General features: G+C 50.6%; 1 non-coding gene across 1 annotated transcript; it reads right to left on the bottom strand.

Moving 5' to 3' along the window:
- Positions 1 to 41,252: 41,252 nt before the first annotated feature.
- Positions 41,253 to 41,325, bottom strand: TRNAG-ACC (transfer RNA glycine (anticodon ACC)). The gene has a single exon. It is a non-coding gene; the product is annotated as a tRNA-Gly (tRNA).
- Positions 41,326 to 143,250: the final 101,925 nt, after the last annotated feature.

The raw sequence follows: 143,250 nt of genomic DNA on the forward strand, positions 1-143,250 counted from the left end.
ATTTCCTCTACTGCCCTAACCCTCTCCCACTCTGTTTTATGTTCCAGCCAAAACACATCTTTAACATGGTGCCTGAAATGGTTTCTGACCTCCAGACTTATGCCCATGCTTTTGCCACAATCTGAACCACTCCTCCAACCCCTACTTTCCTTCAGGCCTCAATTGAGACTTCATTTCCCTGACCACCTCCCCCCATTCAAGTGGGGATTGGAGTTCCCCTCATATTCACCATCAGCCTCTGCATTTCTATTGCTTATGTACTTGTCCATCTTCCCCATCAGACAGTGAATTCTGTGCAGCAGGGGACAGTCCTCAGCACCCCGTGCAGGCCCTGCTCTCTGGAGGTTCCCAGGGAATATGAGTCATATGGTTGAAGGGGTGTTGTCTGTCTGTATACAGTAAGTGTCAAATGAGTGCAGGCTGACTGCAATGGCAGGTCAGGGCCAGATACCCCACAGCACACATTTGTGAGACGTCGTGGTCAGGAAAGGCTTGCTATAGGAGGTGAAGCTTGATTGTGGCCTTGGAGGACGCTCAACAGGCGGAGAGAAGGGAGAGGCATTTTAATTGCTTTCCATAAATGTTCATTAACATGCTTGACCTAATGGTAGCCTGTCTCTAATCTCAGGAAGCCCTTTACCCATGCTTGTGTATTTGGGAAGCTAGACCACAGAGGGAATTCATTTTCGGGACAAATGTATTATTGATTGACATGGGAAAAGCTATGAGAATTGGGACGGGGAAGCTTGGGAAGGACTTCAGATAGGAGCTGACACTTGAGCAGGGCTGGGAAGGATGCATAGGAGTTTACAAGGACGCAAGGAGTAGGCAAGAGAGGAAAGGCAGCCTGTGCCAAGGGAGCAGTGAGAATGGAAGTCACGGAGAGGAGAAGTCTGTTTGAGGAATGTTGAGAAGTCTCACAGGGCTGCATGTGGGGTGCCAAGATGGGTGGGTGCACGTAACAAAAACTTGTGAATATCAGGCTGCAGAGTTTGGACACCGTCCTGTCGCTGATTCACTCAGGGCAGCTTGGGGGTTTGGTCTGGGCTGGGAAGTCCCTCTTACAGTGATGGCTATTTCCTGGCAGCACTGGCTAGGAAGACCTCAAACAGCCTCTCCCCACATCCTCCCGTGACTCGCACTGCCCACACATCCTCACCAACGGCCTGCCCAACTCTGCCCCCTGCCCTTTCTCCCACTCGTCCCAGACACCCTGCTCTGGGCAGCGCAGCGGGGGCCCCCTCTCTCTGCTGCCCTGTGCTGCTCAGAGCCTGCCCCTTTGTCACAAACCGTCGGACCTGCTGTGCACTGACACTGAGCTCTGTGCTTCAGGGGCCACCGTGGGACCTGGGCAAGGCCCCTGCCCTCGAGAAGCGAGGAGGGTCACCTAAGGAGACAGGGAAGGGTGGTAGAAAGAAGGGCAAACAGAGTCAGATCTGGGAGTCTACCTTCCGGAATCTAGGATCTTAAGCCAGTCTTTCACAGGACATGGCCAGTGAGGGACTGAGTGGCCTGGACAAGTCCTCCGAGGCTCTGAGCCCCAGGTGCCTGCTTGTCGATTGTGGCCGGTGTTACTCTGTCCCCCTTCATGCCACAGACTGTGAGAGTCAAGTGATCGAGCAACTGTGAAAGCGGGTGGTGACACGTTTCATAGCTGACAAGGATTATTTCTGTCTTGGTCAGAGCGCGGCGTTGTGTTTTGTCTGTTTTGAATATAAAGCACAGCTCTGCAGAACTGGAGGGCAAAACGTTCGAGTCCAGCTAGGAGCTGGGGGAAGGCCCAAAGAAAGGGATGTCGGAGGTGGGCCTGAGAGAACAAGGAGTCTTCCACGAAGATGAGAGAAAGGTGGGGCTGGGGAGGGGCGGGAACAGTGTCTTAGGCGCTGGGAACAGCATGTGCAAAGCCACTGTGGAGCGAGAGAGAACTGGGCACATTTGCGGGGCAGGAAGCAGCAGCCCAGGAGGCTGACACTCAGGACCGGTAAAGGAGGGTGGGCAGGGCGGGCAACCCCGGGATGCTGGAGCAGAGGGGTCACCCTGGGGTCAGCTGGAGGAGTCTGGACTTCATCCCCTTGACGGCAGGGAGCCAAGGAAGGCTTTTAGCAGGAGAGTGACACAAAAACATGCCTGGGCTCTTCTTGACACTGTCTCCTCCTCACCCCATCTTCTAATCCTGCCTCCCCTACAGAGCTTTCCCCAACTGTCCCAAGACCCCCGACTCAGGACAGCAACGGCGGCAGGGTGCAGGTGCGGCTGCCTCCCTGGTGCAGTGGCTGTCCTCTTTCTCCCGGGCTGCCCCGCAGCTCCGTGAGGGCTGCACATGGCCTGTCCTCCACTGAACCTGGCCGATGGTCCGAGCAGGCACACACCAAGCTCCGTGTCTCGCTCTGTGATGTTGGCATGAAACCCTCAAATATCACCACAACAAGGACTGACCTACATCTCTGGGGTCAGATCAGCTCAGATGGGCCAAGTCATGTCTCTATTTGATTATCCTGGATTAGACTCAAGCTTAGTGACTGCAACGAGAATAGCCCCCAACACCTCACATTAGGGCAGTTGTCCTAGCTGGATCTGGTGGCTCTGGCTGGGTTTTATTTTTAAAAACTAGAGGTGTCTTGTGGCCAGAGGTGAGGCACAAGATGCATAAGGAGAAGGGCAGAGAGGTGGAGTGTCTTCAGGGGCCCTGTGGATGGGGACACAGACTTCTCATTAGATTCTTGGAGACCTCCAGGTCCTGGCTTTATTCACAGCCTCCAGGAATTCTACATGCAGGGTTTAAAGACCCAATAGGTCCTCTGTTCTGTCCTTCACTCTATGAGGGGGAAACTGAGGCCCCGAGAGGGGAGGCACCAGCTAAGATCACACCGGGGTCAGTGGCAGAACCAGTAGAGCCTCACTTCCTGCTCCCTGGTGGGGCATTTTTCCCAGCCCTAGGCTGGTTCTGTGCATGAGGATGAAACTGAGTTCAGGGGAGCTTGGAGGTGAGATGCTGGAGCTGAGGATAGAGCTGGAAGAAAAGGAAAGTCAACGAGACACACCTGTGGAAAGCTCAGGCTGAGTGTCAGGAGGAAGAGCTGGCTTAGATTTGGCCCCAAATTGTACATTACTTAGGTTTCAAAAGCTGTGATGGTGTCTCCCAACTCTCTGCCCCCTACTACCCCCACTGGAAAGTCTGGCCAATCCAAGCAAGGCAATATAATATTTTCAATATTTTCAAAGCCTGCAGGGAGGAGTTGCCCTTAGCCTCTACTTGGGGCAGGGTCTGAAGATGAGAGCTGGGCCTTAGCTGGGTACCCACTGTATGCCCAGCATCATCCTCACCTCCATTTAACAGGCTCTGGGTGCTGAGGATGCAGGTATCAAGAAAGACTCATAACTCATGGAGAAGAGGGCCAGTTAAAGAAGTACTTCTAATAGAATAATCCTATACCCAGAGTAGAGCATCTAACCTTAAATGGAGGAGGGGTAGTCAGCGAAGGCTTCCTGGAAGAGGAGACACCTGAGATGAGTCTTGAACGATGAGAGAGAATTCAGCAGGTTGCAAATGGTGCACAGAGCTGTCAGCAGGTCCAACAGCGTGAACAAACCCAGGGAGGCACAAAGCCGTGTAAACTGCTTACTGCTTTACACTGTGATAACTCACACCTCAGCTCAAGGGTGAAGGTAGAGGACAAGGGAGGTGTCGGGGAGGGGACCAGCTCTGGAGATCAGAGAGGGCGCCAGGTCTGGCTCCTGACCAGTCACCCTTAGCAGTTTGAGTTCATCTTACAGGTGTTTTAAGCTGAAGGATGGCTTGTTTGGATCTGTGTTTTAAACGATGGGTCTGGCAGGCTGACTCAGAGGAAGCCAAGGCAGGAGGCAGTGGAGACTGTTGCAATCACCCAAGAAGAGAGGATGAGGGCTTGACCTTGGGCGGTGGTAGTGGGGGAGAGGGATGAATTGGGAAATGTCTAGGAGGGCAGGTTGTCAGGACCTGGTGACTGATTGGCCATGCAGGATGAGGGAGGGGGCAGACTCAAGGCTGGCCTTGTGTCAGGGGCTGAGCAGTGGTGCAACCGCAGCCACAAGGAATTCAGGGGTGGGGCAAACTTGGAGACTCAAGGCTGATCTCAGGTTGGGACACGGTGAGTCTTGGGTGCCCGGGAGGTGTTAAGGTGATGACAGAATCCCAGGAGCTGGAATTCTGGAAACCAAGGTCTGGAGGTCAGGAGAGGGGGCCTGAGCTAGAAATGTGTGTTTGGAAGGATGAGCCTATGGCGATGGTGGGAACCACAGGCGTGTTGAGAGGGCGCAGGCAGACTGTGCGGAGAGAGGAGCAGGTCGTGGACCCTGATCTTTAGGAGGTGGAGGAAGGGAGGGCCCCGGAGTATGAAGAGATGACAGAAAGGCAGGAGGCCAGCAGAAAAAGTGACATCATGTGGACCAAGTGAGGGAGGGCCACAAGAGCGAGGGTGGGTAACTGCAGTGACTGCAGCAGAGTCTCTGGTGAGAAAAGAACCAGGGAGAAGAGGATGGGGGGAGGGTCCTGGAGGATGGGAGAGCCTTGAGCACATCTGGTGGCTGGTAGACGGAGGAAATCCTGATAGAGGGAGGTCCTGGAGGCCCAAGACGAATGGGATAATTGATGGAGGTTCCAGAGTAGGTGGCCTAGCACACAGTCAGAAGGGTAGCCTGTCAGACAGAAGAGGGCTGGTCCTTTCCCTCTGATTCTGGACAGAGGTGATCGGGATGGGCGTCGGGGCTGTGACTGGAGGTGGGGCCGGGGCAGCAGATCACACCTGAAGGCCTTAAAGGTTTTGATGATATTAGACACCTCCAGGAATTGAGGTGGTCAAAATATTGAAGAGAGGGGTGAAGGTCAGTGAGGCAAGGAATCAGTGAGGGAAACGGGAACGGGAAGCTGGCCAAGGCAGGCTGGGGGACTCTGTGGTGACGTCGTGTCCAGCTGAGGCTGGAGACCCCATAACTGACATCAGTCCCAAATCTTCCTGCTTTGGGTTCTCACCAGCCTGAGCATGTGGTGTAAAGATGGTGGCCGGGTTGGCCCCTGGTGAGGTTAGGCTGGACGGATGAAGGGAAGGGTAGTGTACAGAGGAATCAAGGGTGCCGGTGAGAAGGCCATTCAGATGACCAAATCACTGGAGCAGCTAGATAATGTGGCCAGAGGTTAAAACGGAAGATGAGGAGCAGTTCTGGGTGATGGCCTTGGAAGTGGGTCATGGAATTAGGGGCTGGGCTTAAAAAGGGGAGTAGGTCCCTGGGGAGGGGGAGCTGAAGCTCTAGAGAGTCCAGGGCTTGGATGGCACCCAAACAGATGCTGAAGACCATGGGGCTATGGCAGGCCTTGGCAGGAGAAGGAGACATTGATCTGGGGCTTGGTGGCCAAGGAGGGAGGTGAGGCTGATTGGGAAGGTGGAGTCTGAGAGGCATGAAAAGAGGGACGAGGTAGCAGAGTTGGATGGCATGAATCCCAAAAGAGAAAAACACCAATCCTCACATGAGGTTGATGGAATTGTGATCTGGAAACACCCTTGGGGATGTGGGAATTGAAGGGGGTGTGGGACCTTGGGGACCACCCCAGGAAATGAAATGCAGAAACAGGAACAGCCTCCCCGGGGGAGAATCAGGGGATAGGAGTTGCAAGGTTTCCATCACACGGCTGAGGGCAGAGGGAAGTGTTCTTGTGAATACTTTTTGTGTTCACAGGAAGTGAGTTCCAGAAGGGCAGGTGGACAGGTTTGGGAAGGAAGGTGGGTCAGGCACAGTGAGGCTCAGAGCAGTGAGGGGAAAGGAGGGTCCACTGTGAGCCACTACCAAGGATGTGGGTGAGAAGCCCTGTGCAAGGATTCAGAGAGGTGGGGACCTGGAGCCTGAGTAGGAGTGTCCCTGATGAACAAAAGCAGAGGGGTGGGGAGTGGGAAAGGAGGAAGAGAACTCTACAGGAGTGGAGGAATAGTCTGTGCAGAAGCCCGTTCATTCATTACACTAATACATATCAAGGGTTTCTATGAGACGGGAATGGTTTTCCATACTTGGGCTACATCAGCAAACAAAAGGATGTTCTCTGCTCTTAGGGGGTTTATATTCTAACTGGGGTGGGGGGAATAGGGGACAGAAAGAAAACATGCAAGAAGTAAAATTTAGAGTCTGTGAAAAGGTGATGAAGCGGTGGGAAAAAGGAAGCAGAGCAGTATTAGATGGATCAGGAGTTCTGCAGGGGGAGCATGACAGGGTGCTGGCAGGAGCGTGTTGAAGTGGAAAGTAAGGTGGGCATGGTAGGCCCAGGTTAGCCCAGGGCCCTGGGTCTGTGGAGAATTTCACATAGTTCAACATAGATGGGTGGTAGTAGGGGGTGAGGATATGGGGAGAGGCGCTGTCTGGTGACCCTGATGGATGGTCATGTGGGAGGATTTTCAGACAAGAGGAATCAGCTAGGTTGGGTGAGAAGTGATGCGAAAAGGAAGGAGACAGAAACAAATATTCATGGGCATCTCTTAAGGGCCAGGCATGGTGCTAGGATGGTCCCTTTAATCAACTTCTGCTAACCCTCCTGACAAGCCTGAGAGTTAGGAAGGAACTGTCCTTATCTGTCCCTAGTTTATGTGAAAGCAATGGCAGTATCAAAAGGAGTTCGCCTTCAGTGTGGTCCTGAACACTGCCTGCATGTTCTTAACACATCTTCCCACCCCTTCAGAGGTCAGGGTCATTATCTCTGTTTCCTAATGAGGAGTGTGAGGTTCGGAAGAGTCACACAGTGGCCAGGATCACGAACTTGAGAGCCAGCCTGCTGGGTGCCCCCCTCCTCCTCTCTTACTATGTGACATCAGGCAGTTCCTGAACCTTTCTGGCCTCAGCTTCCCCATCTGGAAGCAGGGATAACAAAAGCACCTGCCTTTTAGGGGTGCGGTGAGGATTACATGAGATAATCTATATAAAACACACAAAGCAGAGCCCAGCACATAGCAGGCGTTATTGAATGTTCCTTGTTACTATTATTGATGTTCAAGTTCACGCAGGTAGAAAGCGTTCTGGATGGCCGGTGGTTGGACTGACCTCTGCCTCCTCCCAGCGGACCCTGGCCCTGAGTATGACTGGGCACGCTGACCCAGGCTGAGGAAGGAGGAGCTGTGCATCCCCCAGCAGGCCCGTTCCTCTGCAGCCGGCATGTGACATATTGTGGCGTGATGTGTTTTCCCTTCATGGTGCAAGATGTGACTCATAGGGGCATGCTGGGGAAATGAGTTTCTTGGATATGCCCACCTCATCGCCCCTGCGTTCTTTAGAATTTCTCTGAATCAGACTTTTATATCTGGCGCTGCCGTTCACTGGCCTTATTTATGCAGGAAACAGCCCCATATTTCCAACTTGCTCAACAGTGGTCAAGATTCATCGTGGGCTCGGGGAGGGCAGCAAGAGGCGGGGAGGGCCACAAGGAAAAAGAAAGAAAGAAAAAGGAAGAAAGAAAGAAGGAAAGAAAGAGCCAGCAACAATCAAAACAACCCTTTTCTCCCTGTGTAATCTGGGCAGCTTCCAGGAGGATAATGTCTTTCCACCGTGAATCGCCCCCTCCCTCCCAGGCTGTTTTCACAGGAAGCAAATCCTGGAGCATTTTCAATGTGCCCCTCGAGGCAGAACAATGAGGCCCTTGAAGCCTCGGCCCCGAGCTTCCTCCAGTTATCCGGAGCCCCGGCCGAGCCCCTCCTGGAGCGGGGCGGGAGGCGGCGGGAGCGGAGGGGCGCGGGGACCAACTCTGGGAAATGGGGGAGGGGGAGCCTGCGGGGTGTTGCGGAGCCGCACGAGGGAAGCCCATTAGCCAAATAATAGGTTTGGATCCGACTGTTTTGCCAAGGTACCCGGCATTTATCCGGCTCCCCGATTGGGGGCGGGGAGCTGGGAGGAGGCGGCGCGGATCCAATTACGGCTGCTCCTGCCCGGTCGCCGGGAGGTGGTGGTGGCGGCGGGCCGGGCCGGGATGGGCCGGGCGGAGCAGGCGGAGAGGGGCTCGTGCGCGCAGAGCCCGGGCTGTGGGTCGGGGGGCGCCTCTCCCCCGATCCCCGGCCCCGGCCCCGGGTCCCGGCCCGCGCCGCCTCCCCCCACCGCCGGCTCAGCTGCCTCATTGTTTATTGTGGAGTCTGGCTCGCCCCCCTTCCCGTCCCCCTCCCTCGCTCCCGCCTCCCTCCCTCGCGCTCCACTCTCCCCTCCTCCCGAAAGAAAGAAGAGCCAGTCTGTGGAGACGAATGAGTCATGAATAAACAAACAGCGTGGGGGAGCTGTCACTCCGGGCTGACTTCCTGGCCGGGCTCGGGCTCCGCGACCTCCTGGCGGGGCGCAGAAGCCCGGCTGGCTGGGGTGGGCAGGGGCGGTCTGGTCCCCCAGCGGGCGTGGGTGGGAAGCGAGGGACCCCAGTTGCCAGACTGGCCTTGACCACGGCCCTCACAAACAGCGTGTCCGGTAGAGCAAGTGAGTGTGACCCAGTGTCCCCTATCTGTACACGTATGCTGAGGGTTGTGAGTCTGATTTCCTTGGATTTGACAAAAGCCATACGCCACAGACAGGGGAGGCATGTGAGCATCTGCTGTGTGGGGTTGATTTCCCTGTGTGGGCTCACCCTCTGGGAATGCCTCTGTGTGTGTGTGTGTGTGTGTGTCTGTGTGTGTGTGTGTGTTTTGTCAGTGTGTTTTCTCCTGCATGTGTATGTCTGGTATATGCTGCAGACGCCAGGACACTGTGAGGACTTGTATATGGGATGTGTGTGCACGTGATGTGTGTCTGGGTGTCTGGAGTGTGGGATACACAGCAATGTGTGTCCATGTCAGGGCTGGTGGTCTGTGTGTCTGTTGTGTGATCATTTTTCTGACTCTGAATCTGCTCCTGCCACTTTAAGGTTTGAAATTCTTGCTTTGTGCTTAAGTTCTCTACTTGGGCCTTTTCCCTTTCCCTTGTGTGATCCTGTGGGTCATTCAGGGCCATCTCTTCCTATTAGTGAGGCCCCAGGGCCCCAGCAGACCTCCAGGGCCTGGCCTGGCTGGCCTCAGCGTCCAGCCAGCTGTGGCCACACGCAGGCTCCCGGCGCTGACTCACGCCTGGCGAGAGCTGAGCAGAGCAGAGCAGAGTCTGACCCGGCCCGGGCTGGGTGAGCCCCCACTGTGGTGAGGGCACTCTGGGCCTGGCCTATGGGAGCTCTCATGAGCTCTTGAGCTTGGGGAAAGGGGTCTGAGCTAGCCCGGACTTTCTGGGGGATTCTGGTGCAGAGAGGAGCCCACCCTGTGGGCTCAGAGTCAGGGACAGGAGTTGGGCATTTCTTCTAGCTTCCTTGGCAGCCACACACCCACACAGAGGTCCATCCAGGGCTCGTGCTGACCGCTAGGCCTTCAGGAAGAAGGGTGGTGAGACCGAGCGTGGCTATGTCTCAAGTTATAGCCTGGGACCTTGCTGCTTGACTGGGTCCAGAACCCTGCAGCCCTGGCCCTGCTCCCTCTGCACAGGCCAGCCCCAGCTCCTAAAGTTCTCCAGCTTTGGAGATTTGCACACAGGGCCAGATCCCCCTGAAGCTGCAGCAGGGTGCAGGTCTGCTATTGTCCCTCCATTTTCACCCTTTCCTGCAGCTCCACAGCCAGAGCCTACTTGCTAGATTTGGTTTCCTGCCACTGGAATCACAGCACTGGTTGTGACCCTGACCAGGGAGGCAGGCTCTGGGGGCAGCAGGCCAGCCCTGGTCACTTCCCATCCTTCAGCTGGCAGGCAGTTTGTAAGACTAGATCAGCATGGGTTGGGAGGCAGGTAAATGTGAGCTCATAGCCAGGCTCCTTGGTAGCTGTGTGACCTGGGGCAAGTCACTTAACCTCCCAGAATCTCTCTTTCCTCTTCTTTAAAATGTACATTCGGCCCCCACCTCATGGGATGGTGTCAAATATTAAGGAGAAAATGCCTCTGAGCCTTGAGCATGGAATAGCGGCTCAGAAAAGGAGAGTTCACTCTCTGTCCACTCCCAGCCCTGCCCTGGACCTGGATCATCAAGGCCAGAATATTACCTGTCTGATCTTGCTTATCCTCTGACCTTGGGAAATGCTGGGCTCTGAGGACCTTGTCCGGAATTTGAGGACTCAGGAGTCCCACATAGTAGTTGGGGTCTCTGAGTCCCAGGGTAGTGTGGGGTCCATTTAGGCAGGACAGCTTGGACCCACAGTCCTTCTAGGGCTTTCCCTGTGGGGAGAAGTCTCCACCCATCAGGTCATACTCTAGGTGTGCCTGGGCTGGTGTTGACTTAAGAACATATTGTTTGGTCTATGTGGGATTAAAAAAATAGCCAATACTTAGGAATGAAGACATTTCCCATGAAAATGTGGATTTTCAACCTCCTTGAATAATTGGGGGATTTGGTCACCCTGGGTTCACATTCTTATTTGGCAACTGTAGGCTGGAGCTGAGGGGTGGGGGTGGGGGACCCTTCAGGCAGGACATGTGTTCTCTGTTTTCCACAGTCTCTACCCCTCCCTATTGCCCTGGTTCTCAGACTTGAGTGTACAGGTGAATCACCTGCTTGTTAAATCGGATTGCTGGGCTCCACCACAGTTTCTATTTCAGTGGGTCTCCGGCAGGCCTGCCACTTTGCATTTCTAACAAGCTCCCAAATGATGCTGACACTGCTGGTCCAGGGACCCACTTTGAGTATCCTACCCCCGCTGGTGTTGAGCCCGTTACCATATGTCATCTCACTTGGCCTGTTGTTTCCCTGCAGAGTAGGGACATATTCCTCTGTGCTCAAACTCTAGCAAATGTAGAAAAATAAAAAAGGACAGAAAGTATCATTTGTTCTAATAAAATGGAGAAGTGTATATTCCTTTGGGGACATGAAGGATATTCCCTTGTGTTTGCATGCTAACAATTTACATGTATGTCAAATCAACACTACTTAAAATACCACAGTGATGCCTGCCCTGAGTGCATCCCCGAGGGGAAGGGGCCAGGTGGGCACTCTCTGCGCTGGATTCTTCTAACCTGTCCATCTCACTCATTTATGTTATCTGGCCCAGTGGGTGTTTGAGCACGTGACCCCTGCACATTGCGGTTTATTCATTGAAAAACCCTCATTGGGATCAGTTCTATTTCTGTGCTATGTTAGGATACAGAGATAGAACAAACAAGACATAGTCTCTACTCTTGTTGGACTCAGACCATTGGAACAGATGGACAAAACATTAAAGAAGGAATTACACATTGTAATAACAATCAGGGTGCTAAGATGGAGATAATGGGGGATGTGGGGACCTCCTTTGGTCTGAGTGGTCAGAAAAGTCTCTTGGAGGTCCCCATTCTATGTGGGGGGAGAGGATGTCCAGGGATCCTGGACCAAGTCACCCTGAATCTGTGCCCAAAAGATGGAGTGCAGACCACAAATCAGGAGACCAGAGCTCTAATCCTGGCCCTAGGGTCTGTCTCCTTGGGCCCCCTGCACCTCTATCATTTTAACCCTTTTTAAAACCCAGCTCCAGTGGAGCCAGGGAGCATTCCTGACCTTCTGGTCCAAGTTTTGCTCTCACTCTCTTTCTCTTTCTAGTTCTCTCCATCCTCTGACCTGCAGCTCAGTCTGCGGCCTCATTCTTCGGGGGGTGGGAAGCGGCTAGCCACACAACAGCTCTTGTAACGTAATGGCTTCAGGAAGCTCAATTGGTGCGTTCAGGAGGCTGGGCCAACCCTTGGCGAATAACTTAGTCTTTTTGACCTCAGAACCTCCAGGGCCACTTTGAGAGCTTCGGGAGCTCCCAATCCAGTGCTTTCAGTGCCCCCCACTTCCCAGTCATTCTTCAACAACTTGGGTCAGAGGGCAGAACTTTTCCTTCCTCTTGGCTTTCCTCACAGAGTCCGGCCCAAGGCTGAGCCCAGAACAGTGATTTCAGATGTGCTCGGACATGGGACTGGGAACTGATACTTCCCATATTTATATCTCCTAAAATGGCTAAAGACTCTTGCTTGGTGTGGCAAACCAGTGGCACATTCTTCCCATAGTGTGCTCACAGCAGACATCACTAATCAATCATGACACTCTTTCCCATTGAGCCCACACATAGCATCAGAATCCTTCTCAGTATGGTCCTCTAGGAAGCTGATGCCAGTGAGTTGGAGATGCCTTGTGGGATGATATTTATTGGCCACTCCGGTTTTAGGAACTGGTCTCATGTCATGTGGGTCTCATGTGGCCTCTTAAATAAGTAGAACTCTGAGATATAGACTTAAGATGGGATTTTAGGCACCTGAGCTGGGCATGGGGGTGGGGGCTGGACTGGTCTGTTAGTTAATGAAAAGAGCTGTGGGAAGTTGACAGGCAGCGGTAGGGGTGCAGCCAGATGCAAATCAGCTTAGAGTCCCACCTGAGTGTCCATCTAAGGAAGGGAGCACAGGGTGTGAGGCGATTGGGGCGAAAGTGAGGAACCCAGACAGAGCTGAGCTCCAGGAGTGAAGAGCAGGCGGTGGGTCCTGCTGGGGACCCCTGAGGGCCGGCAAAGGGCTCCTTTGGCTCTCCGGAGAGTGAGGACCGGGGAGAGCAAAGTCGGAGCTGAGCTGAGACCTGTCCTCCTGCCCACCCAGGCTGAAGTGTCATCCACCTGAAAGGTCAAGAAGCCCCCTCCTCTCCAAGTTCAAGCAGAGGCAGCCCAGACTTTGGAGGGTCCCTTTGTAAACAAAAGAAGCTTTTATGGAAATGAAATGTAGAAACCTGTGTTCCCGGAACATCAATATATCTGACAGAGCTGTGGTCATTAGGAGAAGGCACAGGGATGCGGATGTCTGTCAGAGCTCCTGTCGGGGTTCTGAGGAATGATCCGGACATCCCGTAGCCCTGCTGTGACCAAAGGCCTGGGGCCTGGCTCCCAGGGCTCTGGCCCCTCCCCGGGGCTGGAAGTCAGCAAAGTGTATGGCAAAGGCCTGCCAGCTCCCACCGTGCTTTGCTTGCCCTCCACCCCTCTTGGCCCAGCTCCTGGGCTCTGGGATGCAGCAGGGGATGGGCGCAGCTCTGTGGACTCTAAGCTCCGTCGTCTGCTCGTTCACCATCCCATGGCTGGTGCACAGCCCTTGAACAAAGGGAGCACTGACTGATGGCCCCTCTCCTCGTGTAAGCTTGCCTTGCTTTCACGCTTGCTGAACACCTGCCGTCTCTGCTACACCATCGCTGTGTGAGGACAGGGCCCGAGGCTGGGAGGGCCACGCTGGATCCGGAGCCCAGAGCATCCCCCATACACAGTGGTGGTACACAGGCCAAGGGAAGGCCACATCTTGCTGCGCCCTCACGCTCTGCTGAGTTCTGGGACTGAGACATGAAGGGCCTCGGGCGGTTCTGGAGCTGGGGCCCTGATGGTCCCTGAGACTACCGGACATCTCAGCCCCTGGGCCCTGCACGCTGTTCCCCTGATGCTGCAGGCACTCCCGCTGCCAGGCCTTTGCTTCCGTTTTCCAGGCTGGAGTTCCTTTTTCTCCTCCATTGTGCCTGTTCGAAATACTGGCAGTTCTTAAGGCTCAACTCCAGGGCCACCTCCTCCAGGAAGCCTTGCTTGGAGAAGGTCTCTGCCTTCCACACACCCTGGGTTCTCCCCGCTGCTGTCCTCGTAAGGACAGTGGGCTGCATCATGGTGTCTGTGAGAAGCTGAGGTCAGCATGCTTTAAGCAGGCTGGGAGGGCAGTGGTGGGACCTCCCCCAACCCTGCGGCTCAGGGGCGAGGCCTTGCTGGACCTCATTACCAGCTCCAAAGCTATCTGAGGAGACACTTGGGCCTGTCACTGGGCCCCCCACCCCTAGCTCTGGCAAGAGAACACGTCTGGGTCTTTCTCCTGCAAGGAGAGCCCTCACTCTCCTCCACGCGTGTGGGCTGCAGGCATGAACAGATCCGGCCTCTCCCTCCACACCTTTGCCTCTTAGCTTCAGGGCTCAGGCGCCAGGCTTTGGGGATTGGGAAGGCATGGTGTGTGGTGTAGGGCCTGGGTCATGCACCCCAGCTGGATGTGTGGGGTCTGTGGTGACTCAGCCTCTCAGAGTTTCAGTTTCCTCAATTATAAAATGGGATACCTGTTCCCACTTCATAAAGCTATTGTGGAATTACTGGCACCTTTGTGCCTGCTCCCTCTTGCCTCAGGGTCACTCAGCCTGAAGTGTTTCTCCCTTCTTCTTTGTCTGGCTAACTCCTCTTCTTCCTTCAGAAAGTCTGGGCTCAACGTCACCACCTCCAGGAGGCCCTTCCTGGTCACTGGTTCGTGTGCGACTCTCTATTTGACATTGGCCTCCCCCATTAGAGGGTGCGCTCTGTGAAGGCAGGGGCAATGTCTCCCTGGTACGCAGACAGGGCCTGGTACTTCAAAGACACTCAGTGAATATTTGCTAAGTAAATAACAATTTTAAAGAGCCTGTACATAGTAGAGACTCAATCAGTTGCAGCTCTTCTTATCAAATGCAGCTCCCAGGGGCCAAGTAATTGCTATTCATTTCAGGCTGCCTATGGGAAGCTCTACTGGCAGAAGTTTCCATATCCAGTCTGCACCAATCTGCCTTTTCTGGGGAAATGCCTGCCCACTGGGCGATTTACCATCCTCTTGGCCCCTGATGCAGTGGGGACAGGGAAGGACAGGTGAGGTGCACCTGCGACCTGAGCCCCGAGCGTTGATCTACCTGAAAGAAAGCCCTGTGTGCCAGGGCCTCCCAGGATCCATCCCGGGCATGGAGAGCGTCCACACACAAACTGGCTGGCTTCCTCAGCCTGATAACGGGGCCTTGCCTGCCCCTAAGCCCACAGCTAAGAGGGAGCGTCTGTGCCCACTGAGGTGGCTGTGTTCAGCCTGGGTTCTGGCTGTCATTGTCCACACATCCTCAAAATTGTCTGGCTCTTGAATCCACTTCTGACCACAAGCCTGGTGCACATGTCTCCTTAGCAAGCCACCTGGGTCCTGGATCCTCTATTTCAGTCCTCTGGGCCTTGGTTTCTTCATCTGTCAAATGGGCATTAGAACCTTGTAAGGTGGGTGGTATTTTGGGGATCCAGTGGGATCACTAGCCCTCCTGGTGCCTTGCAGTCTGTAATAGCCTGTCGTGTATGTTTTCCCGACCATGCAGAGACCCTTCTCTAGGGGAACCAGAGATTAATGGGTGCTGGGGAGATGAGACACCCACAAGAGAAAGTGCAGGGTGCCATGGTGTGAGTGCAACTCTGGGGGCACCAGTCATGTGGATACAATGTTTGTGTCCCTAGCAATAGAGCAAGGTGGCTATCCTGTGGCCTGGGACGGACAGACAGCTGACAGCGAGTTCTGCCTGTTGCTTGGAAGAGAAGGTGTCTGAAGCAGCCAGTCTGCCCTGCAGAGCCATGGCATACAGCTTACCTAAATTTCTCCCATCAGTCATGAGTGTCCAGGGGAGCCCCGAGCACTGAGAATAACGGCTTTGGAAACCTTTTGCCTTAGGCCCTGTTCTGCCTGGGTCATGGCTTGGATGGCCTGAAAGATGGACACATTCATGGTGGGGACACAGCTACCTGTCCATTCATGTGTTTCACATGTGCACACATATATGCACACACACAGGTGTGCACATACACAGGTATGTGTGCACACACACACACACAGAGGCACATGACGCAGACACACAGTGCACTTGACGGCCCCTTCACTTCCGTGGACCTGAGCGAATGTCTCACATCTTTGTCTACACAGGACACATGGAAAAATGATTCCTCAGCAACTTCCAGGAAGACTGCTCTGTCCAGTCCCTCCCTCCTCCCCATCACCATTTTGTGAACTGAGAAACTGAGGCCATAGACGGTCAGCACTTTGCCCAGGGCCCCGCAGCAGGGCAGTGGCAGAGCCAGGAGCAGCAGGTGTGAGTCCAGGATGCCTGCCCTTACCTGTGTGTGAGATGCCCTTACCTGAGTGAGAGGGCAGCCAGCTCTCCTCAGCTCAGCATTCCATTTTACAGACAGGGCAAGGGACATGGCCATGATCTCCTTCAAAGGGCACGCACATCCCAGATCATGCAGAGTGGAGACTCAGAGGCTCTGAGTCGGAGTCCTGGGTTGTGGGTTTTGTCCCATACTGCTGGGAAATTCCAGGTCTACAGCTGCTATTAGGAGAGCAGAGCTTATTCAGGCTGTAACTTAAAAATAAAAAAGGGAATTTAATAAAAAGGGTATCATGCAGAGGCTGGGGTAGGGGGCAGCCTCTCCCAGTGACCACCCACTTGGGGCTGCCCACCCAGAGGACCTTGTCCCACCGTGTGTGGGTTGTGTGGCCGTGGCCAGCAGTCGTGGCTGGGCAGCCCTCCTGCGGCTCTCCCCCTCCAGTCCTGCTGACACAGGCTCCCTCCTGGCCTCTCACCTCCCCAGCCCTCTCCACCCTGCCTTCCCGCTGGCAGGCTGTGGTAACAAGATGCCCTTTGTGTGTGCTGGGTGGGGGAGGGGGCTCCGGTACTTCTTCTTGCTGCTGAGTCACAGCTCCCTGCCAGGCTCTGGGGACACAGAGTCGCAGGTGACTGGCCAGGCGGCACGGAGTCCAAGACCTTGGAGATGACCTCAAGCAACCCCTTCCTTGCACTGATGGGGAAACCGAGGCTCAGAGAGGGGGAGGGGTGGCCTCATGCTTTCCTGTGGGCAAACATCAAGTTGCCCTCCCCCCACAAATCCAGTCTTATGGGTACCCAGAATTGTGGTCACCATAGTGTCCTACTTCTCAGAACGGCCTGTTGTGTCTGTGTCCATGTGCATGTGCACACATGCTCACGCACGATGGGGAGCATTCGAGGGAGCAATGGTTTGAGTATGAGTTTGTGTGTCAGTATGTGTGCTTTTCCAGGGTCCCCCATGCCTTCTTCCAGCGACACCCACGGCCCAGCCGGGCCTCCACAGCACTGCTTGTTCCATCCACCTCTTAGGGCTCACCTGGCCTTGTCCTGCCCCACTGCAGGAGCCCCTGCCTGCCTGCCTGGAGAACTTTCAGCCCAGGGTGGGGCTGCAGTTGAGCACCTGTGACAGGCAGCTCATTATCTGGCAAGTCATCCCCCTGAACCTAAGTTAGGGGGTCCCTCTGCCCCCCTGCACTATGCCATGTAGGACTCACCAGTGGGGGCCCGGCCAGAAATGTGGGGTGCTTAAGAACATGGACTCCAGAGCCAGGCTGCCTGGGTTTGAATCCTGGCTTTGCCATTTCCTAGCTGTGTGGCTTGGCAAGTTACTTCTCTCCGAGCCTCTGTTTTCTCATCTGTAAAATGGGATAATAGCCTTGCCTCAGTGTCGTTACCAGGGTTGAATTTGTACTTGAGAAGCTCTTAATGTGCAGTGCATAGTAGACCCTCAAGAAATGTTAGCAATTATTATTACTGTTAGAATTATTCATCATAACCTAAGAGATCCAGTTAGAGACTCAGATGGGGACTCTTCAGCTTTCAAGCAGCATGAAAGCTCCAGCCCTTAGGTAACAGACAAGTAGGCAACGAGGGGTGGGGGATGAACCTGCGAGGAGCTTCTTGTTCTGGGCTGTGCCCACTAAGTCGTGCCACCCTCAACAGTAGGGCCCCGGCAAGGTCTGTACAGCACGGGGGCCAGCCCCTGCCTCTATGCTGATAGCCTCCCTGGCCTCTGAGCCAGCCCCAGGAGGCAGGGCAGGGCAGCCAGGAGGCTGGAGCTGGCGCTTCTGCTTCTCCAATGGGACTCCGGTGGCCTTGGCAGGCAGAGGGCTTCCTGTTGCTGCTGCTGCTGCGATGTCCCACCCAGTGCCCAGGACCGCCATCTGGGCCCACGGGCTGGGCGAGGGGCCCGCCGGCCATCTGCCTGCCTGGAGCTGGCTGCTTCCGAAAGGCAGCGGGTCACCTGTGAGAACTGGAGCTGCTGCAGGAGGCTCGGGGGTGGTTCTCATGGCCCCAAGCTGCCCTGGGAAGGCCTGGTCCCCCAGCTTCCTGCCCTAATGTTCCTTGCACACACCACACAGGGCCCAGGAGTCAGGAAGCTTGGTGTGTTGTATCAGCCACTGCAAGGACTGGCCTGTGAGTTCATGGGAGTCTTTGCCCTCCCTGGCTTCAGGTCTTCCATCTGTACAGTGGGTGGCTGGGCTCTGGTGCCCCAGACTTCTGTTCAGTCAGAGCTTCCTTTCGGCCCAGGTCTGACTAGGGGTCATGCTCTGAGTTGGAGAGGGTTTCTTGGCTGTAAATTTTTTCCCTAGCTCAGACCCTGAGGCCTGGTTTCCCAGCCATCTGTGGAATTACACAAAATCTCAAATGATCAGGTGCAGATCAGGCCCAAGCTGGGGTTCTTGCTTGGCCCCAGCCCAACCCCGGTGCTTTGCCTGGTTGCTGCAAGGTGACAAGAACCTGAGAGACATCTCTCCAGAGATTCAGAGATTGGTTAGGCCTGAGGAGGCAGCCTCTCACTCATTCATTCATTCATTCGTTTACTCATCCATCCATCCATCCATTCATTTATTCATTTACCAACCATCCATCCACCCACTCATCCATCTATCTTTCCATTCACTCATTCATTCATGTATCCATTGATGTATTCATTCACCATCCATCCATCCATTCACTCATCCATCCATCCATCTGTCCACTCATCCATCTATCCATTTATTTATTCATTCACTCATCCATCTGTCCATCCATCCATCCATCCATCCATTCACTCATTCATTCATCTATCCATTCATGTATTCATTCACCATCCATCCACCCATTCACTCATCCATCAATTCATCCATCCACCCATTCACTCATCCATCCATTCATCCATCTATCCACTCATCCATCTATCCATCCATCCATACATCTATCCATCCATTCACTCATTCATTCATCTATCCATTCATGTATTTATTTACCATCCATCCATCCATCTACTCATCCATCCATCCACTCAGTCACCCATTTATCCATTCACTCATTCATCCGTCTGTCCATCCATCTATCCATCTATCCACTCATTCATTCACTCATCCATCCATTCACTCGCTATTTAATCCATTCCCTTATTAATCCAATCATTCACTCAGCAGTTTACTGAGCATCAATATCATGCTCCACACAGCGCCAGCTCTGAGGACATGATGGAAAACACAACAGTCAGAGTAGGAGACATGCCTGTGGCTTGTCAGTTACCACACAGTGTGACACACTCTAGGGTGGGATGACCTAACAGGGAACTCACTTCAGTCTAGGGAGCCAGGAGGACCTTCTGAGATGCCACAACTAAAGGAAAAGTTGGAGTGAGCCAAGGGTGTTTAATCTCCATAATAACCTATGAGATAGGTAGTTACTATCCCCGCTTCATCGGTGAGAAAAGTGATGCTCAACCAATAAATACATGAGCAGCTTTCCTATCATTGTACCCTAAGTAAATGGCAGAACAAGGATCGAAACCTTTGTCTGACTCCACGCGCCACTGGGCCCCAACATGCTCCAGGTTCTATGGCGTTCCTGCCAGCTGTGTGCTTCTCACCCTCTGGTGAGCAGGTACTAAGCAGGAGGGGAGTGGACAGCAGAGGGCAGCGGTCCTGGATGTCCTTTCTTTCACCTCCCTGTGCAGGGTCAGTGGGTTGCCTCTGCTTCCACCTCTTGGAATAGGCTAGGATAGAGCCAGGCAGCCCCTGCACTTCTGTTTGGGAACAGCAGTCACACCTTGGCCACCTGGGGCCGGGAGCTTCTGATCTGAGATGACACAGCCAAGTGGGAGCTGGGAGTTCCAGTCCTGCTTTATTGTAGACACCCATCCCCAGTGGCTCAGCCATTGGGTATTGCTGGTCTGGTCCCTTGGTTTCTTTCTCTGGGATAAATTCACTGGAAGTCATCGGGCAAAGGCACTGCAGTCCCTGCCCCACAGGCAGCCTCGGTCCGACCTGCACGCTCTGAGCAGGCTCAGAACTCGGGGTACTTCCTCCTCTAGATCTCTCCTTGAAGGGAGCTGGCACTAAGCCTTACATCTCCTGGGCTCAGGGAGGGCATTTACTAACCCACATGGCTGGGCAGACTCTCAGAGGGTACCCCATCCAAAACGGTCACGGCTCACACCAGACTCTTGATTTCTCCCCAAGCCGGTCTCTAGGAGTGCTCTGCACCGCCCTGAGCCACTCTTGATTCCCTGCCTTTCTTTCCTTGCTGAAAACCAGTTCCATTGACTCTACCTAGGTGCCAAATTTCTCCATGTCTCATCACATCCATTGTCACCAATCCTGTCCACACCCTCATCGTCTTTCTGCCAGATGACTAAGCTGGCCTCCAATCTGGTCTTTGATAGTCTGTTTCTGCACCCTTACGCTCCCCTCTCCACACTGCTGCCAGGAGAGCCCGGCTCTCCCCTGTGGGACCCCGATCCTGCCCCAGTGGTTACTGCCTGTGTGGCCCAGTCCTGCCCACATCCCTTGCCCTCCCGGCCTCATCGTGCCTTGGCACCACCTCTCCTCTCTCATCCCTGACTTCTCCACTGGTCCCACCTCCTGGCCTTTGCGTGCTGTTTCTGCTGCCTCAGATTCGCTTCCTCTGGGTCTGTGTGGCCTGTCCTTTACACCTAGGGCATGAATGCTACTCAAAGAGGTCCCCCCAGCCGAGAGGTCCAGCATTGCCCACCCCACTCACTCTCAACCCCATTGCCCTATTTTGCTTTCTCCAGAGCTCTTACTTGTTTTGTTGTCCTCCCCACCACCCCAGCTAGAATGTAAGCTCCAAGATGAAGGACACTCCCTGTCTCGTCCATCCTGTGTCGCAGAGCCTAGGCCGCAGCTGAGCGGGTACTCCAGGAACATCTGTCAAACGAGTGGATTTCATAGTGCTGTGGACACCCACTTAGAAGGGGTCTAGGTCTTTTCTTGGCTGGATCTTGGAAACTCCTCTACCCTCCTCCCCAGCCCCAGGAGGCAGCGAGCTCATTGGCCCTAAGGTAGCACTTCTTATCTCTGGGCAGCTTGGACTGTTAGCCACTATGCTTGTCCGGACCTGAAATCTGGTCTGGACAAACCGCCTTCGGTGGTTCCACTGGGCCCGGCTTGGCTCCCCGAGCCTGACACTCCTCTGCAGGAACTTCTGCTATTTGAAGAGCGCGGCGTGATGAGGACAGAATGGGGGACACGGCGTCACAGGTCATGGGTTTGAGTTCCCTCGATTCCATTTCTCCAAGGTCAGTTGGCGGTCACTGAGGTCTTTGACCCTCAGCTTCCCCTCTGGAAACACTAGAAACCGTGTCCCTCAAGGCTGCACTTGGAGCAGAGGAAATGCTTCCAGGGCAGGTACTTAGTAAGTGTTGTTTGAGTTTGGAAAAGTCTCCATGATTCTTCCCGCTCCGGGACATCTAGGACCTCACTGCTCCCTCTGCCTGGGGGGACGTCTTCCACATAAGAAAAAAACAGATCAGCAGGCCCTCCCTGCTCAGGAGGGCCCTGGGTGCAGGAGGGAGGTGGGGCATGGGTGGAGTGCCAGCTCTCCGGCAGTGATTTATGGTGTTTTGCCTTTTGGAAAACATTGCTGTGCAAGGTTGCCCAAGGTCAGTACCTCTGTACTGTGATCGCTTTATAAAAAAAGGAGGAGAGAAAGTGGGCAACGTTTCCAGTTTTTTAAGGAGCTGGCTCAGAGCCAGTCACTAAGCATCAGAGCATCAGAGGAAGGCAGCTGACTGCGCTCAGCCACATCCCGAAAGTGTCTGGAAGTGGCGGAAGGAAGCAGATGTTTCTTAAGGAACTACTGTGTGCCCGGCCCCATGCTAGGGAGGTTGAAATAGGGAACAGTTAATGCTTGCTTGGGATGGGCCAGACATTCTTGTAAGCGCTTTATGTGGATTAACTCATTAGGGATTTAATCCTCACTCCATCTCGATGAATGGAGTGAGGTTTATTGTTCCTATTTTAAAGATGGGTTAGCTGAGGCAAAATAACATGTTCAGGATCCTGCAGCCAGCATGGACGTTCTTTAATCCCATTGTCACAGATGCCTGGAGGTGAGAATCCTTATCACCGCCGTTTTATAGACGAGACTGCCAAGGATCAGAGAGTTAGGCAGTTTGTCTGAGATCACACAGCAGGAGGATGTGGCGAAGCTGAGGTTTGAATTCTGGTCTGGGTGGCTGCAAGCAGTGCATCGTTCTGTGCTGTGCAATTTGGCTGTTTTCCTCATCTGCTCCCTCTCCTCTGTCCACTAAAATGGATGAACCAGGGAAGGGGTGGGCTGGACAGACGGCTGCTGACAGTCTTTGAGGACCAGGAGAGGGAGTGGGAGTTAAGCCAGCTCCAGAGCTGCCGTGGGTCCCTCTGGTTTCCCTGCCAAGGTGCCTTGGGTTTTATGTGAACATCCGTGTTTCCAACACAGACCTAGAGGAAGAAGCTGAAATCCCCAGTAAACCTTCCGCTCCCTGTTAAGCTGCCTTCTTTGTTATCAGAGGGGTGTCAGGAAAGACTCAGATAAAGAGGCCATGTCTGGGCCCCACCGTCCCGGAACAGACCCCCACACACTACAGGATGAAGTCAGATGGGAGAAGTTCCTGGGCTGGAGCCAGGGCTGCCTTGGGGCCAAGGCAGGAGTTGGCCCAGTGCGTTGGCCTGCATCCAGCCTGTGAAGCCCTCCCTGCCTGCCTCAGGGACAGTCCTGCTCTGCTCTCCCTACCACCATCAGAACCTCCTCCCCAGAAAGGATGACATGTCCCCCAGAACCTGGGAGGCTCTGGAAGTCAAAGTGCCTGTCTTTACAACTGTCACCAAGGGTGAACTGTATCTGTGCTGATGTGGGAAGAGTTCAGCTCTGAGTGTCTGGAGAATGGTCTCCTGTCCAGCCTTAACAATGACTGTCACAGGAGACAAGGCAACATCCTAGGCCTTACTTTTCTCTTCTATACAATGGGTATAATAACATGGTTCCTCAGCCAGCAGATGATGATCAGATGGATGGATAAGAAAGCACTTTGAACATGGTCAAGTCTTGGCCAGCTGCCCACAATTACTGTCCTGTCTTGTTGCCCTGTGGTTCCCAAAGTTTGAGTCAGCCAGAACTACCTAGGGATCCTAAACACACTTACGCCTGGCTCCTCCTCCCAGGCATTCTGCCTTCATTGGTCTAGGATGCGACTGAATCCCAGGAGATGCTAGAGCTTCTGGGGGATTTGAATGTGAGGTCACAGGAGGGAACCACTGCTTGGCCCTTCCATTCTGTGGTTTCACTGCTGACAGAGGAGCCCGGAGTCAACCTCAGGCCTAGGTCTTTCTCTGTTCCTTTCCTTCTCCCTGTCCTAACGAGGCCTGCTGAGAGTTTTGAACCCTAAACACCTGCTTTCAATGGAACATGCCTCTGGTGGATGTCTGGGGAGCAGAAGTGCCCCATGATTTTTGCTGACCTCCTTTTACCAGTGGGCTCTGAGTTGGGAAGGGAGGAGGAGGGGGAGACTCGAGCAGGCAGGTCCTTGGGGGCTCTCACCTTAAATGTCCAGGGCAGGAAGGGGAAGATGACAGAGCATCTCTGAGCACCTATTGCCTGCTCAGTGCTTTCACGTGGATTAGCTTGACTAAAGGAGGAATGGCTCCCCGACTTCCCCACTCACAGAAGAGGAAGCCGAGGCCCTGAAACGTTCCATACTTGCCTGAGGTCTCAAGGACCACAAATGGCAAAATGCAGTTGAACCCTGACCGCCTGCTCAGCCCATGCTGGGGCAGGAAGGGGACAGGTGCAGATGGAGGGGAGGTGTAATTCAGTATAGGCAGGCAGCGATGGGGGTGGTGGTCAGGGTTTTGGGGACAGAGTGGATCCAGGGTCCCCTCTGCTCTCTCTCTGGCCCTCCCCATCCCCCCGTTCCCCAGAGCTGAGGACCATTCTGGATGTCTGGGGCAAAGGAGGACGAGGAAGAGATGTTTCCTCTCCCGGGGTTGCGCTCTGGGGATCTGTGGGTCTATAGTTCTCATCCTGCAGTGCTGGCTTGTCTTTCTTCACTTTTGGAATAATCAGGCAGGAGTCAAGTGATCTGTGAGAGAAAGGACGACATCCTCAAGATCAACCTCAGTCTCAGTGGCTGGATCTGGAGAGGACCAGGAGATCAGGGCCAGGTCAGGACCTGGGAGCACCACGTGATAAGGTGACCGCAGGGAAGACTCCCATCATGGTGGAGGTCTTCTATGCCAAGTGACAGTGATGTAACTTGAGTGGGGAGTCAGGAATGGTGTTCCAGGCCCTGCTTATTCATGTTCCCTCAGTGAGTTGGACGTGGAGTCCTGTCCCCTCAGCCTCACTTTTCCCCATCTGTAAAATGGGAGGAGCTCTAAATCACTACCTAGCCAAGTGCAGGGTAGAGCCTTATAATGAGAGTGCATAAAAGCCCCCATCCATCTGTGCTTTCTTTCAAGCAGACACTGAATCTTACGAGCTCCTTTGGGGAGCTGGCTCTGAGCAGATATTCACACCCAGAGATGGAGCAGAATTACACCTCCTTCCAGGAGCTCTCAGCCACAGTGGGAAGGCCAGTGCTGTGGGTGAAGAAGGCCATCATCAGCTCGGCCTGGGCCACTGGGACAGACTTCATAGAGGAGGCGCCCTTTGAACTGGTTTGAGATGAAGGTGAGAGTTTGCTAGGGGGTGGTGGGGATCAGCATCTTAAGTACAGAGAATGGCCAAGGCCAGTGTGGAGCAGGGTAGTGAGGGCTTCTTGGCTTCCTCCTTGGGGCTGAAATTTGGCGGTAGCCACAGACGAAGCTATTGGTGGCAGTCCCTGAGCCAAGGACAACATGCTAACAGACCCCACTTTAGGCAGCAAAATCTGCTTGACTCCATTGGGCAGGGAGGGTCTGCTGGCACAGCAGGGCAGAACAAGGCGGGGCCGGGCAGCTGGGGAGGGTGATGTGCTGATCTGTCCGTTCCCCCCACCCACAATGGATTGGGTCTCCCCACTCTGCCTAGCTTCTATCTCTCTTATTCTGTGGGTTAGGAGGCTTGTCCTGAGCAAATGTGGACAGACAGGAGCTGGGAAGCCCCAGCCTGGCCTTCATTGTTCCCCATTCAGCCCCAGTGGAAGTTGTGATGCCGTCATTTGCATTTCAAAACCTGTATCTCCCCTTATCTTCCCTTAATAAGAGCCAATTACACCTCTGCCCCAAACCGCAGGTTGCCTGCCTGTCATTGGACTTTTATCCTGTTTGGGGTGGGGAGGAACTGCTCCCTTAAATGTCACATTTAGCATATGCAAATAAAGATAATTGTCCTTAATGGAAGATGAACTCACCTGCTTGCTGAGAGCTCCTGACAAAAGCAGGCATTGATGAAATAGGCACCAGGGTAGGCCCGGGGTCTGCTCTTCCATTTCCTGCCTCAGCCAGGGGCTCAGCTGGCCTTGCCCACTTCCCTCCACCCATCTGGAAGATGGCAGTCCAGGAGTCTTTGCCGGTTAGAACGCAAAACACCACGTAGACTTCATTCTTGCATTTGATATCTGTGGACACTGGGACCTGGAGGTGGGGACTTGCTCAAGGTCACAGGCTGAGTCAAACCTCTTGGGGGCAATACAAGTGGACGCTTTTAGCAGTCCAGGCCGGGGAAGTGAAAGCTCAGGAGATCTGATGGTTCTCCAACTAGGCAGACAGGGATAGAGGCAGGCCTGGGATTTAGCACTTGCTGGGAGCAAAAGTAGGTAATGGTCAGGTCCTGAGTAGGGATGATTTCCAACCTGGGAGCTGTGCTTGGAGATCTGGAGGCTGAGAGGAGAGGGTTGGAGATGGGAGGGGCTTTGGAGACCCTGTCATCCATTTCCCTCGGATCCTAGTGCCTCCACCCATCCCTGCTGGGTCTCAAACCCAGGGTGGAGGCGAGATGCACTCAGGGCGTGAGCTGTCTGTCACTGCTGTGTACAGACAGCATGGAGTGCCCTCTGAGTGTGTAGCCCCCAAAGGGTGGGGGTCTCTCTTTGAGAGTGAACCCCTATTGGACGCCACTTGTGCCGTGAGCTGACCACAGGATGAGGAATTTAAGGCCTGGGTGGAGCTTGGAGATTTGGCCTGCCCTGCTCCAAGAATGAAAACTCCTGCCTTGTCTAATTCTAAGGTCAGGAGTTGGGATTCGTGCCACATGCCTGGGTCCCATCCTGGTTCTTGCCTGGCCTTAGGGTCTAGCCCCTGACCCCTGGGAATGTGGTGTTGTAGAGTTTAAAAAGTCTAGATTCTAGTCCTAGCATGTCCACTTAAGCTACTTGACCTTGAATGTTTGTCTTATCCCCTCTGAGCCTCGGTTCCCTCCCCAGTGGAGCAGACGTGGCATATCTGGTTCCTCATGGTGTGGAGAGGGTAACACCACTGGGCTCAGTGTGATGCTGGGTACATGGAGGAATTCACTAGTGATTTGCTTGAAAAATCACTTGCTCTCTCCCCTTCCCCTGGTCTGTGGAGGACCCTGCAAACCCCACCCCAGGGGTCTGCAACCCCCCAGGGGCCCCGTGCTCTGCCCACCAGCCTGCCTGGCTGCCCTGGACTGTGTACCTTCTGTTGTCTCTTGCTGGGTCTCCCAGATGACCAGCAGCTCAGCTCAGCCACCTCATTGCTGTCTTACCCAGGAATGTCAGTGACCTTGGGGATGGGGAAGAGGCACGTGAAGTCACCAGGCTGTCTTTCCCCAGGTGTCCTGATGGGTCTCAGACAGGATCAGGAATTTGCCCAAGGTCACATGGTGAGGTCAGGGGTCAGCCAGCCCATCTCCAGCTTTGATGGCCTATGAGATTCTGACTGTCACCATGAGGTCCATCCATCTAGGATATGGAGAGCTTAGGTGTCCCAAGGGGAGGCCACAGCCCTTGGCACCAAAGGCAGGGTTAGGATGGGGAGATGGGGCTTGGTCTGAGCAGGGTGAGTGGAAACCCAGCTCCTGGCAGATGTCTGTCTTCACTCTTGCCACTGCTCCCAGCTTCCTGCTCTCTGCCATGGCTCCTCCAAGAGCCCTGCTCCTGTGGCTGCGTAAGTCAACTCCCACTGCCAAGCCTGCTCTGCAGACAGGCAGAGCCAATTCCCAATCCCAACTTGCCCAAGGTCTGCTGCCTTATTTACCACTGGGTCTTGGGTGACTTCTCTGGGCCTCAGTGTCCTCATCGGTAAAATGGGGATGGAGATACATACCACGTGTGGTTTGGGGGAAATAAGATAACGTATTTGTGAAGACCATCCTATGCCTGGGTTCTGGTGGGTGTCCTACTAGGTCAGACAGACCCTGGTTCCAATCCTTGCTCTGCCACTTTTCATCTGTGTTATCCCTGGCAATTGTCAACCTCTATGGGCCTAAGTTACCCCACTGTAAAATGGGGCAATAATAAACCCTACACCACGGAGCTGCTCTAAGTCTCCAATGAGATGACGAATGCACTCTAGCACAGAGCAAGTGCTCCGGAAGGCCAAGGTTAGCCAAAGCTCTTATTGAATGCCTAAGTTCACAAGATGGGTCCAGGGTACATTCCGACAGGAGCTGCCTCCTTAGCATTATAGTCGAGGCCATTCTTAACTGGGCCCAGCCATCCCTTCCATCTCATCTCTGTTCCCCTCACACGCACTCCCCTGTGGCCACTCCCAACTATGAATCCTTCCCTGAACGTCTTTGCCTTTACCTGCTATTTCCCTGCTCAGCCACTTGACAGACACCTACCTTTCATTCAGAACTCATCCCAAATGCCATCTCCTCTGCCTAGGGGGTCAGAGAACCAGGAGATGATAGCTCCCCTTACCCGACCATGTAACAGCCACTCAGACAGAACTCAGCTGAAAGTGTCACGTTTATGTTGTGTGCCTCACCTAGACCCTGAGTTCTGGGGCAGGGAGTCTGCTCTATTTCTCACTGCATCCTCCCAGAACTTGGCATCCCAGCATCTCAGCGCCTGGTACAGTGCTAGGCCCGGGAGCAGCTGCTCAGGGGTGTCTGTGGGAGGGTCAGGAGCTGCTCCGGGTCTGCTGCCATCTTCGTGTCTTCTGCATTTCGCAGGCTAGAGCCTCACTCAATCTACCAGAGGCTGTAAGTTGCTGCCTCTGGCATGTGATAGTCATTAAGACTTCTCAGTTCTCCTTCTTATGCCCTCCTCATGCCCCTCTGATGGGAGGTGAGGCCATATGACTTGCTTTGGTCAGTGGAATGGGAGCAGAAACAAAGGATGCTGCTTCTGAGTGGAGGCTGCAAGGGCAGAAGTGTCACTTGCCACCTTCCTCCCTGGCCTTGGTGACCATGGAAGCACGTGATGAGATAGAGACTCTGTCAGCCCGAGTGACGCAAAGACCCTTCCAACCCAGGTCTGACGTGTACCTTGAACAGAAAATCTTTGCTTTGTTAAGCCACTGAGATTTGGGGGCTGGTCCTTCCTGCAGCAAAACCTAGCCCATCTTGACTGATTTCAGGGACCATGTAGGCAAGTTAAGTATGAGAAGGTGTGGGTTTCAGGCAGTGTGCAGTGGTGGGGATGGGTGTGTCTGACCAGAAACATCTCCCACCCAAAGACATTCAAGTGCATAGTTTTTAAAAACACCATGCTGGCATGCTGGCCCAGTGACACCACTGCCAGTGACTCAGATTAGGCCAAGGACCCCAGCTGACTTCCTCTTATGTGGGTCTAGGGATGGAGGGTGTGGGCATTGGTAGGGGCCCTCCCCACAGTGTGAGGACTAGTTCTAGGATGTGTACACAGGTAGAGCCAGAGCTCTTTGCCCAGTTTGCAGAATCTGAGGCCCTGGGAGGAAAAATCACTTGCCCAAAGTCACACGATCGGCCAATGGCCAGGCAAAGAACCAAGGTTACAAACTTTCTGACCTCGGAGGCTTTTTTGGATGCTCACTGGATAGAGGAAGGAAGGCGTGATGGCAGAGGACACACCTACAGGAGGACCACCCTCTTCTCCCAATGTCCAGGCTGCAACCAGGGCTGACTGGCTCTCAGAGATTCCTGGGGCACCAGAAGGCAGGCCACCGACTGACGGATTCTGTGCTGGGTCAGAGAGGGAGCCCTGACCTCCCCTGGGAACTGTGGGGAGCTCCGTCCCAGCTCCAGTCTCCTCGGCCTGTCTTCGAGGCTGCCCGGAAGCCATCTCCTGGTGATTAACGAGCATTTCCCCTCCCGTGGGCCCTGCACTGGGGGACGGATGGGATGTGGCTTTGGCCGTTGTGGGTACTGCTGGAGTTTGGGGAGCCTCGGAGCGTGGGCTGCAGCTGTTTACTTGGCAGGCCTTGCTCGCAGATGTGAGGCTGCCGGGGTGAGCGGGGACGGGAGGGTTGGGGTGGGACCCAGAGAGAAGCCTGGGCCTTTGGCCCTCCTCAGAAGAAGGGGCCCATGCTTCAGCCCCACGTGCTCCCGAAGAGGACTCATACTCACTGCTGGGAGTTCAGAGCCACTGCTCTCAGAACCTGCTCCTGATGGTGGCCCAGCTGCCTCAGCTGTCTCCAGATGCTGGTCCAGCTTCCCCTGCGCCTCCTACATGCTGACCCCAAGGCCCCTCTTACTCCAGCCAGTGTGGTTTTGGTTTGGGGATTGAAGCAACATCGGGCTCAGGCCTCAGCTCCAATTACCCTGGGCAGTGGAATTTGGAGCTGGGAGAGGCCCGGCTTGGAAGAGTTCTTAGCTAATGGAAAGGCAGAACTGCGGGCTACTCCCTGCTTAGCTCATCTCAGGGGACAGGGCAGGCCTGCGTCTTCCTAGAGTACAGCCACAGGTTTCCAGGATGTGAGCTCAACACAGAGGGCGGGGGGCCTTTCCCACCCCGTCGGGGACATGTTTCTGCTCCTTGCCCAGAGGGGCCCGCCAGGTCTTTTTCGACCTGGAACAAAAAGTTGTATGAGGTGCAAGCAGGGAGGCTTCTTGAGCTATTGGCTTAGTGAGGTTCAAGGGGAGGGGAGGGATGATACTCCACACAGTCCCCCAGTGCTGAAGAGCTGTGTGCCCGTTGATGTGAGTATTTCGCCTGTTCCTCCTTCTGCCGTCCTTCCAAGCTCCATCCATCTCTCCATCAGTTTTTCCATCTTCCAGTCAAGTCATCAATCCATCCACCCAACCAATTATTGCAATATTTTTTCACATCTCTCTGTCCAAGCATCCATGCATCTATTCTTCCATCCATCCGTCCATGCATCCATCCACCCCACCACAAACTCTAGCTGAATGCTTGTGTTAGGCCAGGCCCTGTGCCAGTTGCTAGGACACAGTTCACCGTCTCTGTCCTAAGAGCACTGCCAGCCTGGTGACCAGATATAAACACAGTGTCTCCTCAGCAGTATCACATTGTAATGAATGTGAAAGTTGTTTCATGAATCCAGAGGATTAACTGACTCCAACTCAAATGACACCTCCTCTAGGACACTTTCTCTGATCCCACCATGTGACCTGAGAATTTGACCGGCAGAGAAGAGGGCGAAGGGCATTTCTGGCAGACGGACCAGGCTTTGCCAAGGCCAGAGCCCTGCAAATACCTAGCATGCTCAGGGGAATGCGGCACCGTGGCCGCAGGGGGCCAGTGGGTGGGGGACCGGCTGGAGAAGGAGCAGTGCTCAGGGCCAGTTGGTGGATAGCCTTGGATGCCGGGTTAGGCTCTTGAATTTCCCTGTGGTCCTCAAGGCACCAGGGAGCAGTGGGAAGTAGAGACGAGGCTTGGGCAGATCTGTATTTTAGAAAGATCATCTCAGCTGCATTAGGCATTTTTGAGGCATGTGTACCTGGGTTTGGGTCCTTCTATTTGTGACCTTGCGCAAGTGAATTAATTGCTCTGAGTCTATTTTCTCTTCTCTAAAATGGAGGTGATGCTCTTTGCCTCACTGACTTGTGTATAAATGAGGTGTTACCTGAGAAGTCCCTGACACAGTTCCTGATACTTAGTAGATGACCAATAACCACCTTATTCTGGGCTCTGCTGGGACCCAGTTGGGATGAGAGCTTGGGTCTCCTGCTGCGGATTCCGACTCAGTATGTGTGTTTGGGCCAGTCATTTAATCTCCGAGGATCTCAATTTTCTTATCCCCAAAATGGGCACAGAAGTAGCCACCTTGTAGGGTTGCTGTGAGGAGTGGACCAGGCGATGAGTGTGCCTGGCAAGTTGCTTGGGTTGCCAGCACCGTGAGAGTATCAGAGTCAGAGAACCAGTGATGTTCCAGCTTGGGAATTGGGGACTGGACCGGTGACCCCACGTGCTCTGGCACGGGGCCACCCAAAACTCTTCCCGCCCATGAGCAGCTCCCTCATTCCCGCCCTGCCTCTCCTTGCCCAGCTGCTCTGAGGAGATGGCTCTCTGGCCCCATGACTGCAGCTGCTAATCTCCGGGAGCAACGGGTGAGGCGAGACCCGACATGTCCGTGGCATTTGGCAGCCCAGTTTACCCAATGCTGTGGCTCCATGCCATCCCCCCAGCTTTGAGGCTGGCGCCGCCGCCTGCCACCCCTGCCTGGCTCTTCACACTGACCTTGGCTCCTGCCTGACTCTCGATCCTGACTGGCCAGGAAGAAGTCAGAGAAAAATGTGTCCAAGAGAAGAGCCATGTCCATAAAGGGCCCGCTCCACCTGCCCTTCTTCAGTGACAGGGAATGTGGAGTGGGGAGACCCTGTACACAAGTCCTCCCCTCTCACTTGTCACTTGGCCTCTGGGGGGGCCTCCATTAGCTCATCTGAAAAATGGAGATGATGATACTAACCTCACGGGTTCTATCTGGGAGTCAAGAGAAAACAGGGAAGGGAAAGACCTTTGTAAATCATCACTGAACGTGCGTTCCAAGCCTAACGGCAGAGTTACCTAGTTCCCAGCCTCATTCTCGAGGAAAATAACACCATTCTGGTGGAAGGGCAAAGAGGGGCAAAGGGCAGGCCAGGCCAATGGCTGCAGCAGGAACACCTTCCAGAAGGAAGTAAAGGGAACTGGGAACCAGGACGGGCCCTCGAATTCCATCCCTTCTACCTGGCCCTCACTGTGCTGCACACACACGCATGCACACTCATGCACCCGTGCCTTGTAAGTGCCCATATGTCACAAAGCCACAAATGCATACGTGTCCATGTACACAACACATGTACACACAGCACCTGCCCCATCCACATGTACCCGCACTTTTCCAGGATGCATACATGTGTCCACACACAAATACACAAACCCGTGCCTGCATCTGTATGCACATGCCTACAACCCCCTCCCGAATGATGGCTTTTCAGAGGTAGAAACACCCACACTTAGTTGTGTTGACTTTGATACCCTGCAGCAGAAAGTGCCAGAATCAACCTCACACTATAAAATTGCAGCTCTATAGATCTGGAAAATAGGAGAGATGATAGAGCCCCCCTCCTCACTGGCTACTTGCTTACTTGCCCATGGGGAGAGGCAGGGGCCAGGCGGTGGCCAGCTCTGTGACCTCGGCCAAGACAGGAGTCTCACTGTGGAGACTGACAGCCCACGCCTCTCCCCCTCACTTCTCTGCTCTGAACACTGGTAGTGGCCGTGGTCACCCAGCCCCCAACTGTGTTTTCCACTCATTTGGAGCAGGACAGAGGTAAAGCTCTGACTTGAGGGGCATGACCAGCCCCTGCTGCGAAGACACAGATGGTGGGCCAATTGGCAACTGGGCCTTCAGAGAGGACAGGAAAGCCTGACCGTTTACACCAGGTAGGGTGGTGTCCAAGGGTTGGTTTTTCCATGGGCACCCCAAACCCAGAGCCTGTGGATTACTAATTTTTCAAGAGCATTTGATACCTAAAAAAAGCGATCGACTTCAAAAAATGACTGTGAAATCAAAATTAATTGATGTTTAATTGAATATGTGCATAATGTAACATCATGTCAACTTGTTAAATTCAACTCATCTCAGCTCCTATGAAGTTATATGTAAATGATATTTGAAGTGGGATGTAGACACATTCTGATGTGTGATGTGTTTATTACGACGTGGTATGACATTCCAGAGTGAGAGGGTTGCAGGGAGGCTATGAAGATTTAAAAACAGCTCTACTGGGGTGCTGTGGGGTGGGGGTGCTGCTCATAATAGCTGAGCTGCTTTCTGACTGTCCTGCCGATGACAGAGGGGCACCCCCTGGAAGAGCTGAATGTTTGCAGTGCCCACCGATGGATAAGCTAACCTCTGGAGAGCCGTTTGAACTCTAGAATATTCCAGAATCTTCCTGGACAATCCAGTGAGTTCATGCAGCAGCTGACTCTGTTCTGCTCCCCTGGCCTGTCTCCCTGGGCGGGGCGTGCAGATGGGGTAAGGCAGGGCAGCCTTGAGAAGTAAGACTTAACCTTGGCCTCTGTAACTGAGGCAGTGCCAAGGACCCACGGGCAGCACTCTGGGGACCAGGGACCACCAGATTTTGGGTGACTGTGGGAAGAATGACAGAGCAGCTCTGCTAAAAAGAACTACAATCGGGGGCTCACTTCTGCATGGCCCGGGGCTATTTGCACAGCCTTTTTAGGCTCTAGATCTTGTTTTCTCTTCACAGTCACGTTGGGCAGTCAGGATCAGTTTACACACCTAGGCAATGGAGCCAGAGAGGCGCAAGAAGGGTTGAATAAGTCACTGGGTTCTCACTGTTGAGAAGGCACAGCTCTGGGACCAGAGCCCCACCCTCCTGACTCTGGCTGGGCGGAGCTCCCCTGCCCCGCCCTCCCTCCTGCTCTCCTGGATCCCTGCACTTGCATCTGGCTTCTGCCTGCAAGCCTGCACTCCGCGGGCCTCCATCACCCAGCTGCCGTGAGCTCAGCATGCTGCTGGAGAAGGTGCGTGTTCACAAAGAGACAGGTGCTCCCTTCCACCTCCCAGCCTCCTAGGATGAGACTGGGCCCGTGTCCTGGTTCCGGCCAGTGGATTGTGAGTCGCTTTCCCGCCCGGCGGATGCCGATTTACTTTAAGGTTAACGGAGTGTGGGCTCCAGGGCCCTCACTTGACCCGGCCCCTCTCTCTGGGGCCCATGGGTATGTTGTTTTTGTAGTTTCTGTGTACAATGGTGTTGGAGCAGCCGTAAAAATGTATATGTAAAATATAGGTTAAAAATACATACATATGTTATATGTATAATTTTGTAAAACTTTTCTTAGAGAGCGCTCCTAAGCTGTGTAAGTTTCAGACCGAGAAAACCTAGATGTGCCCCTTTGGCTGAAGTAATACACACCTCCGCCATCCCGCTCTCCCCTCTTCTGCAGTGGCCCTGGAGGCCAGAGCCACCAGATGAAGGAGGGCTGCTTGCCCGATGCAGACCTTTATGTGAGTGGGAATAAAGCTATCCAGTGAAGTCATCGAGGCGTGGGGATTTTTTATACAGCTTAACCTACGATGCTGACCCATATACACACGTTCTTATTCCCATTTTACAGAAGTGGAGACTGAGGCTTTGTCCTTGGTGAGTAGTGTTGGCGCTCCCAGAGCTGTGGTGGAGGGGCAGGGACTTGGGGCTTACTTCCCACAGAGACCAGGACCATACGAACCCTGGTCTGTGGACCCTAGTTCAGAGCTGTGAGCACTGGAGCCTTGGGTTAGGCCAGGTGTCCCAGAAGCTTCATGGAGACCAGCCCCATCTCCCAAGGAACCCCAGAGGGAGGGGTAGCTGTTATAGGGCTGAGCTCTCAGCCTGGACTTGCAGGGTGTGGGCAACTCTGGGAGTATCTAAAGGTGTCTGGTTCTCTCCAGGACATCTGGGTCCCGGCAGCCCAGCATCCCTGATGCTAACCTCACAAAGGTCAGAAGTCACAGCCTCAGGGCAATCTGTTTCTCTGTGCATGGATGGAACAAGTTGTCCTGATTTCTGGCACAGCTGTCCCCAGACTGGACTCTAGAACCTGGATCAGCCCCTTCCTGGGAGTGGGGAGAGGCTACAGCTTCAGAGATCTGAAGGACCAGGGCAGGAGGTGGCTGCGTACTGGGGGCTGGCTCTGCTGGCTCTGGTCTTGGAGGTCAGTGGCTACTGGAGCGCAGGGGATGACAAGGGCCTTTGAACTACAGCTGCAAGGGCGACAGGGAGTTCTTGCTGCTGTCTTAAGGGCAGCATCCTTAATAAACTGTTCCATGCATAGTACTGCATTTGTTCTTCAACAGCTAATCAGAACAGTGACACGTGGGCTGTGTGCCGTGTGTACATATGTATTTTTCTGGCTACATGCAAGCACAGATGTGCTATGCAAGTGGGCGTGGCCACCATTTTATCTAAAGTGGAGATTGTAATCCTCGCCTAGAATGGTGGGAGGAGTAAATAACAGACTTTGGGCTGGCAGTGGCTTGGCCCAGAACAGCACTTGTTGCATGATACATATTATAATCACTGTTATAATTGCTCTTGCCTCTGTTGTAAATATTTGCGCAGTTTGGTACAAATAGTGCTAGTGCTCCGTCTTGTGTCTGTGCTGGTCCCCAGTCGACTAGGCTGAACTGGTCAGCAGTGCTTGAGCCCCAGTGAGTCCTGCAGCTTCGGGTAACCTCTACCGGCTGAACTGTGCTCCAGTCCTGTCGGGGCTGCTGTGGCCTGGGCTGGTCGACCCTTCTGGGTGTGCCAAGCTGCGCCAGGAAGCTCTGACCCCGCCAGATGCCAGCTGTCGAGTGCCCTCTGCTCTCTCCTGCTGCTGGGTGAGCAGCTGGACAACTCTTTTGGCTTTAGATAGGAAAGACTGCTCCTGAGCAGGGTCTTGTCTAGAAAACTCTCCCCGTCATCTTAGGCCAGGTTCACTAGAAACAGAGGGTAAAACCTGGATTCCTGCAGGAGTCCTGTGTTGAGGGGTGTTCTCAGGAGAAACCTGTAAAGCAGTGAGGGAAGCAGAGGAGGCTTCCTGCCAAGCAGAGATGTGACAGTCCCTTAGTCTGATCCCATGGGGAGCTCTGGAGTTCAGTGAATTATACCAAAGATTTGTCCCAACTGGAGGCAAAGGGGCTGAGATTTAAACTCTGCCACCTGTAAGTCATGGGTAGAGGGTTGCCGTTTAGAAGGATGGACCAATTCCCTGATATCTTCTGATGAGACAGCTCCCATCACCCAAGGGCAGTTCTGTGAAGGGTACAATGTGTGCTGTTAGCAACCCACCCCCTCGGCAGCTGGGGGATGGAGATATGGGCCCAGCAACGGTTCCAAGGGGGGCACTGATCACGCCCACCGCCTCCTCCAGGGCCATTTCTTCTCTTCAAGGATGGTCTTGTATTCTTTCCTGATTCAATTCTGCTTGGCTTAAGAAACACGGATTATCTGGACCTACTGCGTGCCCGGCCATGGGGAGGGTCTGTAATATGCTGAAGTGCACACAGATAATAGGCTGGTCCGGCAGGGTCTGTGGTTGCTTTTGCCAAGGGCTTCCCCCTCTGATCCCATGGGGCTTGCTGTTTTGCTGTAAGACCTGCCCAAGGCCATGTTCACGAAGGCTGTGTGATGGTGTCTGCTTCAAAGCAGATGGAGGGTGCCCTGGAAAATGTGCTTTCTGTTACAAAAGACGTTAGGAAGAACCCGTTTTCTTTGGAATTGGTGCTGGGCGGTGGAGGAAGGGGCTAATGCATGCATGTTTTTTCCTTTTAGCAAACTTTCTAGCCAAGCAAAGGAGGTTGCACAGAGAAGCACTCTCTCTCCTGCTCTCCTCCCCGCCCTCTCCCTCCCTGCTGGGCTGTCTCAGCTGCAGCCCTGGCCTTGTAGCTACTGCAGGGGAAAACAGAAAACCACAGCTATGCAGCACCAAACAGGCCTGCATCATGTTTACGCAATGACAGAGGCCTGGGACCGTCTCCAAAGAGGTGGAGGCCCTTGTGGCGGTTCAGACAGCCCTTCCACATCCAAGGCTGTGCTTCAGAGGCCGAGAGGGCTGAAAGGCCCTTGGCGGTCACTGCCTCCAAGTCTCTCATTTCTCTGGGAGGCCTAGAGACAGGGAGTGAGCTGGCTAAGGTCGTGCAGAGCACCAAAATCTGGTTGGGGAATGGGGGAGGGAGGCTGAGGCTGAGGTTCCTAGGGGTGGGAGAGGGAGGACTCGTTCAGCTCAAGTGTGGCTGCTCTCAGCTCCTGCCCACACCTCCTCTCATGTCGAATCAGCTGCTGGCCTACACCCTGAGGTCACCATCACCGGACAAGAACAAAGAAGGGGAAGCAGAGGAGACCAGGCCTCCGAGCTGGCCTGCAGAAGCTCTGTTTTCCCAGCCTCACTTCTTGTACTGAAGGGACGAAGACTGGGACCTCTGCTGATAGACCGGGGGCCTGAGAGGGCCTGGGTTCCGCCTGGAGTCACTATGGGGATTTTCTTCGCTGCCACTGCCCTTCAAATACCTCTTGCCTCTCCCTGTCCCATTCTCATCTCATGACCTTGTCTCCCGTTTCTGTGCAAAACTGGGATGGATTTCTTTTCTTTCCATCTTCGATCTGTTCATCATGGGTGCCCAGCCTCTCCCGCTGGCAAAGGAGGGGGAACCCGTATCCTGGCTCTCCCTTCTCCTGTGCTGTCCCATCCCTTCGAGACTGGCTCCAGGAATTCACATCCTTCTTCTGCAACACCAACCCCTCCCCAGGCTGGGGGCCCTGCTCAATGCGAACAAATTGACTCAGTTTCAGAGGCTGCCATCTCAGTCTCCCACTGTTTCACTCCTCAAAAGAAACATGTGGCCAGCCTTGCTTCAGAACTCTGGAAATCTGGCCACTGGTTTCCACTCTGCTCCAGTGTCTTTGAGGTCACCAATGAGTGGTCAAACCTTAGTCCTACTCTACCTAGTCTCTGTCTTATATCTGACACTGTGACCCCCACCCCACCACCGCTTGGTCATCTCTCCCACCCCTCTTTCTCAGAACAACTCTAGGATCCCTCCTCAGTCTCCAGAAATGCCTCCTCCTCTGTCTGATGTCCAGTACTGGTTCTTCCTCTGCTTTCTAGTCTTGATGCTTTTTGCCTAGGAGATGAGTGTGAAATAAGGAAAGCTTCGTTTATTCCTATGGATACAGCTCTGTCTACATTGTTGAAGACTTGAAAGTCGCACTCTGGGATCACTCCTCCATTCTTTGCTCTGAATCTGCATGGACCGTGGTCTATTGGATCCCCTGGCTGGCCGTCTCCCAAGTTTCTAATTAGAATCATTATCTCCTACATCAAGCTCAACATCTTCTCCACCAACCTCCTCCATTCTTGGTTGAAAGTGCCACTTTGTCGCCAGTGTCTGTGATCTAGGTTTCATCCTTGTGGTAGGCTGAGTGACGCCTCTCCCCCGCCCCAAGATCCTGACATCCTAATCCCTTTGCAGATGTGGTTAAGTTTAAGATTTTGAGATGGGGAGATTATCTTGGATTATCTGGGAGAGCCTGGCATAATCATACCAGACCTTGTAAGAGGGAAAGAGGAGGGTTAGAGTGAGTAGTAGATGTGATAATGGAAGCAAGAGGTTGGAGTGATGTGGCCACAGGCCAAGGATTGCTGGCAGTCACTGGAAGAGGCGAGGAATGGTCTTTCCTCTGGAGTCCCCAGGAGGAAGAGCCCTGTGGACACCTTGATTTTAGCCCTGTGAGATGCATTTTGAACTTCTGGCCTACAAAACTGTGAGAGAATAAATATATGTGGTTTAAGTCGGTAGGTTTGTGGCAACCTGTGATAGCAGCCATGGGACACTGATAGGGTTCTAACCTTCTCCATCACAGGCTAGACTCGTATGTCCCAAATCCTATCACATTTCTCTCCAAACCATCTTTCAGGTTTGCTCCCTCCTTTCTACCGTCAAGCCCATAACATGACCATTTCTCCCAAGAGATTTAACCGATTACCATCTCTTTCTAAACCATCCATTCTATGGCTTCAAGAGTGAGGCTCTGACCTGCGTTTTATGGAGAAGATGGTCCCCTCTTTCACAGCCTTGACTTACAGAGCAGGAGACTGATGTGCTTAGACTGTGGGCAGTGTGTGTGATGATCAGTGCTCTGGCCTCTCTCTCCCGCCCGTATCCCTACCTCGTGCCCTACCACCTGGTCTCATGGGACGACAGCGGCAGGTGCTCTCGCTGGTGCCGTTTCCTCACTTGAAAATTCTCCTCTGTGACTTCTACTCAATCTTGAAGAGTCTGGGCCTTTTTAGACCTCAGTTTTCTCATCTGTCCCATGAAGGAGCTTGTCCAGAGGAGCTCCAAAGCTGTATGGAACTCTTCACTCTGAATAACTAAACCAAGTAGATTTTGTTGATCACCAGTGCTCAAAATGTACCTCAGTGGCCATGAACCCGCCCCATCTTGGAAATCAATGGTGTGTAACTGGTTGACTTCCCAGTGATGCCCTCTCAGAGTCAGTGGGGTGTGCATACATGTGCAGCATATGTGGGCTTGTGCTTGCGTGTTTTAGGGGGAACAACAGAATTCGAGACAGTTTATTAAAGAGCTGCTAAAGGCGCCTTGGCTATGAAATTTCTCTAGGAAAAAAAAATCTCTATTTTGACGATTTAAGTGTTAATGATTCAAAACCATATGGATCGCATTTTCCTCCCATCCGTATGGTTTTTAAAAAGTATCAGTGAGACTGCTTAGGGCAAAATGCATTTATGATTCTATCGATCCGGCAGCTTTGCGAGGGCTGTTCAGCAGATCTGAGTGAGAGGAGAGCCTGGTGGGCCAGGATGTGGGCCCGTCCCTGGGCTCTCTCCTCAGAGTCTCCAAGGAAAATCGCTCTTGGCGCCTGGGGAGAGTTTTCAGCATGCAACTTGGTAGGAAAGAAACGCTGCATCCTGGTGGTTTTTTTTTCAAAACCTCCAGAACTAATTTTAAAATGACTTAGGCTTTGGCAGACTGAAGAGGTGTTAACTCAAACCCGGGTGTATTTCAAGGGAAATGTAATTAGAAAAATGCTCTCCTAGTTAGCTGGGAGACTGTGCCGAGCACTACAGATTCTTGTTGGAGAATTGTTTGGTGAGATAAAAATGTGCTGCATCAGGGTCAAAGTGCAGACATGCACATGGGCTCCCCACCTCCCTCTCCTGCCCAGGTACTTAGGCCATGAAACCCAGTGTGAAAGGGACACGTGTAGAGACCGAGCAGGGGTTCCTGCCATCTCCACCAGTCCTGCCCTGAAGGACCAGGTTGTAGCTGAGCCAGTTAATGCTGGTATCTTCCATGAACCAGAGTAAGATGGAGTGAGGGCACCTGGTTGACGGTGAGGGCAGGTTTTGATCCATACAGATTCCTTGGCTTAACTTTTTTCTGAGTCCAGTCAGAAGACTCTGCCAGTTGGTCTGATTTGGGCATCTCTGGCTTATGGGTTAAGTCCCACCTCCCTGTGTGATTGTCCCACAGCCCTACTCCATCATGTTTCTTTTGCTAATAGCCCTTCCAGAATGTTCATGACCCCACTCGTACCCACCTGGTTCAGGCATCCCTCTGCCTGGGACACCAGGTCCCCTTTCTTCTCTAGAACAATCCATCCTGCCAGGACCCATCAGAAATTCTGCTTCTCCTGTGGAGAAGCTCCTACGGGAGTTTGTCCCTCCTTTCACTTTGACCCTTCAGCACAGCGGATACACATCTGTGACCGCACTGTCTACAGCACTGCATGTTGTCTCCCCATCAGGCCTGAATCTTGGCCCCAGCCTTGTGCTCTTGTGCAGAAGTGACTTGTCAGACTTATATGCACATGGTTGGAGACTAGCATGGGGCTTGACGTGTGGCCAAGTGGGATGAATGTGGGATGAATGTGGAGTGAATAGGGTAAACTTTGGGGATCTCTAGCACTGTTTCAGCCATCCATTCGTTTGACCATTTACTGGTCAATCTGCCCATCCATTTACCTGTCCAACCACGCACCACCCATCCATCCATCTATCCTTCCAGCCACCTACCCATCCATCCTCCACCATCCTTCCATTCACCTATTACCCATTTGTCCTTCCATCTACCTCTCCACTGACCCATGAGGGAATCATTCAACAGGTTGGATGCTTTTTCTTTGATCACACTGCATTCACTATAAAATGATCTTGGACTTTTTCAAGCCCTTAGACTCTGCTAGCATATTCTAACAAACAACCAAGGACTACCCACCCAGCTCTATCTTATCTTAATATTATGCCATATGTACTTTAGATTTTCTTATTAAGAATGAAAACACTGTTAGAAATGATTGAAGAATCATATGTGAATCTCCACAATTCTGTCTTTCTTCTCATCTTCCCGAAGATAGTATTTCTCATTCTCATGCATATTTTAATTTTTTTTTGCTATGCATTTATGTGTTCACAGACAATAGGTAGGTTGGTTTTTCAGGTTTTAAAGTTCTACTCAAATGATATTCCTCTGTATGTGTTATTTTTAAAAAGCTTTTAAAATTTATTTTTAAATTTTTGGGAGGAGGTAATTAGATTTATTTATTTGTTTCTAAATGGAGGCACTGGGGATTGAACCCTGGACCTCATGCATGGTAAGCACGTGCTCTACCACTGAGCTATAGCCTCCCCCCATGTGTCATTTTATAACTTGATTTATTTCTGCTTATTCTTATGATCCTGTTGCACTTTTTACGTGCCTCTCCATTAAAGCAATTAGCTTGCCATACGATCATCTTTGTCTCCGCATTTGGGTTGTAAGCACACTCCTGGGGGGCAGAGAGCCCATCTGCACAGCCCCACTTCCCCAGCACTTGGCATAGTCTAGTCAGTTGATGGTGTGGATGATGGGCAAACTTCTGAGTGCCACTGCTATGCCAAGCACTGCGCTCTGTGGTGGGCACCCAGCTGTGGCCCAGACTCGGCCCTGACTCCAGGGATCAAAGACAGTCCAGATCAAGGACCAGGCAAGAAGAGGGGGCGTCTACAGAAAGGCAAAGGAAGAATGAGAGTTTCTCCTGTCATTCTGAGAGTCTCAGGAAGGGCTTGGCTTGCCACGGGGTGACAGGAGTTAAGCATTGAAAGACAAGTAGAAGTTTCACAGTCAGGTCAAGAGGAAGCAGAACACTCATAGCAGAAGAAACAGCACAGCTGAGACGCGGCTGTCTAACGTCACTGGTTCCTGTTTCCTGGCCTGGGAGATGCCTCCGTTAGAATCTTTTCTTCACTTGAGGCCTTGGGTTCCCTTCCCACGGAACTTTTGAAGCTTTATTTCATTTACCCATTCATCCCTTCATTCGTTCATTCAGCAAAGATTTACTGAACACCTACTACGTGCTGGGCTCTTTGCCCATGCTAGGACACAGCAGTGAGCCATAGGCATGCTTCTTGCCCTCGGTCTTGCGGGGAGTGAGACAGAGAACAAAGCAAACAATTAGGGAAAGTGTCAGACGGTGGGCATTCTCCATGCAGAGTCCTTAAAAAGTCCAATGGGATCTTGAGTTGCAGATCAGGTCCTTACGGGGGTGCTGGGGACTCCTCTCTGAGGAGGGGACACCTTAACTTGAAATGTGAATGAGAAGAAGGAGACAGCCACAGGAAGACCCGGGAGAGCACCCAGAGGGAGAGAACCTGGTGGGTGGGAGGCAGTCGTCAGTTTGCCTGCAGAGCAGGTAAGGGCCCTGTACTTTATTCCAACCAGATGAGGAGACTTAAGAGGGTTTTAAACAGAGAAGTGATGAGATCAGTTAAGTTTAAAATGCATTAAAGGTAAAAGGGCCTGAGTCCTGGAGTCGGAGGGAAGTCAGGAGGCTCCTGTGCAGTCCAGGTTGAGATGGCTGTAGCTGGCCCTGTTGGCTGGCAGCAGTGATGGAGGGAGGTGGCTTTGGAGTGTGTTTTCCAGGCCAAGTTCATAGGATGGCTGGAGGAGGAGACGGAAAGGGCGAGTTTGTGACCTTGAGCCTTGGGTGGATAGTGGATGTCACGGTCACTGGAAGAGGAGCAGATTTGGAGGTTGGGGCAGGAATAAAGAGTTTTACTTTAGCCCCATTGGATTTTGAAATGCCTCTGAGATAGCTAAGTGGAGCTGCCGATCAGGTGACTCATGTTGGGGTCCTAGGGAGAGGCCGCAGCTGGAGATGCAGCTCTCTGGGCATCTGTCCTTAGAGTGGGGATGGTATCTGGTAACTGGTAGGTGCCCTGTCCCAGCCACCTACCAGTAGATGCTGCTCACAGCCTCCCCCCCCCCACATTCACCATGTACCTTCTGAGGGTTGAGCAGGGAAGGGATTAATGTGCCCATTTTAGAGCTGGGGAAACAGAGGCCCAGCAAGGGCAGTGAGAAGTCTGACCACCCAGGCAGAGCCAAGATCCCATGCCCTGCCCCGGGCGGGGATTCTCTTCCTGCAGGCCTCCACATAGCTGGGTGAAGGAGGGCAGCTTCAGCCTTCTCTGGGTCTCTGGATCTTCCTCTGTAAACTCCCTTTTTCATTTTCACGATGCATCCAGGATCAAAGTGGCTAAAAGGTACCAGAGTCAGAGCTCACACCAGGCCTGCCCTGCACATGCTCATGTGTTCTGGCTGTCCTGGTGACCAGTGCCGGCCAGGGGCTGACGGGCCCCCAGTGGGGAGCACCATGTCGGGTTACTAACCCTCCACATTGTCAAGGAAGGGCAACAACCAGATCTAAGCTTACGGCGGGCAGGGAAAGGGCTTAGAAAAATCATAGCTTGCACCCCTAAGCGCTTGCTGTGGGCGTGGTTCTAAGTACTTGCACGTATTACGCACTTGGAAAGTAAGTACCCGAATCCTAGTCATTTTACAGAGGGCCAGCAAGGCACGCCTTGGTGAAAGGATCTTGGTCCTCAAGATCCTTCAGCCCTCAGCAGTCCCCTCCCTTCCCCAGCTCCCACCTCTCCCTCGCCCCTCAGGGTGCCACAGTGAGGAGCAGAACTGGGACTCAGACCCAGGCAGTCAGATTGTGAAGCTCAACCCTGGGCCACTTCACTCCAGGTGATGTTAAATCAGTAAGTGGTTGTCATCTATCGTGTCAGAGGTGGGGAAACTGAGGCCCTGTGTGTGAGCAGTTTCCAGCAGGAACACACAGAAGCCAAAGGTGCCCATGGCTAAGACCTTGTGTTGGTAGGAGGTTCTGGGGACAAGGTTCCCTAGGACACGGGTCTCTGCCTGACTGTTTGCGATAAGCCCTTGACAACGTAAACAGCTGTGTCCCGGGGAAACAGGAAGGGCAGACAGAAGGCCCTGGCACACGGGTCGTGGCCAGATTAGCTAATGGCTGGGAAGGACAGGCTCACGCGTCTGGGCTGTGCTTCCCGCCCACAGGGAGCTGCTGTCAGGGAAGGGGAAGACACAGGGCCCCTTTCAGGGATAGGGAAGCCTGGCCTCCACTTCTCCCACCAGCTAAGCAACTGAGTGACCCCCGGCAGGGCCTGGTCCTCTGCTGGGCTTCACCAGCTTTGTCTGTAAAACCAGGGCTGGGTTAGAGTCAGATCTTCCACTCAACAAGTAAACATAGTTAGGCCTTCGCATCTGCTGGTTCCACATCCACGGATTCTACATCCACGGGTTGAAAATATTTGGGAAAAAAATTCCAGAAAGTTCCAAAAAGCAAAACTTGATTTGCTGTAATCCAGCAACAATTTATGTAGCACTTACACTGTATTTACAAAGGTTTACAGAGCACTTCCATTGTATTGGGTATTATAAGTAATCTAGAGATGATTTACAGCATACGAGAGGATGTGTGTAGGTTACAGGCAAATATTGCACCACTTTAGATAAGGGACTTGAGCATCCACGGCTTTTGGTATCTGTGAGTCCCTGGAGCCCATCCCTGTGGATACGGAGAGACAATTATACTGAGTGCCTCCTCTGTGCCATATGAGGGGCAGCGGTGGCTGGGAACCACACCCTGCCTCATGTCTTAGTGAGGTACCAGCAGCTGGACACTGAGCAGTCTGTGATGATGTCCCTGCCTGGGTGGGGAAGGCATAGCGTTAGGGGGCATCTCCTTGACAGGCCCGTGGAGGAGCCCTGGAGGAAATGATTTCTAGGATGAAGACTGAAATGTGAATAGGAGCTAACAAAGCAGAGGGAACCGCCAGGGTAGAGGCTCAGAGGCTGGTGAGCATGTCACATTTAAGATTGAAAGGAACTCGATTTTTTTTTTTTTTTATTGAGGGAAAAGTCACATAACATAGAATTAGCTGACTCGTAGGTATTTCATACATCCAACGTGCAGCCATCGCCTCTGTCTAGTTCCATCAGCTGTTTCTCACCCTGACCTTGCTGGTTTCTTACTCTAAATGCTACGATTCCATGATTCAAACGGCAGAGGCAGGCTTGGCAGCATCGTGACAAAACACACTTTGGTCCCACAGAATGATGTCATATTTATAAAAACCATTTGGCGGTAGAGGTGACACCCCCATTTTACCCATGGGGACACCGAGCAAAATTGAAGCGATCTCTCTAAGGTCACACAGTTGGGGATAGAGCCAGGATTCGCACACAGGCATCTGAGTTCACGTCTCGGGCCCTGGTGGTTCCCAAATGTTGGTCTGCAGACCAGCTGGGCACCTGGTGGAGAATCCAGATTTGGGGCTGGGGCTCAGGCATCCGTGTTTCTCATATTTCTGTCCCCCCAGGGTGTGGAGGCACCTCACCCAGTGCCTCAGGGAAGAGTCAGCCAGGGACTGTCTGGCTCAGGCCCGGGGCACAGGGACCTGGGGCTGCGGAAGCCTGAAGGTGGGCCGTTTCTGGGGTGGCAGCTGGTGGGCCTGTAGCTCAAGCATGGTGGGCGTCTGGGGGCAGCAGGGAGGGCAGGTGGAGCTGGGAATCAGCCCCGGCAGCTCTAGGACAAAGCCCTCTCCACCCGCATCCCTGGGGCATTGGCCCTGATGACAAATGGGCCATGGCCTCTCTTATTAATTTGCGGAGTTGTGTGTAATAATAAAACGCTCCTTAAAGCCGGGACGTGGCTTGACTGACTGCTTTCTCAGGTCCTAATAAGGATCATTAACAGTGTATGAAAAGGTTTTATAAACATTTGTTAAACTCCCCGAGCTTACCGTGCCCATGGCTCGGGGCTCCCCGAGACGTCTCGGCCAGCTGGAGCCAGCTGGAGAGGGGACAACGCGGGGCCCAGGCTCCCGCTGGCAACTTCGGAGGCTCCCCCACTCCCAGACACCCCCAACCTGGCTGTGAAGTGACTCAGGGCTGCTCATCCAGGAGAGCCCTTGCTCTGAGGAGGACAATAAATACTGCTGAATGAGTGGGTGGCTAAGTGGGTGGGAAAAAAGCCAAGTCCACCACTTCTTAAATCTGAAATTTGGGCAATTCCTTTTACCTCTCCCAGCCTCCCACGCCTCACCTGTAAAGTAGAGATCATACACACTTCCCAGGTTTCTGGGAAAAGATTGGGTGAAATAAGAGACAGATAATGGGCTCCCAAATACTCTCTCCCTCCCATCCTCTCCCTCCTCCTGTCTTCTCTGTAGTAGGGACTCCCTTCCCCGTGGAAGCTCGAGAGGAAGAAGGGATTGGGGTTGCAGGGATTCAGAAGAAAGAGAGGATGGAAGGACCCTCTCCTGGGTGAGGAAGAAGGTCTGGGGGTCAGTCTCCTGCTGCCCGTCAAACCATCCATATTAAGTTGTTCCCACTGTGCTCTGTGCAGTAATTACTTCCCAGAGCTTCCCAGTATTCAAGAAAATGATCTTATACATCATAGTCTGCTGTTTATGGCCTTTTGGGCCATGGAAGAGGGTGGGCCCGACGGGGCTGAGCAAGGCGGCTGGACAGCAGGAATCAGCCACCATGGACTGGCCCAGAGCAGCCTGGCCTCCTTCCCAAGGGAGAAAGGAAAGAGAGGAGGCCACGGGGCTGGCAGGGTCCCACCTCTCTCCCACCTGCAGGATGGCTTGGCAGATTCTTCCTTGGTTGAGGAATCCTGTACCTCTCTCCGTGTCCCACACATGGTTTCCATGGAGGTCTGGACCACACCCCGGAACTGGCTGGTCCCCAAGTTCCTTCAACCCTCAGCAGTCCCCTCCCTTCCCCAGCTCCCACACCTCTCTCACCCTTCAGCTGCTACTTCTTCGTTCCCGAGGAAACTCAATTATAAAACCACAAACAACACTGGTTTGCTTCTTTAAGCCGTGCGCACGTGTGGCCCACGCCCCCAGGCCGACCGAGTAAGAGTTTCCAACAGGACAGCCAGGGAGGAAGGGTGTGGTGGGGGCCGGGGTTGGGGGACCAGTACAGAGACAGACCCGTGGGCTGGGAATGTTTGCAGAGGAAAGTCTTTATCAGAAGTGACCCTGGTGAAGTTGAAGCTGGAGCTGGGGCTGGTGGGATGTGTGTGTGTGCACATGTGTGAGTGTGTGTGTACGCACAATGCACACTTGGGAAATAGTGCAGATGGGAGTCGGGGAACACATCTAGATTCACTGACCACGTTCCCAGGACCACCGTTCACCAGAAACTGTGCCAGGCTCATTGACAGCCATCTGACCACAGCGCTTCACCCCAGTCACTCTGAGAGGGGCACACTCCTTTTATTCTCATCTTGCACACAAGGAGAGTGAGGCTTCAGAGGTTAGTGTCTTGCCCCACAACACACTGCCGGACACCTCAGCTGGAAATCCTGCCTCTGTGCTCCCACCTTGACCTGCCTGCACCCTGGTTCTAGTTACACTGCATTCAGGGGGCCACACCGTGCTCCGTGTCCGCCTCTGGCCCCTCACACGCAGGGCTGCGTCTTCTTCGCCCTTGTTGCACTGGTAGGTGGTATGGGTCCTGAAATGCGGGAGGGAGTCAATAAAATCTGATGGACCCATAAGCAATTGTACTTATGGGGGTGCTCTGTGGGGATGGGACTGGCTGCCCTGATGGTCTAACTGCATCAAAACTTCATTCCAGCGGGATTCGGGGCTCCAAATTGGGCCCGCATCAGAATCACCTGCACAGTCCCACTTGCTCAGTCTGCCCTGGGGTCCTGGAATGCATATGTAAATGAGCCCCCCCAGGGGATCATGACACCAGCCTGGCTTGGGGACCACTATGCACGCCTTGCTCTGTTTTTCCCAAGGAGTCCTGAGTGTAAGGGTTGAGAGAAGGTTCTAGATGACTTAGTCTCAAGAGAGGGAGAAAAAGCAACCAACCCACTATCAGCTGAGAACCTCGCAGTCAGGACTCATGGACAGATAGGGGAAGCCTGGCCCTGAGAGGGGACAGGCTCACACAGTGTGTGGGGGCAGAGCTAGACTGAGCCTCAGTTTTTTGTCACCTGGACTCTCAGCCCCGTCTTGGCAGCTAGAATCAAAGTCTGAGGAGGGAGCATGTGGCTGGCGTGGAGGAAGAGGAGGGACGGGGGAGGCGGGTATGAGACTACATAATGCTGTCGGCTTTTGCTATGAAACCACTAGCTGCCTCACTTAGTTAAATTTATTTCATGTTTTCCTCCTTCAGTCAGCCAAGCACACTCAACCTCAGGCATCTCTCATGAAGCTAGAAAGAAGGACAGGAAAGAGTTATAAGATTCTCTTTCAAAAGGAAAAGAAAAAAAAAAATCCTCCCATCTTTTTAGCTCCCTCCCCTTTCCTTAAGGGCAAAATATGGATCGGAGATGTTTTTAGTTGCAACGTTTCCTTGCAGCTCCTATGCCTGTTTGTCTAGCTCCTCGTGGGCGCTGCGAATTTACAGCTTGGCATCGCTGGAAGTAGCTTCAGGGAGAAAGATGGTGGAATTTTAGTCTTGCTAATTTAAAACAATAATAATTGTTCACGCGTTAGGAAGCATTCCTATTAAATCAATCCAATCTTTCAGAACAACTGCGATAGAATGAAGCCAAATTTCCTGATAGGGCCTCCGTTGGCTTTGTGACATTCACTGATTCATCCTGCCTTTTGTTTTAGCAAACGGTGGCTGGTGGCTGAGAGATGACCATGGGCCAGTCCCATGCTAGGCACCACGCGTGGGGAAAGGGGAGACGGCAAGAAAGAAGTGGTGCTCCCTGGACATGAGTGTGATGCGATTATTCTCATGGGGACTAGGACAGGGGTGTAAACCGCGGTAACATGGTTACAGCTATGGTTCTGGGGACCAAGGGCGCTCCCCTTGGTGACTGGACACCTGCTGATGTCTTTTACTGGCATCAGGTATGCAGGAGGAGGGTAAGTTCTGGAGAAAGGTTGGGGGTTCACTTGGGCAGGTTTGTGTTTGGCAGGCAGTGAGCTGGGGTGAACATGATGGAATCAGGTCCAGGATGGGGGTGGGAACTGGCTTAAGATGAACCAAGACTTGAGTCAGACAGGAGGTGGGTAGGGGTTTGGCTCCTCAGAGAAGTCCAGGCAGGGAAACTGAGAATCAGGCTGACAGGGGAGAAGAAAGTGGGTAATGGACATCCATCTCCAGTTGGAGAACAAACCCCAGGGGTCTGGTAGGGATGAGGAGAGCAGCCAGAATTGCTGGGCGGTCTGTGTCAAGGAGAGAGGTTGAGCTCAAGGCTGTGTCTGTGCTGAGAGCTGGCCTTTATTGTAATTCCTTGTACATGCTGTGGGGTAGACCAGATGCCTGCATGGAACCAGGACCCACACAGGGCTGCATCTGAGGGCCTGTGAGTCATTCAGGAGGAGGTATTCGAGTTGGGGGGGGGGTGGTAATTGGGTGGAACAATCTGCATTCTAGAAGGAAGGTCTCAGCTAGCGTGGAGGAAATCTACAGCATCCTCAGAGATGCCACTGCATAAGGGGTGGTGCTGGGCTCTTTGAGGTGGGGATGTCAGGGCAGAAGAGGCTGGCCAGGGGGACCTGGAACTGGACACCTCTATGGCAAGAGGGCCTCCTTGCCAGAGGTGGGCCCTGGTTTGCCAGAGGCGGTCCTGGTTTTTGCCTGTGTTCTGTATAGACATGAACAGTGCCCCCTCACAGTCCTAAAGACCCAGTTTGGAAGATAATTGATGCTGTTTATATTATCACACCATCTAAAACAAACCCAGCATTTTGTGGGCCTGCCCATCAGACTGCCAATGAGCCTTTGCCTTAAAGAACCTCTCTGCCTCCTCTTCCAGTGCCTACCTCTATTAGCTTGGTAACCTCTGCCTTTCTGAACCTCAGTTTTGCAAAATGGTCATCACATAAATAACGCAAGTGTCCATTTCTCAGAGTTGTTGTGACACTGACAAGGATGAGAAAGATCTTTGTAAATTCTCATGGGCTCTTTAGGAGACTATAACATCTCTCTGTCTCTCTCCATCTCTCTGTCTCTGTCTTTCTCGCCCTCTTGAAATCAGGTCACTACATCTTTGAGACAGGGAAAGCGTGATGACTATTCTGGGATCAGAAACGTGGTGATTTCTCTTTCACGTTTCTGCCCTCTTTCTTCTTTGTCCTGAAGATTCCTGAGGCTCTGCAGAGCCACAGAGTGAAGACTTCAGGAACTCAACTTAAGGTGTCTGGCCTGGGGGGACAGATGACTGGGCTTCAGAGGGTGGGAACAGCAGTGATCACACTTGTGCCCTGTGAGAGTATTTCCCCCTTCAGGTCTAGAAGAAAGCCTGTAACCATTTCTGCCAAAAAACTGCATAGGCTCCGTGAGCAGCGAGGCAGGACGTTTGGAAAGAGGGAGGTAGAAGTCATTCTTGCTTTGGCTGTTCAGATCCAGGGGGATGTTGCATTGACTCAGGATGATAATGAGACTTGAATCCATGGCAATCTCAGTGTGTTGAAGAAACAGGGATGTTTGGCCTGAAGAAGACTTAGAGACCAAGGATTTACAATCTTCTAAGAAAGGAGGCATTCCCCTTTCTAGAGCTGATGTGATGTGAACCAGGTGGCCCAAGGAGGTAGTAAGTTCCCCATGGGAATGGGAGCAGGAATTGCCTAACTACTTGGCAAGGATGTGGAGAAGCAACAAGGCACGCGTTGGACAGTTGACTTTCAAAGTCCCTTCTAGGCCTGGGCTTCTGGGACTCTCCCAACACCAGCCTCCGCTTTCGGCAGCCAGCTGCCTTCTGGATGAGTCGAAAGCCTGTCCAGCTCTGGCCTCCTTGCTGGGTGGGGCTCCAAGGGAGCCGCCAAGGCCTCCCACTCCTGCCATACAGGGCCACCGCACTCACCGCCTCTGGGGTGCCTGTTGCAGCCACCACCCGCCTGGAGTCAAGAACTGAATAAATTGGTTAAATAAGGAAAAGACAAAAACCACACAAACACACACACACACACACACACACACACACACACACACGCACACAAAGAGAGGGAGACTTAGTCTGTCTGAAATGAGAAATGCTGTCTTGCTTTGGCCTTTTATCATAAGCCCATGGAGATGAATATTCTGACCTAATAATCAAAACAGGCTGTAATTGCAAACAGACTCTCAAGGCTGTACGGCCAAGGAGAGAGCAGATGAGATACCCGCTGAGCACAGCAGGCCGGGCCCCACCAGCCCTCCTCCCAGCCTCGGCGGATCGATGCGGCCAGCCAGCCACACACCATTTCGCTGGCCTGGCTTGATGGAGCCCTGTTCACATTCTGCCTTCCTCCAGGGACCTGAGGCTGCCTTTGCAGGGGAACCTGCTCAGAGGAAGCCAGCCCCTGCTCCCAACCTGAGAAAAACATGATGAAATGCCCAGCAGCGTCCTGCGAGACCACAGGGAGGAGGGAAGGAGGCTGTGCTCCCACCTCTCCCCAGCTCCACCTCCTCTTGGCTCTGGGACATGTTCTCCTGGGTGCGCCACCAAAGCTGGAAGGTCTTCTTGTCCCCTCCCTGCTCCCGCCTCCTTTTTGTGTTTTGTTTCAGACACACCCTCAGCTCAAATTTGCTTTGAAGGTCAGTGATTTCCACTCCTTTTCAAAACAACTGCCCAGCTCTTCTGGGACCCAAATGTTGATTCTCTGTGCTGAGGAATGAGGCTCCCTCAACAACAAGTACATTCCAGAAATATCCATCCAACATCTTCAATGGGCAAGACATCCAGAGAGACCAAAGATGATCCAGGCCTGGGCCTTGTGCCCAGGGCACTCCCTCCGGTGAGGATCCAACCACTGATGGAGGACCAGGGGCCTGTCTGAGCCTTTCTTAGGAGTCATGGGAACCCTGAGGAAAGTGTGCTTCCACTGGATGGGTTGAGGTAGTAAAGGATTTTGAGTTAAGTTTTGAAGGAGAGGAGGATGGATAAGATGAGTTGATTAGGGAGGGGTCTACCAGGCAGATGGAACAGCTTGGGCAAAGAGGCTGGACAGTTGGGGGTGTTTTTGAGGACAGTGTGGTGGTCTGTTGTGGCTGGTGCCTGGAGTCTGGGGTTCACTGATGGTGGGGCCTGTGTGAAGAGATGAAGCCGGAAAGGTACTTGGATTGAGGCCACATTGTGATGGGTTTTGAAGAGCTGCTCAGGAGCTTAACTTCAACCCCAAAGGATCAGGGGCCCCTGGAGGGTGAGAAGCAGAGCTGAGATTTAGAGATGGCCTTCTGGTGGTGACTTAGGGGATGGAGAGTAGAGGGAGAGAGTGGACACAGGGAACCCAGGAAGGGGTCAAGAATCCAGGTGAACAGAAACGCAAGTCTGGCTCAGAGCTATGGTGCCAGGAAGGAAGAGGAGCAGAGTCTGGGCATGGTTTCTTCTTGAAAAGATCCTAGCTGGGTCAGGGTCTTTGCTTGGATGCTGGGTGGATTGTCAAAGGATCATCAGGTTAGTGGCATCAGGTACTAAAGACCAATGTCATGACTCCATATTTTTGTATTTTTTCATTTTGGAATCACTTTAGATTCACAAAAAGTTGCAAAGATAGTAGAGAGTGGTCCCTTCCCCAAGCTTCCTCCAGTGGAAACGTCTGGCAGAATTATGGTACAACATCAAAAGAGACCAATGCTATTTGACCTTCAAACCCACCCAACCCCTGCCTGGAGAGCTTGTGGGTATGAACTGTGGCTTCTCTGAAGCACAGACCTGCTCCAGAAGATGGAGAGTTTAGACAAATTGGACAAGACAAGAGGTCTCAGGAGGGTCAGCCCCATCAACAGACAGTCCTGGAACTAGTTAAGTAGATTTTGTCTCAGAATCTGCAGGGCTGGGGTGAGCTGTGTTGACTCAAGCTTCCCAATAGAAATCCTGCATCAGTTTCCCTTCTTGTCCCTCCAGGTCCTGGCTGAGCTGGGCTCCTCGCTCTGAACCCCAGCTTGTCTGTTTGAGCGGTGCCTCTTCTCTCTGTCTTACACCAGTCACAGCTTGGAGGGATGCTACCTGCCCCCACCCCAAATCCAGACTCTCTCCAGAGACTACCCAGAGTGCAGCTTCATTGCCCAGAACCCCTAGGGGCCACCTTGCCATCTTAGATCCAAGGCCAAGATGGTGCATCCTTCTGAGCTGTGTACGAGGTCCTCCAGGGTCCTACCTGCTCACAGATCTCCAGCCTAGCCCTCCTCCAGTTCCCTCACCCCACGGAGGACTGGCCTGCTGAGAAGACAGCCCCTCTAGCGCCAGGTAACTCTGCTGTCTTTGAGCTCTTCACCAGGGCAGATGTGGTAAAGGGGGGCTGGGTCCTGGGCTGGGAGGCAGGGCACCCGGCCCCTGGTCTGGCCCATCACTGATTTTCCACATGACTCCAGGCAAATGACTAAACCCTCTCCTGGGAACAATCTCAGCACTAATCCCAGGTGATTAGGACCCACAAGAAGTTATTGACATGAACAAGTTTTGGAAAGAAAAGTGCTATAAAAATTACAGACAGTCAGTCGGGCGTTAATTCCCTCTCACAGTTTGAGTCCTACTGATCACTTGCTTTACCGGTGAAGGATAATTAACAATGAAACCATTTGTGGAGCTTCTACCATATTCTAAGTGCATTACAAATACCCCAGAGCTAGGGATCTTACAGGAGAAGGGACCAAGGCTCAGAGACAGAGCAGATGCTTCATTCAACCAACTCTGTAAAGCCCTCGCCATGGGCAGTGTGTTACTGTGGACTCTGGGGCTTCAGACCAACCCTGTCCTCACCTACCTAGAGTCATGACCACACGCCAGAGATGCCCCAACCCTAGACTGTCTGCATCCAAAGCCAGTGCCCACCTCTATCCCTACCCGTGCCTTGCTCACTTACTCTTTGTGGACAAGTTTTTCCTGAGATAAATCAAGGACCTAAAAGGACTGCCTCCTGATCTCTTTCCAAACACACAATAGAGTCCACGTCTGTAGACGGCCCTCCTGGAATTATTTACACTCAGCTGGGGAGGGTCCTGGCTCTCCCACCTCAAGTGCGGCTTCCGCCCTTGATAGTCACCAGGCATCCCACTGTCCTTCTGCTCTGGTCTCTCCCCTACATTCTGGCTGACGTTGGGTTGGCGTTTCCTCCATTCTAGAGGCTTCCATGGTTCCCTAGTTCCTGTTGACATCAGCTGGACTCCTCAGCCAGTGTCTCAGTCCTCCTCAATTTACCCCACCACCTCCCCACCCACCACTCCTCCGTCCTTGTGCAGATCGTGTGGCTGGCATGGGTCTCTCTGTGTCAGCAGGAGTTTCTCGCAGGGTCTGGGGTCTGGGTGGTCTTCATTCCTCCCTCACTGGGGCCCAGGATCCACCCCTTCCCTGGCTGCTGGGCACTCTGTGCCGTAGGACTTTCCTAAGCTACTTGGATGGGGAAGAGGAATGAGATATCTTGGAGCTAGAATCTAATCAAGCAGGGCCTTGGGTCATGACTATATTTTACCAGTTTCTGTCTCTCTGGAAATGGTATTTTCCTATGAGGAGAAGCATTTCATAACTGAGGCACCCACCTCAGCCAGAAGCTTGCCAGTCGGGGCCCAGGAAGGCAGATGCAGTGTGACCTGGGGCTGGGGGTGGGGTGCAGGGAGAGGTAATAGCTCTTAAAACACCTGCAGAGCTGAAGGTCCCATAGAGGGCATTCAACCCTCCTTTACCAAGTGCCCCCTGGGATGCCAGGCTGGGACGCCACTCCTAGGGGTCCAGAAAACATCCTGAAAGGCCTAGGAAAAAAGAAAATGACTCCAGCTTTGTTTCCTCCCCTTCTCGGCTGTCCCCTGTCTCACTGCCTTCAGAAACAATACCTGGGAGGCTTCTCTCTTAAAGGGAAACTGAGGGAGGCCCCCAAAGAAAAGCGCTGATGTTTTGTCATGCTGGGAGTTCTTGCATGGAGGCCCCTGGTTAGTGTGTTTATTTGCTCATGGACTCAGGGACTCATTCAGCCGAGCAGCAGGTCTGTACCGAGAGCTCACTGAGTGCCAGGCAGCGTCTGGAGCTGCAGGTGAGCAGTGTGGAGCCAGGCGGAGGAGGCTGTGCTCTGGTGGGGTTCCAAGTCCCCACTCCATTTGTTATCTCCTCAGGATGCTGTGGACCAGCATCCCAATGGCCCCTCCTGAGACTTTGCCCAAGTCCCTCCTGTCTCCTGGAGTGAGACCCAGCCTGCCTCCCTGGCCCCCACGAGCCCTTGCTCTCCTCGCCTCCACCTCCTTGCCTGGCTCCTGACCTGGCTCTGTCCTCCCTCGGGCCTTGGCAGAGCCAGCAGCCAGACAGGTTGCCCTGGTTGGGATGACATTCCTGGTGGCACCAGATGGGATCAGCCTGCAGCTGCTTTCACTAGGTCCCGGGAGGGCCTCCCAGCTTTCCCGTGTCCCAGGTGCATGAGTCATCCGTCCCCGGAGCATCCCTTCATTCCAGCGACACTTAGGAATGCCTGCTGTGTGCTGGGCATTGCATTCAGGGTTGGCTATGTCCGGGACTTCTGCTTCACTGCCTTGGTAACATCTTCTGATTTCCAAATGACCTGTCAGCATGTCTCCCTGTGTCGCCCTTACTATTGATCTCTGTATCGTTAACACCTGGGCCCGAGGACCCACAACAAACATTTGTTAACCAAGTGAATGAGGACCTTTGGGAAGGGCTCCTTAAAGAATAAACATTTGAGCTGGGTCTTGAAGAGGGTAGGAGTTTCCTGGGTGAATAAAGTTCTGGGAAAAGCCATTCCAGGACAGGACACAGTCTGCACAAAGGCTTGGGGGAGTCAGAGAAAGAGCTGGGGTCCCAGGGGCCTGGGGAGGGGTTCCACATGGTTACAGGTGAGAAGAGCACACTCTGGGGGCAAAGATGCAGGTGAGACTGATGGTAAAGGGGGAGCGAGTCAGAGAATCTGAGCAGCCTTGAAGGATGCTGGGGGGGGTTTAGACTTCCACCTGATAGAGGTCAGTGGTGATTTTTGAGAAAGGGAATGACAGCATTTTATTTGTTTATTTTTTAGGTCAGTTACTGTGGGGGTGAGTGGAACGTGGACTCAAGGGAGAATGATTGAGAAACAGAGAATATTGGGAAGGCTTTTGTGATAGCCTCTTAAAAATACATATTTAATGAAGCTCCAAATAGTGATAAAGGAGCAGCTAACCTAAATATACACCCTGATGGGGAGAGCAATGGATTTTCCAATTATTCTGTTGTTTACCTAGAATCAAAGCAGCTGCCTTCTCGGAGGGACTCACCTGTAATTCTCGTGGTCACACTCGTGAATATTAACTCAGCTTTTCTTTTTGCTCTATAAAAATAATCTTATTTTCTCATGGTCTGTCCATGCAGCCATCAGAATATAATTATTCCGAAAAACAGTCTCAGCCTTGTTTATCAGATGGCACCTCGGCTTTCCTGGATAAATGAGAACTAGATTTTTGTTAAGCAAAGCTGTATACAATCTCTGTTGCACAATTAGGTGGACATGTTTAGCATACCTGCCAGGGGAAAAAAAAGACCTTAGGGGCTGAAAAGCTTGCCAGGCATATTTATGCACGTTAGAGGTGTCATGCTATCCCCAGAACCCTTCTCTGTTTTGAAGGCAGTGGAGACTGGAAGTGAAGTCTCTGCGGTCTGTGTTTATTTGTCGGCACCTGACGTGAGGCGTTAACAATCCAGTGAAAGGACACTGAAAACATGCACACATGTACCCTGAGCATGCACACACACACACACACACACATGCAGGCATGCATCCACACGGCACACAAGTGCACACACATTCACACACTACGACCTGGAACTAAACATCAGGCTGACGATTCGACCTCTAGGATAGCGTAGCTGGAAAGGATTTTGAAATCATCTCAGTTATGTTACAGGTAAGGGAATTTGCTGCAGCCCAGAGAGGGGAAGAGTGGCGGTTACTCAGCAAAGGGAAGGCTATCAACGGAATGGGAACCACAGCGGCCAAACCCAACTCCAGCAGGCGCACAACCAAGACCATTTCCTATAGCAAAGTGTTCCTTCCAGACTGTGCCCTCAAAAGAGCTGAGCTGTCTTCTGCAGGGCCTCAATCTCAGCTGAGAATACCCACTTCAGACAATGACAGCTATATTACAATTCGTGTTTATTGCAAGGAGCAGGACACATCCTCAGAACTGGTTTTTATATAGGCTGGATTCAATTCCACCCATCTAGTTCCTCAGGATTGGTAAAATATGTGGATTAAAACTTCCCCGGAGAATCGTGTCCCCATGTTCTGAGTCTCTTCTGGATTAACACCCTTGTCAGGCAGGCAACTGTGACTTCCTGGAGTCTAGTCCTTTGGGGGTCTGTTTCCATTTAGCTCCTATAAACATCCCTGCCTCTTTCCTTCTCCCTTGTCAGATAGATGTGGGGAGGAATTACCGTTCTCTGCTGGTGTTCCACCAGCAGGACTTCCCCGAACACCTGCTGTGCACAAGCTCGCCTGCGTGGACGCTGGGAGAGATGCTACAGAGGACAGTGTGGGCTCAGCACGTAGGCGCTAGCTGACAAATGTCACAGTTTCCTGGAAATCAGGGAACGCCTTTTATCGTTCATTCATCCATTTCTTAATTATTTTATCAAAGTACAAACTACTTTAGGATTTTCATATGAACATCTATTGAACTCTTGCCACATGGCAGACAAATGACCCCATAGGTGCCTTTTCCTGCATAACATCGTTTTGTTCTTACACACAGCCTAGGAGCGGGTCGTTATTGTTACTGTCATTTTTCAGATGCAATGCCTGCATGCATTTCGCTTCAGGTTACACTGCAGGCAATGGCAGAGATGCAGCTCACTGTTGAAGATACTATGTTGTGTGTCCTGGAGGTGAGTGGCCTTTGAGTTGGACCTGGAAGGATTTGGAAAAGTAGAGAAAAGAGGATGGAGCTCTGTAGAAAAGAGGAGACTTGCACACGCAGGCAAGGGGAAGAGTGTGTCTGTCATGACTCTTTGTTGCAAACAACAGGATGCGACTCTAGCTAATTCGAGTTGAAAAAGGAAATGAGAACCAGGCACAGAAGCTAGGCTGACTCACTCACTGATATGTCCATCCTGAATGTGCTACCTGAGACCCACCAGCTCATGGTCCAGTGGGAGGCACCCTGGACTGAGAAGGGCTGGTCTCCACGGAGCTGCAGCAGAGGCTGGCATCTGCAAGAGCCGGGGCACCATCTATGCGCCCAGCTCACGTGCACAGCAGATCAGAGCCACTCATGCTGCCGGGGCCCAGCCCTCGGGTTCCATCAGTGGAAGACCTGGGTTTCTGGATCTGGGACCCTGGGCAGGCCTGGAGGCTTCTCTGTTGGGGGGCTACTTGAGCTGAGTCTGAAAGGAAGAAGGATATTCCAGGGGAAGGGGACTGGATGGGAAGGACATTCAAGCAGACTGAGGTCCTTGAGTGTAGAGGATGGAGAAGCAGCTGCTTCTGCCCCTGCCTTCCCATCACAGCCTCTCTGTGCCTCAGTTTCCCTATTAGTAAAGTAAGGGTAGTTGGCATATTTGCTGGTGGGGTAGTTGTGTAGTGTCAATAAAGGATGGCCTACAATGGTGAGAAAAGTGCCCAGCGTGTGTGCCAAAGGTCTTAACAAATGTCAGCTGTTGGGGATACTATTATTATCATCATAGCTGGAAGACAGGCCACATGGGGGTGTGTGTGTGTGTGTGCGCGCGCGCATGCTCAGAGTGCAGGGTGAGGACCATCCCTGTGGGCCTCTAGGGTTTGGCTTTAACTTTGAGATGTTGAGAAGCCACGGACCCTTCACTGGCAGGCAACCAACCTGACCATGTTTGTGCTTTAGAAAGTTCTCTTTGGTGAAGGTCTGGATGGTGGAGTAGAAGGAGGCACGCCTATAGGTGGGGAAAGAGTGGAAGGTGGGCCCTCACCAAGCCTCTGGCAGGAAGACTGGGGAGCAGGGGTTTTGACCCTGATGGGATGGAGGATATGAATGGAGGTGAGTGGAGCAGACCAGCTTTCTACTAGAACAACAGGCTCCGCCCACTAAGAGAAGAGGAGGAGGATCAGATTCCATGAGTGGGGGTTCGGGGGTTGGTAGGGTGCCTGGGGGAGTCCGTGCCTTCAGTTACTGGACTTACTCCCTTGAGCAGCCATCCAGGGAGCAATGCCCAGAGGGTGAGTAGGGAGCTTCACAGGCAGGCCTGGGGCTAGAGAAAGGGCTGGGCCGTCCTCTGGCGTTTCAGACCCCAGAGAGCATGTAGGCAGTGAGCCTCAACTTGGGGACATTTTTGGTTGTCACAACTGGTGAGTCCTACTGGCATCCCATGAGTAGGAGCCAGGGATGCTGCTAAACATCCTGCTGTCCCCGGGACCACTCCCACAGGGGATAGCCAGCCCCAAATGTCCGCAGTGCCCAGACTGAGAACTCTGATGCCAAGTGAAAAGAGAAGAGCCCCCAAAGTGGAGACCAGAGAAACACCCACATTTTCGGGGTACAGGGGGTCTTGAATGTCTCCTCATCTCAAGGAGATTCTCTGACACCCTGGAGGGGTTAACTGCCCCCCAGGCTGTGATAATTATGATTCCACAGGCTGGTAATACAGCCATCATTGTTTGCACCTAACAAGGCAGCCAAAGACGCTTTCTTTTTAACCTGAGTTAAAGATTCACCGAGTCAAGAAATATGTGTCCATTCATTCATTCATTCGTTCTTTCCTTCATCCAGTACTGACTCAACACACAGACACTGGGGCATTCATCTCCACCACCAGCCTCGCTTCAAGCCCCAGGTGGTCCTCCCTCCTCTCTACCTCTATCTCCTCCAGGCTGCCTAGGCACATCCTGATTCTGGCGACCTTTGGTGCCTTCTCTCTGTCCACGCCCCAATTTATTGCCGGTCTCATAAAAAGCAAAACTTGGGAGAAAGAGATTGAGTTTGCTTCTCGCAGTAGAATTTGATTTAGGGCAAAGAAGGTGGCAATTGCTGCGAAGCGGAGATGGGCTATTTCGGGAGTGCCGTGAATGATTTTTTCTCCATCTCTGAATGACCTTACATATATTCCAACTCCTGGCTGCCCCTGTGTTGGGATTGATGGGGGGTGTGCGACTGGGCTCCCATGGGCCCTGATGCTGCTCTAATAAATCTGTCTGATGGGCAGAAGGTGCATGAGCACCTGGATCAGAGGTTTAACACATGGGATTGAGGTGGACACCGCCGTCCCTGTGGTCACCAGTACATGCTGGCTTTGTCAGATGGGGGCTGTCCACAGTCACAAAAGGCTTTGTCTGCTGTGGGAGACGATCTGGCACATTTGTCAGTGGTCTCTGAGGACTTTGGGGTCTTCACTGTCCGTGGCTCTCTACATTCCTTGTCCCTATCGATGTCAACTTCCCAGCTCTTCCTACGTGCCACCATCATCCCTGCCCCAGGATACCAGAAGCTGCTTCTGTCCTGGGTCAGGAGTCCAAAGACTTGGGTCTGGAGCTCTTCCACCACCACCAAAGTGGGCTTTCTTCAGCAGATTTCTTCTACCCTCTGGCCTTAATGTTTTAATCTGTAAAATGGGGCTAATTTTAGTATAACGGTATATCCCACCTTCTAGGATTATAAAAAGGATCAAAAGAATTTGGGATGTGGAATCAGGGGACTTGGGTTTTGTTCCCGGCTCCCCTCTTATTTAGTTCAGGGATGTTGGGGACATTTTCTTAGCCTCTACATCTTTGTTTGTCCATCTTTGAGGAAGACCAAGTGGAATAGGAAGTGTGTGGTGTTTTGATTCATAAATACTTGGAGGAAGGCTTCTAAGAGGTTTTGCTGAGCAGTGTTGGGGCTGGTGGGTCCTGTCTGCCCCAGTCAGGCCCTGCCACTGCCTGTTATCTCTCTGTCTGGGCTGCTAGGCTGCAGCTCTGCCCGAAATTGAGAGGTGGAGTCTCCTGGAAGGCACAGAGGAGGCTGTTTTGATAAGGAGAACGTTTTGATTTGGCTGTATCCGAGTCCTCATGCCACAGTGAAGATCGCTGGCCTTTATCCCCAACAATGTGCCCAAGAGACATCCCTGCTTCCCCGCCCCCTGGACTCTTGACCATCCCTGATCCTCCCCCATCTTCTCCTCATCCCGACTTCACACTCCTTCACTGGTCCTCACCCAAGAGTGGGGCCAGGTGATGGCTGTAGAAAGGTGAGGATGGAGAGTGCTGGCGACAGCCGGTTCCACACCTTACTTGATGATTGTAAAATAATAGCTGAAAATTGAACATTTGGTTTTTAGGCAGAGTCAAAATGTCTCCACATCACCACGGCCATATCAAAATGTGGATTGAAAAGCAGTCATGATGTAGGGGACCTACAGGGCTCGCAGGGGTGGAGATCTGGGTGTGTCTGTGCTCGGGAAGCTGATTCCATGGGAGCTGGGCAGGGCTCAGACTCCAAATAATAAGTAAAGTATACAGATGGTGTTAGGTGCTCTGGAGAAAAATAAAGCCAGAAGGAGGTGGATTCAGGAGCCCGGAGTCAGGAGGTGTTACTTCTCCTGCCCTGCTGTGTGAGAGGTCTCAGCGGAGCAGGCACACCCATCTCCATCAGAAACTCCCAGTCTTGGGGAAAGAGTCCCAACTCCTTCCTGGGTACTCAAGGCTCTTCATGCTCCGGTATCCTCCACCTCTGACCCTCCGTCAGACCCCCGGCTCCCGGAGTACAGCCCACTCTGTCTGCCGGGGCAGCTGGCCCGCGGTGGGGCCGCCCTTCATGCCATTGTCTGCTGGCCCTTCAGGCCCAGCTGGAGTGTCAGGGCCTCAGAAGCGCCTTCCCGAGCCCTGCCCTCCTTCTTCTGCCAGACAGTTTTAATTGCTCCCTCCTCTGCACTCACACGCCACTTTATTATAGCACTTAGAACTGCTCTTCTCTTTAGAAGACGCCGTGATTTATTCATGTGCCTTATTAATGGTCCTATTCCCAGTGGCTGGTGCAGGCCTGGTAGGCAACAAGGCCCACGACAGACGTGATGAGTGAATGAAGGAAGGAAGAAATGCCAAGAGGGAGCTGCAGGGAATGGAGAATCAGGAAGGGTGGGCCTTATGGAGAGGTCAGTGGAAGCAGATCTTGAGGTTGGAGGACTGCCCAAGGGAGAAGGGAGGGAGGCCCGCTACTGGTCAGCCCACCCTTGCCCACTCCTGTCCACCTTGCCCACGGCTGGCCCACCCACACTGACCTGCTCATACCCAGCGTCCTTCCACATCACCATCTGGCCCACTTCCTGTCCTCCAGCCACCCTGGACTTGCTTTTCCTACTATCTTGGAGGCTTTCGTCTTTGCCTCTCTCCCTGCCTCTTCTCAGAGCTGCCCCTAAGTGCCCTCCCGACTGGGGAGCTTGCCCTGATGAGTGTCCGTCCGCAGTGCCCGGCTCTGCCCCTCGTAACGCTCCTCGCAGCTGTAACGCCTGCTGGGCAGCAGGGCACAGCGGCTGAGTGAATGACTTCTGGATCAGGCTGCCTGCTTTTGAATCCTAGCTGTGACCCTGGGCAAGTTGGTTGTCTCTTCTGTCATCCCTCAGCCATTTCCTCTGTGAAATATGGGTGATAGCGACCCGACCCTGGAGGGCACCGGGAGACTCACGGAACTGACACGCGCAGAGTGCCAGCTCAGGGCTGGGCATGTCGCAGGTGCTCGCGAGCATCCATCCTTGATGTCGGTCATGTCTTTCCTTCAGAGTGGACTCTGGGAGGCCAGGGGCCCTCTCCGCCATGTCCTCTGCCCCGCACGCGCGTGGAGGAGCCTGGCGGTGACTACTGGGTGAGCACCTCCAGGAGGGAGCAGAGCAGGCAGACCCGGAGCTGGGTCAAGCGGAGAGGGGACAGTGGGACAGGGCCACGGGGAGGACCACAGCCTGGTGACTTGAGTGCGGGGCAGAGGCCGAGCCCTTGTTTTCAGTGGGCTGGAGACCAGACTCCCACGCACACACTGGTGAGTGATTCTCTGCCTGTCTGGGAACGAGGCTGCCCGGAAACCAGAGACGCACGGAGCCGACATTTGGCCTCTTGCCAAAATGCTTCTCTCCACAAGATTATACATTCTAGGCCACGCCCCTCCCGTTGACACTTCCTCCCTCACTTTACTCCTTTTCTTACTCCTCCATCATAAAAATCTCTAGAAACAGGTTTTGTTCAAAGTGAATGAGGCAATAAATTCACTGTTTCTGACAGGCCAACAAGAGAGAGAAATTCTGTCATGGGAGATGCAGCCCTGCCCCCTTGCCCTGTGGAGCTTTGGCTGATGTTAAGGTCTGTCCAGGGAAGAGGGGACTGTGGGGGAGGAGAAGGCAGAGGGGGCTCCAGGAGGCCCCTGGACCCACCTTGGGGACCATAGTTCAGGCGGGCAGCTGCTCAGGCCAGGTGGGCTCTCAGTCATATATCAACTTGCTCGTGGCCGGGGCCAGGTCTTCTGCTTTGTCTTCTTGGCTGACTGACAAGCTGGGTGGAACAAACCCATTCATTTATTCATTCGCTCACTCACTTCTTCATTCAACCGCCTATTGATCAATTCATTCGGTAGTCACCTAGCTTGGGTGAGAGGGACCCAATTCCCCTCGGGTATGACCTTTTAAAAGAGGCCTTTGCCACAAAGGACCCAAAATATTTGCAATTCAGGTCATAGCAAAAGATTGATCTCCCTGGTAAATAAAGAGCTTCTACAAATCATTAAGGAAAATAAACAACCCAATAGGAATCTGGGCAAAGGCTATGAACAAACAATTCACAAAAAAGGGGAGTACAAAGGGCTGTAAGACTAGTGACGTGTGCAAAGGGCTGTCTGCCACTCATGGTGAGAGAAATACACATGAACTGTCTCCGCGACACCACCCCCACCCCGCAACGGCTCAAGCCTTGGTGAGGGTGTGTGGCACGGGGGGTGCAGTGTGAAATGCTGCAAGTACTATGGGGACCACTTCCACCCCGCTCCTCGGGAGGGTGACCTGGCAACATCTCAGCCCTGCCTCCACCCAGCGAGTCTGCTCCAGGAACGTATCCCACCTCTGCGTGTCCAAGACTGCTCCACACGTACGAGGTTGTTCACTGAAGCATTTTCTGTTATCGCCAAAGATTAGAAACAGCCCAAATGTCCATCACTAGGGGACTGACTAAATAATTTATGGTAGATTTATACAACTGAACACTATGCAGCCATGAAAAAGAATAAAGAAGGTCATAGTGGGAGGGTGTAACTCAGGGGTAGGGCGTATGCTTAGCATGCACGAGGTCATGGGTTTGATCCCCAGTATCTCCATTAAATAAATAATAATGACGATGATAATAATAATAAGTGAAAAAACCCTAATTACCTCCCCTCCCCCCAAAAAGAAGGTTAGTACCTTTATGCACTAACATGCATTGAGCTCCAAGATTTATTTTTAAGTGCAAAGGGCAAGGTGTCCAATGAAATGGAATACAAATTATGCTGTTATTTGTATAAAGGTGAAGAAAATGAATAACATATAGGTACATGAGGTACATATATGTATAAAATATACATATATTCATTTTCTTCACTTTAATATGAATAGTACCATAATTTGTGTTGTGCACAACACAATATAAGTAGCATGGACATTATATATTCACATGCACATATGTGTGTAAGTGCTTCTATATGTTTACCCCTGGGAAGACCAAGACCTGTGAACAAGGGCTGCTTCTGGGGAAGCAGAGGCAAGAACTGGGAGTCTGGGGACATGGTAGGAGGGAGACTTTTCGCTCCACATCCTTTGTGCCTTTTAGGTTTTGAATCTTGTGAATGTACTCTGTATTCAAAAAAAAAATAGCTATCATCAACCTTTTCAAAAAGACAGAAGCAGAGGAGGAGTCCTCCTGGGTCTCAGCTGGGGCCGGAGTCTGGGAGTAGTTCAGGTGGGGAACAGAGGCAGGGCCTGCAAGGGCAGGTGCCCGGAGACACTGGCACAATCTGGGGACCAGGTAACTGGGTGTGGTTGGAGCACAGCTTTGGGGCACCTTGGTATGAATGTGGCTGGCGGGGAACTCTGGGGATGGATGAAGACAGACATGCATGTCACGGTAAGGAGTTAGGCTTTTATTGCAGTGAGGGGCTGTTGAGGGATTTAAGCAGGCACGTTTCGGAAAGAGCTTCCTGGAGGCAGCATCGGGTGCAGTCTGGGAAGAGCAAATGTGTCTGATTCTCTGCCCACCTCTCCGGGCCTGTACCCAGTGATTCTGACAGGTGGCTGGAGTGAACTCTGTTACACACGGGGAACTGAGGCTCGGAATAGTTGAGTCCTAAGTTCTCACAGCTTAGACTCAGGATCCAGTCTCAGGTCTGTGTGTCTCTGGAGTCTGGGCTCCGATTATAGCTCCATGTGCTCCGTGTGCTCATAGGTCTGTAAGAATCGTGACCCCAGTGGCCAAGCGTTGGGACCCTTTTGCATCAGGTCTGTGGCTTATTAAGTCAGTGGTGCAACTACAATATTTTATCACCAAGCTCCCACCAGCTTGCCGGTCCCCCTCCCCCCACAGAGCTGAGGTCCCAGGTGACATGTCCCTGATCTTACCCGTTGGGAGAGAAGCAGCACATTTCTTCATGTTGTTTTCTCCTTCTGAAGACATTGTGAAAGTCAAGGCAGACTTCTTACAGCTGTAACGGGAGGCGTTGGAAGGAGGGTCCCTACAGATGAGGTCTGGGGGAGATGCATTTGGCTCCAATTAAACTGAGCCTTCTAAACTTCCTGATCATTTGGTTTGCATTTTCCTGTCATTTCTTTGCCTGCATTTTTCTGTGACTCCCATTTTATAAATGTGAAAACTGAGACTCAAAGAGGCAACCATTCACCGAAGGTCACCTGGTATGTCAGCGATGGAACTGAGTCTTAAATCCTTGCCTCAGGGACTCCAGATCTTTCTAGTACAGCATTCATCCTTTTTTTTTTTTTAACTATTAATGGAAGTTTATTTGATGTCCCATGAAACAAACCCAGAAGTGGCTTGTAATTTCTTTCGCAGACATTCAGTAAAGAGAAATCCGGGTTCTCCTTGCTGTCAGGCTGGTGTTTTCACTGTTTGTGGCCAGGTGTCAGCCTATCAGATGCTGGGCCCTGGGGCAAAATGGGTGCCTGCGGGAGGCTGGATCCGGCAGCCTGGAGGAGACAATGGGCGGCTCAGGAACGAGGCGCTGCCTGCTTGGGCCTCTGCTGTGAAGGCTACCACGGGGCTAGTTTAATTAAGAGCTGGGGGAAGAAGGGTGCATTGTGTCCAGGGAGCTGATGAGGTCAGCTGAGGGGGGTTGGGAGGGGCCTGGGAACCAGAGGACACTCTGTCTGCCCTGTCTACCTCTAGGGACAGTCCAGACTCCCAGCACAAGCAGGTCTGCCCAGGATGCTGGCAGGGAGGCGCTGCAGTGGCACTGACTAGGTTGGCTGCCTCCTCAGATGCCGAGACCCTCCCTGGCCATGAATAGAAAGTCTCGGGTTCCCTCTAGGCTCCCTGGGGGTTCCCTCCTGACTTTTCCCAAGGCTTAATCTCTGTTCTGCCACTCACTCCCTCTGTGACCTTGGGTAAGTCCTATCAACTGTCTAGGCCTTAATTTTTTCATATGCGAACATGTTTGCTTTCCCTACCTCCACAGCACCTTGGGGAGGACCAGCTGGATAAGTGGATGAGATGCACTTTGGAAATTGTAAAGCACTGTACAGTGCATGCAGCAACGCTGATAGAAACATAACCGTCCTTGCCATTAATACCACATTCAACACCCCACCTTTACCCCGACCATCCCATGCCTTCCTTTCTTATGGTAATAGCAGAGTCGGGTCGTCTTGACTTTAACCTTTCAACTGAAAATACTTTATTATTTCTCCAATTCCAAAAGTAGTACAGGTTCACTGTAAAACATTCAGGAAATTTTTTTTAAAGAAAAAAAATTAAGATTTTTCAAGTTTAACATTGTCACTATGTGACTTTGGGGAAGCCACTGCTCTTTTCTGGGTGTGATTTCCCCACGTAGCCATTAGATCGAAGATGGCAAAGGTATAACGTGTCCACGGCCCCTCTTCTGTTCAGTGCTCGTGGCAGACCTCACTAGTGGATCATAGCATTCTTTTCTGCTGTCCCTGGAGGCTGCTTCAGAATCCTGCTCAGCACAGCCTCCCATGTATCAGAGGGGCTGAGAGAAGGAATCTATGTCCCTTGATGACCGGATGAGCTCTGATGTTCTCTGAGATCTTGGTTGAGCAAGTCCCAGAGAGAAGCTTGGAGAGTCCCCCAGCTGGTCCGTCCAATAGGGAGTTTCCTTGTTTTTGGTTCAAACATCCCAAGTATTGTGAAGCAGATAATGGCTTCCACTGGGGAGTTCCCTGAACATTTTTAAGAAATTAAAAAAAAAAAAAAAGAATGAATCTTGCAAAGTCAATGGAATGCAAGCAAGTGACTTAATAAATTCACACCCACACAAATGCCTGTTCTCCTTCTTCAACTCAACATGAAACTGGGTGGGGTTGAATATTTTTGAAGCACCAGCTTCCAAAAAACATACAGCATGGAGAAGGGAGCTGACACCAGTAGGACCTTCTCTGTGGAGGCATTCTTACGATTTCTGACATTCCTAGAATGTGAATTATCGTAATCTCCCTTTTTACAAAGGAGGAAGTGGGCCTAGAGGACAGAAGTGAGTTGTCCAAGATCATCTGGCTTGTAAGTGATAAAGCAAGGACCTGAGTTCAGCTGCTAGGCACCCTCTTTTGGGGCGGGGGGAAATCACACAATCTGCCAAGCAAAAGTCCCCATAGTTTGGAAAATTTCTATGAAGGAAATGTTTTCTCATCATCGATGTGGTAAGAAACATCATCTCGGCATCATCCTCCACGGCCACCATCCCTGCTTCCCTCCCAAGTCAGCCGCGAGCCCTTTCCCTCTTTGCAATGCTTGCTTTTGTGGAGATAAAAACCAGGAGGCACAGGATACCAGGAAAGCTGGGTTCTGGTCCAGCTAGCAGGCAGCCTCGGCTCCTCTCTGGACTTCAGTGTCTTTGTAAAATAGCGAGGGGCTCCTACTGGCAACCCTAGCACAGCTGTTAAGCAGATGGGCTGCCTGGGTTCTTTCCTTACTTTTAACTAATATTAGCTGAGGCACCTTGAACCTTTCTGTGCCTCAGTTTCCTCATCTGTTAAAATGAGGAAAATAACACCCCCTACCTCATAGATTTGCCGTGAGGATTGACTGAGTTCATCCGTGTGTGGTTACAACAGTGCTAGTCTGCAGCGAGCACCGAGTCAGTGTTAGCTGTGACAGAAATGATCCTGAATTTCAGGGTCTGGGCCAGGCAGAGAGAAGTGAGGGGTGACTTGGCATGGGGGCCCTGGCAGATTTCACAGTAGCACACGGGCTGGGCTAGCACCTTTACTCTGGGGCTGTCTTCAAAGAAGCTGCGGAGCTTCATTTGAATATTTGGTCAAAGTTCTGTGACATCAGCTCCTCCTCCAGGAAGCCCTCCTGAATGGGTGGGCTGACCTGCTCCCTCTCCCCATTGCGGGCGCCCAGCCCCCGCTGCCAGTGCCACCCTTTGGCCTCAGACAAAGCGGGCACCAGCAGAGGCAGCAGCCGGGCCGGCCGGCTCGGGGCTTTCATGAAGCTGGAGCTCCCGGGAGCCCGAGCTGGGCTGGTCTGCTTTGAATGCTATTTGCATTGCAATAGGCGAGCCTAGCCTTCAATACAGGCCCCTTCTCTTTTGACAGAACAGCCTCACAATTGCCTATTGACCGGGCACCTGTTCCTGCCCCAGACATTATGCAAATGCCGGCCAGGAGCGAAGCCGCCAGCCCCCAGGCCATTGTGCATTGAACCCTGATGGCGCCCTGCCAGCTCCCAGCCGGCCTTTGTTCCCGGGCTGCTCAGCGCCACCCCCTCCGCCACCGCCTGCCCGAGGTGCCCTGCCGAGGAGCCGCCCGCTGACAGCTACTTGGGTCCTTGCACCTGAAGAAAGGCCCTTCGAGCTGGAGGCTGGCCCATGCTGAGCCCAGGCTGGGGGCCCTGGAGGCAGCCAGGGACCAGCCAGGCCCTTCATATCCCTGGGGACCACAGAAATGGGCCTGGCAGGCGGAGGAGGGGGCAACCCGGACCATGCCATCTGGGGGAGGGGGATTATAATAATCACTCTCACATCTGCTGAGGGCCTTCCAGTTTGCAACCCCGTCTCATGGCTGTCTCCCCGTGAGGCACACCTGCCCCTTGAGGAGGAGGTGGGCGGGCAAAAGGATGCATGCCTTTCACACAGGAAGGGACTTAGGCCCCCTGGGGGGAGCTGGCTGATGCCGCACAGAGTCTGGGGCAGAGGGGGACACAGACCCAGCTCTGTTGGGGTCTCTGGCTCCTGGTGTTTGGGTGCAAGGCTTCTCCTGTCTTGTTCCTCTGGGCCACCTGTCCTTGCCCAGGGCTGTGACTCCCCTGAGCCACCATGGAAGGCCCTGCATGGCATGGCTCCAGCACACCTCCTCGTTTTGGTTTCTTCATCCTCTTCTATAGAACTCTTGGCTTCACCTTCACTCAACCCAGAAGAGTTTTCAACGCTTGGTCCTGGGACCAGCAGTCTCCACATCACCTGGAACCTGTTAGAAATGCCAGTTCCTGGGCCCTCATCCGACCTGCTGCATCAGAAACTCTGGGCTTAGGCCCAGCTCTCTGTGTTTTAACCAGTTTCCAGGTGTTCTGTGCATGGGCAAGTCTGAGGACCACCGGCCCAGACGGCCATGGCCACTCTCTTCTTCAGTCTTGCTCACACTGTTTCCTTCCCAACAGCTCGGCCCCTCCTCTTGGGACCCGCATTCCTACCTTTCCTTCCAGGCTCTTGCTGTTGGATTTTAGAGAATGTTATTGAGCACCTGCCTGATCCCAGACTCCGGGCACCCAAATGAATGAGGCAGACCGTCAAAAAACTCAGTCTAGTGAGGGCGCAGCCAGCTGTGTTATTCAGTGTTTCAAGGCAGAATGCTAGTGCTTCGGAAGAGGTCAATGGAAGTAGTGGGCAGATGCAGAGGGTGAGGCAGCCCAGGACTCAGGGAAGGCCCTGGCTATACGTGTGTGCTGCGGGCAAAGTCTGGCTGGGGTAACAACGAACAAAGGAGAGGGGAAGTGATACTGAGGTCACTCAGGTGGCCCAGATGTCATATCACAACCTCCATGCGCTGTCATGCCATGTGATTAGTGGCTACTTTGTGTCTAGAAGGAGGCCCATGATCTAGGATGGGTGATACTGAGACCTCCTGGAGGTGGAAGTCAGAGCACGTGAGGGCAGCTCCAGCTGGGGGCACTTTGCAAAGGTATCAAGAAAGGAGCTTTCCAACCGCTGTGGGGCCAGCAATCTACAGCTGCAGCCGCGGAAGTCCTTGGTAGGGTGGGAGCCCAGGTCCCCGTCCCACCCATTGTGCCCAGTTAGGCCACTCTGCCCCATTTCCTTGCTTCAGAAGAGCCATCAGGATGGGGAGTAAGAGCAGGAGGAGGGCAAAACACCCAGGTACGCTGGGCACCATCCAAGCTGCCCCCCGCCAGCCCTCTGGCCCTGACAATCTTTCACTCGATGCCAAAGCGCTTTAAAGAGTTTGGCCCATAGCAGGGAAATCTGATCTCATGAGAGGCCAGGGCAAGGTTCTCAGAGCCAAGTGTTGGTCTGGTCCCACAATTTGTCTTCCTCAAGTGCTGTCAGAACTCTCTTTGCCTAAAAGAAATCTAAAAGAAAAGTTAATAACGTCAGCTCGCCACAAACTACGTTCCTTAGTGTGGAATTCAATGCCTTTGAGGATCCAGACTCACTGCTTCTCCTGCCTCACCATCGTCACATTCTATCCCACTTCCAAGGCTCTGCTAGGAGCATCTGTCTGCCCAGGGGACAGGAGTGGACAGTGTCATTTAAACACGTCTTCCTTTTGTGTCCATCAGATTAACTTCTACTTATGTTTACAGACTCGTCTCGAATGTCTCCTCTATTGGGAAGTCTTCCTAATCTGTTTTGCTAAGCAGAGTCATTTACTAAGCACCTATCAGGTTCCAATGTTCTGGGCTCTGGGGGTAACGTGTTGAGAGAGAAACTGCTGTCTCTCAAGGAATTCCCAGTCTAGTGGAGGAAGCAGACCACTGTATGACAAGGCCTGAATGAGGGTTTCAGCGGGCGTGGGGAAGCAGGGTTGAAGGGAATTTGAGCGGATCCCAGTTGGTGGATAGTTTAGGAGAAGTGTGAGGGGAGGAGCTTGGAGCCACAGGTTTCCAGATGTGTGGATGGTAGAATCATTCTTAAGAGGGAGACCACAGAGGGAGAGAGAAAAGTTGGGGGTCAGATGGAAGGACGGTACGTTGGGTTTTGGCTGAGCTGAGTTTGAATTGTCCACGGCCAAGGTAGAAAGAGATGTGCACTGGCAGCTGGCTGAGGGGTTGGGCCCTCAGGGAGGGTCTGGGCTAAGACTGACGCTGGGCATCCGAGTACGAAGGTGGCCGTGGGACCTTGGGCTGGCTCTCTCAGCCTCCCAGATAGAAGTCATGGCAGTGCCTGCTCTGTCTTTTGCGTTCCCCATCCTACCTTCTCTCCCTCCTCATAGCACTGAGCAGGCTGTGTCCTGGCCTGCTGGCCCCGTTTCGGTATTAGGAGCACCCAGGAAGCAGGGTGAATACCGCTGGTTTCTGGATTACTGGCTTCCAGTGGCTGAGAAAGCCTTGATTGTTTGCATGCTCACCTGTACAACCTAAATCTGTCTGCTCGCATTGTTGAGAAAATGTCTAAGAGCAGCATTTCAAAGGAAAGGGGCTCCTAACAAGACTTATATTGCCCCAGTGAATCAACAGCAGGTTAGGACCAGAACCAGAGAGGGAGGAGATGCTACCCCATTTCAGAGAGGAGGAAACTGAGGCTCAGGAAAGAGCAGTGGTGGTTCCTGAGCACACCGTGATGTTCGCAGCAACAGCACTCTAAGAGGGTGAAAGACGACGATCTAATTTGGCAGGTGAGGGAAGAGAACCCCACAGAGGGGAAGCCACTGACCCAGGCTCCCTCGATGAAAACCATGTCCTGACTCCTGGTTCAGTGCCCCTTCCACTGCAGTGTCCCATCCTTCAGGACGGGTGACATCCTTGGCAGGTAGTAGCTTCTGACCCTCAGGAGAAAGTGCCCTGCAGACCTCGGCAGATGCCAAGCCCAGACACACCCAGCCGGCCTGAGCACTCCACAGGGTGTCCCAGTCTGCTCAAGGCGTTAGGGACTACATGAGCATCAGCTGAGGTCCTACTGGGAATCTTCCTAGCAAATTTTGGAAGCGAAAAAGCCTCCTCCCCTTTGCCACACGTGGAAGTGGAGGGCAGAGGCATTACGCTCTGGTTCACCTTTGTCAGTGGTGGGGGAGGAAGCAGGGCACCCTGACACCCAATCCATCTCTCCATCACCAAGCACAGTCTTCTTCTTGTTGGTCCTCACAGCTCCCAGCTTTGAGAAGGGGACCCTGGGCATCCCTTCAACTCACAGACTTGCTCCTTGAGCCCCACTGAGGGGTTCTCTCCCATGGACTTCACTCCCCTGACCCAGGTGAGAGGAGATGGCTTTGGACCAGGAAGCCCAGAACTGGACCCAGTTCTACCACCAGGTCACCCAGGGACCCTGGCCAGGTCCTTCTCTCTGCTGTGATCCCCTCTCCCTGCGGGCTCCGTGTCCAGGGCAGGGCTGCTTTATATGTGCAGCTGTTACTTCCAGCTCTGAACCCTACTCTGCAGGCTGCCCAGGGCTGGGGAAAGTGCCTTCTCTCCTCAGGCTTTGGAAAACATTCCTTGGGAATGGCGATTCAGGCTTTCCCGTTCCCCGCTCACCAGCCCCTGATTTACAATCCAGATAAACTGCATTTTCTTTGTGAATCAAGGGTGGGTGGAGGATAATGGAGGGGGACCCTGTTTTGTCGCTGTCACGGGATAAAACCGCCCTGCTGAATGGGCTCTCGTAAGACTCTCGGAAAGTGGCTTAGAGCCAAGAGGGGACCTGGGGGCCTTTGTCCCTCGAGGGGTGTCCTCTCCCTCCCCTTCCACGGCTTACACATTTTCCACGGGCCCGCCCTGCTCTCCATCCCTGTGGACAGCCCGTCAGTTCTGGCCTGTGCTGAAGCCACCCTCCCTCCTCGGGGTGAAGGGCTTAGGCTGCATTCACTTTGTTTTCAGATCTAGACTTAAACATATCAATCAAGGGCCTACAGTGTGCCAGGCCCTGGGCCAAGCACTTCCTGCTCTCTCTCCTTTCAACGTGAGGCTAGTTTTATCAGCCCATTTTATAAGGGAAGACCCTGAGGCTCAGTGGGATGAGATGCAGGCTGGGGCTGTGAGACGGAGCCGAGGCCGGACTGGATCTGCCACCTTCTCTCCTTGTCATTCTTATCATTCCGTCGTTATCCTTTTGTTCCATTTTACTGTGCTCAAATACGAGGGCCTCCGAATGGCTTCCACTGGTGCCTGTTGGACTGTCAACTCCTTTTCAACCCCCCGTGTCTGAAATATTTTTCCTCAGTCTTTAGCACCTAGGGTGGTGATGATCTCAGAGATGGGCTGCAGAGAAAACCGTCCATGGCTCAGGCCCCAGAGAACTCATTGCCCAAGTTTGAAGGACTCGACACTGGGTGTGGCCTTTAATTCTGACTGCAGTGCTCACAGAATATTTTGGAAGCAGTGGAGTCTTCATCTAGCCTGCTTGCTGTCTGGGTTTAAATCCTGGCCCTGTGCATGTAACTAAGAGACTCTAGGCAAGAAAATCGCGCTGTGCCTCAGTTTCCTCATCTGCCAAAAAGGTGAACAACAGCACTTACTCCACGGGGTTGTTGTAGGGATTCAATAAATGCATGTGCGTAAGACGCCTCGAGTGGATAGTTACACTAGTGGTTATTCGTGGTAGTAAGCGCTGATTCGTGGTGGTAAGCGGCGGTAGTAATGGATGCGCTGGGTGTGGAGGGGACTGGGCAATTATTCTGGCTCTTTTTAAATTCCTGCTATTGTTAGAGAGCAGATCTGGAAGGTCCTGCTTTTCTTGGTCTGTCCAAGGACCCCCGTTGTTTATAATATGTATGGTTTTCTGCTATTTGGCCCGTGCCCCATTTGCTCGGCTCATATCTAGCTACCTGCCTGCTCTAACACTATGATGCCCAGGGCCGGGGTCCAGGTGGGGAGCTGTGACCTGGGGGTCCTGTCTGCCCCATCCTTCTCTTCCTCTTAGCCCTGCCCAGCTGCCTGAGTGGGGACAGGGAAAGAAAGAGGGGGCCATTTCTGTGTCCTTGGTCCCTGGGAACCAGCTGGGGAATACATATGGGGCCTTGAAAATTCCAAGGTAACGTTAGCCAGATCCGGTGCTCAGCGCAGCCCTGGATGTGATGAGTTCCAAATGGTGCAGAAGCCTCGGTGCCCAGGAGCAGCTGGGGCAGCTGTGTCCCTGCCTAGGCCTGGGGACTGTTGCTCAGCCAACAGGAAACGTGGCCCCAGGAGCTCTTCTCATTCCCCCTGGCCTGGCCTCTGGCAGGTGGTCATGTGGTGCTCCCTGGGCAGCCAGCGGCCCAAGTGGCGGTGTAGGAATTTTTTTCTGGGGGCCGCTCACCTACTCCGACAAGCCCTCGCTCCCCGTGTTCAGAACAGAGCTCCAGAAAAGCAGGCTGGGCCAGAACAGCAAGGTCTCCTGCACCGTGCCCACCTGGCTCCCTTTCCGTCCTGCCATTAACCAGCCACTCCTGACCTGATTCAGTGTGGCAGGCGAGGGCGGGGCCATTGCGGCCGAGCCAGCGTAGCCACTGACCCCGAGTTCTTCTTCTTGGAGAGAAAGTTACGAGCCACGAATGATGCAGCGTGCTATGGACTGAGAGCAGGGATGTACAGCTTCTCCAGGACCCTAGCCCACGCTGGGTGTGTGTATGGGGTACCTAGGAGGGCTTCCTGGGGAGAGGTGGAAGCTCAGACACAATGGACAATAGGAGTCAGCCAGGCAGGGATGGAACATGCGATAGAGCGTTGCAGGCAAAGACAGTATTGTCTGCAAAGCCAGAGACTTGGCGAGATCGGGTTGTGGGGGAAGAGGAGGAGGAGGTTGCAGCAACAGACAGCAGGTAGTTCCTTCCGGCTGGGCATCACGTGTTGGGGTGTGGGTGGAGACAGTGTACTGAGAGGTGGTCAGGACCAGGTAAAGAGGCCTTGGAGCCATGCTATGGCGTTTAGACTCTACATGGAGGGCAATGGAGGCCTGGGAGTAGGGTTGTGGTTATGAACAGAATGAGCTTATTCCAGCTCTAGGAAGATCACGTGGGACATGGAGAAGGGAAGGAGGCAAGCTTGGAGGTTTCGTCCAGAGCTGCTATTTCATCTAGGAAGGTGGGAAGTGGGGCTTGGCTGAGGGTGGTGGCTGTGAGGTTGGAGGAGGACAGACAAATTTAAGAGTCATTTAGTGTTTTGTGATTGGGTGAATGTGAGCAATTGAGAGGAAGAGGGAAGTCTCACCTCTCCGCATCATTCCTGCCAAGGTTGGCACAGCCTCTTCTTACATACCTCCAGTCACAGGCAGCTCACTACTTAACTGTTTAGCAAGGTAGTAGTTACTTACTTCAGTTAAAACTGTCCATATGTGCGACTTGAGGCTGCAAAAACAAACAGAAGCCTTTTCCATATGAGCCTTCCAGGCATCTGAAGGCCCTATAGTCACACCTGTTCTCCTTTTCCCGTATTCTCCCTTTGAAGGCTCTCTGCCTTCATCATTTTGGTGGTTGTTGTTACGAGAATGTCCTCAGATTTCTCCATCTAATTTGGACATTTTATCCTATTCTATTCCATTTCATTTTTTGGCAAACAAGGATACCAAATCGTGAATTTACAAAAAGAGCTACACCTGTCATGTTGGGTCGAGTAGCCTCACCCCTCTGTTCAGCAGACTCTCTTCTGGTAGAGCATTCTAGCAGGAAGTCAAATTATAATTGGTAGGTCACTTGGTAAGCATAAAAAGAGTCAAGGGGGTTGGCTCAGTAAGTAAGTAATTTGCCCAATGTCACACTAATAGAAATGGCACAAGAAGTCAAGTCCAGGTCTGTCTGGTAGCAGAACCCAAGCCCACACTCTTCTGCAGCAATGGTTGGGGTGGGGGTCAGGTGTGGAAGTCCAGAACAGAGCCACGTGGCAGGAGTGAGGAGAGGGAGAGCCCAGGAGGAGGCCAGTTTGGAGGTGGCTTTCATGGGGCACTGCTTGGGGGTGAGGGGTTTTGAGGAGCCGTCGATGACCCCAGGGGGTGGGTGGTGGTGTTTTTCATTCCCCTGATGGTACAGCCAGGAGGAGTGGGTCAGTAGGTCAGCAGTGGTGGCGGGAGGGGATGTTGAACCCTATGTGACCTGGGGAAGCATCACTGTCATTCCTGCCTCCCCTAGGATTCTAAGCGCAGATCCCTCCTGGGCTGCTATGCAGCTGGCCCTGCTCCAGGCCCAGGACTAGGGATCCCTGTCTGCTCCAGGGCAGGGCTGTTTTCTGCGGGGGCCCCTCCCCGACATAGCCAAGGGGCTTCCCGTCCCCACCCGGGCCTTGCTCCCTCGTTCCACTCTGCAGGGTTCCAGGCTGTGGTTCCCAGAGACTTGCATCCAGGAATCGCCGTGCTGCTGGTTATTGACATGACTGGGGACATCTGGGGCCATCTAGGGACAGCAGAGCGGTCCCTCTGGAGTCAGGCTGGCTGATCTGGAAGAATCTGGGTCAGAATAAGCCCAGAGAAGTTCAGAGCTCAGGCGGCTCATTGCAGTGAGTAAGAAGGTGATTGGGCATCGCTGGTCACTTGGTGAGGCCAGAAAACACCACACACAGATGCTTTTAGGGATATTGGCAGCCACCCCTGTTGGGAGGCGGCCCTGACAGCTGCCTTCCCCCTAGGCACAGAGAAAAGTAATCACCCCCGCCTGCCTCTTCTCCCTGCGTTCTTCACTGGGTTGTTAAGAGCAAATGAGATAACAAACGGAAAAGTGCATTCTCAACTGTACTGCAGGGCCATGTGAGAGGTAAATAAACACACTGAACACAACTACACACTCTTACACACACGAGAGAGACACAGAGACAGAGAGATGGAGGCAGAGGGAGATAGATACACACAGAGAGAAAGAAAGATACAGAGAGAGAGAGGTGCAGAGACAGAGAAAAGAGAAAGACATTGACACAGAGAGACAGACAAAAAAAGAGAGAGGGAAAGAAATAAGGAGTGAGAGGGAACAGAGAGAGTTGAGAAGGACTGAGAGAGAAGAGACGTGGGCGAGGAAGAGCAGGGGGGATGCGGGCATCAAGAGGAGTCGAGAAAAGAGGCAGGAGAGTGAGTGAGTGAGTGAATGAGCAGAGGTCGGTGGGGAGGTCAGGGCCTGGGGACGGAGGGACCCGGTGGTGGATACAGGAAGGGGGCAGGAGGCGGGAAGGGGGCCTGGACTGGGGGCCTGGACTGAGGGCCTGGCTGGCCCTCACTTCTAAGTGGGGCGCTGTGGCCTCTGGCCCGGGGCCCCTCCCGGCTGGCATGTTCAGAGCATGGAGCCAGGGTTCCAAGGCTACCTGCAGGTAAGGAAGTCTTGCCCCTGAGCCTCCCATGGCCAGCAGACACACCTAAAGAGGCCCAACAAGGAGAACTGAGCTGTGAAGTGAAGCAACAGATGGCCCAGCACCGAGGGCTCCGCTCAGAGGCGGGTCCAGCAGCAGGGGTCCGGGCTGGCCCTGCAGCACACGGGCCGGGGCCCTCCACAGAGCTCTCAGCTTCCCCCTGCAGCGTGCTGCTCCCTCAGGGCCTCGACTCTGCGTTCAGAGACTCAGGCAGCCCCATGTCAGGCCCCATCCCCTTGAACGGTGGCAGTCACGACCTTTTACTGCTTTGCTATGATTATTTTAAAGCTGAATTTCCCTGCCTTTGCAGTTTCTTTTCTCTGTGTGCATGAATTCACCAGTCTCCCCAAGCCCTTAACCGGGAAAAGCTGGGACCCTTGATGATTCCTGAAGGACAGTATCACATTGTAGGATGCTGGACCAGGCCCCAAGATAGCTAAATGGCTATTGTCTGGGCCCTGAGGTTCCAGAGAGGGGAGTTTGGGGCATCAGAAGACCTACACAAAGCATTTGCTTTTATAGGGGAGGTCCCTGCTTAGTGAAGACTTCGCAGTGGGCTGGTGCTCCGTGCAAAGGTTGGGAGGGGCCTCGAGGTGGATTAAGTAGATGCCCTCTCTTCCCTCAGCTAGAGCCCCCCTCCCTGCCCAGAGGTGTGACCAGAGCTCTGTGGGCAGGGCTGGAGAGATGCGCCATTCTGTCTCACCCATCCCTGCCCAGGACCCAGGCCCCTCAGATGTGGTGGACAGGGGTACCTCTGGCTGGAGTCAAGCTACACTTTTGGATTTTGAGGAAGGACATTTTCTTCAGCAGAGGGTACAGAGGTCACATCTCTCTCCCAAGGTCAAGCTTACGCATTCTTTTCTAGAACTGGGGTGGAAATGTTGGTCTTCTGACTTGAGAATGTTGGGGACAGGGGCTGCTTAAACAAGATGGAATGCCTTTCCTGAGGAATGATATACGAAGGTACTGGGTGCAGCGAGTTCTTGGAGCTGTGTTGAAGGGGGTGATGGTGGTGATGGTGGTGATATGGTGATGATGGTGGACATGGTGACTGGTCTTCAGCCCAAAATCCAACTCAAAAAAGCAGGTTAGGCCTGAGTCAACCTCTGCTGAGTTCCTCTGCCTAGTACAGAGCCTGGCATGTGCACAGTAGATACTTGTGAATGAGTGAATGAATTCACTCACCATGTTGAGAATCTGGATGGGTCACCAAAGGTGGCACACACAGGCAGTTGGAGCGAGCACCATGGCTTTGGCTTCTGGGTGCTGGGAACCCTCTGCTTCAGCAGCTCCCCCTCCCCCATCCCCCAGGCATGGCTTGGGAGCATCATAGGATGGCTGTGTTTGAAGAGGAACCAGGAAAGAAAAGAGACCTTCTTTTCTCCATGGAATGGCCTCCCATCCTCCGGAGTTTGGCACTGGAAAGAGTCTGATTTGGACCTGCGCTGGGCTCTGGATAAAGTACCCTGGGCTTGTTGTCAACACAGAATTCCATCCTCACTTTTTCTATGTTCTTGGCCAAGTTTCTTACCCATTCTCTATTTATCAAACTTTCTTCAAGCTCCTGCCCTGTGCCAGGCCAGTGCTGGCATGGCATGGTGACAAGGCTGATACCAAGGAGAGAAATGCAGTCCACGGGCCCTAGGGGCTCACTGTCTAGTGGGGGAATGACCACCATCATAGAACTGTCAGGTGCTGTCAAAATGACTGCATTCTCAGGTGGGACTTAGGGCAAGAGCTCAGACCCAGGTGGGGAGACTGATCCTTTCTCCTTCGAGGCAGGAATTTGATCTGGGCCTTGAGGGGTTAGTAGGATTCAGGAGTCAGAGAAGGGGGTGGGAATTGCAGGCTGAGGGAGGAGTACGTACTGAGACAGAGGTGGAAAGGTGTGGTGTGCTCACAAAAGCGTTTGGTGGGGCTGAGCCTTGTGCTGTTGGGATCCAGGGTGAGCTGGGTGGGAGGTGGGCATGGACCACTGGGTTGGAGTCAGATTGTGATGGACAAATGCTAAGGCACTTGAATTTTTTCTGAGAGCAGTGGGCAGTTATAAACCATGATAATAATGATTATATCAGGGATTCAGGAAGAATGTCCATGCCAGGTAAATGGTTGGTCAGCAAAAGCATATATGGAGGGTGAGAGACCTGGGAGGGGGCAAGGATGCTGATGATGATGGTGGTGCTGATGAGGGTGGTGGAGATGGTGGGTGATGGTGAGATGGTGGTGGTGGTGAGGATGATGGTGGGGAGATGGTGGGGATCAGATGGTGATAATATGATGATGGCAGTGGTGATGATTCAGGTGGGCTCTTCTGTGTGACACACTGCTCCCCATACTCTTGAGGAAATGGATGGGAGAGCTTCCCAAGGGGGCTCCCTTCTCTCTTCTCCCTCAGCAAGCTATTCAGGGCGGGATAAGCCTAGATAAGCCCCAAGGAGTCAGTATGGGGTGGGGCTGGGGAAGCCCCTTCAACACCCAACAGTGCCTGCAACTGGGTGGCCGGTCCAGTCCAGACACAGTGCCCACTCAGCGCATGGCTGCACCCACCGTGGGACCCAGCTCAGCTGCAAATGGCGCCTGGCCTGTTCTGCCCTCTCCTGCTGCAGGCCTCGCACCCGGCTGGAATGTCCTCAGGAAACGAGTTACCTCTCTCCTGGGGGTGCTGCTGGATTCCCGTTTGCAGCTCCAGCCAGGATGTTTTGCAATGAGCTTAGAGAAAGCATTTATTCCGGGAAGAATCAGGGAGTGGAATGCTCCCTGCCAGCAGGGGTGTGGGTGAGAGGGCGCAGGACAGCCTGCCGGCTGCGGGGGGGTGGGGAGGGGGCGGTGCTGGCTGCCGAGCTGGCCCATTCCTCAGCCCTCAGGGACTTTGGCCTCTGGGCTGTTACTCTGTCTGTCTGCTTGTCTGTCTGGCTTAGAGAAGCTGGCTGGCTCAGGCCAGTCCTCAGACTGTCTACCTCCTCTAAGGCACCTTGAGCTTTGTTTTACTTTATTTGTGAGTGTTTTTGAATTTGACTCAGAAGTGATTGCTGAATGAAAATGTAGCCGTTCACCTCCAACCCTGCTGCTTCTGCCTGTGCATCCCCTGTTCCCCCTTAAGTAAACTCCCCGCGCTCCTGTTTTTTGTTTATTCACCCAGTGTCTCTGCAAAAACAAGCAGCGACTTAGCTACATTTGGATTGCCAGCATTTCTTACCCCAGCAGAGGCGTTCTGTGTGTCTTGCTTTGCACCTTGTTTTTTTCATTGCACAGGATTACCTGGAGATCCCTCCACACTGGTAACAGAGAGACTGGTGTAGTCCTCTGCCGGGACAGGTCGTGCTATAGTTATCTTAGGCATTTGAGTTTTTAAACCCAGGTGCCTACAAATACTGTGCAGATTCCCCGGCCGGGCTTTTTATATTTTTTCCAGGACCCCAATCAAAGGTGCCAGAGTCTTCTCTCCCCTGTGCGGCCCTGCTAATGCCATGGTCTCCTGTCTCCTTTCCCCTTCCCATGTGGGCGGTGGTTTTACTGCCCATGTTTTGCAGGGGAGGAATTGAGAAATCAAGTAACATGCCTAACAGGATAACTAGTAAGTGATGAAGCCTGGGATTTGAACCCCAAGCAGCCTGGATCTAGAATCCTCCCTCTTCATGATGTCACACTGCTGGGGAATATAGTGCTACCTAGTCCTCAGTCTTCAGGAGCCAGATGGAGCCTCAGAGCCCAGAGAGGGATGGGGACTTGGTCAAGGTCACACAGCGGGGCACTGGAAGCCAGCTCCCCAAGGGGAAGCATCACTTGGTCTTCATCGGATGCTCTCTAATATGTGAGTAGGGCCTCTCCAGGAGGACTCCTGTCCTCTGAACTCCTAGGCTTCAAGCTTATGGTGGATCCTCTGCCCACCTGCCAGGCTTAAAGTCAGACTCACAGAAGCTCACCACCAAATGATTCAACAGATTCATTGCACACATGGACACACTGAGGCAGGAGGGAGTAGGGGAAAGGTCACACAGTCCAGCTGCAGCAGAGCTGGGGTGGATTCCAGGTCCCATGACTGGTAGTCTGGGCATCCGTCCAGGCCCGGCTTGCCCTGACCCAGCACCCTCCTTACCTGGCAGAGTCTGTGCGCCTCCCTTCCCAAGCTTCCTCCTGGTTTCTTTCAAGGTGACCACTTCTTGGCTCCTCCTGGCCCTTGCCCATGGGTCAGGAAACCCCATTTCCATTAGTGCTCATTGGCTAAGGCAGCCTCCTCCAGCAGAGGGGAGTGGGGAGGCTTGTGCGTGAACTCCTGGCAAAGTCAGCAGCTGAAATAACACCCTGGTCAGCATACAATACAAGGGCTGAGTGTGTGTGTATTTGTGTGTGCACATGCATGTACTGTGTATGGGTGCACATCTGTGTGGACATGTGTGTATTGTGTATGTATGTGTGTATATGCCTGTCTTGTGCATATATGTATGTGTGTGTATTGTACATCTGTGTACATGTGGGTGCCTCAGGTATTGTGTTTGTGGGTGTATGTGTATGCATGGTGTGCGTGCGTGTATTGTGTGTGTGCATGTATATGTGTGCACATGCGTGTGTATGTGTGTAGGTGTGTATATATGTGTGTGTATATGCATGTGTATATGTGCGTGTGTGTGGCAGTGAAGGCGCAGACACACAGACCTATGTGCAGCCTTGACTCCACCATCTCTCAGTGTTGAGCCATTTGTGTTCCCCCAGGTATACAGTTTGAAAGTTCAACGGGTCCTGGTGGCTCTGAGTTTCCTTTGGCGCAAGAAGGCTGAGGACAGCGTGAGGGGGCGGCCACCGCTGCTGGCGGTCTGGAGTGTGGGCTCAGACCCCAGGGAGACGTAGGATCCTCACTAAGTTCATGCTGGGTCACTTTTGGTGAATGTGAGGCCTGAGACAAATCATTTCCTTCCTTTGGTCTCAGTTTTCCCCTCCCAAAAGTGGGTGCCTGACACACCTGTTTTGTTTTACCCTCAGGGGCATTGTGACGAAGAAACGAACTGCTTGTTTTGGAAATGGTACTAAGTTCTACCCAATTTTGTGATTTCAGGTTCTGTAGGCAAAAGAAATCTCACTATAATGTGTCCTATATTGTAGATGTGTACTCACATAGGAACACAAACCTCAATTTAATTCTGTATAAGTGTTTGGGGACTAAGGTCATAGGCTTGAATGTGCAGGTGCCTGTGTGTGTTAATTAGGATTTCGTTACAATCGTGTGCCCTCCCACTCTGCAGAGCAGGGCCTGGGGGCTCAGCTTGTGTTTGAATCCTGGTGCCACCCTCACTTCCCTGGCTTGGCTTCAGTCAGCCATATAACCGTGGTGGGCTTCAGTTTCCTCATCTGTAAAATGGTGCCAGTGAGAGAGTGGCAATTCCAGGGTCTCATGGAAACCTGATGGACTAAGCACAGAAAGCTCTTGACACAGTGGGAGCCTCACAGATCACATTAGCTGTTCTTAACTCAACAAGAACTGGAGGAGAAATAATAGCATGAGTGCTGTCATCTCTAAGGCAAGTTATTATTAAAAAAAAAAAAGGCTGTACCTCCATCTCCCATCCCCGATCCTTTGCCTTGTCCAGAGGCCTGGATTTGATGGTCTTAAGTACTTGATACTGGGGTGAGCTTCTCTGCTTGCGGGTAGACTGCTGGAGGAAGCTGATGGGAGAGGGGGAGCTTTTGGATAGACCCGTGGGACCCCTTGCTTTCCTCTCCTGGGTGTACCTTTGCTGAAGAGGAGAAACCCCATGGCTGGGATCAGAGAACCACGTGTCTGACAAAATGCCCCTCTTTCCCTGGAACTACCATGCTCCATGCTCATCAGGAAGAGTCTGGCTTCAAGTGAGTTTGGGAAACACTGTAAACAGACTCCTTCACGGATGTCAAAATGCTTACAGGTATTATAAAGATGCTGTAAAAACGTGTAGTAAATAAATAATTTTAATTTGGTTTAACCCAGCATTTCCCAAACACACTTTTCTTTTGCATAATCCCTGCTATGAATCTCTGCCGAATGCACTCTGACAAACACAGTTCCACGGAATTGGTAGCAGGGAAATCAACAAAGCCTCGTGTCTCCAGGTCACCCTCCCAGTCACACAAATGATATGTCATAAAGCAGCGCTTCTCAAACGTCAACGCACACACATGTCCCCCTGAACTTTTGAAAAGGCAGATTCCGATAGACAGGTCTGGGGGGTGGTGGGGCCCAAGTTCTGCATTTGTAACAGGCTCCCAGGTGATGCCTGTGTCACTGGTCCCAGGACCACACTTTGGGAAGATTATACAAAACCTCTGCTGCAATGGAATTTCACCTGTGTCCATCCTTTGGAGACTGGTGGCCACCAAAGCTGTTCCTAAATCAGGCCATTAGACCCATCCCCAGGGAGGTGACCTTTTTTCTGTGCTGGACAAGCAGTCCTGTTAGGGGAAGCACAGGCTGGATCAGTGGCCGAAGAGAACACAAAGACCAAGGTTTGGGGGATCGCACAGTCCTTCGGAGCTGTGAAATCTTGGTTGAGTCTGCCTGAAAACACGACAGTCGGGTTCCACTCCTGCCATCTCTCCTGTCTGGGCAAATAAGGTTGGGATTGTTAGTGTTTTAATTTATTTATTTATTAATTTTTAAAGAGACATTTCCCCTTTCTTTTCTGGGGTCTGGAGTCATTAAACAGGGATTAGCTGGATAAATAGAGGAAGTGATTTTTAAACTGTTTGCAAACTTAATGTGAAGAGCCCAGCCTTGCAAATTATCACGTCTAATCAGAGGCCCTCGCTTCACTGCTCCAGTAATTGTACTGGTATTAGTCAAATTCTTGTTGTCTCCTCATTAGCCGTGAAAAGGAGACTCAAGATGTACTTCATTAGAGTATCCTGGAAATATATTGCTAACGTGGAGATGGAGGCGGAGGGAGGGAGGGAGGAGGGGGAGGGGTGTGGGGGCAGGGCAAGCCCACCCCTGACACCGGGCAGGGGGGTCTTCACCTCTCTCGACTCCGTCTCTCACGCCTCTGAGTTCAGTCCCTGTCTGTGCAGCCAAGGAGAGTGGGCCAGCCGAGATCCGAGTCCTCTGCCTGACGCTCTTGCATCTCCGGTTCTAAGTTTTGAGGCTTTGGAGGGCAATCCGCACTTGATGTTCTTTCAGGTCCTGGAACCTGTGCTCTTCCGGAAGCTGTGCTCACCTAGGGCGAAGAGAGCTTTGGGTGAGCTGGGGCTGGTCTGTGCTTCTCTGTCACTCCAAGGCAAACCTGCGAAGCGCTCAGGTAGCAGCCAGACACCAACCTGAAGCTTCCCTTGATATTGTCTGATAGGAGTTGTAATTAACATTTTCTCCTCCTCTCTCTCCCTCCCAAGGAACCTCCCTCCCTCCTTCCTCCCTACATCCCCCCTGCCTTCCTTCCCTCCCTCCTACCCTCCCTTCTTGATCTGATTGCATTTTCCCACCCTCCTTGTCTGTCCCCTTTTTTTCTCCTCCTTTTTTTTTTTCTGTCTGTTTCTTTCTTTCTTTTTTTGTCCTTCTCTCTTCCTCACTCTCTTGTACCCAACATATATCTACGAAGTGTCTAGTCCTGGAGCTATTTCAATTTAAATAAGTTGAAATAAAGTGAAGTGAAAAATTCAGCTCCTCATTCGCTCTAGCCACATTCTGTATGCCCAGTAGCCACACGGGGCAACTAGCTGCCATGTTGGATGGTGCAGAAAGTTCTACTGGACAGCTCTGGTCGAGTCTCCTTCTGTTACACCCTACGCTAATCAGCTCAGGAGTGAGGAGGATGCTGAGCCAAGGAAGAGAGAATTCTCCCCCTAAGACACTCACAGTCAGGTGGGGGAGGTATCACACCCCGTTATAGTTGGTTGAAGGTAAGTCCAAAGACTAGACTATAGGTACACCCTTAGAGCTACCTGAACAGTGGGAGTCAGCCTGGTGAGCTTGGCTTGCTCCGCAAGGCTTGCCAGAGAGCAGGGAATTTTCAACTAGAGGTCTGTCTGCATTTGCGCTTGTTTTAAGGATGAAACTGGCCCATCAGTACCAGTACCATGAGTTTAAGGTAACATTACTACCTGAGGGTTAGCAGTGAGCACTAATGGACACGCAGCATATCCGTCCTCCACTCCTCGCAGCCACAGAGGCCTTTTTAAGGTCTGTTGTTTATATTCCTCTGCAGGAACCAGGTGTTCCTGGGCTCAGGATCTGGCGAACTTTAGCTGGGTGTCTGGGATGCACCGTCCAGGGCCATGCCCCAAGGCACCCCTCTCTCTTTACAGAGACTTCTTGGCAGCCAACTGGAAGCACCGCCCAGGGCCATGAAACGTGGGGCTTTGAGATTCGACACATCTGAATCTGAATTTATGCTGTATCACTTGCCTGAATCCACTGAGCTACGTAAGTCACTCCATGGTCTTAGCCTCAGTTATGACAACTGTAAAATGGGGATAATATCTACCTTGAAAGCTTATTGTTGTTGGAATGAATAATGTGGCATGCACCATGCCTGCCGTGGATTCGTTAGCAATAAGTCAGTTCTTCCTCCTCCTTCCCCTGCTGTTTCCCTTCCTACCTTTCTCCATCCCCTCCTCCCTCCCTCCCTGGCTCTTTCTTCTCTGTCCCACCTTTGCTCTAGACAGGAACTTTGGGCCGCCGTCCTCTTTGGCAGAAGCCCTTTGTCTCTTCAGCCTTCTGGATGCCGACCTGCCATCCTCTATGGCTTGGAATCCAATTTCTCTACCTCTGAGAGGACAAAGGGCTGAGTCAGCTCCCCCAGAGAGTTACTCTCCAGGTTCCAAGGAGTCTGGGGGCCTTAGCGCCAGCACTTGGGCTGCTAATGGACTCAGAGTGGATTCAGGGCTGATGACACAGCCCTAAAATGTGGAGTTCACTGGTGGCTTTTTTTTTTTTAATAGCTTCCACACAATAGGTTTCCTTTTAATCAGGAACTGGCTGTCTGCATTTCTGGCTTCTGGTAACTTCCTCCCTGGCTCTACAAAGGCCACAGGAGGATCAATTAGATGCCCCTGATGCTGAGGGAAGGAAAGGGGCCAAAGCACTGTCCTGGGTGGTGTGGAGGGCATAAAGCCCCCAAGGAAAGCCCAGTTTGCTGGGCTGTCAGACAATCCTGGCACTAGGACACAGACCAGCATGTGCACAGCAGTCAGGGGTGGGAAGAGGGTGAGAGCTTTAGGCAAGATGACCTGGGAGGCCCAGAGAGGTTAATTGACCTGTCAAGGGTCACAGAGCTGGTCAGGTGACCTGAGCTAGACTATTTTTCTCAGGATCCTTTTCACACTTTGACCCTTAATCAATCTACCGTCATTGCCCCCCCCACTTGGGAGATACTGTGGGGCTCACGGATCATGTATTTCACTGTATCAGCCACTGTTCCTGGAAGAAACACTTTGTTTGCATGTGGCGATACAGCCTGGGTCTTCCCAGCCTGACTGTCAGCCTTGGGTCATGAGAGAAGATCTGCACTCCTTGACCTTGATTGGGCTGCTCCCCCTCCAAGAGCCAGCTTCCTCTTCTAGAAGGTGAGGGAGATGGTAACGGCGCTGGCTTTGGATCGCTGCTGGAAGGCAGAAAGGAGGTGCCATGTCGACATTCAACAAACTCCTGATTCAAAATAACCCTCTTTTAAGGAAAATGGTACTAATTTCAGTTTGGTTCCATAGGGCTGAACCTGATGTTCTCAAGGTGCTGGACCAGCAGCAACTGCATCATCTGGGCACTTGTTAAAATGCAAATTCTCAAGCCCCATCTTGCACCCACTGAATCAGAAATTCAGAGGGTGGGGCCCAACAATCTGTATTTTAACAAGATCTCCAGGCAGTTCTCATGCCCCCGAAGTTTGAGACGCTCTGGGCTAGACTTTCTTTTTCCATGGGCCCAGAGGAGGGAAAGATCATTGTGGATGGGGATGTGTGCTTAAGTACTGCTTCCAAGAAAGGCATTGGAAATGGACATTGGAGGGCAAATGGTTGCTGGGTGCTGGGGAGGCATTTGGGTGCCAAGACAGTGCTCAGGGGGGGCCATGTGGAAGGCGGATCTGCCAAAGCCTGCCCTGCTCCCACCAATGCCCACAAGACTGGAAGAGTGATCATTGAGGTCACTGTCAAGATTCAGATTTGACCTTAACAAGATTCTCACAAATGCTTTGTCTGTATTGGGAATAAGAGAACTCAGGATGCCCACCCATCCATCCATCCGTCCGTCCTTTCTTCAAATAAAATTTATTTACTTGAATTAAAGTTATTTGAACTTAATTCTGTGCCAAGCATTCAGCCATGCCCTTGGCTTGCAGACATAAGACAACCAGAGATACCAACTTGTGTTTTTCTTAATTTAACAAGTTATGTGATTGAAAATCTACGCTGATGAAAACAAGTTCCCACCACACGTCGCACTCTGAAATGTTAGATTAAATATTTCTGTGTGGCATGAAACAGAAACAATATTTAAATTTAAGCTCTGTCCCCATCTTTAAGGAGCTCAGAAGGCTGGCTGTAGGAATTAGATGTGTGACAAACGGACCGTCACCCAGGGGAAGGTCATGCATAAGCTCACTAAATTGTTTGCTTCTCAGAGTTTCTCACCTCTCCTTCTTATTCATCTTCTGATTTAATCCTGAAAACAATACTGTGAAGTCTGAGGGAATTCAGACTCAGAATTTTAATGACTTGCCCCAAGTTACAAAGGAAATGAGCCACAGAACCATGACGGAAACTGGATCTCCAGATCCTCCCAGACCCTGAGCTCACCCACGCTGACTTCTGCTCATGACAGTGGAAGATCAGGCACTGTGTTACCCTATCTGGGGCCGGATGGGACCCTTCTGAGATGTCCAGGCTGCCCACCCCACCTATGTGTAGGGACAGGCCTGGAGCCACGTCCAACCCGGAAAGCTGCTCGGGAAACCCAAGATCCAGTTCCCAAGAAAGGTCATCCATTTCCCATCATGCGCCCTTCCCTGGAGACACTGGCCTCACCACGAAGCATGCCTACTCAGATCAGAATTAGCAACCCTTAACCTCCTAACACCTGGTGATTCCCAAGAATTTAACGGCTCACCCATGCCGACAGGTCACTGTGGAGAAAAACAAAACCAAAACACACGGTGGTAGTAAAATCGTGGCTCTTTGAACAATATTAAAACACTTCAGCAACCTTTCATATAGAATTAATTAACATAAAACCCAGCATCCTCATTGCGGCAGAGCCCTAAAGTGGTTGCCAGAATTTAATTAGACTTAACCTTTTTTCCTACACCAGTACCACTTTATAATAACTGCAAATCATTATTAATTCCTTTGGTGTTCACTGTAATAACATTAATCATGATGAACTTCTTTCTGTAGTAATGTGTATGTAATATGTAATTCCATTGCAATTTAGTATTAGTTAAGGCTAAATTGAAATTAATTTCACAAAAAGATACTATTTGTTATTGGATACTGTATATTCATAAAATAATATTTTAGAGCAATTTATTTGGAGGTGGCCAGATTAGGAGGCATTTGGCGAACTGTTAAAAGTTCAGAGACAGAACTGTTTGCTGTTGATTACTGGAGCATACATGATTGCTGGCGTCTGATATCCCAAGATACCCGAAATATCAAATCAGAAAATGGGTAAGCTATTATGGGCTGGTCCTTTGAGATACAGTACCTTATCAATTTAAAGGCATAATGTTGGACAAGAATGTATTTCAGAGTCATTTCCAGGCCAAGCCTATGATTTATTATCTCAGATCCAAGGCATGTTTTTGACCTCTCCCAGGCTCAGTCTTCTCTTCTGCAAAATGGTTATATCATCCCCTCGTGGTGGTATCCAGGGATTCCAAGCATGTGATGGATTTGAGAGTGATTTGGAAAATCGCAATAGCTGAGGACATTTGCAAGGCTAGAGGAGAAGCAGTGGTCTCTGTGCACGTTATTTTGTTTAGTTTCATTTATTTTTGTGATGGAATGTTTGGAAGTGGTGATCCTGGGACAGGATAGGAAGGCCTTTTTTAGATATTAGCTTGTATATGTCGCTAATTTTTAGGCATCACCTTGGCCCAGCCTTTGGCCTCTACTGGGCCTATCCAGACACTCTTATGTTGACAAACCTCTGGAGACTTTTCATTCATCCATTCATCTCACCAGGCAGGAGTTGAAGACACAAGATGAATAAGATATAGCTCTGCCTTCGGGAAGCTTGTGGTCCAGGGAACATGACTATAAATGGATATTTAAAGTCTGTGGTAATGAGGGCAGTAGATATGTACTCAGGTCAGGGGTGATATTAAAAATCAGTAACAGCACATAAAGGCTAGGCCTTGACCAGTCAGCATGGTGGCTGGCAGGTGGGCATCGGGTGGCCCTCCAGGTGTGCAGTAGATGGACACCAGCTAGACTTAGGGCATGGTGGGCTCCAAAAGAGAGCTCTCTAGGCTGGCGGTCAGGGAGGTGGGATTCAGGGAAACCTCCCTAGAGGAGGAGAGAATCTTGGATGAAAGTGTGCTCTGGCCAAGAGCAGGGATCAGCAGATGAGCAGCTCAGAGACAGGAGGCCCCTTGATGTGTATGAGACAATAACTAGCTGCATTTTGCGTTTATGGAGGACGGAGTCTCTTGAGGAGGAGGGGGCAGCCTCACTGGACCAGGACACAGGACCCTCATGGAGGGCTCTGCAAGCCACACTGGGGGAACTTGGACTTCAAAGGCTGCGGGTGGGCGGTGGGGGTGATGCAATGGGCAAAAACATTGCTTTTGCTTTTGTTTTGTTTTGAGCATTCAAAAATGACCTCACTCTTATGGTAAAAGTGATATATGCCACATAAGAAATCAGCATATATGTCTGGAAATAGCTACCATAAACAAAATCAAAAGACATATGATTAATGTTGGAGGAAAAGATTTATAGGATATATAAGGAAAATTGGTACCCTTTATCTAAAAGGAGCTTTTTACAAGTGGATAAGAAAAAGACAACTCGAGAGATAAATGAACAAGGAAAAGCCACAAATAAACAATAACACGGGGAAAAAGGCTCACCCTAACAAAGAATCAAGGAAGTGAAAACTAAAATAACAATTAAAGACCAGTTTTTAAACCAAATTGGCATAATTTTAAAGTGTTGGTAGTATCCATTACTGGAAAGGGAAATTGGGCACTCTCATAATTGGTAGGAGTGTAATCAGGGCACAGTCTTTTCACTATTGGACTTTAAAATGTGTGTATTAGTTTGATCAGAACCCTCAGTTTTGGAAATTGAGCATACAGAAAAATTATGATGTAAGAAGGTGAGGTGATATGTGTAAAAAAACCCTGAATATTCATGTAGAGGGAAGTGATTAAATAAATTAATGTACATCCATGCTATAGGATGCTAATTAATCAGTGACTTGGAGGGACGCCCTTGGTAATTATTAGGTAATACAACAGAAAGTACACTATCAATTCATTGATGCTAAAAAAGTAATACATGCCCATTATAAAGAATTCAAGAAATTAAGAAAGTCACTAAGGAAAAGACAAATAATCCCCACAAAATATAACCCCCCGAAATCAACAGACATCTTGATAGAAGCCTACATAGACAGGAATATAAAGGTGGGATCACACCACACACAAGCTACTTTTTAATTAAAATTATTAAATTTAATTTTATTTTAGTTTAAAAGAAGAAAAAAGAATCTCAAGTGGATGGAAGGAATTGCTCCATTTAGACAAGTATTTCTTCAGCACAAGAGAGATTTTCTAACAGATCCTCTCTAAGGGATTATAGAGAGCATTAGGAGGTGGGAGTCAGTTTTAAAACGACATCTATTAAATTTACGCAGTATTGACTGACTTCCTGCTGAGAGAGATCAGGGGATGAGCACTCTTACACTCCCCCACTCCCTCTTCTCACTGCTGTGATATTGTTAACTCTGTTATTTTAAAAAAATATTTTAAACTTTACAATATTTCTATTCTATTCTGTAGGCATAATTACATCCATGTTTTCAGTCTTAGGAAAGAATTGAATGAACTCTGTGTATAAAACCATAGCTTCCCCATACCTAAGTTCCTTACATAAATGTATCTGTTAATAGACTGGTATATGAGTCAGAATTTGGTTCCACAGCATATAACAACAACAAGACAACAAAAAATGGTGGTTTAAGCAAAATGAAAGTTTACTTCTTTTTCATATAAAATAAGCCTGAAGCAGCAGTCCAGAGGTTTGGCAGATCTACAAATTTATTAGGCAGCCAAGTGCTTTCTAGCTGACTTCTCTGTTATCATTAGGATTTATTCTTTGTCCTCATTGTTTAAGATGGCTGCCAGGGCTCCACCCATTGCACCTATCTTTTAGGCAACAGGATGGATGAAGGCTGAAGATGGATGTGCTCCTTCCCTTTAGTTAGACTTCCTGAAAGTTGCACCTGTCATTTCTGCTTATATACTATTGGCTAAAACTTCATGACTTGACCATAATTAGCTGCAAGGGAGGCTAAGAATGTAGCCGTGTAGGTGGGTGACGATTTGCACAGGTAAATATCAGGATTCTTATGACCAAAGAAGGAGGACAAGTATATATTGGGAGGGGATAATAAGTCTCCACCAATGGGTTTCTACCACTACTAGCTGAATTTCAAAATCAAGTAGCTTTTCAACAAGGAATCAGGAGTACTATAATTCCTTTAGTTTCTTCCTAGTTGGAAATACCTTCCTGTGGTCTTTATTCTTGAATAACTTCTTGGCTGGATATAATAATCTTAGCTTTCATTTTCTTTCCATCAGAATTTTGAATATATTCCTCTGTTGTTTCTTGGAATTATATATTGTTGCCAAAGATTCCAAGGCCAGTCTGCTTCATTACAGTTTATTGAAGACTTACTTTTCTACTTGGGACTCACAAAGCATTCTTTCTTTGTCCTTAAAAATTTAACGAATTTTCCAGGTTATGTCTGGCTGTTGATTTTTCTATATCATATCCCTGCCTCCTACCCCAAGACCCTTGGGAACAGTGTACTTTTTTAATCAGAAAATTCCATTATTTCTCTTTTCAGGGATTTTTACATTTCTATTATTACATTTCTATTTCATTTATGGTGATTTCTACTGTGAAAGGATCAATTATTCTAACATAAGGTCAATTTTTTTCTCCAGCTCTGTTAAAATCTTACTGTATCCTTTGATCTTCTTGTGTTTTCCTTCTACATTCACTGTGATCATCTCAAGCAGGGAGGTGGCTTGGGGCTGCAAGGGCCATGGACTGCAGGGCTCCAGGGGACCCCTTTCCCATCCTGGACTAGGACATGCAAACTCCCTGAAGTTGTACAACTTGACACTTGATTTCACAAGCCTTTAATTGATATCAGAAACTAATATGTCCTGTGCAATTATACTGTTACTAATTTTTTATGATTTATTTATTTGTTCTATAATGGTATGATGATTCTCCTTTTGTTTCATTGGCTCTGCAACTCTGTTTTCCTATTGTTCTAGAGCTTTTTAAAACAGCTTCACATAGATATAATTGACATACAACACACTGTACATATTTAAAGTGACATTTTGATAAGTTTTGGCATATGAATATGTCATATTACATTACATATTACGTGTTATGCCAATAACGCAAATCAACATAATGAACTTATGTATCATCCCAGAGTTTCCTTACACCCCTTGTTAATCTTTTTATCTCCTAGTTGGCTCATTTTTTAAAAAACTGAAATATAGTTGATGTACAATGTTGTGTTAATTTCTGGTGTAGAGCATAGTGATTCGTTTATACATATACCTATCTTTTCATATTCTTTTCCGTTATAGGCCATTATAAGGTATTGAATATAGTTCCCTGTGGTATACAGTTGTTGTTTATCTATTTTATATATAGTAGCTAGTAATCTGCAAATCCCAAACTCCTGATTTACCCCTCCCCACCACTTTTTCCCTGAGTAACCATAAGTTTGTTTTCTATGTTTGTCTCTGTTTTGTAAATAACTTCACTTATGTCCTTTTTTAAAAAAAGATTCCACATATAAGTGAAATCATATATATTTGTCTTTCTCTTTCTGGCTTAGTTCGTTTAGTATGAAGATCTCCAGGTCCATCTATGTTGCTGCAAATGTTACTATGTTACTCTTTTTTATGGCTGAGTAGTATTCCATTGTATAAATATACCACAACTTCTTTATCCAGTCATCTGTTGATGGACATTTAAGTTGCTTCTATGTCTTAGCTACTATATATAGTGCTGCTATGAACACTGGGGTGCATGTATCTTTTTGAATTAGAGTTCCCTCTGGATATATGTGCAGGAGTGGGATTCTTGGATCATAGGGGAAGTCTATTTTCAGTTTTCTAAGGAATCTCTGTACTGTTTTCCATAATGGCTTTTAGCTTATTAACTTTACTTCTTTATTTAGTTATTTACTTATTTTAGTTTTGCTTTCAGGGTATGTAGTATATACATCTTCAACTTACCAGAGTCCACCTTTATATCTTTATATCATCAGTCTCTATATCTCTTTCCTTCAGTTTCTTGAACATATGGAGTGCAATAATAATTACTGTTTTAATGCCTTTGTGTACTAATTATATTATCTGTGTCATTTCCAGATCAGTTTTGATTGATCATATTTTGTGGATTATGGATTATCTTTTCCTGCTTCTCTGATAACTTGCTATTGGCTGTCAGAAATGTTGAATTTTATCTTATTGGGTGTTGGGTAGTTTTATATTCCTATATATATACATATATTTTGAGCCTTGTTCTGGGATGCACTTAAATTTCTTAAAAACGTAATCCTTTTATGTTTGCTTTTAAGCATTGTGGAGTCTGACCAGAGCAACTTTTAGTCTTGGGCCAGTTTTGCTCTGCTACCTGAAGAAAAGCCTGTAAGTACTCTGTTTAATGCCTGTGGGATTCTGCCTGGTGGGGACAGGAACCCCGCCCACCCCACATGAACCCCTGCATGTGTTGATGCCCGGAGTCTCCAAGAGTACCTACCGCTGAGGCAATTGTAAGGCTCGTCTCTTCTATTTACCATCTTTAAGGGATCACCATTCTTTGTAGCCTGTCCTGTGTCTTGAAAAATGTTGTTTCATATATTTTGTCCATTTTCTTGGTTGTTTCAGATGATAGGATAAGTCAGGTGCCTGTCTCTTCATTTTGGCTGCAAGTGAAAGTTGTTGTATTGTTTTATTATCTGTTCTTTACCTTCTTATTTTGATACATTTATTTATTTAATTAAGCTTTATTATATTGGTGAAATATTCTTCCATTATTTGGAATTTTTTTTCCAGACTGGGTTCTGTATCTGCTTCTTACTTTTCCTTTCCTTTTTTTTCCCCCTGAACAATGTTTGCATGGTTGCCATGCTGATTATTTTAATCTTGTTTATAGCTAACATAGAGACTGCTGCTCAGTTCTTGACTATGAACTAGTGAGTGGATTTGCTTAACAATGGTCCCACTTAAACTGAAACATATTTATCTTTCTCTCTAAACTCCAGTTTAAGGCTTAAGTATTTTTATTGTATCAACCATTCTGTAGTTGGGAAAGCAGGGGGAGAAGGACAGATTTAAGGAAGATAAAACTTTCAATTTTGCCCATACACAGGGAAGTCTGATTTTTAGGAAATATTCAGGGAACTAGGATGTAAACACCATGAAGGCAGGGACTTTGGGGAGAGTCAGTTTGCTCACTGTTGTGGTCCCAGCCTGGCAACAGTCGATTCCCTCTAACTAAGATCTGAAGGAGTGATTTCATTTATTGACTCCCTGTTTTATCCAGCTACCCACCTCCAGGAGGGCCAACTTTCTTGGGAAATAGGGTAGGTAGAGCATCTTCGCATCAAACTGATACAAGTGCTCTGCAACCAAGCCAACTGACAAGGATCCTTTGGGTCAAAGTTCTTTCAGGCAGCAGTGCCCATCAGTAGAACAGGTAGGACCATGGGGATATGTGATCACATGGCATAATTTAGGTTGATTTCACCCCAAGCCTTTCAAGGGCAAAGATCCCATTTCAGCTGACATAGCTCTCAAATGCTCCCCCTTTGATTTACTTCCTTGTCCCTAGCACAGACCTTGCCCAGGCTCCTAAGGTAGAACCAGTGAGACCACGTGTTGGTCCACACCCAAGTTTCAATGATGCACCTACACGTTGCCTTTCTCTGTCTGTTATTCTCCTCTAGGACAGGGACGGGCTCATGCATAGACCAGCCTCTGCTGGAATCCCTGTGTCATTTGGTCTAACTCCAGCCAGTTCTCAGCTCGCCTCATACTTGAGATGGCAGGATGTTAACAGTCTGCAGCCACTCCACTCCTGGCTTTGCCTCCACTCCCTCAAGGTCCTAGTGACCTATCTATTTTCCATCGAGTTCACTGACTTCAGACAATCTGTGTTTATTAACCACTGTGATAAATTACCCTTTCAGTAGAATTCATTGCCTTTTGATCACTATTGCCCAGTCACCAGCATTCCTGTGCACATTTCAATGAATAAACATCACAGAGCCTCTTGCCTGCAGTGCACTGCTCACTCGAACGTGTTGGGGCCCCTTAACTTCTTTCTGGGGTGAGGGGCTCAGGACAGTCATCAATATTGTTGTCTAGTCTCAGCCACGGTTTCTGGGCATGCACCGCCTCATGGGAATGAGACAGAAGGAAGGACAGGAGTGGTGGGTGAGGCCCTGGGAGAGTCGACCCTCACTGCTGTTTTTGGGGTGTCTGCCAAAAGTTGTGATGAGGTCAAGATAATTGGCCGGGGAAGACTCACAGTGCAAAGGCAGACAGCCATCGGCAGGTCTCTAATGAGATGTATCCGGGAAGAGGGCTGTGAGTTCCAAGCTTGCCAATATCTGTGACAGGGAGAGGGATGACAGGATGTTCACAGAAAAGCAATAAAAATGACTGTGCCTCCAGAGAGACTGATTTACGACAAAGTCTCCCGGGGCTACATGCATTTTGCTGTGGCCCCACAGAGCCAGCAAGGGAAGGGGAGGTGGTGGCATTCTTTGCAAAACCAAGCATGGGAGACTGGTAGGAATGGAGGTAGATCTTAAAGGGAGGGAAAGGTACTGAGAAACAAGGAGAAGGAACCTAGAGAAAGGGAGGGAAAATGTAGAGAAGGAGAGGAAGAATTTGGGAGGAAACCACAAGGACTCCTGTGCCAGGGCCCTAGGATTAGAGGGGCAGCTGGAAGGACTGAGGTTGCTAGGCTCAGTGACGTCATCCAAATGCACATCACTTCTCCGTCAAGGTCAGAGCTGGGGCTCTTCTCAAAGCACCTTCCAAATCCCCTGCCCTGGGGACCTCTGCACCTCCCTTGTCTGCCTGGAAGCACAGTTAGTGGGATGTGCTGCCTCCCCTGGACTGTGGGCTTCCTGGGATTCCAGCGTCTAGCACAGAGCTTGGCATAGAGTTAGGTGCTTCAAGAAGACTGTGAAGTCAGATCCCCAAATTTGGGCTAGAAAGGGCTGTTCTGCTACAGGGAGTTTAGAGACAGTTAACTGTGCCTCAGGAAGCCCCTGCCTCAGTGCCTCCCTTTATTCCCATCCAAGGAGGCCTCTGGCTGTGGAAAGCTCTTTATGTTGTATTTAATAGAAGCAGTAGGCTGGTGGGAAATGATGCTCTGAGACCCAGGACTGAGACTTAGAGGAGAAGTATGAGGTTGAACTGTTAGAGAGGTGTCTCCAATTCCACTTCCAAAATTACAGTGTAAAGCTCTTCAAAGAAGAGATGAAATAAGGATAATCATAATAGTCATGGTGAGGTCCTACATTTCTGTACCACTTACAGGTCACAGAAAGCTTTCACATCCATTAACCGTTTGCCCTCGTAACTTCCTCGCCTATCTCAGTGGGTTGTCAGGAAAATCAAAGGTTTCCCCCAGGAACTGAGATTACAGGCATGCCCCACTTTAAGCAAATCCTGCTGTGAGCATTTAGGTGAAGAAAGCCTGCTTCGCAGAGGAATTTAACAGCATTATTTTAAATGGTGGGTTCCCCCAGCATGCGAAGAAATAAGAGGCAATTTACTAGAATGCGTGATTGATTGACACATATCTTGTTCAGAATGAGCCTGCATGCCTTTAGCATCTAATGTGTGCTGAGCGTGGCTATTTGTGTTGGGAGATCTGGAAATGAATCGGATGTGATCAATCCCAAGAGAGGAGAAATCTCTGTATCTTGGGATTCCTTTTCCGACTTTTCCTCTGCAGACAAGACTATCTCCAGAACTATCTTACCTACCTGAGATGGCCAGGATTGTGTTAAAACTGCACCCCCCCACCCCTAAATGGGGTAGACCCTTCTCTGACACCTTGGATTTAGACCTGGCAAAGAGAGGCAGCTTCCCCCCCCCAACCCCCTAGTATGGGGAGCTGTCAGATGTAACACTTGGGAGCTGCTGGTGGCCATGCTTACTGCCTTATGAAGAGAAGGGGTAAAACCCAGACATGAGAAAGGGCAAACAAGGGATGTGGAGAGAGAGACCAGGTGCTGTCTGGTTCTGAGCATCCTAATCCCACCACTCCTGCAGTTCAGTTGTTTAATTCTGCCATCTGTGATCCACTCACTTCCATTTCTTTTAATTAAAGTTAGTTCAAGTTAGATTTCTTTCACTTATAGTCAGAAGAATCACTAATAGAAGCCTTTGCTGAAAGAGACAGGATGTATGTGCCCAGTGTCTTTGATATTTGCAAAGGCAGATCAGTGTGGTGGTTGAGAGCTGGGGCTCAAATATCTGAAATAGCAAAGATTGGAGATACCCAAATGCCAATCAAAAAGGGATCAGTTAAATAAATTTTGGTGTATATCCATACAAGAAAGTACAATGCAGCTGCAGGAAAAAAAAAAAGGAGTAGCTTTCTATTCTGATATACAAAGAGTTACAAGCTGTTCTAAGTTAAAAAAAAATCAGGTGTACTGTGAAGTATTGCCACACACCTACTAGAATGGCTAAAATAAAAAGTACTGACAATATTAAGTGCTGGTGTGGATGCAGAGCAACAGAACTGTCATGCAGGAAGGCAAAATGAAACAGCCAATCTGCAGCACAGTTTGGCAGTTGCTTACAAAGTTATGCATGTGTGAACCCTATGACCCAGCCACCCAACTCCTGGGTATTTATCTAAGAAAAATGAAAACTTACAAAAATCTATACACAAATGTGCAAACAACTTTAATCTTAATGGTTACGAATAGAAACAACCCAAAGGTCTTCCAACATGAATTGATAAACCGTGCTTCATTTATCCAATGGAATATTACTCTGCAAGGAAAAGGAATGAGCTACCAATACCTGCACCATGTTGGATGCATTTCAAGGGCTTTATGCTGAGATTAAAAAGTCAAACTCAAAGGTCACATACTGTGAATTCCATTTATTATTTATTATTCTTTTAAAAAATTGTATTGAGGTATAGTTGACTTACGATATTATATAAGTTTCAGGAGTACAAATAGTAATTCACAACTTTTAAGGGTTATACTCCATTTATGCTTTATTATAAAATGTTGGTTTTATTCCCTGTGTATTATTTATTATTACTGAAGTGACAAAACATGGTGATGGAGAACAGCTCAGTGGTTGACAGCAGTCAGTGTTGGGAGATGTGTGTAACTATAAAGCAGTATTTTATGGACTTTGTTTGTGGTAATGGAACTGTTCTGAACCTGATTAAGGTGATGGTCACACAAATTTACACGTGTGATAAAACTTCATAGAGCTATTTACCAAGACCTAAAAAATTATGGCACCTAAACCTGATAAAATCCAAATAAGTTTAATTGTATTGTATTTTGCCGCTGTCAATTTCCTGGTTTGATAGCTGTACTATGGCTATTTAAAACATTGTCACTGAGGTGAAGCTGGGTGAAGGGTACATGGGAATCCTCCTTACTATTTTGCAACTTCTGAGTGAGTCTAAAATTATTCAAAAATTAAAAAATAAATAAATAAAACAAGGTGCAGGGCAACATGTAAAAGGGGAGGGATAAAATTTGTGTTCTTATTTGTTCGTATTTGCCTAAAGAAACTCTGAAAGTTGAAATGAGAGGTATAGAGGAATAGTTGTTGAAAGGAGGCTGATTGGAGATGCAAGATAATGATGAGAAGGAGGCTTTGTTCCATCTTTGATGCTTTCTGGGTTTTGAATCATGTTAATGTTTTCTTAAGCTTTTTGAAAGCTAAGAAAAGGTGAACATGGGTTTTAGAGTTATGTGTAGCTATGTTTGAACCACAGTTCCAATATTTACTGACTGTGTGACTTTGTACAACTCTGTTTGCTTCTCTGTGACTCAGTTTCCATACCTGCAAAATGGTGACTACGATTATTATAGCCTATAGTCTATCATTATAGATATCTCACAGGGTTGCTATGAGGATTAAATGATCTAACTTACAGAAAATCTTTCTACCTGGAAATATGGTGATTTGTATTCTTTTCACATATCCCTGTTTTGTAGAGAAAGGAGCTGAAGCAGAGAGAGAGAACAGGGTTGGTACAAGGTCACACCTTAGTAAACACTGGTGCTGAGACCCTAATCCAGGGCTGTCTTACTCCAAAGCCCACATTCTTGACCTCTACACTTGCCTGTCTCCATTTCCCACTGGGTTTCCTGCTGGGAGAAGGAAGGAAAAAGGGAAACCAGTCAGTTCCCAGCACACATGTGCTAGTCCTTTGCATCTCTTCCCCATATTCAGATAATAGCCCGAATGCCACCTTCTCAGCAAGCAACCGCCCTGGGATGGGGTGGGTCCCGGCCTTGGCCTTAGCCAGGCACTGGGCTGTGAGGGCCAGTGTCCTCAGAGTGGGCTCCACACTCAGGGTCCAGAGGTAGAGCAGCCATGGGACCTGGCTCCAGAACACATTCTAATAAAATACATTCATTTCACACTCCGGATAGTAATTTCCATTTGATGTTACGAGTGGCTTTCCTGGTACATCTTGAGCTGAGTGCATGTTGGGGTGATAGTGGCCCTCAGGCCTTCTGCTGGGGAAGTGCGGTTTGAGGAACTTGTGCTGCTTCAGTGGGGACAGGAGGGAGGGCTGGTGCCCAAAGTACAGGCAATGCTCTGAGAGAGGGGGAGGGGGAGGGGGAGGGAGAGGGAGGGCGGAGGGAGAGCCCAGGGAGCAGATGTCAAGGGCCTCCCCGCCACACCACCACACTCCAGACTCGAGGTTCAGCTTGAATCATGGTTTAGTCTCAAGAAAATCCTTTCTTCCTGCCAGATGTGGGTTCTGTCTGCTGAACCACAGCTGCCACGGACTCCACGTCCCTTCTACTTCTAATCCTCCTCGGCGCTGTTCTTAGTCTTAGAACCTGAAGACGTGGTGAGGGGAACAGAGGGGCCAGTGTCTTGGACTGGCTGCATGTGCCAGGTTTTGACTTAGGGACTGTTGAGGAAGAAGGAAGAGAACAGGCAAAAGCAGAGAAGTTCAAACGTGCATGACGTTTATTCATTCATTCAACAAACATTGCTTGAGCCCCTACTTTGTAGGGCCTTTCCTTAGTTGCCCTGGATAATGTGGTGTATAATCCATGCCTGTCAAGGGGCTCGAGTTTAACAGGGAGGTGGATAAGGAGATAAAGATGGTGTCTGTGGCAAGGGTTGCAGAGAGAAATGCAGTTGGAGGGAAGAGACCAAGAGGCAGAAGGGGGAAGCTCTCCTTCCCCCGGGAAGAGAGAGGTCCACACCTTGCGTTCATCAGAGGGAAGTAACTGGCTGCTGATGTACAAGTTTCAAGATAGTGGCCCATGGATCAAATTCCAGCATGGATATATTTTATTTGGCCCTGTAAAGTATGTTAAAATGATAATAAGCTTCCAATTATAAAAATAGAGAGATTTTATATAGAAACCTGCAATTCTGCTCTGGAAGACCCAGCAGCATGGGCTGCCTTCCCATGTAATGGTGGTTGGCTGGAGCCGAGTTGAGGTTGCCCCTAAGGGAATTGCTCCCCAGCTCCCCAGTGGCCCCCTTTCCCTGTTGTGTCCCCCCACCTGCAAACCACACTTTTTACTTTACCTTCCTGATTTGGCTGCCATCTGAGTTGTATCTGCTGCCCTTTTTTTCCCCCCTATTTCCAAGGAAATTTTTATTTAATTTAGCATAAACACCAATCAGTACAGATGTTAACTGTAAAGCAGACCATGTCCCACCTTTCTTAAGCTGGCAGCATTCATAGTATTTGTCTGTACACTAAACCGAGTAGTAAGTATGAGGAAGATAGAGAGCTTCTGTAAATTTTCAGCATGAATCCAATCATGTGTGCCTGCTGGTATTGTGGGTCCTGAAAAGCCTGACCGGCCTGGTGGCTGGGTCCGTCCTGGGCCAGGTGGACGGAGGCTGTCACAGTCCCCATGCCCCGGGAGCCACTTTGTACGTCTAATCATCCTACACATAGTCCGTGGCCAGGTTGGAAAGATAGGAAGCGTCCTTCCAGGCCCAAAGGGTCCCCGTTGGCAGGTGCAAAAGCTAATTCAAATTGTTTTCCTTTTTTATTTGCTCATCTGAAAAGTCCTCCCAGATCCTCCTCCTTATTAACAAACTGTACATCACGCTGTGCTTAAAGTTCAGAGCGCCATAGGATACGGAGCCGTAATTAATCTCAGTCCCCGAGTTCTAGAACGCTTAGAGCAATTATAATTTACTGTCGGAAAACCAATTTGGAGAAGCGGTGGTGTTCTCACCCCTGATCAGGGCTCCACCAAATGCCACTTCCTGTCCACGTGCTGCCTGCCGGGAGAGCAAGGCCTTTAGTCCCTGCACCTCTGGGAGGTGACACAGAGTGGAGAAGGCGCAGGAGAGACGAGGGAGTGGGTGACCCACCCGCATGGCGCAGCCTTGCAGGACCACTGCCGCCGGCACTGCCTCTCAGCTGCTTTCCCTCCCTGCTGCGGGCACCTCTTACTTCCCAACTTACTCAAATTTCACAGCCACCGTCCATGTCCCTTCCGTGTCCCAGGTTTGGTTGGGGCAGATGCCACGGCCCGTTCCCTCTCTTCTGCCCCCACCTCTTTCTCAGCCACTGTCCCCGCTTTCCTGGGCTGCACTCAAGCTCTCAGCAACTCAAACAGAAGTTCCCCCTTTTTTTTCTCCTCATTTCTTTTTCCCTCAAGGCCAGATCATCATATCATCAAAATCACTCTCAGATAACTGGGTCCGATGGACTCACCAGGCACGTTTCCAATTATCATTCAGGGGATAAGAGTGAAATGGCACAGCTCGAGTGGAGATGCACATCCACGCGGGTCAGGGCACATCCAGCCGGACACCGCATGTGTTTATAGGTCGGTCTGCCCTGCCACCTGCGCTGTCGACAGCCAGGAGCCACGTCCCATTTGTCCACTGGCCCCAGGGCCCAGCGAGAGGTCCCACACAGAGTGGGCAGGCGGGAAGTGTCCACAGGGATGGTCAGCTTAACAGAAACATGAATGCAAATAGAAATAGCCACAGGGAAACAAGCTGATAATGGCCTGCCTTCACTCATTCATTCGTTCATTCGTTCAACCAGTCCTGACAAGCACTGGGACCTGTGTTCAGTCTTGGGGATATTGAAATGAATCTATCTTTGTTTCTGACTCCAGCTTAAAAGTATCCTAATACAATGTGTGACAAGAGCCCTACTGGAGGCTCATTTAGGGTGTTATGGGGGCACACAGGTGGGGCCCCTGACTGTCTGGTGTTAGGAAGGCATCCTGGAGGAGGTCATATTTGAGCAGAGCCTGGATTATATTGTGTGCTTATCTCAAGTACTGCCCTTAAAAGTTGTTCTATGTGTTTGTGTCCCCAGGGAGGCTGGGGACCCCTTTTGAAATATCTTTGAATTCTTACCACCCAGAAAGGGTGCCTGGCCTGAGGGATAATGTGTTAGGTAGATGGCCACCGTATAAATGAGTGAATGAGCATTTTCTGGGTAAGGAAGGTGGAGAAGGGCACACGAGGTGGCAGGAGCATGGGTTAGTAGAAGGATGCAGAGCTGGGAGGTGAGTACTGGTGCTGAGAGCCCAGAGAGCAGGTTTGGAAGGAAGTGCAGAGGGCACCGGGGGAGTGGAGGGGCAGAGACACCAAGGGCAGCTTCCAGGGGTCACACATGGGTTGGAATTCTTGCCAACACCTCAGCACTGCTTACAGTCAGACACAAAGGCCCCATCACCCACTGGGGTCTGACTCAGACCCCTTCCCCATATGTGTGCTGCCTGGTCCTCCCTGGGGCCCTAGGGGACAGTCAGTGCAGCCCAGGACAGCCTGTGCCTTGGCCAACAAGAGCCAAGGATCCTGGGAGGAGGCTGTGCCCAGAGGGCCCCGTAACCATGTTTCCCAGGTCTTTGCTGGTCATGGGAGAGCAAGGGACTTGCCCAGGGTCTTCCATCTTCTTAGAGTTGGAATCTCGCAGGTCCTGGCTGTGCCAGAATTCTCTTTAATCCCAAGTGTCCGGGAGTCAAGGATCAGAGGGTCTCAGGGCTGAAAGGGACCTTAAAGTTGATTGATTCCACCTCCAGTTCCCCCACCCCTCCCACCTGCAGATCTGTTTCCCTCTGCTTTGTGGTTTCAGACTCCCCACTGCCTGGCCCCACCCAGCCTCGGGTGTCCCCGCCTACTGGAGAAGGTTTGGGAGGGCCAAGTTGGCCTGGATCCTAGGGTCATCACAGTTAGCTTGCTGGGGACCCTTAGCCTCATAGGCAGGGCAGAGCCCGCCACCACGTCTCAGCCCTGCAGAAGTGCCCAGCACAGAGTGGGTGTTCCACAAACAGAGCTGGACAAACGAGCGGATGCTTGAGATCCCCAGGGAAAGCCAGCGCGCGGTCTCCAGAGGCCTCTGAGCAGTTAGGTGAATACTTCCTGAGCACCTACCGAGAGGCAGCAGTAGACTAGAGGCCAGGGCCACTCTGGTGGCTGGGGTGAGTCTTTCCTGCCCCGGGGAGTGCACAGAGAAGGAAGCAGACAGAGAACGGAGCACAACCCAAAGCTCCCCTGGTAGCTGGGCAGTGAGCCTCCCCCTGAGGCTCCCTGCGGGCTTTCTGAGGCCCCACTTTGCTCCTTCTTGCCCTTGTCTCATCTTCCTGCAGCTCCCATTTCCGCTCCAAGGCCTGGTTCCAACAGCATCATTTCCAAGTCCTCCCTCACCCCCTGTCCAATCAGCCTCTCCCTTAGACCAGTTCTGATTCTCACTGTTCTCATCAGCTGTACTTGGGGGGCTCTGTGCTTATGGAGTGTCTCCTGGGTCTAAGGCTGCATGCTTGGTGGGTGTTTGTTGAATGAATGCCTGACCTGTCAGCCCTTGGGACAACATTTTTTTCTCCATGAAAAGGACAGACCGGGCATGGAAGGACTTGGCCCTGCTCAGTGTTCCTGTCCCCGCCCTCTGGTGGCTCAGGGCCCTGGCACACAGCAGGAGGCACTGCTTTGCTTACATGAAAGCACATTGAATGTGTGCACTGGCTACTGTTCGGCCCTGGGTTTGCATGATCTCATTTTATTCTCCCCACAGCCCTGTGATGGGAGGTACTGTTATTGTCCTCATTGTACCAACATGTGAAAGTCGGGGCTCAGTGGCTCAGAAAGGTGTCAAAGCTCACATAGCCCTGGCCTGGTCCTAAGACAGGTGGCTTAACTGTGTGCTTGGTTAAGGAGAGAGCTATGTCTGGCCAAAGAGGAGAGAAGACCCCCCACATCACATTCCAAACACTGAAAGAGTCCCCACCTGGGAGCCTGTGACTCACCCAAGCCCTGGTGTATCTCCCACAGGGAGCTCCCTGGGCTGCACCCTCTTTTGTGGCTTCCCTGGTCCTGGGGACCAAGTCACAGATGGGGCCTCCAATTTATGCTGCTCTCCCCACATGCCCTGCCTGGGGCTCAGTCTTGGTCATCTGGCCTCCATACTTGCCCAGGTCAGGGAGTGGGCCTGGGCACACCGCAGGTGCTTACTAAGGACAGGTGGCTTGGTCATGGCCTTTTTGAAGATTATCAATCTTCACACACAGCCACCTGCATTCTCCCCTTTAGAGCTGCTGGTTTATATCCATCATCCACCAGGACCAGTGTCTTTCCTCGACACCAGTCGGCCTGGCTAGTAGGGAAGGCAGGGGGCTGAGGCTCGTGTCTCAGCATCACCACTGACTGGCTGGGGGCTTTGTCTCTGGGGTCCTTGTCTGCCCCATCTATGACTGGAAATAATCAGAAGTGCCCTTCAGGGAACGGTGAGGGCTGGAGGAAATGCAAGTGCGACTCTGTGTCTCTGTTTTGGGTGAGCTGCCCAAGGCTGAGGACCAAGCAAACAAGGCTGAGTACCCTCCCCTTCCAAAGGGGGCGCTAGACCGGCTGGCTGGGCTTCAAGGGAGCCAGGTGAGAACAGGTCTTGTGACCTTAGCTCAACACTCACCTGTGGGAGGGATAGGGAAGAGGCCAAAGAAAAAGTTCCCTTGGAGAGAGGTGTGGAGGTGCTGGGGTATGTCCTCCGCCTTCCCCTCTGGCCTAGTGAGGGTGTGCTAGTCAGGGTTCTCCAGAGAAACAGAACCAGTGGGATATCCATATCCATGTCCATATCTATATCTGTATCTGTATCTATAATTTCTCTCTATATACAGATACATAGAGAGAGCTCTATTTATCTATCTAGAGAGATATAAAAGGAGATTTAATGTGGGAATTGGCTCATGTGATGCAGTCTGAGCTATTCCGCGATATGCTGTTCTCAAGCTGGAGACCCAGGAAAGCTGGTGGTATATTTAGTTATTAATTTCGTCTTAAGGCTTGAGAATTACACCAATCATTATTGGGTGCTGATGTAAGTCCTGGAGTCCAAACGCCCAAGAACTTGGAGTTCTGATGTCCAAGGGCAGAAGAGATGGATGCCCCAGCTCAGGGAGAGAGAGAGAGGGAGAATTCACCCTTCCTCTGTCTTTTTGTTCTATTCCAGCCTTCGAGGGGCTGGATGCTGCCCGGACGACACTGGTGAAGGTCTTCTTTCTTCAGTCGACTGATTCAAATGCTAATCTCTTCTTGAAACACCATCACAGACACACCCAGAAATAAGATTTTACCAGCTATCTGGCTTTCCTAACCCAGTCAAGCTGACATAAAATTAGCCATCACAGAAGGCTTGACAAGGGTGCCCTAAAGTTGGGGAAGCCTAGTGATAAGTGTCTGCTCCATAGTCAAGATGTCTGCAAGGGAGGCGCTGTGTGTGAGGCAGAAGAAGGGACAACGAGGCATGGACAGAGGGCTTGCCACTTTCTCTTGCCGGCAAGGGTACAGGTGAGCTCCTGTGTTCTAGAGGCCAGCTGTGGAACGCCTCGAAAGAAGCAGATCTGAGGGCCTCAAGAGACCCTCAGATGCCCAGGGCTGAGGAAGGATCTGGAGATGATGATCCAGAGCTCCCAGCAGGCGACTCATCTGAGAACCTGGGACAGCCCTGTTTGGGATTTTATCTGCCAACCCAGAGAGGACAATGTCAGGTCCAAAGTGCCCTGCTCCAGGAGGCTGGACTGCCCGTCCTGGACCACCTCTCCCTCTGGCCTCACCCTAAGGGTGAGAGTCCAAGGTTGTACACTGACGGGGGAGAGCAGAGGTTAGGGAAGTGGGGAGCTAGACTGCCTCGCTCTCTCAAGGTCAGCAGCATCCGGCCCCAACTGGTAGAGGGGACAGGTGGAAGTAGGATTGGAGTCACACTTAACCAGTCTGGAGATTCTTATTAGCAAAATAAGACTCTTTTTGATTATCCAAGTGACCAGTTGATAAATTTTTATTACCCAAGAGTAACAGGAAAAAGATATGGGACCAACCTTTTGAGATTTCATTCAACTCAGGGAAAGAACCACACCCACCAAGTCAGTTTAAATTTCGATATTTTGTACATCATAATTTTGGGGGGAGCATTAATTATGATTTTTAAAAATATTATATTAAAATGTGATTTATTTTGATTCCTGGGATTTTTGGTGCCTTCTTAAATTTTGCTCCTAAGGCCACCAGTGACTCCCTTGCCTCAACTTGCTCCCTCTCCTGGAGGGGAAGAAAAAGGCGTTTCCAGCTTGTACCCTATTGAGTTTAGCAGCTTCACTCTAGCGCTTAACAAGTACAGAGACTCTAGACTGCTGTGCAGCAAAGTAGTTTTAGAGCTAGCGATGATGATGGTGACAGCAAATGCTTACAGGGAGCCTTCTCACTAACCTCTGTGGAAGATACCATTTTATCTTCATTTTACAGGAAAGAAAAGTGAGGCGGAGAGAGGTTAGGCAAGCCACCCAAGGTCACACAGCAGATAAGTGGCAGAGCTGGGATCTGAACCCAGGCAACCCAGCTCCAGAGCCCATGGTCTTATCTGCTATACACAACTGCCTTCCTGAGAGACAGTGCCCTTGTCAGGGGTCCCCAGATGCTGCCTGCGCTTAAAGTCAGAGGCTGGTGGCTCCATGGCAGGTGCTTTCCTGGTTTGCTTTCCTTGGAAATTGATGGTGGAAATCCAACTTGCACCTGGAGTCTGGTTTATCCCCCCAACCTCTGCCTGGGGACAGTTCCACTTTGTGGGATGCAGTGCCAGCTCCCCTCCCCACCCCATCTACCTCCTGGTCCCCAGAGCACCCCTCCCTGGGTGGGCAGAGGGTGAGCACAAGGCGGGCTCTGGAGCTGGAGACCAGGGCAGCAGCCCAACGAGACTGATGTCCAAGCCACGCTGATTTGCAGATGGAAATTTACATACATAATGTAATTTGGGCCAATTGAATCGTCGATTAAGATGGAATCACTTGACAAGCAATGCGTACTCTGGCGGGTGACCGAGGAGACAAGAGGCCCTTGAGATGCCTGTAGCAAAAACACGCTTTTGTTTTTGAAGGAGATGGCCATTTCCAAATTCCACATTTTAACAACCTCCTCTCCTTAGCCCCCCGCTTCCCACCAGGTCACAGCTGGGATCTGTTGAGATGAAAAACTTCATGGGCAATAAGCGTTTAAATCTGAGGCCTGTGAGTCTGTCCCTGCATGCAGCTGGCGAGGTGGGGGCCAGGACACCTCCTCGGTCTGGAGAGGCTGTGGGTCTGGACCTTGGATCTAAGCCGTACAACGTCATGCGTACAAGCGAGGAAGTGGTGCTCGGTGTGAACTGCTGCTGTGCGGAGGGGAACGAAAGAGACTCCCTTGGGTTCACACAGGTCTGGATTTGAATCCTCATACCCACTTCCTGCTCTGTGACCTTGGGCAGCTGGCTTCACCTCTCCGAGCCTCTATTTCATCATCTATGAAGTGGGGAGAATGTTCCACTATAACTTGAGAAAGAAATGTGGTAATGTGAGAACCTTAAAAATCCTTCTACAATGTTAATAATAATAATGAAGGGTAACTAAAGCATTGTCACTCTGCATAAAACTCTGTCATACTCCCTATTTTCATATCTCTTAAAGTAGTAAACTCCTTGCTGCCTCAGGGCCTTTGCATGGACTTTCTGCCTGAAATTCTGTTCCTCCCTGCTTCATTCCCCTTTGCCTGGCAGACCTCTCCTCTTTCCTCAAGCTTAAGCCTAAATTCAACTTCCCAGCGACTTGCACAGCCCAGCCTAAGTCTTTCTACTCCACGTTCTGAGGTCTTGACCTTTTCTTCTTACACAGTTATAATTCCATGTTGTAATTGTTCATGTTATATCAATGTCCATGCCAGGCTCTAAACTCCACCAAGGCAAGGACTGTATTTGCCTTATTCATTGCTGTGTCTAGTGCAAAGTGGTCATTCAAAAAATAGGTGTTTATTGGAAAAACACACACTTTCTCTTTTTTCACCTGGCTAATTCCTGCTAATCATTTAGGTCTCAGAGTACATGTCCCTTCCTCCAGGAAGACTTCTTGGACACCTCTGAGTTGAGTCAGGTGCCCTTGCCGTGTGGTGCTACTGCAGGCTGCAGGGCTTGCCTTCCTACAGCACAGCCCCTGGATTGTCACTGTTCACTTCCTGATTTCTGTCCTGTACTAGACAGTAAGTTTCCAAGGTCAGGGCTGATATCTTGTTCACTGGGGCATCCCTGGCACCTAGTTCATGGTTTGGCATACAGCTTATCATTGAATCAACAAATCGCAGAGTACCCTATCTGGGCAGACAGAGCCCACACTGCCTCACATTTTGGCTGTGGACCGCGAAGACCTGACCCAGAGGCTTAAAGAAAGGGAGTGCTGAGTACTGCTGGGCGGTGGGGCAGGGCCCTTTAAGCTTGTATGGGACCTCTGAGCATGGTCGCCGGGCATAGGAAAGACTCATACCAAATGAATTTGAGGCTCCCTGGGTTTAGGGAGAGCAAATATTGGGTTTCTCCCAGGCTTCCTGGAGGAGACAGACTGAGCTGAAGGCTGAGGGTGGGTGATGTTCAGGACTGATTGGTAAGCTGGAGAGAGGCCTGGCAGCTATAGGGTTAAAGAGGAGCATCTGGGTGGGGTAGCCAAGAGCCCCTCACTGTGCCCAGGACTGGCTGCCTGGAGACACCTCCTGGGTGTCCTTGTTCCACAGGGTCACAGGGCCTGCAGCGGGAGGGGCAGCGGCTGGTGGTGGTGGCCATTCCTCCCCACCCTGTCCTTCTTACCCCTCAGGTCGGCAGGTACAAAGGCTGTGGCTTCAGGGTTGTTTCCTTGCAACTGGAACCTGGAGAGGCTGCACAGTCACGCAGGGTAGCAGGGTGCTCACAGGACAGAGAGGCTGTGGCCAGTTTACTGCTAACACGGCTGCTCCGGGCTGTGTTAGCAGTAAACTAACAGCTGACCCACCCAAGGGTCCCCATCCGAGGGGTCCGGGTGGCCGTGTGGAACCTTTGGGGGTCTTATCAGGCTGCTCCGTCCCTGTAACCCCTTGGCCTGCAGCTGCATCACCCAGGGGCTTTTCTTGCCTCAGTAACCCCGCTGCATTCTGTCCTCAGTCTCCTCAGGGCGAAGTCTTCACAAGCCCAGGGAACTGAAGAATTTTGCACATAGTAGGTGCTTAATAAATGCTTGTTGAAACCCTGTTTGATATCCTGAAGCTGTCATTCCTCACACTTGCTTTCCTGTCCATCTGATTGGTTCCCATAGAGTCTGTGTATCAATCTAATAAAAATTGACAGTAGCCAAGTGTAGAGGACAGAGCCCTGTGGCACTCCACTTCCTTCTGCTTGTCACTGTGAACCCGTATTCAGCAGAGTTGTGGAGTTTCACATGTTATTGGGTAATAAACTGTGCCCGCCCTGTGGCCATAGAGGTCATATCTTTCTGCCTTTTCTAGACTGAAGTATGGGGTAAGGAGGACAACCGCACTCAGGAAATGGGAAATCTTTGGGTCCTGTTGGTTTTCCCTTGTCTCCCAGAGCCCCTGCTACCTTCTGTGGATCGCAGCGTGAGGTTCCTCCTGGAGCGGATCACATGTGCCGCCCACCTCTGTGGAGACTGGGTCCACGCTGGCCTAGGGATGGGTACCCTGGTCCATTCCCAAAGGGTGCATCTCGGGGAGGAGATAAAGGGAGGCTTCCTGGGCTGTTCTGTCTGCTTCTCATGCTGCTCCGCCTGCCCACCCCAAACAGGCCTCCTCCTCTTCCCATCCACTCCCCTCCTCTCCTGAGGCCCCGGGCTCTCCCCAGCGAAGCTGGGAAGTCTATGGATTACATTTCCACTGACCCGGGTTACAGTAAGAGCTGCCACCCTGCTCCCCCATGGACCTGGCGTGTTCCTTCCCCTCTCTGGGCCTCTGCCCCACGTTATGAAATGAATGGAATGCTCTGAGCCTGATGATAATTGAACAGGTATTTAGATATAACATGCCCTCCATACAGGAAAACGTGTGTTCTCAGCCCAACTCAGCCACAAACGGTGGGTGTCAGGGAAGCCCCTCTTGTCTGGCCTTTAGTGTCCTCAACTCTAAAGTCGTGGGGTGAGTTGGGTGGGTGTGGAAGTGATTGCAATAAGCTTCAAGGACACTTCTCACCGTTTCTTTTTCGGATTCTGTGAATCCTAATACGAGTGCCTTAAAAAAAAAAAAAAACCTATTTAAAGAAAAATCCCTGAAAATCACTATGCTGGAAGATTTGATTTCTCAGAAATGATCAGGAAGGGAGAATGTGGGACGCTTCAAGGTGGTGCATGTGTGTGTTCTTTTTTTTCTTCTTTTTTTACATTCCAGTGAATCAATCTTTGCAGAGAGTATGAAATGAAAATCTGGCACCTTGCAGTAAAATTAGAGCTGGCATCGCTGTCCTAAAAAAATAAAAAAAGACAAAAAGGCAGCCTCAGAAAAATTATGACCAGCTGCCTGCTGGATTCACCCTGCCGAGGAGGCGCCGTGTGACACAGTTTACGACCCCGAGGATTATGGCGGGCTCAATGCTATCATCTTAAGTGCAGGAGCAGGGCTGCAGCCAGCGGGCCCCCGCGAGCCCCCGTGCTCTGGCCCACATGACATGCCTGGCTCTCAGTTTGACAAATTCTCTTCTCTCCCTCTACCTGCTCCAAATTACTTCGTGGAGGCTGCAGGCTTCCTGGCTACTACTGATTGTTGTCTCTTTTTTTTTGTTTCTGCATTCCTAAAATGGAGTTGTGGAAACCCAAAGAGGCGGCAGAGGGGGAGGAAGGCAGTTCATTCTTTGGCTTAGTCTACTCCACAGGTAGCAGGAGAGAGTTGAAGTGGGGACCCTGTCTTTCTGGATCACAAGCTGGTGAAGTGTAGGATGGTGGCTGACTGGGGATCATTGGCAACACTACAATTTGGATCTCAGCCTTGACCCCAAGGAAGTCCCCAGCATCTCAGAAGCCCAGCATCCTTGGGCTGGAAGGGATGGAGGAGTCCTTCTGGCCCAAGACATCACTGGGCCCATGTGCTGGGTGTAGTGTGTGTTCCTAGAGACATTGCTTGGAGAGGAGCTAAGGAGAGGACTATGCCCAAAGCTCTGGTCTTGAAACCAGACCTCTAGGTCCAAGCCCCACCTGTGCACTATACTTGCTCTATGACCTTGAGAGATTTACCTTTCTTCTCTGGGTCTCAGTTCCCCATTTGTAAAATCTGGACTTTGGATTTGAGCTAGGATTGCAAACTAGTGGCCCTGAGATTTAGCCTGCAGATGTTGTTTTATTTGGCCTGAATTGTGTTTTTAAGCCAGGAAATTTTATATTAAAAAAAATCCAAATTAAAATCTGAAGACTTAGAAAAATAAAGTTCATGTTCTCCTGTGGCAAAAAGTGGCTGGACCTAGAAATCTGACAAGCTGATTCAAAATCCATCTGGGTCAAGAGACCGAAATAGCCACAGCAAACTTGAAGGAGAACAAAGTTACAGGACACACTTTCTGATTTCAAAAGTTGCTACAAAACTACAGTAATCAAAACAGTGTGATAGTGGCACAAGGAGAGACGTATAGATGAACGGGACAGAACTGAGAGTCCAGAAATAAATCTCCATATGCATAGTCGGGGGTACCATTTTCAACTAAGGTACCAAGATAGTAAGATGGGAGAAGAGTAATCTTTCAACAAATGGTGATGGGACAACTGGATATCTACACGCATTTGGACCCCTACCTTACACCACAACAACAATTAAGTTAAAATAGATCAAAGACCAAAATCTAAGACCTGAAACTATAAAATTCTTAGGAGAAAAAATAAGTATAAACCTTTATGACCTTGGGTTTGGCAATGATTTCTTAGATATAACAGCAAAAGCACAAGTGCCCTCCCCCACAAATTAGATAAATTGTGTTTCATGAAATAAGAACTGTTGTGCTGCAGATGGTACCATCAAGAATGTGAAAAGACCACTCACAAAGTGGGAAAGATGATTTTGGATTATTATCTGATAAGGGACTTGTAATCAGAATATATAAACAAGTTTTACAACTCAATAACAAAAAAGATAACTCAATTTTAAAATGGACGCAGAATCTAATTGGGCATTTCCCCAAAGAAGATATACAAATGGCCAATAAACACATGATGATGTTCAACATTTTTAGTCAGTAAGGAAATGCAAGTCAAAGTGCTGATGAGATACTACTTCACAGCCACTAAGATGGCTTAGCCACTATGTCAAAAAGACAGATAAAATCTCAAGGGCTGAGGACTGTGGGGAAACTGGAACTCTTCTCTATTGCTGGTGGAATGCAAAACAGGCGGCCGCTTTGGAAAATCATCTGTCTCCACACCCATGTTTATGTTCTTTCCCTTTCCTTCCCTGGAGGGTCTTCACTTCCCCACACCCCCTAGTGAAGCACTTGTGTCCACAGACTCAGCTGTTGGGCTTATGGGTTCCACTGTGCTGGCTCAGGGTCAATCTGTGTGTGTGCATGATCTGGGGACAAGTGAGAAGGGAGGCAATGGGCCAGAGGGGCGACTGCTAATTTAAAAACCAAGTTGCTCCAACTTAGGTGGGGAGGATATAGCTCAAGTGGTAGAGTGCATGCTTAGTATACATGAGGTCCTGGGTTTAATCCCCAGTACCTCCATTGAAAACAAAAAACAAAAAACAAAATACCTAATTACCTCCCCCCGGAAAAACCAAAACAAAAAAATTAAAACAAAAACAAATCCAAAAACTTTCTCTAGGGCACAGACCCAAATGCCTAAAAGGGCCAGGCATGTTTTGGTCATTAGTGAAGCAAGGAGGGTGTGATGGGCAACAGGGAGTAGTGGGGTCTGTGGCAAACTGGAGAGCATAGGCTCTGTCTATAGGCGACGCTGCCATTAGTTTCTTCCAACTGATGCCTTGTGAGAAGGTGCCTCCAAAACAGCTTGATGTTTTAAATTTTCAGGAGGAACTGGAAATCTATATTTATGTATAATATGTACTGATTTTTAAAAGTATTGCACAGGACAAGTAGAATTGTGCAGTGCTTTTAAAATTCTCATGTACTGGTCTAGACTATTTGAGGCCTCTTCTCTGTGTGACAGTCAACAGGCCACTGGGCATAGGAGGGTCTGAGAACTGGCCTGAGCCCAAAGCCACCAACCTGCAACTCTGGGCATCACCTTAGCTTCTCTCCTGGATGCTCCTGCTGAGGAGTAGGGGTGACCAGACAGATGATGGGCAAGAGGGAAGCAAGGAGAAAGTTCCAGATGATGTGGGTTTTGAGAAAGAGAGAAAAGGGGAGAGAGAGAATGTTGAAATGGAATGAAATGATGTGAAGTTGATCTACGTGTGGTACAAAGAGCACTGACTGGACGAGGGGTCGAGGGCCCTGAGCCCTCCCATTGGTTACAGTCCAGGTTTCGGGACACAGAGGTAGGCAAGCCAGGCTTCCTGTCTTATGGCAGGCCTAGTCCCTTATAGTAGAATCAAATATGAAAATGAATCCTTATGCCTGTGTGGTATCCTGGTTGTCACACTTTATTCAAGGGCTGCCTACCAAGGAGGGAGCCCCTTCTGCTGCCTAGGGCCTGGGTGGAGATGGCTCACCATGGAGGAAGGAGGGGACATTTGAGCTGGGTATAGAAGACTCAGTGGGATGCTGCCATCTAGATAAAGGCGAGTAGGAGGGGTATTTTTGGCCTGAAGCTACCAAGGCAGGGGAGGGCAGGGTCTTCTGGAGTCATGGTGGGCTTTGTCCAGAGCCTTTGTAGTGTGTAGGGTGGTAACAGGGATGGAGAGAATCATGGTGGGAGGTGAGGCCAGAAAGGAACTTGGATCAGATAGTAAATGACGTCAGTGCCGGCTAAAGGACTTATGAGAAGTGTCATAGGGGTGGGGAGGAGCCATGGCAGGCTCTGAAGTCAGAAAGAGCCATGATATATTCATCCATCCATCCATCCATTCATTCATTCATCAAATACACTTTGAGCACTGAGGACTCAGATGTGAGCAAAGCATACCAACTCCTGCCCGCATGAAGCTTGTGGTCTGGGGCAGAGGGAGACGAAAATTAATGAAAGAATCACACAAGTAAGTTTGTCACTTAAGACTGTGACAAGAGCAGTGCCAGGATGCTGTGACTAAGAGCTGGGAGTGAGGAGGGAGCAGGAGCAGAGGAGACTGGAAACCCAGGCTGCGCAGGCTCAGCCATGCATACAAGTTTGGATTTTATTCCAGGTACCCAAAGCCTTTGAACTGCTTTACCAAAGGCAGCCACGGCCTTGCTTGGAACCCTGGGTGTGCCCCCACTCCCCACCCTCCAAACTCCCTCTCCCCATCCTCTCAGGCTCAGATTTCCCATCTGTACAAAGAACAGGCAGGACAAGGCCTCATGCCACTTCTCCGATTTTCTCCCCTCCTCCACAGCTGGCCCCCAGCTTGTCTTAGAAAATGCAGCAAAGTCAATGCCAGTTTCCCCTGCTGGCTTCTCCCCCTTAGCTCCCTGCCTTCCACTTTGGACACTCCCTTTGGCCTCCTGGGTGTGTCTGCACTTCATCAGTGTCCCCCTGATTTCTGAGGCACAGATCCTGCTAAGGAATGCCCCCCCAACCAACCCTAAGGGCTGAGGGGAGCTTCTGTGTTCTGAGGGCCTGGGGAGCTGGGGAACCTGGGGCCTGGACACCTGCCTAGCACCAAAGGGCAAGCTGGCTGAAACTGATAATGTGTGGGCCACCTGGTGGGGTGGCCACAGCACTGGCTTGGAGCCAGGGTCCTGGGTTCCAACCTTGGCCCCATTCTTGACTTACTGTGTTTCCTGTGTGCCCTGTACCTCCCAGCCTCAGTTTCCTCACCTGGTGAGATGAAGTCATTGTTCCAGACTTTAATTATATTCAATATATATATATATACATATATATATAAAATAATATTAATAATCTGAAACTCCCTTTTCTTCAAGGGAAATCTTATGTACTATCCTGATATATAAACCAGATACAAGCGGAGTCGCTCAGTCTTTTGTGATGGGGAAGGGTCCGAGGCACTGCCCACTCAACTGGACTGACGCCAGGGAGCCCTGGGGTGGCTGATCCGGGCTGGGGGGTCTCCGGGCTCCTGGGCATGTTGTAATGCTGGTGCTGGAGGAGACTCCTGCAACCATTCAGGGCTGAAAATGATGGGGCCCCATGCCCGGACTGGAGGAATGAGGCCGGGGGTGGGGACGGGCCCAGGAGGAGAATCCCTGTCCCCCGACCCCACCCTGCTGCCATTGGCACCTCCTCTTGGTCTGGGCCATACAGTCTGGAGGGGCCTCTGGCAGCCAAGAAAAGGCTCTCTCCACCCACACATCCCCCTGGCTCTGGGGGGAACGCACTGGTTTGTTTGGGCCCAGTTCTCTTTACTTGCTCCCTGGTGGAGGCGGGGAGTGCTTCTTTTGTGGAAGCACCAAGCATCCTGCTCCCCACCCCTACGCTCCGCTTGATGGAATGCAGAGGGGAGAACAACCCAGGCGGAGGCAATGTCTTGAATTATTCTGCAAACACGTCGGGTTCACCCAAGCCCCACACCCATCTTGTCCCCGGCACCCTCTCCCTGGCTGTGCGAGCCCATATGTTCCTGGGTAAATGTGCTCCGTCTGCCGGGGCTGCATTTGCAATTAGCTCATCAAGATGCTGTTCTCTAATAGCCCTTTGATGTCCAACGAGCCTCCTAAGCCTGTGTGTTTCCTTTCCTTTGAAGCAGGACATCGTGTTTTGCCAGAAGTCAATGAAACACCCCGGTAGAACAGAACGGCTTAATTCCCTCCTCAGACACAGGGCTGAGGACGTTCAAACGGGCTTCCGCCCACTCCCTCTCTCCCCGCCGGCCAGCCAGGTGCCCGCGTCGGAAGCCTGGTGGGGGCCACGGCCCCCGGAGGCTGGGCCTTCCCAGGACTACCTCCATCAGGTAACGGCAGCCCCGGCCTGCCCTTGAGCCCTGGGCCTCCTTCCCTGGCTGCATTTGGATTTGCCCGTGACCCTGATTCCCCAGCTAGTTTCACCGTGATGTGCTGTCTCCTCTGACCTGGGCCTGGCATGAGGCTCTGGTCTGGCCGGTGTCCCCCTCTGAGACTCTGGTGCCCTCTGCACCCTGATTGGGCTAATTTTGTCTGCTCTCAGCCCTGACAGCTCATGGTGACCCTATTTATTAAGTGTTTAAGGGAACACTTCCCCCAGGGCTGGCTGAGGCCTCACAGTCAGGCCTGACTTTGAGTGGCCTGGTCTTCCCCGCTGGTTTTCACGCTGGCGTGAGCACCTGCATCTCACCTGCTGACTCCATCTGCTGCCATGGGAATTTTAGTCTTGTAAAGTTCCCTTCCTTGGTGTTTTGGGAGTTGCTAAGGGTGTGGTTCCTTCCTGCATTTTTTGATGCAGCCATCACTGTTGCTCAAGAGGCCTGCTAACCAAGCCGACGCTGGGGGCCTCCAGCCACACCAGTGCCTGCTGGACCAGACTAGACTGGTTCTGCTGGCTGAGCACTGCTTCCCTGGAGCTGGACAAGCACAAGCCTGATGCTGGGAACTGTCCTGGGTCCCCCAGAAGACATCCCGGCCACCCTCATTATCTGCTGCCTGGCTCAGAGCTGAGAGGTTTGGACACAGACCCCTGCGTGTTCCTTGTGAATTTAGAAGGACCCTATTCCCTGCCTTGGAGTCATGTTGGCTTGGGGGTAGAGAGTTCCATGGCAGGGTTATTCAGGTCCCAGTGAGTTATGCATTCATTGAGTCATCGATCACTAAAACTTGGTTGAGCTCCCACTAGGTGCCTCACTCTGTCTGCCCTCAGAGAGCTTACACTCTATTGGTGGGTACACCTCATTACCCTAATAAACAGGAAGTGTTTATTACTGGACAGGAGAGATCAAAGCTAGGATGAAAATATGACAGGTTCAAGAGCCAGCCATGAAGAGTTCCAGAGGGAGAGCATTTCCAGAGGAGGAGGCAGCATCACAGAGACTGGGGCTGAGGATAAGGCTGGTCCATTCACAGAGGGTCTCATGGACCAGGCTGAAAGTCAGATTTGATTCCATTGGGAAGGAAAACCCTAGGTGGGCTTGGTGACCGGATAGATGGGATTAGACACACCCAGGGCATTATCATTTCACTTCTTGAAGTCTCAGTTTTCCCATCTGTAAAATGAACACAATAATACCTCCTCTGTAGGCTGGAATAATGAGTGAGGAGAGAGTAAAGGTATAAAACTGTATCATGAATTTTGTGCTGAGATGAATTATAACAACTGAAGGTAGCTCTTCTTATTCAGTTTCCAGGAAACCTGGGTTAAAACAGAACAGGTTGCCCAGCAGTAGAAATCACCCAGCTCAACCCGTTTCTAGCCCTAAATTTAGAAAGGCATTTATCCCCTGAAGGCTGGGATGCCCTGTCCCTTATTTTCCACATCATTCCGCCACCCCTGAGACATCCTGCTTGTCTTTGGCCAGCGGCTGGTTTAGAACAGACCTGGGGAGATGGAAATAGGACCCATGTTTTGGGGGAAATCAGCTATTCCTGGCTTAGCTGTAAACTGCAGTTTTACCTATAGATTTGGAACACCTGCCAGTGCTATGGCCCTCAGCTTTATCTGCCACGGTCTGTGCACTGCTCAGGGGTTGGCAAGAGGGCCTGGTATTAATCCAGTGGTCTAGACTGAACCTGGATCCAGGCACCGGTGTCTACTTCCTTTGGACCTTCTTATTTGAAACTCATGACTTTCAAATAATCTATGTGTGTTGTTGGTGAGGATAGAGGATCTGATGATGGTACAGAGTCGCTTTGAACTGTTGGCTGACTCCTGCCACAGTTTGCCCTTTATGAGCTATGTGTTTGGGGAACATCACGCTGCCCGCTGGGGTTACCGTTTCCCAGTCTGTAACACGAGATCAGGGTTTCTTTCTGGAAGGCTGTCATGAAATCAAAGCTAATTTCCTATCCAGCCTGGGCATGGAAGGCCTCCACACCCCATTCTTCTTTTTATTAATGAATGTAGGCACAGTGGCAGAACCACAGCCAAATTATGAATTACTGATATACAGCTTTGTTGGTTCCAAGGGTAATCAATTGTTGAATAAGTCTAGGTCTTGGCCGGGAAGATGATGTTTGAGCATTCTGGCAAATGGCTTGAAAAAAATGAATGGCTTTAAGGCAGCTCTGGACAGCCTTCCCAGGTCCTCCCAGCAGAAATAGAGGTGGCAGAAGCCTTTCCCTGTGTCTGTGGCTGGGAACTGGGCAGGGAGCCCAGGGGGCAGACATGCAGTTGACTCTCTAGGCCGCTCACAGCCGAGGGCACAGGGTCTGGTACAAGTAGATGTTCAAGGGAGCTGCACATCCAAACATGAATCCATTTACCGCTAGACTCCAGTGGTTTTAAGCAAGGCATGGCTGAGTCTTTAAAACTAAACAAATCAGACGTGCAGATACACTTTGACAATCACCTCATGCGTGACTTTGACTTAGTCCCTCTTCTACTGCACCTACTGCTTAGATACTGCCCTTTACTTGTACCCCCAGCACACTCATAGACACTCATGCACACCCCTTCATCCCCACTTACACACGTCCACACACACACCCTGCACATGTATGCAGAGAACAGTTCTGCAGAGCGACCAAGAGCTCCACTGAGGCATCTGGAGCTTGATCCTGGCTCTAGCATGTCATTGCTGTGGGATCTTGGGCAAGTAACTTAGCCTCTCTGAGCCCCTTTGCAAAATGGATAGAAAAATACCACATGTAACTATGGTTTTGAAGAGAGGCATGTAAAGCAGTGGATGGGCACCTGGCACTTAGGAAGTCCTTACTGAACACTGGCTACTCCTCCCGCAGTGTCCCCACCTGCGCTTACACACCAGCACTCAAGGAAAAGCACATCTAAACACGCAGCTAAGAATTGGGGCTTTTCCCCTCTGTGAGCCACTGGGCTGGGGGACAGCCAGGTTCTGGGGCCAGTCGTGGCTGGATGGTGCTGTGTCTCGCTCCTGGTCTCGGGCCTTGGCCTGCTGGGGCTGTGCTGGGTGGGGAGCAGCAGAGGTTTGCTTCTGGGAAGAAATGGATGGTGGCCCACAAGAGCCCCTCGTCCTCTTGTCAGGGGGCCGCAGAATCAAAGCTGACTGGCTTCTGTCTCTATCAAGCGGTCTTTTATATGGAGAGATAACAAAGGACAATTACTGTAGCAATTGGGAGCAACATTTGATGCCCTGGTAATTTCTCTGCCTTATAATTATTGAATAATCAGGGTTTTCCAGGCTCCCAATTTAATCAGTCAGAACCAGAGACAGCCAGAAAGTGGACACTGAAGCTGGAGGCCATGCTGACTCAAGGAAGGACAGTGATCTGTGACCCCAAGGGCATGCCTGGGGTGGGTGTGGTGGCAGGAAGAAGGGTCTGGGTTGGAAAATGAGCCTCTCACCTGGGTGGCAGCTGCACCAGCCCAGGAGAAGAGCAGACGCCATTGCTGATGGAAGGTCTGGGAGGGAGCATCTGGCCCCTGACGCTGGCACACACCTCGGAAGAGCAGGCTTTTGGCATGCCTGCTCGCCCGGCCTGGCACACCCTGGGACCGGAAGCCAGCCCTGTGCTCCATCTGGGGGAATCAGCAGCAGCTGGGGCTGGTCCTCTAACTCACTGAGGGTCGCCTCATGCAGGCACCAGCCTATTGTATCTCTGAGCTTCCTACGAGAGCAAAACACTTGAGGATTCAGGTTTAAGTAGCGTCAAGGAGAGGGAGGTTAGTTCTCCCGAGGCCAGTTCCTGCCTGGAGCACCCATCGTGATGTTCCCACCCCAGCTGCTCCGCATCAGGACAGCTGTCCAGGCTGTTCACAGCTAGTGCATCTACCCTGGGCTTAGCCCCCCATTTTGGAAACTACTCTTCAAAAGTCTCCTCTTCCTCCCTCATCATTAACGGAGCCTCCATTTATTCAGCCCCTCCGAGGTGCCAGGCTAGGAACGCCACTCACATTGTCTTATGTGAGCCCCACAACAATTCCTATGAAATACTTACTACTGTATCTGCTTTATGGAGGAGAGAATGGTATTCCCTGAGAGTACCTCACTTACCTACAGCCACGTTGCTCATAAGTGACACAAATAGAATTCAGACCAAACCTACCTGACTGCAAACTATAGCCTTAACCATTGGACCACGCTGCCTCCACCATTGCCAACTGGATGGGAACCAACCTGGCAGCCCAAAGCACAGTCAGCTCACACTGCAGGAAGGGAGTTTGGAATGCTGCCACCAGCCTGACCACTGCTGGTCACCTGTCACCGCACCGTCTCTGGGTATTGGACAGCTCTGCTGCAGCCACCTTGAGAGACTTTTACCTGCGCCTGTGTCTTTGTGTCACCTGCTTCGTACTCCAGGTCTTGAGTGGGGCCATTCTGCTGGTCAATTCTAAATTCCACTCTCCTGTCCTGGGATCTGGTAAAAAGAAATTCCCACTTCCTGGACAATCTGAGGGATTTTGAAAGCCTGCTCCCACATACTTTGAGATTCTCTCAAATAGAAATCGTATCTGAATGCTGGGAACCAAAAAAAGAAAAAGTACATTTATCTAGCTCAGATTCTGAGGAAACATCCTCCCTGCTCCCATCCCTCAACATGTGGGAAACATGCTGGGATTGATTTAGGATATCTGCAGTCTTGTAGGGGGAGATGGAAGCACATGTTTCATAGTCTCCATGTGGGATCCTATCTCACTACTTTCCTTTATAGATGGAGACACTGAGGCCCGGAGAGGGTAATACACCTACAGAAGGTCACACAGCAGCTTAGTGGTATTATAATTATAAATAACAATTCCATCCATATGTACCAGCTTGGGGTGGCTGGTCTGAATCAGTAAATGTTGAGTGAAAGGCCTTTCCCTCCTTTCCTCTATCCTTTCCTTTCCCTTTATATTAATTAGAGAGACTTTCTGATAAATGCTCTGGGTATTCAGATACAGATATGTATGAAACCTGATCTCTGACCTCTGGGAACTATCCAGGGACTGCAGGATTTAGGAAGGTGAGCAAGCTCTGCTGTTTTAGATAATGGCTTGTGTCTCCTCATCCTCTTGCTTGAGGCCAAGGAGCATCTGAGCTATAAGAAGCCCTCATAAGGTTGAAAGGAAGAATGATGGCAATTTCTCAAGGCTGATTAGGGACAGTACTGCTGGCAGAAGGATGGCATGTGGCCCACCTTTGGGCCATGCTGGAGACCCACCAGTCCTTGTCTTAGACAAGGACTAAAACAGACAATCTCTGTTTCCTTGGCTGCAAAGTGGAGAGACCACAGTCAGACTTACTTTCCAGTGTTTTTCACAAGGGATCAGTGGTGTGTGGTGATGAGAGTCTTTGTAAACTGCCAAGGGCATGCGTACTTGTTGTTACTAACATTTTGTGTAGCTGGAGGTCCAGGGATGCCAGTTCCTCTAAGACTCATGGAGGCTTAGAGGCCCTGGGGCTCTGAGAAGGCCTGGATTTTAACTCCAAATCTGCACGGTTTTGCTGTTCTAAGACAAACACCTCAAGGAAAGCAAGGGACTTCATGGAGCCGTGGAAGGAGCCTTGGATGGGAGCCTGCGATCTGAGCCTCACCCAGGGCTGCCTGGCTATGGAAACTTGAGCCAGTCTCAGCTGCTTCTTGGGTCTCAGTTTTCTCATCTGTAAAATGAGGCAAAAGTTGGGGAGCGGCCATGGGAGTGGATGAAACAACAGAGTAGTCAAGGGCTTGGGGTCTGAGCTGAGGCCTGAGTTCAAATCCAAGCACCGCCACATGTAAAGTGTGCAAATGGCTCAACCTCCTCCTCCTCCCTCCTGTGCCTCAGTTTCCTTACCATAGCAATGGTACAATAAGGCACATTTCTTAGGAGGTTTCTGTAAGCATTCAAAAAGCCAATACATGGAAAATGCTGAGAACAGTTCCGGCAGGGAGCATTGAACCCTGCAGCAGTTTTGTCGCCGACACTGATTTCTTCCTCCTTGGACATGCTCTGGTTCTGGTTCTGTGGACACGGATGGAATGTTTTATGGGAGAGCAAGGTGCTCTGGCGTAAATGAGCCTGAGGCACGGCACCCAGGGGAGGGGGACAGTGGTGGGTAATCTGAAGCAGCTTGTTTACTTGGCATCAGCTGGCTGACCCCCTCTCCTCACCCCTACCCCAAGCCAGACAGAGCCTCTAAACTTATCCACCTTTCGAGGACATTGGGAGGCTCACGCTTATATTCCTGAATTCCTCCCTCCTGGAAAAGCCCCAGGCAGCCTCCATGCCAAAGCTGCTCTTGGTGATTAGGGGTGAGTGACGGCCCGGCACCGTGGGGGTTAATGGCGTGGCCGTGGCCCATGCCCGGTGGGGGCACACTCGCTGGTGCAGGGACAGCAGGTAAAGGGTACTTTATTACGATGTATGACTAGCTCCTTGGCTGCTTCATCATCTGCCAGTGTGCACGCAGACGCTAATAAGCGATTTGCTCTATTTTGCCCCTGAGGGTACCTCCCGAGGAGGGAAACCATTGATTTTTAACAGCAGACACATAAACTCTAAGCTATTCCCTGTATTCCTGGGTCCCCAGTGGTGCCCCGGTGGGCAGAGTTGGCAGACACACACGCAGCCAAACCAGGTGGTGATAAGCTCTTCACTGCTGAGTGGGGGGACCTTGGCGTTCTCTGCCCTGCTCTTGTTGATTGGGGCGCTTGCCCTGCAGACACGCCTTCATTCCAGTCCACTGCCTTTCCATGGCTTGTGGGGAACGGGCTGCTGAGAGAGTGAAGGAAGCAAGGTCCAGGTCGGGGAGGGAGGGTGCTGGCTGTGGGGAGTAGAAGTGAGCACTGGACGTGGACTCTGACCTCTGAGACCGGGCAGCTCTAGGGCTGCGGTCATCACTTTATTTCCTCCAGGCTCATTGTTCACATCTGTAAAGTGAGGGATCAATGCTACCGTGTGTGAACCTGTAGGAGATGGATGCAAGCGCTCCCTGCATGTTAACCATGGCTCTCACTGTGACCCAGGGCATCTGTAGTGTGAGTGTCAACATCCCAGGGAAGCAGCTGGCCTTGAGCATCCCTGGGCTATCAGGATGGAGACTTCTTTAGCTGCTGTTCTGCCTGCTCATTTTATAGGTGGGGAAACTGAGGGCCAAGGAAGGTGAGTTAGAATGAATCTTCTTGTTTCCCGCCTTCACTTGGCTATTTCATCTAGACTCCGTGGAATAGTACTCCCACCTTCCTCTTAGGCCCCTCGGCATCTTTACACTCCTACTGTTAATTGTGATGTAGCTGATCTTTAATGAGAACGCTCTAGGCTAAGTGTGTTACCTTATGAGGTGGAAGCCATTCATCTCATTTTCCTGATGGGGGTCAGACGGGACCAAGGAACTTGCTCAAAGTTGCCAAATAGCGAGTGCACATCAAACCAACACAATTAGCCAACACTCTGCCCTGCTCCTTCCCCGGAGGGTGACTCAGGGTCTGCGGGGTCCTTAGGCTGCTGTGAGCTGATGGAGAAGTCTACACTTTCACCTGAGCCCCTGGACCCCTTCATCATGGCTCAGTCTCAGCTGAACCCTCTGCAAATCCAACCATCTTTACCTGACTCAACCCCACCACCCTGCTCTACTTAAGAACACCCTTTGTCCTCTCCTATCTCCGTGATCACACCTCCAATGTCACTGAGGAAACTGAGGCCACTGTGCAAAAGTACTCGGCTTCCAGCCTCCCGTCCCACCGTCTTGCTCCTGTTTTGGACCCCCCGCCCAACCTTCCTCTCCTTCTCAGAGGAGCTCTCCTGATCAGGGCTTCACCTTCTGTGCATCACAGAGCCCACCTCTCCCTGCCTCCGCAGGGACCTTGTTTTGTTAATTACGCCTGGTTTCTTGAGAAGTCCTTCCCCACTGTCAGTAACCCTACCCTGTCTCGCTCATCTTACAGCAACAAAACAAACGTAAAAAATTACAGCCCTCTACTCAGTCTGCCTCTAGATACTGCTCCTTTTGCCTCCTTCCTTTCACAGCTGAGTGTCCAGACATAACAAGAGTCTCCCCTGGTGATCTCCACTCCCTCATCTCCCATTAACCCTTCAACCTGCTGAAATCATGTGTCCCCTCTCTGTACTTCCCTGAAATTGCTCCCACTGAGGTCACTGCATCTTACCTGATCTTTCTGTGGCACCTGACCTTGTAGACTCTTTCCTGTTTCTTTCTTTCTTTCTTTTTCTTTTTTTTTTGGGGGGGGGTGGAGGTGATTAGGTTGTTTTAATTTATTTTTTATCTATTTATTTTTAAATTTATTTTAATGGAGGTACTGAGGATTGAACCCAGGACCTCATGCATGTTAAGCACATGCTCTACCACTGAGCTATACCCTCCCTCCTATTTCCTGTTTCTTGAGACTGACTCCTCCCTGGCCCTTCTCCCCAGTTCTCCCTCCTGCCTCCCTCCCTCCATGCTCATCCTCGGAGTCCTCCCTGGCTCCCCTTCCCAGCCCTTTGCTATTGCATTCGGCTCTCGGGGGCTCTGTCCCTGGCCACTCCGCCTCTCTGGGTGAATCTGAAAGTTCTCTTGGCTTCAGTGATCGCCCATCTCTGGCTATCTCTCCAGTGGAACTGTCTACTGCAGTTCTCCCTGCTGAGCTTCAGACCTAAATACCTGGAGGCTTCTAGAAATTTCCAGCTGTGTCAACATGCCAACACTGAACTTATGATCTTTTCCTCCCAAAGCTGCTCCTCTTGGAAACCTTATTTCCCCCATGGCCCCAATATCCGTCCCGTCATGCAAGCCAAGAGTCGAGAGCTATTCTAAGCTTGTCTCTGTCTCTCAGTCCCCACATCAGATCGGCTGCCAGATTCTGTAGATTCTGCATTTTTCGTCTCTCCAAATCCAATCCATCCCTTCCTCTTCAACTCTTCTGTTTACATATCTCTGGGGAATAATCTGATTGTTTGACTTCGTGTCTACATTTAGGCTGCTGGCAACGATCATTCAGCTGCGTGGCTTCCATTCCTCATGAATGCTGGCTTCTAACGGCAGCAAAATGCTCCCCACAGCTCAGGATTCCTTTGTTTGGGGTTAGTCAGCCCCTTCCCCGTCCTCAACCTCTGACCCAAACAGCCAAATCTCTCCAGGAGCTGGGTCCCCCACCAGCCCTCCATGCGCTCTCACAGACCACTCTAACCTGATGCATGGAAAACACCTGAGGCTCACTCAAGACCATCCCAGCTTTCCTTTTGGAACTTTCACGAATGAGTTCAGTATGAAATGGATCATTACACACATGGTAAACCAGTCAAATATTAAAGATATAAATAGACAAAGAACTCTCCTTCTCCCCCAAAACATCTGACACCCCAGTTCTGCTTGGCAGGAGCAATGTCTGTTTCCACATCTCTAGTTTTTTCAGGAATGCTGCTTTGTTTCATACACCCAAATGTGAGCATTACCAGTTACAACATTATTCAGCATGTGACTATTTAAATTTAGGTCGATATTAATTAAAATTAAAATTAGAAATTCAGTTCCTCATTCACACTAGCTGCATATCCAGCATCATTAGCTGAACGTGGCTGGTGGTTACCTTACTGGGCAGTGCAGATCCAAAACATTTCCATCATCACAGAAAGTTCTAGTGGACGGCATCTAGTTGATACAGTGCTGTGCACCTGGATTTTGTAAAAAATGATTTTATCTTAAAGACAAATGCTTTCACCTCATTCCTTATCATTATTGCATATCATTAGTTGTTTAACCAAGTTCCCTGGTGATGGACACTTAGGTTGTTGCTGTTACTAACAACATTACCACAGACTTTATGTACATACGTGCTTATGTCCACGCACTGGTGTGTCTACAGGATACAATTCTACAAGTAGAATTGCAGGTTCAAAAGGTATGTGAATTTTTAAAATATTTATTGGAAAATTTTCCTTACCTGACAATTACTTTATAACAGGTAGGGCCCATCTATTTCCTCATGACCTCTTCAACAACACACATTACTGAGTTTTTCAGTTATCAGCTTGATAGGTGAAACATTATACCCACCACATTATTGTTTTACTTTCCATATTTAAAAGTGTAAGGGATTATAAGTCCTTCATATATGTAGTTTTCCTCTGAAATGCCCTCACCCTTTCTTTACATTGGATTGTTGTTGTTTTTCTTATTGATTTGTAAGACCTCTTTACATATATCAGCTCATTGTCATATGGGTTGCAATGACTGTAATCCAGGTTTGTCTCCACTCCTCTCCCTTGCTAGGGTGAACTGTTTCATGTTAATGTGATCAACATTGTCAGTATTTAAATGGCTTCTGAATTTTCTGTCTTAGAAACAAGGTGTTAGTTAGTTTACACTAACACTATGAAACGTACTCTTATATTACCTTTTACTTACCTTATTGCTTAATTTTTTTCTTTCCAACCTGATCAATGTGGAGTTAATTTTAGTGTAAGGAGTGAGGTAGAGATGCACATTATTTTTCCAGTGGGCTAGCCTCAAATTATTTATTGAGTGATTTTTCTCTCTCCTAATGAACTAAAATGTCAACTTCATTATATATGAGTTGCAAGAACTTCCCTGTGCCTTGGTTACCAGATTTTTAAGAGGAGAATAATAACTTAGGGTTGTTGGAAGGGTTAATGAGATAATTACGAGCATGTGCAACAGTGCCTGGTGCAGGGTAGGTGCTCAGTAAATGCTGACCATCATTACTGATATTTCCTCCAGATATATGTGGTCTATTTCTGCACCTTATCTTCTGTTCACTTAGTCTGTGTATCAGTCAGGATTTGAAATTGCAAACAGAGAAATCTACTCTGCCAACTGGAGCAGAAAAGGAATTGATTAAAGACTATTGGGGGCCTCTCCAGAAAGACCAGAGATCCAAACTGGTGGGTGCGCAGCCAGGAAACTGGAACTTACCTCCCTGTTCTGGGGAAGATGCTGCTGCCATCTCTGGACACAAATCTGAAGCCCTCCCTGGTGGCATTGAGGGGGTGGTCATCAGGACGCCCTCACTTCTCCCACTCCCAAGTCTGGTGTCTCTGCCACTTCCTCCCTCAACTCAGAACACGTGCAGCCCCTGCTTGCCTGTTACCCTCTCCTAATACAAGTCTCATGTTGGGCCATCTGGTTGGCAGAGCCTAGGTCATATGCCTGTGTGCTAGCTCTTGGGATTTTTGGATCGCACTAACATAGATTAATTTAAGAGAAGTGGAATCTTTACAACAGGACTCTTCCAATTCTAGAACAGGGTATATTTTCATTTATTGAAGTCATTTTATGTTCTTCAGTAGAGTGTGATTTTTTTTCCTATAGACTAGGTGCATTTTGTGTTTAGCATACTTTTAGGTTTTTAAAATCATTTTATTATCATAAATGAAATCTCTTCTTTATTAAATTTTCTAATTGGTTATTTTAAATAGGAAAGCTATTGATTTTTTAATATATTAATTCTTACTGAAGTCTTTTAGTGTTTTCACAGCTCTTTTAAAAACTGAGATTTTTCTCCTTGTTTTAAAAGTATATGATCAGATGGCCAATACGATGATAATTTTGCAACCTCCTTTCAATTATATACCTCCTAATTCTTTCTCTTATTTAGTTGCATTGGCTAGTAGGTCAAAAACAATGTTTAATGATAGTCATGAAAATGGGTATATCAGCTTACAATAATACTGCATTACAAACCACTCAAAGTTCAGTGGTTCGAAACAATCATTTATCCTTGTTCATGTATCTGCAGGTCAACTGAGGGGTCTGATCCAGGCTGGGCTTGACTGGGCTCTGCTCCAGGCTGGGTCCAGTTCTCTTCTGTGTGTCTTTCATCCTCCTGGACCAGCTAGCAAACTGTGGCATCCTTTTCTATGGTTATGATGGAAATGCAAAAGTGGTGAGTCGAAACACATAATGCTTCTTATTTCAATGCTCAGAATTGGCTCTCTGTCATTTCTGCACACTTTCCACCAGCCAAAACAAGTCACATGGCCAAACTAAACATCAGTAGGGTGGAAAAGACACTCTGTCTTTAGGAGGAGAAACTGCAACATCATATGGCTGATGACATGGACACAGGGATGGTGAAGATTTGCACAATGAGCAAGTTACAGTGGTGTTCTTTGCTTCTTCCTGACTTTAACAGAGAAGAGTCTAGTGATTTTCATCAGAAATGATTGTGAAGTTTGGCTTCAGTTATGAGATTTATATGTATATATAACTACAGGTACAGGTATATATATATAAAATATATAAATATAATATAGATATAAATTCATATTAAGGAATTTTCATATTATCCTATTTTATTAAGAATTTTTAATCAAGAATCAAAGTTTAATTTTTATCAACTGCCTTCCTAGGAGAGTTATGTGGTTTTCTTATTGATATTTGATATTGTGAATTCTATTAATTGATTCCTTTGTAGAGAACCATCCTTGCATTATGGAATAAACTCCACATGGTGGTAGCATATTATCCCTTTAAAATACATTTGTGTTCTCCTTGCTAATATTTTCTTTAGAATTTTGCATTTATATTGTCTTGAAGATAGGATTAGGGTTTTTTGTTCTTCTTCTTCTTCTTTTTTTTTTTTTGACTCTGTTTTCACCATTATACTGGGTTCTTAGATTTATACTGGGTTCTTAGATTCATTTAAAAGCCCTTTTCCACTACAATATTTGGGAGCACTTCCAATAGCACTGCTTCTTGACCTTGTAATAGGTCAAGGATTTCATCTGTGAAGCTGTCTGGGTCTAGTACTTTAATGGACAGTGGTTCTTTGACAACATTCTCAGTTTCTTCTCTGGTAATTGGACTGTTTAGATTTCCTATCTTTTCTGAGGTTAATGTTCATCATTTATATTTCTAGAATATCACCCATTTTATCCATGTGTTAAAATCTGTTTTCAAAATGGAGTAATTTTATAATTCTTTTAATGTCATCTATCTGTGGTGATATCCCTATTTTCGTTTCTAATGATACGTATTTGTGCTTTTTTCTTGATTATTTAGCTAGTGATGTATCTGTTTTATTCTTCAGTTTTTTCTCTCACCCCATATAAATGTGTTTCCATTAAAAATCCATCCTTTTTTCCTTCCCATTCACCTCTCTTCCCTTTTGATCCCACAACCTCTACTTTGGGTCACGTCACCTCCTTCCTTCTCAAGAAACTTGCTCCCTGCTACATCCCCACTATTTCCTGGTTTTTTCAACCCCTTTCATTCATCTGCATCTTTCCTAACAGCTTATAAACATTCTCCAGTTACCCCCATCTTGAAGTCTCCTTCCCCAAGATCCCACTCTAGCAGATGACTGACATCTTTACTGTCTGAGGCTTCCTGGGAGTGCTTTCCCAGGGTCCATGCCGTAGACTTGTTCCTCAGTGGCTACACTTGACTTTCCTTTTCATACCGTCACTTAAACTGCTCTCTTTGAGGCCAGCTATGATCTTCCTCAGAGCCAAGGCAATGGGCACTTGCTTGTACTGACCTCTCTTCACTCCCTGTGACCTTGGCTGATGTTGATCATCTCTTCCTTCCTGAAATTCACTCCACCCTTTCCCTGTTTCCATGACCCCTTCTCCCTGGGTTGGGGGTGTGGAGGGCTAAGATGGCTGGTATAGCCCTTCCCCCCTCTGCCTCTTCCTTCTTAGAATTAGAACGTGATGTCTGGAGCTATAGCAGCTATCTTGTCACCTTAAGGGAAAGGCCAAAGATGCTGGCTTTGATTTCATAGAGCCTTTAAGTAGCCACCTTCCTCTATTTTTTGTTTGTTTGTTTGTTTGTTTGTTTTGTTTGTCTGTTTGCTTGCTTCTTTTGTGGAAGGAAAAGTCCCCTATTTGTTTATTTAAACAATTGCAGGTGGATTTTCTGTTATTTGCAGCTGAACACACTCCTACTGGTATAACTGGGTTGGTAATTCAGTTATCTCCTGCAGACAACAAACCACTACTCTGAAACTAAGAGCGTAAAACCACATCTATTTGATTATTCTCTTTTGGGTCAGGAATTCTTCCAGGGCATAGCAAGAATGCCTTAACTCTTCTCTATGACTGGGGCTTCAGCTGGAGATGCCTGTGACAAATTGACTAGAACCAGCTGTCTGGGGCTTCTGTGAGATTTGCTGGGGTTAGAATGTCCGAGATGGTTCTTTCACTTATGTTTGGTGTTCGGGCTAGGACAGCTGTGGCTCTGTCATCTGGCATTATTCTCTCTCCTCAAAGTCTCTTGCATAGCTAGCTCGGGCTTCCCCACGGCATGGCAGTCTCAGTGATGGGCAAGTGTACTGAGAAGGGAGGTGGAAACTTCCAGTTCTCTTGAAGTTTCAGCCTAGACCTGGCATTGTTACACTTCCACTCGATTCCATTGGTCGAGAAGCCACAGGCCACCTAGATTCAGTGGGGAGAGGAGTCCCACCTCTCTTTAGGGGAATGGCATGCACAGGGGAGGGAGGAGCTGAGCTGCTGTCTCGAATAAGGACAAGAAGTGGTTGCAAGGCAGACCCAGGTTCAAGGTCTAGTTCTGGCTTTGACTCCTTCTATGACCTGTGTGTACACTGCCCTCTTGAAACCTCAGGGCAGTGTCCAGATGCCTGATCTCAGCACACAGACCCTTCATCCGGCCTTCCGTTTTGGCCTTGTTGAACTCCCTGCAGATTTCCCTGCTGCTCCTGATGCCTGAAACGCCTCTCCGTCCTTTCTCTGATCCCTGACTCAGCAAACTCCTACTCATCCTTCCGGTCCTAGCCCTGATGCCCCTTCTCCTAGAAGCTTGGGTTTCTGATGCCTGTCTTAGTAAAGTCTTCCACCTGTGGGCTCCTCTCCCAACCTCTGAACATGTCTGCTCGCTCATCTGACTTACCCACTAGAACGTGAGAGCTTTGGACGCAGAGGCCTGTAGTCTCTGTCTTTGTACCCCCAGTTCCCAGCACGGGGCCTGGCAAGAGCCGGCAGGCAGGCAGCATTTGTGGAGGAGAGACAGGAAGGCTGTAGATACACACAAACCATACAACAAACACATCCGGAGGTTCTCTCAGGGATTCTCCCTGCTGGCATGCTGTCTGCTCCCAGCCCTCCTGGGAACAGCTGAAATCCGGGGCTGTAATTCTTACACCACAGTTATATTGAAACATGCAATGTCTTGAGAACAGCGTTTGCTCAGCGCCTGGCTTAGGGGCTGTCAGCACCCCTGCTCACACGCTTCCACATTTCTGAGGCTGCGTTTGTCAGCTCCAGCTCACACGCCTGCTGATACGCGGGGAGCCTTGCTTGCTGCTAGAGCAGACTTCCCTGATGGACCCCTGGGGCTGCCGCATTTCCTGCCTCTCCTTTAAATCCAATACATATTTTTAAAACAACTATTTTGCGCCCAGCTGTCTGCTGTTACGTGGTGTCCTCTCTGCTGGGGGGGACAACAGAAACATTGAGGTGAGAGAGGAGTCCGGTGGAGGACAGAGCGTGAGGATGGGGGAGGGGTTGATGTGGCTGCAGAAAGTGGTCAGGACTGGACCTAGTTCCGGGCCTTCTGCTCGGCTCATCCTTACTTAATTCTCAACACTTGGCCTTTGTGGTTGTTTCTCGCATCTCTTCTTTTTTGGCGGGAGGTGGGGCATGCGTTGGGGTAATAGGTTTATTTATTTTTTTAATGGAGGTACCAGGGATTGAACCCAGGACCTTGTGCATGCTAAGCATGCGCTCTACCACTGAGCTGTACCCTCCCCACTCCCTGCATCTCTTCTGGTGGGTGATAGCCAGGCCTTACTGATGGCTCAATATTATGAATACTGCTCCTTCCCTTCAAGGTACCAGGTTGGCCTTTAGGAGAAATGGAGAAACATCAAAGCGTTCTTTGCAGGGAGCAAGATGATCAGATTTGGGTTTAGAAAGATCACACTGGCTGAATGGTTTGGAGGAGGCATGAAGGAGGTAGGGAGACCAGGGGAAGCTGTTTCAGTCTTCTTGAGGATAGATGTTGACAGCCTGCAGCATGGTGGGGCCGCAGGGATGGAGAAGGGGATTGATTCAAAGGGTGTCTGGTGTGGACTTCCCATTCCTGGTGGGTAGTGAGTGCAGAGGGAGAGGGAGGAATCAAGGCCGACACTGGAGGGGGTTGGGGGGAGACTGGCCCTCACAGAGAAAAGGAACACTTCGGTGAAGATGTTTTAGGGGAACACTGGCCACCTCCAAGGATGCTTGCCTGCCTTGCTTTTTCTTAAAACCATAGCTACCAAATGCATAGTAATTTTCCTCAATAGTGGGGGAGGTAGAGGAGAAATCTTCCTAATATCCATGTTATGAATGTCCCAGCTTCTATGCTGTATGTAGCTCCATGAAAACCAGGGCTATCTGTGAGCACAGAACGTAAGTTTCCTTTGCACTGTGGCTCAACATGCCTCTACCAAGTCCCTCCTAGTGACTGGGTTAGGCTGTGTCCTTACTCTCAGTCACCCATTCACTCTGTGATATGCAGGGTGATGTACAGAGAGTGCCCTGAGATCACAGAGGACAGAGTATCCAGACCTGGGGGAGGGAAGGAAGGCTTTACAGAGGTCTTGATGTATGAGTAGGAGTTTGCTAAGGAGCTAGGGGGATGAAGAGCATTCCAGGTGGATGGAAAAGCAGGTGTAGAGGCATGGAGTGGGGACTAGAGAACGTGGAGAGGGTGGAAAGGGAATGGCCAGAGATGAGGATTGGAAGAAAGGCTGCGGTAAGGTCCTAAAGGGTCTAGAATGCCATGCTCTAGAGGCTGAACTGTACCTTGTAGGATAAATAGGTTTCCTTTTGTACACCGTCATCATCTGATTGCCAGTGGTTGCCTGGAACATGTGTTAAGAAGGATTCTGTGGTAGAGTCGGGGGAAAGAGTGACATGCTCACTGGTGGTGCCTGCTGTGGCTGCAGGAGTGGAGCTGGCAGGGGGTGTGGGGATTTGCCATCTCTGCTGTAAGAGATGAAGAGCCACTGAAGGCAGGTGGAGGGTGGGGCTGGGGCGTGTGGGCTAAGAATGTGCATTGGAGGAGATCAGCTGGAGGATCTGGGGAGCAGGAGTTGCTGGGAGGCCAGACTAAGGCCATGTTGCCCATGAGCCAGCAGTGAGTTTAAAAATAAATGCGGAGCGAACGATCTACCAAGTGTCTGCAAGGCGAAGGGCAGAACGTATTGTAGCTGCTTCTGTAATGAGGGCGCGCAGGAGGAAGAAAGAAATCTCAGCACAAACACTGTCAGGCTCCCTTACCCCTTCAGCAGAAATGCCCAGGGTAAAAAAAAGCCACACACATGCACACGCACGTACGTGCGCGCGCACACACACACACACACACACAGCAATGACCCCACAGAGGGGCACTTTCTACCTTCCCTTCTCTGCTCCCTGTGAAGTCAGTGCATAATTACCGGAAAGCATTTTTGACTGAATTTTAGATGAGCATTTTGACAAAATATAATATTGGAAACAATCTTTATCAAACATTCATGTGTCGTGTGAGAGATAAAGCCTCGGAATCCATAATTCATACGGCGTGTGTATTACCAAGTGTGCATGAGAGGCTGAATTTCAATGAGGCAGCCTGAACAATATTTTCTGCCAGACGCAGGCTTTCAGCATTTACATTATTCACTAGGTTTTCCAGAACAGTAAATCTTAAATATATATTTGTGTTGGGAAGCGCTCGTGTGCGTGTCTGTGTACACACAGAGGGACGCACACCCGTTTGGGCACAGGATCGGCGGATGCACGTTCCAGCTGGAGGGGCACACAGTGACAGCAGGGAGGCTCGACGCACAGGGTTCCTTCTGGAGGACAGCCCACGTCACCATGGACTCCACCGCTCGCTGCACAGGCATTAAATCCACCCACCCTGTTGCCTCCCGCTTCAGACCCATCCAGCATCTCACTTGGAACCCTAAAAGAAAACAGGACCCAGAGTCAGGGCTTTGCCACGCATACCTAAGAGCAGAGCTACGCAAAGTTTATCCGCTGGACTGGTCCAGCGGAAATCGCCCACATCTCCAAAGCTCAAGATGGGAATGAACGATGCTTAAATCTCTTCAACAACAGCTTCAACAGTTGATAGGATAGTCTCTGCTTGTTTACCTTACAGCCAGGGAGCTCCATCCTTCCGGAGTTTGCCCCAGTCTCTCTCCTAACAGTCAGATGGCTGAAAGGCCTTCCCTTGGTGGAGGCAACATGGGTCTTACAATTATCGCCCACTGTTGCTGGGCTGGTCCATGTGGTCCTACAGAGTAAGCATGCCTCCTGGAGCAAGGCACAGCCCCTCAGGGCTCTGAGCACGGCATCACGTCCCTGGAACCATCTCTTTCCCAGCCTCTGTTCCGCTGGCTTCTCCCCACCTGGCTTGCATGGTGGATGCAGTGGCACACCTCCCAGACTCTCCAGAGGCCCGAGGAGCTGGCTCTCCCACTGTCAAGAGTATTGCCTACCAGTGGCTCACACTGCCTCCCTGAAAGACTGGGGCTTCCTCATCCGGCCAAGGGCCTGGGGATCCCCTAGCAGAGGATCCACAAACAATGATTTCCCAAATGACCTCCACTCCAAGAAGGGAGTCCTGCTGATGGTGGTTCCAGAGCCATAAATAATGCTGGACTATTCCTGGTAAAGCACTACTCACTTTGACCTAGAAAGAAAAAACCCCGATAGTTTTCTGTCTGTTTCCTTTCTCAGGACTAAAGACACACTTCCTATGGCTTCACAAGATGTGAAGTCAAATACTGAAACTAGTGAAGGGTAAGGTTAATTAGTGTAAAAAAAAAAAATCCTTCTCAGGAATTCCCCTGGGCAGAAGGGATTGGCTGGCCCAAGGTTTCACCCCTCCCCACGAGCAGCCACAGCCAACGACTGGAAGAAGCACCTCTGAAACGTTATTCCCAGCTTTAGAACCCCAGTGGGATGGGCTGAGGCTCTGCTGCGAATGCTTTGCAGTTCAGCCTCCCCCTCTGCCCAGCCCTGCCGTCCCCAGTCCCCACTGGAGTTGATCTGAGGACATGCCCCAGTAAACTTCCTGCTTTGTCAAGCTTCATGGCGAACTCCCAGGGAGCCGGACCAAGGACAATTGGAACTGGGAGTGAGCTGAGGAAGCTAACTCCAAATGGGATTGTGGAACTGGATCCCCCGCTGGCCAGCAGGCAAAGAAAACCCCATCATTCATGGTGGGTGCAGGACCCAGAGCTCCTGGCTTGTGCGATTGTTAAACTTTTTCCTGCTGGAGAAACCGGGATGGGATGTTGGTGGAAGGGAATGCAGGGCAGGGAGCCTATTTCAGGAGGCTGAGCCCATTGGGAAATTAGTCATTATAAGGACAATGGAATTGTATGGCTCTTGCTGGGTTCAGTGGATGGATTGGGGGAAAAAAGACAATGAAAGGCTGTAGGTGAATAATTAACAATTGGTGGCAAGGAGTGAAAGTCAGTGGGCTTCCTTGATTCCATAGAAAGAGGGAGATTCACTTCTCCAGCAGCTGCGGAAAGGAGAATGCTGAGGTTCAGGACCTGGACTTAATCATAAGGGTGGAGCTCAGGGAAGACGGCATCCTGAATCCTCACCCTGGGTTATTTGGCTGTGCCAAGATCAGAGCTCTGATTTGGAAGAAGCAGAACTATGTGACTTGGGGTCAATGAACCTGAGAACTTTGAAACCCCAGACCTGCTGAGCTCACTCCCTGCCATTACAGTCCCGTGCTCCTCGCCTTGCTTGAAGATGATGCAGGGGCTTCCACCTCACATGACAACATCTATCTGCTCAGGAGCTACCCCCTTCCCTTTCCGGACCCTGGCCCAACAACCAAGTCACTAAATAGCCATCAGGGAAAGTGGGAGGAAAGGGACTAGGGACCGAAGAATGTATGGGACCCACCACGTGTACTGGGAGGGCCCGGGGTGTACACATGGCAAAATGAGGGTGCTGAATGGGAGGGAATGGAACGTAAAGCTGAATGAATGAGTTTATCAATATGGGAGCTCCTTCCCTGATACAGGATTTCACACCCTGACAAGGACCCTGGGAAATGATGCTAACGTGCTGCTTGGGAAGCTCTTGGAAGCCTGGAAGAAGACATGGCCCACACTACGTGAAGTAGAAATGCCAGAATTACCATGGCAGATGGCAGGAGAGGGAATCAAAAAACTCTGAGGAGTGAGTGTGCTCGAGAGGATATTCTATGTAAGGCTGGAAAACCCACCAACTGACTGTTCCACAGAATGGCCTGGACAACATGCCATTTGCCAAAGCAAGGAGAGATGCGCTGGTGAGAAGTTTTCAGCGTCAGAGGGGAATTCAGTGGGGGAGGGGTCTGCAGACCAGGCCTGGCTGTAGGAGGTATCGTGACAGACCCGCGTTCCCTGCCAACAGTCGGGATGGTAGGAAAGAAGAGAGGCCAGGAGGTGGTGCTTATCTGTCGAAGCAAGGCGGGCACAAGGATTGTAGTGAGCAGGAAGGTAGGCAGGGCAGTCGGGCCTGACCTGCAGATTTACAGGTGTGGCTGGAGTACACCATGTCCCTAGGGCGGGGTGACCAACTGTGCTGGTATATCCAGCACTGAGGGAGTTCCTGGGAGCAGACCTTTCAGTGCTAAAACAAGACAAATCCTATTCAAACTGGGATGACCTGGCTGTCCTACCCTCGGGGTAGAGGTAGCTAACAGAGGCATTGCTCAAGTCTACAGAATCAAAAGAATTCAAAGATGGATGATCAGGAAGCTAAAAGCTGTCCCAGTTTAAACAAAAACAAAAGTGAAAACCTCATAATCCCTTGCCCAGTTTTTGCGTCTGAGCCAGTTTTCAGGCTGGGAACCCACCCACTGAAGGAGAGGCTAGGTGCCCATAAGGAGGGACCCTGCATCACCATGGAGGCAGGTTAAGTGATGACAACTCCAGTCCTTTTGGGGTTTATGTACTGAGGAAAGGCAAATATCCAGAGTTGACATTGATAAACAGTGACCCCAAGCCATCGTGGCCAGCACTGGAGTGGGTGCTCATGGGGTCAGGTTATAAATACACTCCTGGCACAGATCTGACTCATGTGGGTCTGCAGCATCCACTGAGACACTCTGGGGACATTTCCCTGGTCCCTGAATGCAGAGTTGTAAAGGAGATACCCAGCAGCTGGCAGATCCCCTGTATTAGTTCCTTGAATTCTGAGGTACAAGGTATCCTAGTGGGAAAGGCTGAGTGGAAGCTTCTGAAACTCCTCCACCCAACCCCCAGTTAAGATGGAAAGGGAAATGGCAGAGATTAGAGCCGCCTTTAAAGTCTTAAAGAATGCAGGGGTGTGGTCCTCATCACTTTACCATTTAATGCACACCAGCTGGAGCCTACAAAAATGCGATGGATCTTGGAGGATGAAGGTGGACCCATTTGACCAAAGAGTAGCCCTGACTGTAGCTGCTGTCATTGTGCCAGAGCAGATGAAGACAGCTCCAGGTACCCGACATGTGTTCACCGGCTGTATCAGGGGAGACAGGCAATTCACATCCTCATGCGGGTGGAAAACCAGACAGTTTTAAGGTCCTTCATCAGGGTTAGGTAAGTCTTTTATCCTCCATCACAATACAGTCCCAAAGGTCTAGAACTGTCTAGACAACTTATAGAACATCTTCCTGGTCTGTGGAATTGATGACATTATGTCAATAAATCTGGATGAAGAAGAAGTGGCACGTCTGTTGGAGAACGTGCTAAGACGCAGGTGCTCCAGAGAGCGGGAGATCAGCCTACAAATGTTGGGGGGGGGGTGGAGGCGGTGGGGGACACCACATCAGTGAAGGTTTTAGGAGTTGGTGCTCTGGGGCTTGCGGGGACATCCTTTCCAAAGGAAAGGACAAGTTACTGCATCTTAAACCTTCCACCACTAAGAAGGAAGCGAAATACCCAGTGGGTAGGTTCTGGAGGCAGTATATGTCACACGTGGGAAAACTGTTCCAACCCAAGTGCCAAGTGACACGGAAGACCCCGAACTTTGTGGGAAAGGGTCCTGTGGCAGGTCCGGGTTGCTGAGCAAGCAGCCCTGCTGTGCGGGCCACGTGACGGGCTGACGCCGCGGTAGTGTAGGTGTCTGTGACGGGCAAGAGTTCACGATACGCTCCAAAAGGAAAATGACTGTGTAGACCCCCGGGTTCTGGAACAAGGCCATGCCATCTGCACTGGAGAATTATACACTATTCAAAAAATAGCTCTTAGTGTGCTGCTGAGTTCTGGTACAGATGGAGCCTTAACCATGAGATATCAAGTGACCGTGAAGCCAAAAGTGTTCAGCATGAACTGGGTTCACACAGAGCCACCAAGGCATAAGACAGGTGTCATGTGGAAGTGGGGCATCTGGGATCAGGCGTGATGGAGCCCGATGACACCAGGAAGCTGCCCATGAAGTAAACCCTTCACTTTCTGGTGTTATGCTTCCAGGAGACAGAACGAATGGGTATGAGGAATGAGAGGTAGAAACAGGAGCCTCTCTGTTTACCGTCAGTCCCAGAGACCCACTTGGGGAATGTGTCCTTCCTGTCTCCACAACACTAGACTCTGTGGGTCTGGAAGTCCTAATTTCTGGAGGAGGAATGCTTTCACAAGGAGACACAGGGAGAGCGTTGTTAAATTTTAGGCTACAGTGTCACCCAGTCCCTTTGGGCTGCTTATTTATATTGAGAGACCAGAAGGCAAAGGAAAAGGTCACTACTCTAGTAGCGTTAAAGGGACCTTGATTGTCGGGAGGAAGTAAGGATGCCGCTACACAAAAATAGGGTAGTGAAGAATATGTTTGGCCCCAAGGCACGAGGGAGTCTCTTGCTCTTTCCTGCCCAAATTTGATGGTAAACTGAGATGCACAGTAGCCTGTGGAGTAAGTCCTTGCGACACAGAGAGGCCTGGGAGGGTACGGAAACCAGGGGCTCAGACCCTTCAAGGGGTGAGCGTCTGGGTCACGACACCAGATGAGCCACAGAGACCAGCATAGGTGTCGGGGGCTAGTGAAGGGGCTCTGGGATCTGGAGCAGAGGAGGAGTGTCTTCTACAGCAGTGCTGTCTGCATTTGGTCCCATTAACTCTCCTTTTGTGTGTTTCCCCAAGAAGAGACAACCAGAATCCTGGAGACAGAATAAGCTGCTCCAAGAACTTATACCAAATAGCTGGAGCCATGTGCTATCAGGGTGGGCAGTAGTGAACTCTGCGATGTGGTGCCCGGACTTCCTCCAGCACCGAGCACTCGCTCCCGCAGCTGCCAGGAGTGTTATTTACTGATGGCCCCAGGCCAAGTCCCTCCCCAGGAACTGCCCTTGGCCAAAAGGAGACATCCTGTCCAAGGTCATGCCTCCCCTCTGGGAGCAGCTCACAACTGATGGTCGGTTGATAAGGAATACCAGGCTCCATCCCCCCTTCAGGACAATTCTGAAGGGTCACGCCAGCTCCAGGGCCCCCCAGACATTTGTTGAGGTGTTCGTTGCAGCTGCAACACAGTTCTCCTTCTCCTTCTGCCCAAACTTGCTTCCTTCGCTCCTTCACAGCTGGTATTACTGAAGGTGCTCCCTAATAAAACTTCTTGTAGAGAAATCTCCATCTTAGAGTCTGTTTCCTGGTGAATCTATCCTGTAACAGCTTGGTTTTGAGACCTCCACATCTGTTTTCTTGTCATGCTCTCGGATATCAGTATCCCTCTTGACAAATTGTTTCCAAAATAAAAATAGAGCTCTGATTTTTCAGGGTAGATTAGACGACTCTCACCTCCCTTACTATAAACACTATACATTTATTAATGTGACCTAAGTTAGCAAAAACTCTTTTGCAGCCCCACCACACTGTTGACTTTTCTAAACTCAGTCTTGGTTAAAATTCCACATCTTTTAGAAGCCTTGAGGCTGTTAAATCTTGTGTGGGTTATCAAACGTGTACAGTCAGCTTTGGGGGATCAAGCTCAGGACTTTGATTCTTCTGTTCAGTTCCCTCTGGTTGACTACCCCTTATCATTCCTACCTGTTGAAAGGTTTTTTTGGATCAGACTTTCATTCGATTCATTTAGCTTTCCTTTCAAATTCATGTCAGACTCAAGTTTGATAAGCTGGCCTTCCACGTTCTTCTACAGGCCGTTAACAAAAATGCTCATCAGGCAGTTCCAGGCCTTCCCAGGGCTTGGCTGTCTCCTTGCTGGAGTGGGACAGAGAGCTCAGTCATGTTGGAGACCACACATCTACTCTCTTCTCTGCTGTGGGTCTTTTTAGGAGTTTATTATGACCATCGCTGACACACGTTGGTCCTTTTTCTCTGTGACACTGTCCTAAGCACGCCCACCTCATCCTCCCAGCAGCCCTGTGAAGCAGCTACTGTCATTAGCCTTCTAGAGTGGCTGAATAGCAAGCCTGAGGTGACATAGTCAGGAGGTGGCAGAGCCCAGATTGGCACCTGGCTGAGCTGATCCCAGAGCAAGCTGTCACCCACTGTACAGTAATGCCTCTTCCAGGAAGCGAGTCCCAAGGCCCTCAGCTTCCTGCTGTAGGGGGTGTGAAGAGGGATATGGAGGGACAGGTGACTTGGGTCAGGTGAGTGGAGGGGAGATGCTGAGGCCTGGAGAGGTACCCATAGCACCTCTTCTCTCTGGAGAGAAGTCAGCCTCTCGAGGGCAAGGCAGCAGAGGGAGGAGTGAACTCACCTTGTTTTATGTTCTTCGGATGATAAGAACCCTTGCTGAGTGTTCCCTGTGTGCTGGGCTCCTGCAAAGCCATCAGCCTGCACTAAGTTATTTCCCCACACTTCTCTGAAGCAACTGTGACACTGAGAGATCAAGGAACTTGCCTTCAGTCACAAGGCTGGTTGAAGGATGCAGCCTAGATGGGAAACCACCAGTGTCTTCTCAAGAGAAGAATGCTGGTCTCCTTGCTTCAGTTTACAGATGAGCCAACTGAAGTCCAGGAGAGGGACAATGACATTGCAAGTCACACTGTAAGCTGTAGCAGAGTCCTGGCAACAATTCTGCAAGCCCTGCAGATCGCGTTGTCACTTTCCATCCTCGCTCTGTTAGAATGCAGGGTCCATGAAGGCAGGAAATACGGGCTCTTTTATCTACTGATTTACTACTGTGTCCCAACACCTGTCATGGTGTCTGGCACAGAATGAGCACTCAATCTGCTATTTATTCACCAAAAGAAAAATGGGTTTATGATCTCTGTGGTCATGGAGCCAAGAGCCCTGTATCAATGTGCAACTTAGCACCACGTGCAGAGGGTCCGCCACACCAAACGCTTTGCCCAAGATCTCACCCCAGTGTGGTTAATACTTTTGAATTGGTGGGTCCATTGCAGGATGTTTGCCACGTGACCTCACCCGGTACCGTCACCTTTCAGCGGTTCTTTGCTGAGATACATGGGGAAAACCAGCACCGTTCTCTGAGCAGGTCTTGGTTGCTGCCCTGTCTGTTCTGTCACCGACACAGCACCTGGTCTGGGGCTGGGCACCAGACAGCTGACCCCGAGGGACCTTGCAGCTTCATGCCAACGACAGCTGGCATTTTTGCTGGGCAGGTTATTCAGTCGTTGGAATGTCTTTCCTTCCTTCCTTCCTTCCTTCCTTCCTTCCTTCCTTCCTTCCTTCCTTCCTTCCTTCCTTCCTTCCTTTCTTTCTTTCTTTCTTTCTGTCTTTCTTTCTGTCTTTCTTTCTGTCTTTCTTTCCTTCCTTCCTTTCTTTTCTTCCTCTCTTTCTTTTCCTTCCTTCCTTCCTCTCTCTCTGTCTCTCTCTTTTAACAGAGAAATAGGAACACACTATGCTCCTAACACAACACGAAGAATCTGTCTTAACAAGCCCTTCTGTGAGCTAGTAGTAAATACTGCAAGAAACCCACTGAGGTTTTAATTATGCAGGGCCACCCAGCCTGTAGGGAGTGACAGTGGGGACCTGGCTCCTTTGGGGACCTCTCTGGAGAATAGTGCAGAAGGGGTCTCCCCTGGGTCCTCAAAGGGCCTGGAAT

The sequence above is a fragment of the Camelus dromedarius genome, chromosome 8 (assembly GCF_036321535.1).
Source record: "Camelus dromedarius isolate mCamDro1 chromosome 8, mCamDro1.pat, whole genome shotgun sequence".
In the NCBI taxonomy this organism is placed as follows: domain Eukaryota; kingdom Metazoa; phylum Chordata; class Mammalia; order Artiodactyla; family Camelidae; genus Camelus; species Camelus dromedarius.